This window comes from Talpa europaea, assembly GCF_964194135.1.
Source record: "Talpa europaea genome assembly, chromosome: 1".
Taxonomy (NCBI): domain Eukaryota; kingdom Metazoa; phylum Chordata; class Mammalia; order Eulipotyphla; family Talpidae; genus Talpa; species Talpa europaea.
Genome location: NC_140073.1, coordinates 39,772,088 through 39,904,565, shown reverse-complemented (window position 1 = coordinate 39,904,565; position 132,478 = coordinate 39,772,088). Strand labels below are relative to the sequence as shown.

The 132,478-nt window shown below is 44.8% G+C and overlaps 3 protein-coding genes across 9 annotated transcripts; 2 read left to right on the top strand and 1 right to left on the bottom strand.

Annotated features, from left to right (window-relative positions):
- Positions 1-10,859: 10,859 nt before the first annotated feature.
- Positions 10,860-82,550, top strand: ABCC8 (ATP binding cassette subfamily C member 8; the record flags this gene model as incomplete). 7 transcript variants are annotated; one of them, XM_084237817.1, is made up of 39 exons in its annotated part: positions 10,860-11,007; positions 12,355-12,496; positions 16,805-16,926; positions 22,228-22,394; positions 23,891-24,130; positions 24,992-25,180; positions 31,235-31,399; positions 34,248-34,403; positions 38,139-38,273; positions 38,546-38,708; positions 48,075-48,115; positions 49,300-49,445; positions 51,681-51,786; positions 51,939-52,055; positions 52,416-52,491; positions 53,186-53,291; positions 59,203-59,235; positions 61,395-61,430; positions 62,056-62,154; positions 63,218-63,302; positions 63,982-64,062; positions 65,609-65,746; positions 67,485-67,610; positions 68,431-68,530; positions 68,724-68,965; positions 69,106-69,263; positions 70,720-70,789; positions 71,289-71,446; positions 73,176-73,268; positions 77,008-77,110; positions 77,653-77,766; positions 78,401-78,521; positions 78,639-78,769; positions 79,584-79,662; positions 79,851-79,959; positions 80,334-80,437; positions 81,187-81,320; positions 81,802-81,864; positions 82,413-82,550. In XM_084237817.1, 39 exons carry the CDS (start codon positions 10,860-10,862, stop codon positions 82,548-82,550), a joined length of 4,734 nt encoding a protein of 1,577 aa, XP_084093943.1. The 7 variants fall into 7 exon arrangements, with proteins under 7 accessions (XP_084093943.1, XP_084093942.1, XP_084093941.1 ...); XM_084237816.1 differs by having other exon boundaries at positions 59,200-59,235; XM_084237815.1 differs by having other exon boundaries at positions 23,891-24,133.
- Positions 82,551-86,895: 4,345 nt separating this feature from the next.
- Positions 86,896-88,068, top strand: KCNJ11 (potassium inwardly rectifying channel subfamily J member 11; the record flags this gene model as incomplete). The annotated part of the gene is made up of 1 exon (XM_084248934.1): positions 86,896-88,068. The coding sequence occupies one exon, from the start codon at positions 86,896-86,898 to the stop codon at positions 88,066-88,068; it is 1,173 nt and encodes a 390-aa protein (XP_084105060.1).
- A 7,573-nt stretch (positions 88,069-95,641) lies between these two features.
- On the bottom strand, positions 95,642-112,042 carry NUCB2 (nucleobindin 2; the record flags this gene model as incomplete). The annotated part of the gene is made up of 12 exons (XM_084248793.1): positions 95,642-95,685; positions 100,289-100,370; positions 100,646-100,816; positions 101,572-101,661; positions 102,674-102,766; positions 102,865-102,923; positions 103,553-103,643; positions 103,844-104,029; positions 106,023-106,126; positions 107,776-107,902; positions 110,962-111,069; positions 111,914-112,042. 12 exons carry the CDS (start codon positions 112,040-112,042, stop codon positions 95,642-95,644), a joined length of 1,284 nt encoding a protein of 427 aa, XP_084104919.1.
- Positions 112,043-132,478: the final 20,436 nt, after the last annotated feature.

The following is a 132,478-nucleotide window of genomic DNA, read 5'->3' as shown; positions in this document are numbered from 1 at the left end:
GGAGGCACCAAGACATAAGAACACGTCTGAGGTTAAACAGACAGCAGATGCACAGCCAGGTTGTAGATCCAGGCAGGGTAACTCCAGGAATCTGTATCACTAACCAGTGTGCTATATTGTCCTGAGGAGATAAGAAAGAAATTATGTCTAAAATATGATCTCAGGAAATGAGGGAAAACTCCAGCCATGAATTAATTCCTCTATGTTCCTATTTTCTCTCAGTTTTACTGTGGTCCTCATACTGCAAAGGGAACCAGCCAAGAGCTTTCTCTCCTTAAAATTCCTCAAAGGCTCCTTTGCTGTCCTCAAGACAAAGTCCAAACTCCTCGGCCTGGCTGATTCAAAATCCTTCACCACCTGGCCCTGACAATTTCTCCAGCCCAGTCTCTTGCCAGTCACTTAGGCCATTCTGAACTCCTCAATTTCCTGGGCTGGCCATGCTCCATCACTGCTCTGTGCTGGCACATGGTCACTCTACCCTGTCCTGCTCGTGTCCCTGTGAGCTGCCACACATCCTTCAAGATGCAGGTCAATTGTAAAAGTAGAATCATCTCCTGTGACCTACTATGGGAGGATCTGTGCTCTGGGGCTAGGGGCTAACTCCGTCCGTGTAACTGCCTTACCAATTCCCAGTGGCCAGGGCCTGCTGGTTGGCCACCAAGTGGGACAAGAAATGGGGGGCTGCTATGATCACCAAGCTTCCAGGGCTGAGAAACAGGGCTCCTGACACTTGCTCCCCAAATGTCCCAAGAAATGAGAACTGAAATCTGACCTTGAGCACATTGATCTGTATCTCAGTTTGTTCAACTATAAATGGGCTACAAAATCGCACCTATTTTATAGACTGGTGAGGATCAAAAGAAATATAAAGTATTAGAAATAGCTCTTGGATCTTAATATTGATTTTTTAAAATCTGGGATAGATGTTGCAAAGGGAAGAGCTTGGGGCCCATTTCACCTTTAAGATTGAGCTTCTCAAAGGTAAGCTCTGAGACAGAGTTGTTCCTCACCCTCCTCCATGCCCCCCAAACTTAAAACTGTAGCAATTGGGGGAGCTATCTGCCTTCTCCACATGTTAAGTGCAGAAAGTCTTTCAATAACCTTCTCTTTCTAAGGAGAAACACTTACTCCTGACAGGCCACCAAAGGAGTGAATGAGAGAGAGAGAGAGACCCAGAACATGCTTGTTTTTTTAATATTCATCTTGATTAATGTACACAGGAGGATCTCAAGAACAGATTTCTAGAAAGTTTTCTTAATCAATTACCTTATAGTAAACAGTAAATGCATCAGCTCTTTCCCACACCTCTCCCAGACTTTACTACCGAGTTGATGCGATGGAAGTCAGAAAACCTCCTACATGAGAGGTGAGACCCTCCACAGTGAAGGGTGATTTATATCCTCCATTTATATATAGGAGAAAAGTGTCCCCTCTCTTCACCTCCCCTCCAGAAACCCCCGGTCCTCTTGGGAAATAGAACTGTTATTTTCCTTTTAAAGACTGATAAAATATACATGACATCAAATTTGCCATCTTAATCATTTTAAACACATTCACTTCAGTGTGCAACCATCATCACTATCATCCCTCTCCAGAACTTTTTTTGTCTTGCATTACAGAAACTCTGTACACGTTAAACAACAATTCCCCATTTCCCTCTCCCCTTAACCACTGACCACTGTTAACCACCAGTCTACTGCCTCCTTTAATTTGATACAAACAAATTTTACTGATCATTACATGAAATGAACAGTCTCCATTTGGAGAATGGGGTACAGGGTAGGAAGCTTTCATAGGATGAAGAATAAAGAACAAGGAAGCAAAAAGTAGAAAATATCTGAATGACTCCAGAGCCACATACTCAATCTTGTTGGGCATGAGAAAAATAAGGAAATAAATACAGACCCCAGAGTTTGCCTGGCATTAGGAGATTGGCTGACACCATTTTGCTTTCTGTCTCTATAAATTTGACTCCTGTGGGCACCTCATGTAAGTGGAATCACACAATATTTATCCTTTTGTGGATGGCTTACTACACCTCAACAAGTATCACAGACAAGCAATGAATGCAGCTACTTTGGAGGACACAGTTTCCCCCTCTCTGCTGTATAACACAGTTGGCCATTACAGCTACAGAATCTTTGTCCGTCAAGGGTAGCCCTTAAGGCTGGTGAACCAGCTCAGACTTGACTGCTCAGGCCTGATGACTCACTTGACAGTACCATGGAGCAGAATTCTACCTGATATGACTCATAAAACTCCTCATAGACCAATAGACACCTACCCACAGCTGCCTCAGGCCAGCAGTCCCTAACTCAGGGTTCACAGATGGAGGGGTTATGAACTCCAGATTTTGAATCTCTTTTTGAAAAAGTGATGAAAAGCCTTCATCAAACTTTCAGAAATATCTCTGACCCAAAGGAGGTTAAATACATTCTCATGAAAGGGTGATGATTAAGACAAAAAATTCAATAGTGAGTGCTAGGAACTCTCAAAAGATTGGGAGTGAGCTCCTTACACACAGGCCCTTTATTCATCCCTGTGTCTCCCTCACTTAGTAAGGTGCTTAGCACATAGTATGTGCTTAATAAAGGTGCTTAGCACATAGTATGTGCTTAATAAAGATGGCTCAATAAATGAAGAATCTGTTAAAAACAAAGAAAATACACCTCAATGATATAGCAAAATGAGAAAGTTGAATTCAGTTTATAGACATCAACTTTTTACTTAGCTGAGCAAGCACACAGCTGTTATGTCCCTAAGTAAATATTATCACTGATCAATTTGTTTATTTATCCACTCATTTATTCATTTAGCAAATATTTACCAAGACAGAGCATCTGTGCTAGAACCAAGCTACATAAGACTCAGTTTCAGCCCTCAAGCAGCTCCCAGTTCAGGGGGCTAGAAAAACCCCACAATAAATTATTGTGATACTGGGTGTAAAGGGCTGTGACAGGGACTGTACAAAGGTCCCCAAGGAGCAATCTTAAAGATGTCCAGGTCAGAGAAGGCTTCCCTAAGGAAGTGACATTTGAGTCCAGTGCTGAAAACTGAGAAGCAGGTAGTCAGTGGAGTGGGGGAGGTGAGAAGTGAGAGGTTGTCCCCCAGAGGGAACAGCACAGCCTCTGGGAAACCCTGTTTGTAGCTTCCATGGCCTGTGCTGAGCACATACAACAGGTGCTTCCTAAATGTGGATTGTCAAGCGAACAGTGGTCAGTCTGGAGGGGCAGAATCTCTGAGGGGAACTCCTTAGCTGGAAATTCCAGAATGCTAGCAATCCAACCCTCCAAACCCACTATTTTCCACGATTCCTCTCCATGCACCTCATCCCAGCAAAAGCTCATTGGTTTGCTCACTGCATTTGAGAAATTTTGTTCCATCTTCTCCACTTTCATACACAGATATCCTACCTCTGCAACCACACATTCTCCCATCTCTTCATTAGCTTCAAATTGACAGATATATTGAATACTAAGCTTTTCATGTAGCCTTGAAAAAAAATAATCATTTTATCATTTAATGATGGGGGAACTCTGAGGCTTGGGCAAAGGACACAGCCTCATCATCTCTTCCCCACTGGGCCAACAGAGGAATTCGATTTGGTTTCCCCAGCTCCAGTGGAAAAGGTGCTGCTTCTCTCCAAACCAGCAGGCTCACTTCTCAGCAAAAAGGCTCTGCCTCTTGCCCAAGCCCCAGAGTGCACCCTCATCCTTACATTATCTTCTCAAGGGCACTCTGGCCTTCCAAAAGGCTTAAAATTGAATACATTCACCAATTTGAATTTTTAATGTACTCGTAATAGCTAAACGCTCATTTGGGTTCTACATGGGTATTGTCTGCTAAGCCAGTCACTGTGGGTCATTTGTGCTTCGCTCACAGGTGTGACCCCAATTAGCAACCCTTCTCCCCCACCCAAGGACTCAAGTCCTCCCTTCTGCTCCTAACTGATGCCATGACTGGCTTTTCTTGTGGTTTCTAACTCAGAGAAAAGGCAAAATTCACAGGCACGCAGGTTTCTCCAAAGATCTATTCTTGGGAACCTGCATTCCCTTCTTGGGAGATGAAATCTCAGATCCTCATTCTCCTTTAGGAAGTTGTGAACAGCACAGGCTTTGAAGCCAGGTCTAACTGGGCTTGTATCCATTTTCTACCCAATCCCAGTTGTGTGATCTTGGGAAAGGGTCTCAATCCCTCTGAGCCTCAGTTTTCTTTGGTAACAGTTAAAACAGGCCAAGTGTGTCACATATACTAAGCACTCAACAAATGGTATAAAACAAAAGGGAGAAAATTGTATTCTCTGTTCCTTCCCCATCCATCTTTCCAGGAAGAGGGCAGGTTTGAGGATGGTCAGCAGCTTGCGGAGGGTAAAGGGTCTGATCGAGAAACCTCACAGGGTGAGGCCAAGGACCGCGTTGCTCTAGGAAATGAGTGGTCTGTTTTTTAAAAAGAAATGATGTGGAAGAAAGGAAGAGGAGACATAATAAGGTAATACTCAAAGTGGAAAACCATTGGGAATAGAGGAGAAATGGGGGATTTTAATAAGTTTCTGCTGTGAAGTGTGCAATTTACATCCTCTCCATCCCCCCTCCATCCTTTCTCTGAGTTCAGCAAAGCCTTCATTTTCATCAATGCACTGAGTAGTTGCATCTTTGGGGGGGATGCAGTGAGGGTCAATTTGACTACAACATCCTCAAGGGTACAGAGCAATCAGGTCATGCACAAGAGAAGTCCTTCTGGAATATGTTATTCTAGTGAGGGTGACCCTGGACCAAAACTTAAGTCATCAAGAACTTCATTTAAATTCTTTTTCAAGACCCCACCAGGCTGGCAGAAAAACACTGGGGTTTCTTGGTGTTTCCTCCCCTCCTCCAAGTTATGTGGGGCCAAAAAAATCTAGGCAGGGAGGATACATCTTGATTCTGCATCAGTTACCCACACAAGTATGGCTGAGGGTCCTCTGTCTCTATTAACTGGGTAGCCCTGTTCTGGGCAAAGGGAGCCTTTCTTCAATATAGTCCCTGTGTGCATTTCCCCCCCAATCTCCATACTACTTTTCCCTTCTAGGTGATTCTCTCCCTGCCCACCCACCCAGAAGCAGGCAGGGAAGCTGGGCATCAGAACTTTACTCTCTTCTTTCCTCCTGAGAGTAAGGTAAGATGGGGGAGGAGGGATGTGGGGAAGGAAATAACTTCTCTCCCAGGCTCCCGCTTTGACATTTTGTCTATAACTCGATTCTTCCTTTTAGTGATTCCACAGTCTTCTAAATATCCAATGGATTTCAAACAGCAATTGTCTACTTTCCACCAGGCCAATTTCACATGCATCTTTACAGTCATCTGCCTGAAAGAGGAGGAGGGATGGAGAGAGATCTTTCCAAGTTCTAGATGGTACATCTCTTTTTTAAAAGATTTATTTTTATTTATGTATGCATACAAGAACTGGGGTATAGGCCAGAGGGGCGTGTGTGTGTGTGTGTGTCTGTGTGTGTGTGTGTGTGTGTGTGTGTGTGAGAGAGAGAGAGAGAGAGAGAGAGAGAGAGAGAGGATTCACCAGAGAGAGTGGGGAGCAGAACAGGCAGATCTACTGAAACACACTGCTGAGGGGAACAGTGGGTGAGACAGGAGAGGTCTGCTGGGCCATGTGGGTAGCTCCCTGGCTGGGGATCCAACTCAGGCTGAACTGGCTAGATATAAATTGATAGTGCTGAGACTTTAACCCCTGTGGCACCAGGGAGGTCCCAGAGAGTACATCTTTATTCTCTGTACTTGATCTATAGTAGTCCACATTATGGATAATACTACAATTCGTTTATTTTTAACCAGACGGCTATTGGGGTTATTGAAAGGGCTAATCACACCACTCTATTATGTCACCATTATCATTCTGTTGAATGCCCCTCCTACCGTCTTCATGTTCACTGGTCAGCCAGATAGAGACAAAGTACTAGAGCCTGAACAACCTGAGAACTGGAAGAGACTGTTAGGAAACTCTAAGCCAGTCCTTAGCCTGAACATCGGAGGGGCGGAGCTCTGCGTGAGGTCACACCCACATCATTTGCCAGCTGGAATCCATGTCCCTGAGATCCATGCCAGGTTTTCCTTTCTGCCGGGAAAATGGCTGAGAATTCTCAAAGAGGAATACCCTTGGTTGTGACTGCCCTCTCACCACCCCCCTGCATATCTGAAGCTAGCCCGGCTTTACGGGAGGTGGGAAAGCCGGAGACCCAGCGCCCCACTGAGGCATGTGCCTGTGTCTGTTTGTTTTGCAAAAAATAAATCGCTTCCTGCAGCACAGGCAGCTCTGCATCTTGGACATCTTTCCACGCCAGTATGTATAACCTACTTTAGCCTCTTACTTGTCTCACAGCAATCCACAGTATGGATGTGTGTTCTATCCAGCCCGTCACTGATGGACATTTGGGTTGTTTCCAAGATCATAATCTTGGGAAGATTATGATCATTTCTTCATTTCAAGTCATTTCGCGTCTTTTTATGCACCTGACTCCACAGTTTTCAAAACAACTCTGGCACCCATGTGGGGGTACTGTGATGGGTATCCTCACTCTAAAACTAGGTGTAAGGAAATGTCAGTCCCTCACTGGCTCACATACTGTAGGTTTGTCCTAGAGATGGCAAATGCAGCATCTCCCTCCAGTCTCAGATCCAACACTGAGTCCGGGTTGCTGCTCCCTCAAGGCTTTTTATCTTTGGATCAGCTTGGACTGAACAGGGTTTTGTTTATTTCAAATGGCCCAGAAAAGATAAATGTGTGGGTTGTGTCAGGTACTGTACGGTGAGTGGGAGGGAAAGACTACTAGATAACTTTCATTGATTGAGGGGATCCCATGTGTGGGCTCCTCTGGGATGAAGAAGCCTGGCCTATCTTCTTGGCTTGCAAAGCACATTTATACCAATTTTAATCATTTGTTGTGCGTGTATTATTATCTCCCCCATTCACAAATGAGAAAATTGAAAACCAGTGTAGGAATGTTGCTCTCTAAAAATACATATTAATACATAAAAATACATTTTTTACTAAAAAAGAAAAATAGCACTGCTAAAGTGAAAAACTGATATGGTAATTATAAAACCAACATGGCAACACTGGAAAAAACGTGCAACTAAAAACACAAAAATCAGGTCTCCCCAGTGGTGCAGTGGGTTGAGCGCAGCACTGTGAAGTTGTCTGCGGCTTCTGAGGCGCAGGTTCGATTCCTGGCCGGCAGTGAGAATCCCATATGGCGCAGCAGACCTCTCCTGCCACGCCCGCTGCTCCCCTCAACAGCATATTTCAGTCGTCTGCCTGTTCTGCTCCCCGCTCTGTCTCTGAAGAATCCTCTCACCCTCTTGCACCTCTGGCCTGTACCCCAGCTCTTGTATAAAAATAAATAAATCTTAAAAAAAAAAACACAAAAATCTTGTTAGGTGACTATGGGCATATCATGGTAGATCTCTGACCCTGGGTTGTATAATTTTTACAAAAAAAGAATGACAAAAACAAGCACAGCAATGGTGAATAATATATAGTTGCACACCACTCTAAAGCAACAAGCATTTCAAATCAAAACTACGAGATACCATCTCACACCAGTGAGAATGGCACATATTAAAAAAACTAGCAACAACAAATGTTGGCGAGGGTGTGGAGAAAAAGGAACTCTCCTGCACTGTTGGTGGGAGTGCAAACTGTCCAACCACTATGGAGAGCTGTGTGGAGATTTCTGGACCTACTAAACATAGAGCTTCCATATGATCCAGCAATTCCACTCCTAGGTATTTACCCAAAGGACACAGAAACATCAATTCCAAAGAGCACCTGCACCCCTATGTTTATAGCAGCACTATTTACAATCGCTAAGATTTGGAAACAACCCAAATGCCCAAAAATAGATGACTGGATCAAGAAGATGTGATACATATACACCATGGAATATACGCCATGGAATGCTGAATAATTTCAACATTCAAAAAAGATAAACACATGCAATTTGCAGCAAGCATGGATGGCGCTGGAGGGGATCATGCTCAGCGAAATAAGACAGAAAGAAAAAGAAAAATACCGGATGGTCTCACTTATAGCAGGAATCTAGAAAACTTAAATAAGGGACCAGGAAAAAGAATAACTATAAGAAAGAAAATATCAAAATCAACAAATAACTATGAACAAGAGACACTCTATGGGGGTGGGGGCGGGGAAAGGAGGGCTTGGGGTAATAATAAGGGGATTGTAATTGTATGGGGAATATAAAAATAAAATTTAAATTAAAAAAAAATAAAGCAACAAGCATTTCCAACTCTGAGCCTCCCCTGCAGACTTGCATTCAAACACACTTTTTTTTTGTGGGACCCTCCCCGGTGGCGGGCAATGAACTGGCGCTGCAGAGGCTGCGGGCAGCTTCGCAGCTCAGCGCTCAACCGCTGTGCCACCAGGGGAGGCCCCACACATATTTTTAACTCAAAAGGATACCTGCACTCTTATATTTACTGCGACACTATTTATAATAGGTAAGATTTGGAAACAACTCAAATGCCCCAAAATAGATGACTGGATCAAGAAGATGTGATATATGCACACAAATAGAATACTATTCAGCAATAAAAAAAGATAAGCTCAGGCCTCCCCTAGTGGCGCAGGTGGTTGAGCGCGGTGCTGTGAGGCTGTCCGCAGCCTCTGCAGTGCTGGTTCGAGGGTCCCACATGGCGCGGCAGACCTCTCCTGTCTCGCTCGCTGCTCCCCTCAGCAGTATATTTCGTCAGTCTGCCTGTTCTGCTCCCCGCTCTGTCTCTGGTGAATCCTCTCACTCTCCCGCGCATCTGGCCTGTACACCGTTCTTGTATAAATAAATAAATCTTAAAAAAAAAGATAAGCTCATGCCATTTGCAATAACATGGATGAAGCTAGAAGGGATTATGCTCAGTGAAAGACAGTAGGAAAAAGAAAAATATCGGATGGCTTCATTTATAGGAGGACTATAGGGGAACTAAATAAGGAATCAGTAAAAAATAACAATAAATGAAAACCCAAATTAACAGGCAACTATAAATCAGAGACACTCTGCAGGGGAGGGGGAAGGAAAGGGATCAAAACAGGGGAGGGAAGAGCACAAGGGACATTGGTGATGGTGCACGGGTGAATTGGTGGTGGGAATTTTACAGGGACTACACCTGAGAAGAGAAAGCAAACATTGTACAAAGAGGAACAATGTTGTAAAATATATATAAATAAATAATTTAAAAATAAGCATACATATTTAATATGGCTATAATCATAGAAAACAAACAATTGTGTTACCTGCTGTTTCAACTGACGTGATCTCCTAAGCCTTTCCCGCGTGGCTACATGGACTTGGCAGCTATCACTTTTTCAGCAGATGTATTCACCCAGGTTAATTAACTCCTGTCCTTGGTGCTGGAAATTCACTGCCAAGTTTTCACTATTTTGGTTGATGCTGTGGGAAAAGCCTTTCAGCTTCAGAGATTTCTGAAAGTCAATAATTACATGAGGCCACCACACCCTAAACTCTTGCCTACTCCAAGCTGTTTACCCAAAAATCATGAGCCCGCCATCCTGGTACCTGTTACTGCCCTAGTCTCTCCCAGGGCCTGAGGCAGAGCTGAGGTGCTTGACAGTGTCCTATAAAGGTTTTGAGCAGCCTCAAGCTCCTTGAAGCTCGCAGGGAAAGGAGATGAGGAAATCTTGATGTCCCCTGCTCAACCTCCCCCAAACATATGCATTTATACTCTTTTACCATAACTCAAGAAATTCTTCTAAAATCTAACCCCAAATTCCATGTTGTCTTCTTTCTTCATAGTATATAAATTTTTTTGGGCCATCGATCTGAGTCTATTCTCACTAGAAGAGTAGCAATGCCTGGCATTTTTCTTTACAATTTCACCAGGTCCTTGAACTCCTTAAGCCTATGTCTGGTAAAGAATACAGCCTAGGGTGCCTCCACCCCGCCTGGCTGCCTCCCATTACTTTTGCTGGATACAGTTCCACAAGTACCTGCTTTCCAGGCTTGCACCAGGACTCACCCTATCCACTCACCAGCCAGTCACCCTGAGATTGCACCGTTAGGGAAGCCTGCCTGAGGGAGATTGGAGAGGGGGTGGGGGGCTGTCATTAGGGGTGGAGAGATGAGGAACCGAATTCAAATAATGCTTCCCTCACTGACCCCAGTGAGACCACTTGGGTCAGTCTTAACAGATTGACTGTCCTCAATTTCCTCATCCGAAAAATGGGAGAAATTATGCTCTGTAATTGACAGGATTGTTGGGAGATCCTAAATAGTGAAAGCGATGGGTAAGGAGGGAAAGCATCCAGCCATGCCCGGCGCCTGGGACCACTTTTGCAAACACACCAAGGGCTCCACCGTGTCCAAAGCTGAAGTTCTTTACTGCTTTTCGTATCCACGTGGAGTGGGATTTGCTCCGCTCTAACTACATCCCCGGGCACCAGACCCAAGAGAGCTCACATCTCAGCCCCGGGGCCAGTGAGCTCACACTGAAGACCCCGAGCACCCCCACTCAGGACCCCCACGAGCCCCCTCCTGCCTCCCAGACCCCAGCGCACCCACCGCGCAGTCCGCCTGGCCCTCTTCACCAGCGCACGCGCGCAGCGGGACGCGGGCACAGCGCACCCCAACACGAGCAGGTCGGACTGCAGGCACCCGCCCCGCAGGTAGAGGAGCAGGGGTGGGGGGCAGGGAGGAAGGGGGTGGCGGGAGCGCTGGCGGGGCGGGGCGGGGCCCGCAGGGCCGGGGGCGGGGGCCTGACGGCCCGGCCGCGGAGCTGCCAGGCACAGAGGCACCGCAGGCGCGTGGAGCCAGCCGCAGCCGAGCCCCAGCCCACACCGCCATGCCCCTGGCCTTCTGCGGCAGCGAGAACCACTCCGCCGCCTACCGGGTGGACCATGGCGTCCTCAACAACGGTTGCTTCGTGGATGCGCTCAACGTGGTGCCGCACGTCTTCCTGCTTTTCATCACCTTCCCCATCCTGTTCATCGGTGAGCGGGCGCCTACAGCAAAGGCGGAGGGGAAGGCAGAGGCTGGGGGTGGGGGGAGAGCTGGCGCGGCGCGCCCCACCTCCCGGTGTCCCCTGGCGTCCCCACGACCGCCGTCTGCCTGGCTCCCGGGGGGGCCCCTGTTCTGTGTTTTGCTCTGTAGTCCCAGGACTCTCACCCCCGCACTTACGCGCTCTGCCCCGGGTGCCCCTGTTACAGGGCAGCCCCGATAATGCCCTGTAACACCCCCAAACCTGCACCACACACAGAGGCCGATCCTCACCCAGAGGACCTCCCCCCAAGTTTTGCCACCACCCGGCCAGAGTTAGATGGAAAAGAGGGAAAGCAGAGGTTTCTGTGAAAGCTCTGGAAAGGTAGGGAGGGGGTCAGGCGATGCCCTTGGGGGGCTCTGCGTTCTGAGCGAGGTCACCCCTCCCCCAAGGCACCCTTCCAGTCACCGCAGCGGGGCCCAGGACAGAGCAGCCTGCGCCAGCTCCTGAGCCCGGGATGTAGGCCCTGCGAACCCCTGTACTTCCCAGGGGCTAGCCAGACAGCGGTCAGTACCTCAGAGAGCCCCACCGAGCTAGAGAAACTCGTTCCCCTTCCCCTGCTACCCCAGCAGAGCAGGTTTCCAGAGGGCAACTTCTCAGGCTCGTGCCCTGCAGCACCAACTCAGGGATATAGCCCCCAATGCCCCTACTTGAAAAGCAGCAGTCTGCAAAGTTGGCTATGGTGGCTGGAAGGGGCCACCCAGCATGCCTCTTCACTTGGGTCCCCTTGATCTTTCTGCAAGATCTTGAATTTCCCAAGCTGGCTAGCTCTGTCAACTAGTTGGGTGTTCCTTGCCTCTCCAAAATGTGTTGATTCATTTTAAGAGGAGGGGAAAAAAAAACAGATCTTAATATTCATATACAGCTTTTGGGAAGAAAGGAAAATTTGTCATAAAATTTAAAGGATGATGCTGCAGAAGCAAAGAGATGTTATTGACAAAGATAAACAGACAGAAATAGAAAAGAATCATATGCAACATACTCTCAAATGTGTATCAGAAATTGTACCAGCACTCACACTTCTGTTCTCAGTCAAATGGTTTATTCATGTGGTAACTTGTGGCATGAGCGGTCAGCATATAAAATGGGTTACCTGCATAGGTCAGCCTGCGCAGCTCCAGATTTCTTGTTTGGATATTTAGTGCACAAGTGCCAGGCTCAGGCATCCACATGCACAGGTGTACAGATGGGTAGGTTCTGCCCCCTCTCCATGGACCCAATGTCCAAGCACTCTCCTGGAGTTCATGCACCCTCCTCTGGCTGAGCCAGGCCTCCCACATCTTCCCATCTCTCTTTGCAGGATGGGGCAGTCAGAGCTCAAAAGTACACATCCACCACAGCACATGGCTCCACTTTCCCGGGCACAACCTTCGCTGGATCCTGACCTTCATGCTGCTTTTTGTCCTGGTGTGTGAGATCTCAGAAGGCATCCTGTCTGATGGGTGAGTGACTCTAGAAGGACTCAGGAGAGTAGATCTGCTCCAGGGTCTCTCTGGAAAGGCCGGGGGTGGGGGTGGGGGTGTTGCCCCCCTCCCCAGCTCACCTGCATTCTATGAGCCAGTATCATTGACTAATAAATCCAGCAGATGTTTAACCAGCATCTCCTGTGTGCCAGAATTTCTGTGCCAAGCACTGGACACAAGGGAGACCCAAACCCTGCCTCCATGCAACAGAGTAGAGGGAACATGGATCTACATGCCAAAACCCAGTGAAATAACTCTAGGGCCTATTGGAGTGCACCAAATCCTGTGAGAAAAATCCAGCCACTTTCACAAGCTGCTGGATTTCCCTTCTTGGAAAAAATCAAAATCACTCTTGGTTATGACTTTTCTTTAGTTCCCACTTGTTTACAAGGCCCCAGGTCCTTTTCTGGGTGTTGGGAGTCCTCGCAGTGAGTCCCCCTATCTCTAGCCTCATTCCCAAGGACTTCACCCCACACCCACCTTTCCTTTGGGCCCCATGGCACACTCCCCATAACTCTGTTACAACACAGATCACACTACTTAAAGTTATAACTATTTGCAAAACCATTTTCCCCTGAGTCAGAAAACATTACAAGAGAAATCTGGGTTTTATTCATCTCTGTAGTCACAGTGCGAAACACATGATGAAGTCCAAAAACATTTATTGACTCCTTAAGAGAAAAAAATGAATAATGTTATAAGGAAGTACTCTGGGAGGAGAGAGGAAGGCAGGGATGGGCAGGCATCCGGGTTGAGAGCTTCTGAGCTGATCCTGGAAAGATGACTAGGATTCTGACAGCAGAGGAGTTCTGGAGTGGGAGGGCCCTTGGGGTGGGAGGGAGGCGAACAAAGGCCTCCCTGGGGAAAGTGGGTAGGGGTGGAGCAGTGCCAGGGACACACATGCAGGGAAGCCATGGGAATCGTGGCTTGGAGCCTTGGAAATCAGAGTGGGGGCATGTTTCTGAAGGCTTTGAATGACAGGTTGGGTGTTAGGGTGGAATTTTGTTAGTTTAGAAAGGAAGACAGATATAGTCAGCACAGCATTTTTAGGTGAGAACTCTGAGTCAGGGACAGGCTGGAGGTAGAAACGTCACCTAGGAGGTGCATGCAGTGGTCTACATGAGAGATAACTGCAGCCAGAAGTGGTGTGCCAGCAGTTGGGGGTGCAGAAGAAGGGAAGATGAGGCACACATTTAACCAAAGAAGAATCAAGAAATTGACAAGGCTCATTGACTGGCTGGGTGAGGAGGTGGAGGGTGGAGGTCCCAACTGAGGTCCAAGCATTCTCAGTGGTATCAGACTACACTCAGACCCCACTCCTGCCAGTCCTGGCTCCTGCAGCTGGATGGCAGGACTAGGGACACCCCAGCCCAACATACTCCTTCACTCCTCCCACACCCCCACTATTCCTGCATCCTGGCTGTAGTGGTCATCTCTGGGATAACCTCTTGCCTTGAGACTCTTCCTGGTTATCAGAGTCCCCCAAACCAGCTGGAAGATCAGGTGTGCTGCCACATAGTTAGCAGGTGACAAGTCTGCCTCCCACCCTACCCCCCACTTCACAGCACCCCCTAACAATGGGGCACAGATACTGGAAAGGGGAGAGCTGCCTCGTGAACCCTCAGGCCAGACATACTCACCAAGTTATAATTAGCAATGTGACTGAGAAGAGAGCACCTGCTCATTGAAAAGGTAGAGCTGGGTCTTCCTCTGGTGCTTCTGCTGGGTGCTCACTGTGGGGTTTTGGACAAGTCACTCAGTCTTCTGGGCCTCACTTTCTCTCTCTGTGAAATGAGCTTCATAACTCCTGTCTTGCCAGCTTCATGGGGCTTGGGTGAGATCACATAGCACAGAATCGGTCAATCCGGGGACTCCTTCCTACCAACTGTCAGCCCTTCCTGTCAGGCAGCCCTTCCTGTTTGGACACTCGTTCCCTGGTCTTTGCTGGCCTCCATCTGTAGACTCACACTCGGGCAGGCAAACATGAAGGAAGGACAGGGAAAGGGAGCAGACAGAAGAGAAGCCACAGACTCTGCCCTGTGGTCCCTCCAGTCTACCTGGCCTGGATTGCAGACCTGCCTAGAAGTCTAGTGGGCAGGTAGGAGTGGGGGCTGGTTAAAGCAGAACTAATTTAGGTGAGGCTTATTTAGTGATTGATGAAGGTCTTTTAACCCTATAGAGCTTCCTCTATTCTTTTGGATATTATTTCTATGTGTGATACTCTGAATTCACAATAACCAAAGTGGTGTAAGTTACTGGGGAAAGTTTTTATCAACATAACTAGAATGTTCCTAGACTACCATCCACTGGGAGAACCCAGATATAAAACTTTTACATAGTTTCTTACCTATTTCAGTGTATATTTTTCAGTAAAGCAGCCTAAACTTAGGTTATTGTGTCATGTCATAAAACACTTATTTCAGTGATACTTATTCATCTAATTTAATTTTATAAAATGTTTATCATTTTTACCTCCTGTTGCAAAAAAAAAGAATTTATTGAGACATATGCTATGACATTCAGATGTCTTTTAAAAATGTGTGAGGGAGTATAGAATAAAAATTATTTCAAGGAGTAGAAAGGCTGGAGTGTCAATGACCCCTGGGTGGTTGTTCTCTGTGTTACTAGGGACTGATGGTCTCGTACCTCGGTACCAGTCTTTTGCTTCAAATATCCACTAATTGAGGTCTAAAGAATATCATAACAGTTTCACTTAGAAAGAAAGCAAAAGGTTGCTATTTCTAGTTGGTTTGGTGGCTTAGTGATGTTATCGGGACCCAGCCTCTTCCCATGTTTCTACACCATCCTGTGTGCCCAGCCATGGTCACAAGAGGCTGCCCAGCTGCAGGTTTCACTCGGGAAGGAGGTGGCTAGGGCAGAGGGGGCATGGTCCCCGCCTGCCCCTTCCTTATGCTGAAGATCATCCTCTGTAGATGTCCCTTTGCATCTCCTTGGCCAGAACCAGGTAATATCTGGCGACCTTTAAACAAGTCACTGACAAAAGGGTGTGGATTTGCTTGACTACTTGAACTAATTGCCCTCCAGTCCCTGGATCTGGGCACATTGCTGCTGGAGCAAATTTGTGGTTCTTTTGGCAGAGATGAAGGGAAACACTGTATTTGGTGAATAGTCTGCAGCGGCTATACACTAGCACCCTAGTCCTACCAGACTACTTGGGGGTCCCCACATGGCTCTCCTCGTGTCCTCCCTCCTTCTCTGTTAAACTCCTGCTCATCCTCCTACATCCAGCCTGATGCTGCCTCCTCTCTGCTCACTCCTTTGTCTTCTCAGCCTTCTGTTCATCTGCACTGTCACTTCCCTAGATGGCCCAGTCAGTTAGCTCTGAGCATGGCTGCCTCCCCACCCCCCCCATGACTTCAACAGAAAGAACAGTCTGCAGCGCCAGAAAAAGTGGCTTGAGGTCACATCACCTGGAGCTTTGATGTCAGATAGAGGAGTGTGGGGTTTGCTTTCTGTACAAGGGAGCCATGGAGGGGCATGATTGGGGCCAACTAAGGTGAGCCCTGAGGTCTTGGAGTGAGCTCTAGCCTTATCACCAAACCAGAGTCCACCCACCACCAGGGTTTCTATGAGTTTAGGTGAGGAAGGGGTGAGTTGGTTTGGGCTGCCTTCATCCCTATTCCAAGGATAAAGCAAAAGCAGTGACCTTGAGCTTATTACTGTCTTCCTGTGGCTCAGTTTCCTCAACTGAAAAATGAGGAAACTTGGAGTACTGACTTCAGGGGATTGTATGAAGATTAAGTGAGTTAATCAAGTGCTGAGAACAGTGCCTGGCACAGGGTAAATGCTCAATAAATATTGACTATCAGGTTGTTATTGTGCCTCCCAGGGAGGGACCAGTGTTGACTTATGCTGTTCATGTTCAATGGGGCTGTCACTAAGAGAGCTGTGGTGTATAGGCCCTGGCCTGCCCGAGGCACACCAGGGACAGCGCTCCCAGGCCAGAGGCTTTGCAGCTGTGACTGCCAAGGCTGGCTTTCTGATGTCAGGTTCTGAAAGCATGAGACCAAGGAGAGAAGGCCGTGAATCCAAAGCCTGAACACGGAGTCCTCAGAGCATCTCTGTGTGTATGGACTCCCAGGCCCATAGGTGAGAGGCGTGTTTGGGGGATGGACTAGGCAGAGCTACCAATCTATGGAGTAGAGCTGGCATATGATCTGAATGTCCTACTGTGTGCTGAGCCCTAAGCCCTAAGTTTGTGGCCTTTTGTGGTACTCAGCACATCCATATCCTCTCTCTCTCTCTCCCTCTCTTTCCCCATCTCAGGGTGACTGAATCTCGCCATCTCCACCTGTACATGCCGGCTGGGATGGCGTTCTTGGCTGCTGTCACCTCCGTGGTCTACTATCACAACATCGAGACCTCCAACTTCCCCAAGCTGCTGATCGGTAGGAGAGGGAGGGTATGGGAAAGGGCTAGGTACTTCATTCATTCCTTCAGCTAATATTTGCTATGGACTTTCTATGTGCCAGGTACTGTTCTAGGCACTATAAGTTTAAAAGCAGAGAACAAAAAAATCCCTGCCTCCTTAGAGCTTACAGTCTGGTGAGAGAAGACAAAGATAGTAAACAAATAGGTAGTGATGATACTATGAAGAAAATAAAACTGGGCCTCCCTGGTGGTGCAGCGGTTGAGTGCTGGGTTGCGAAGCTGCCCGCAGCCTCTGCAGCGCCGGTTCGATCCCCGGCTGCCGCCGGGTGAGGGTCCCAAATGCCATGCCCTCTGCTCCCCTCAGCAGTGTATTTCGTCAGTCTGCCTATTCTGTTCCCCGCTCTGGTTCTGGTGAATTCTTTCACCCTCTTGCGCTTCTGACTGTACCCAGTGCTTGTATAAATAAACAAATAAATCTTTAAAAAAAAACAAAAACTGGATAAGAGGTAGAGAGTGATGGTAATGTACTTACTTTATAAGGCAGTTGAGAAAGATCTCTGATAAGAATGAGCATGCAGATATTTGGAGAAAGAATGTTTCATGCATATGCAACATTAATTGCAGAGGTCTTCTGATAGGAAAAACTTGGCAAAGAGGCCAGTGTGGGCAAAGCCAAAATGGGCCAGGGGAAGAATGATAGGAGATGAGGTCAGGGGCCAGGAGAGGTGTCAGGAAGTCTCCTAGGCTCGGGCTCTGAGTGCCTGGGTGAAAGGTGGTATTAATAATACACGTGACAAAGGAGCAGGGGTTGGGGGTGCTTGGGGCATGTTAACTTTGAGACAGCCAACACGAGCGTCAAATGGGCAGTGAGATAAACAAGTCGGGCATTCAGAGAAAGGTCAGAGCTGGAGATGTACATATACAGCAGTCACGGGCTTATAGGTGGCCTCTATTGCTTGAACCTGGGTGAGGTCACCTGGAAAGAGAAGAGAAAGGCCCAAGGATCGAGCCCGTAGCTTGCCAGCATTTAGGGAACATCAGGAAGGAATGCCCACTTAGGGCTTCTGACACTATGACTGGGTCCCAGGCAGAAACAACAGCATGACTGTTGACATTTACAAGTATGCACTGTGTGCCGGGCTTTGTATACATTTTTTCATTTGATTCCCACAATCTCCCTATTGGGACTGTTGCCATGTGCATTTTACATTTGTTAATACTGAAACTCAGAGAGATTAAAAAGAGTAACAGCATATACTCATTTAGCACTTATATGCAACAGACACGATCCTAACCATTTTGCATCTAATAACTCATTTAATCCTTACAGCAACACTGTGAGGTAGGTACCTTTGCCTTTTCCACTTCATAGATCAAGAAACCGAGGCTCAGAGGTTAATGATGTGCATTAATCTGCCCACCTAGTGAAGGGGCAGAGCTAAGTTTAGATCTCAGGAGCTTGGCACCTAAGCAGGCTCTTAACCATTTCTGGGACTACATGTCTAAAGGATCTCAGACTATGCCTCTGGGTTGGGCTGAGTCCAAGGCCAGGGCTGTACATCAGGCTATGTTCAGATTGCATTATTAGGTCAGACTATGATTTTTAGCTGTCATAGTGTCTAATTGACATTTGGTGTCTGGAACCCTCTGTGTTAAGCCAGAGACAGTATGAGAGTTGTGAAGGGGTAGAGGTTATCTCTCAAGCTAATCATAGGTTTGCCTTCTCTGTAAGGTAGGAGCTGGGGTACCCAGTTCTGGGGTGAACCCCTCACCCCAGAAGACCCTCTGCTAATTGAAGGATTAGCAGGCAGCAGGAAAGAGAAAAAAGAGGAAAGAGAAGAAAGAGGAAGATGTTAAGAAATGCTTCAGGGAGCTCTCAGTGGAGATTATGATGCTTCTCCTGATGCACAGAAAACCCCTCAGGAGCTCCAGGGCCTGGCCAACCAGTTCTCCAAAAACACCTTTTGGGGCCATCTAGCAAGTTCATATTCTCATCTTTTAGAAAGTACATAATGTTCTCTCCTTAAACACAAATTAACACCTGTAGATGAACCAGTCCCTGTCCTAAGAATAAGGTCTCATTCCCTGTGTTCCCCTTTGTTAGCTTTGCCCTTCACAGAAGTTCTAGAACAGGGAAAAGTATAGAGGATACATCCCATGAGCTACAGGAACTGACAGGCATGGGGTATTGTGGGAACCGCTGGTCCTCTGAGGAGGCTGCTGACTGATCCCAGGTCAGGAATCCTGCAGAAAGGTGGGCCACAATATGGATTACATTGTTCCAAAAAAGAAACTTGATCTGAGATCCCAGATAAGATCAGTGAAATGTTCTTTGAGCTGAGAACTGAAAGGTAGGTAGAAACTAACTGAGCAGGCAGAGGGGAATGCTTCAGGCAGAAGGATTAGCATGTGCCAAGATCCTGAAGCAGGAGAAACAAAGTACATTAGGAAATCTGGGAGAAAAATAGCAGCTAGAGTGCTAAGGATGGAAGAGAACTGAACTTCAATGGCCGTAGCTGCAGTGGGGTCTGCACCAGGTAGTGTCTTGAAGTTCACACCACAGGCATTGGTCTTTATCCCGAGGACATTCAGGATTGGGCTGGGGCATTTGGGGGTGGGGGGCGGTCTAACATATACATAGCATAAAATTGACCACTTAAACCACTTTTTAGTGCACAGTTTAGTGGCATTAAGTCCATTCACATTAAGTACCCTGTTGTGCATCTATTAGCACCATCCAGCTCCAAAACTTTCATCTTCTCAAACTGAAACTCTGTACCCACTAAACAGTAACTCCCCTCTCTCTCCTTGTCCCTCAGCCCCTCAAAACCACCATTCTACTTTCTGACTCTATGAATCTGACTATTATACAAAACTCCCATAAGTCAAATCATGCACTATTTATTCTTTTGTGACTGGCTAATTTCACTTAGCATAATATTCTCAAGGTTCACCCATGTGGTTGCATGTGTCAGAATGTCCTTACTTTTTTTTTTAAGATTTATTCACTTATTTATGCAAGAACCGGGGTATAGGCCAAATTCATGGGAGGGTAAGAGGATTCACCAGAGACAGAACGGGGAACAGAACAGGCAGACTGATGAAGTACACTGCTGAGGGGAGCAGCGGGCGAGACAGGAAAGGTCTGCCACGCCATGTGGGACTCTCGCCGGCTGGGATCGAACTGGTGCTGCAGAGGCTGCGGACAGCTTCACAGCGCGGAGCTCAACTGCCTGCGCCACCAGGGGAGGCCCATGTCCTTCCTTTTTTACAGGTGAATAATATTTCATTGTGTGTACAGTGTACCCTTGAACAATTCAGTGAGGGAAGGTGGTAGTGGCTAGGGGTACCAATCCCTTGTGCAGTCAAAAATCTACACATAGCTTTTGAAACCCCTGAAACTTAACTACAGTCACCCCTTGGTCTCTCCTGGGAGTTGGTTTTTGGATTTGCAAATACTCAGATCACTTCTAGTTGGCTCTGAGTAAACATGGGTCCTACATCCTCAGACTCTATAATGTTTGGTTGAATCCATGAATGTACAACCTACAGCTATGGAGGGCTAACTGTGCTTATAGAAATAAATCTGCATGTAAGTGGACCTGCATGGTACAAACTCACTGTTCAAGGGTCAGCTGTATAAACCACATTTTCTTTGTCCATTCATCCACCAATGAACACTTGGGTTGCTTTCATCTTTTGGCTGTTGTTTATGATGCTGTTATGAACAGGCTTTGCTACCAAGAGATGCCCTGGCATTCATGTCCAGGAGCACCTAGGCACGGTGGGCAGGACAAAAGGCTTTTTCTCTGTGGTTCCACTAAAGAGGGCTCTTGAAGGTATATGCTGAACTTATCTGCATGTGACTCTAGGGAATGAGTGGGAAGGAGCTGCCTGTGCTTAAAGCAGCTTCTAAAGGGGGACTTCTTGCTGGCTTTTGTTGTAGCCAGCTGACAGTGGTTTATCAGTGGTGGGAATCTAGAAGTTAGAAGCCCCTGATAGCTTCTGATGTTTATGGTCCCAAGTCTGTATTCTGGAGATAATAAAAACATTAAAAGCTACTGTCCAAAGAGCACCCACTGAGTGCCGGGCTCACTGTGCTAACTGTTTTCATGACATTTCTTAGGACAACTTTTGAGGTGGTACTATTATTTCCCCCATTTTATGATAAGGAAATTGACACTTGGATGAATTAAATGACTTACCCATGGTCCCACCATTATCAAATCATAGGACCTGAGCACAGTGCGTCTTACTGGAGGGCACCCATGTCTTGGCGGACCATGGCTCTCTTTTTTCTATCTCCCACTGCCCAGGCTCCCTGAGGAGCATCATCATGCTGCAGTGGACTCTGGACTGGGGGGACCAGAGATTAAACTTCTTTTTTTTTTTAAAGATTTATTTATTTATTTATACATGCACTGGGTGCAGTCAGAAGCGCGGGATGGTGAGAGAATTCACCAGAGCCAGAGCGGGAAACAGAACAGGCAGACCAATGAAATACACTGCTGAGGGGAGCAGTGGGTGTGGCAGGAGAGGTCTGTCGCGCCATGTGGGACCCTTGCCAGTGGCCAGGGATCGAACCGGTGCTACAGAGGCTGCGGGCAGCTTTGCAGCCCAGCGCTCAACCACTGCGCCACCAGGGGAGGCCCCAGAGATTAGACTCTTAACCTCTCTCTGTCACTGCTTTCAGGGAATTGGGGCAGGTTACCTCCTCTCTCTGCCTCAGTTTCCTCATTTGTAAAATGAGCAGTCAATCAAGACTGAAGAACTTTTAAGATTTTTCCACCTTGGACATTGCACAGGAAGCCATCATAAGTAGGGTGCGAAGCCCGTCGAGTTAGACTAGTCCAGCTCTGCCACTTAATGGCTTTGGGCGTGACCTTGGATCCATTATTTAATGTTTCTGAACCTTGATTCCTTTGTCTATTAAGTTGGGGATGATGGCGGTATTTCCTCACAATGTTATTGGAAGGAATAAACGAGATAATGTATTTTAAGTGCTTACTTGGCATAGTGCCTGTAACTGTTAAATTCAAGAAATAATTTTCCTATTTTTCTTTTTATTTGTGATAAAGGGAAATTTGACTGACCTTCTTGACTTACAAGACAATATCTTTAATATGCCTATCATGAACATTTTATTGTATGTGCATTATACAAAAATCACACACACACATATCCCTTTACTTAGAAGTGTGCACACTCATACCGAAACACTTGTTGACATGCAAAGACACACCTCCTCTCTTTTCTCTGACACACTTGCACACACATGGGTGCACACAAACACAACCTCTCCTACCTCGTCTTGGCAGCCCTGTTAGTCTACTGGACCCTGGCCTTCATCACCAAGACCATCAAGTTTGTCAAGTTCTACGACCACGCCATTGGCTTCTCCCAGCTGCGCTTCTGCCTCACGGGGCTGCTGGTGGTCCTCTACGGGATGCTGTTCCTTGTGGAGGTCAACGTCATCAGAGTGAGGGTAAGCACTGCCCACTTGAAATGTACCTGAGGGCATACACTTCTTATCAGTGCCCTGTCCCTGGGGTGAGCCCCGCCCTGCTGCTCTGCCAAGTCCTGGAAAGAGTCCTGCCCCCAAAGGGGAGTTGAGGTCAGTGGGAGAAGATTCAGGAGGAACAATCCATTGGACCAACTCTTGGCTTCCAGAGAGAGAGGAGAGGGCAGGGTGAAAGATTCTGGGTTTCATCTCAGAGAGGAAATAATGTTCAGGTGCTGGCATCTCAGGATTTTGTTTTTTTGGAGGGGTCTAGGGTGAGGGATAATGAGTACAGGCTGTATACATGTCTTTTCTTTTCATTTCTGCATTCCCCTCTTACCATCTCTCAGATTTGTGCCCTCCTCTCTTCCTCTCTCTCCTTCAATCCTCGATTTTTATTACTATAATACCATGTACTTGTATCTATTCAGGCTTTTTTTTCTCAACACATACACATAGACAGGTGTTGCCTCTCAATATTTTGTAAAAATAGAATCATACTAAAAACAGTTTTATGCACCTTGCTTTTCTTAATCTTGTAGGACTCCCTCCAAGTCTAATATGATTAATTCCGTTTTCTTAATGGCTACCTAATATTCCATCATGTAGATGAGTCACAGTTAATTCAAACTTTGCCCTCTGCGTGGGTATTCACTTTGTTGCAAAGTTTTTGCCTTCACAAATACTGTATTAAACACAGTTATATTTTCATGTATTGTATTTGTATTTCTATGGAACACAGTCCAAGGATTGGAGTCGCTGGTTCAAAGGATTTGTGTATTTTAAATTTTAATCAGTGTTGAAGATCATCTTCAGGAAAGACTTTAATCTACCAGCAGTGAATAGGAAAATCCTTCCCCTTCCTCCAACCAGCAATGGAAGTAGAACCATTTCTAATTTGGCCGGCCTGATGAATGTGAAGTTCTACTTTAATTTACATTTCTCCAACTCTTTTGCTTTTAGTTGGTGGTTTGGAGGGTACAGAGGCCATCTACATTCCTGTCTCAACTGATCCTCATAGCACCCCTGTGATGCAAATGTCACCCTCTCGTTCAGCGAGGAGACATTTTAGATGAGATTTGTCCAAAGACACCATGCTAGTAATCAGAAGAGGCAGAATTCAAACCCAGATCTGCATGGCTCCATGACCTACAAATCCAGCATGAAAAAATGGTGGTGTTCTCAGATTCCTGGAGCACACGCTATAGAAGGAGGTTTCTGCTTTTCTGAAACCCAACTTACCCAACCCAGTCCAGCAGGTAGATTCAGAATAGACCTCAATGAAGAGTTTCAAGTTAGGAGACCTTGGCATTAGAGCCAAGATGTAAAGGGAGAGGAGACCCTCATCCTCACAACAGGCAAATTGACCCCACCTGTTAGAGGTGAAAGGTGGGATGTTACAACCTCAGGCCTTAGCTGGGGCAAAGTGGAAAGTGATAAAAATTGCACTAACCCATCCCTGGTGGCCCGTGTGCCCACAGAGATATATCTTCTTCAAGACGCCGAGGGAGGTGAAACCCCCCGAGGATCTGCAGGACCTGGGAGTACGCTTCCTTCAGCCCTTTGTGAACCTGCTGTCCAAAGGCACCTACTGGTGGATGAATGCCTTCATCAAGACTGCCCACAAGAAGCCCATTGATCTCCGAGCCATTGGAAAGCTGCCTATTGCCATGAGGGCCCTCACCAACTACCGGCTGCTCTGTGAGGCCTTCGACGCCCAGGCGGTCAGTGGGGGCACAGCCACACCATCCATTCCCCACCCTCCGGGTTAGAGTCACGGACGGGGATCTTGGAAGGCTTTAGTTCAAACCCCAGGGCTAGGTGGGGCAAGGGAAACCGAGAAGGGAAAGAGGCTTGCCCATAGTCACACCAGGGAAAAGTCCAGGACTAAAGATAATCTAAAAATGTCCAGGACATCGCAGCTAGAATAATGCTTATAGTTTAGGTCATATGATCTAACAGATTCATTATCCAGATGGGGAAACTGAGGACCCCCTGGACTCCCTCATGCCTTATGTGTTTCCTTCTGGAGCTCAGTGACAATAAAGGTGGGAATTTTTGTGCATTTTAGAGCTTGGGTTTTAGTGGCCTGTTCCTTATAGTAATTCTATGAGTTGGACCAGGCAGGGGTCTTCTCATATCACTGAGGAGGAAACTGATGCCTGGGAAAGGTTGTGTTCTATCCAGAGCTGTCCCACCACTGGTAGGAGGTAGAGTGGGTCTCCCAACTCTCAGTCCAGTGCTCCTTTGTTTTGCCTCTGCCCTAGCAGAGGGAAAAGGTTTGGGAGGGACTGGGGAGACAGACAGATGCAGTGGCAGGTGGTCAGGAGTGATTGTAAAGAATACCACTCTCAGTACAGTGCTGTGCTCATAGCCAGCTATGGGACTGACATCTGATCTCATTTCTTGCCATGTGGCCTATGTTGGCATTGATAGGGCCCATCCAACCATGCACCTGGTGGTTCCATAATTTCTTCCTGGAGCTCACCTCCTTGTAGGAGTCAGGGACTTCCTGGGAGACCAGACCCTGCCATGAATGGGCCTTTGGCCACTCTGACCTGGCTGTGGGTCTCTCTGGGCAGCAAAAGGATGCACAGGGCACACAGGGTGCCCGGGCCATCTGGCGGGCACTCTGCCATGCCTTCGGGAGACGCCTGGTCCTCAGCAGCACTTTCCGTATCTTGGCTGACCTGCTGGGCTTTGCCGGGCCGCTATGCATCTTCGGGATTGTGGACCACCTTGGGAAGGAGAACCATGTCTTCCAGCCAAAGGTAGGCCCACCCAGCAGTAAAAGAGGACACCCTTTGGAAGATTTGTTCTTGTGCATGAGAGTGTATGAGAGGCTGATGCATACGTGCTGTGGTTGTGCTGGGGTAGCTCTTCATACATGCACAAAGCCCTTGGCAATATCCCCTCCAGAAAATGCTCTGCATCCAGCCAACAGAAAAGTCAGGTGGCCAGTGGTGACTCAGGAGGATTTATGGTGTGGTGTCTGCTTTCCTGACCGCACCATCACCATCATAATGCCGCTGCTGGGTATTTAGTCATCCAGAAAGTTGTTGGAAGTGCATTTGTTTATTGAGTGCCAGGAGCTCCTGTGATTTGTTGAATGTATTGGCTTTTAATTTTTGTCATCTTAATAGATTCTAACTTTGCAGAAATTTGTCTTCTTCAATACTGTGTGTCCATTGCCCTTGAGGTTCTGCAGGGACATCTTGAAGGCTGGGGTTGAGGGTGAGGGGAGAGGGAAAACTCCATGGGTAGGCTCTTTCTCCCTCCAAATTTCATTCAGAGCTGGCTGGTTTTATTAATATGTTGGACTTTCCCATTATAAGTTCTTTTTTAAAAGGGGTTCCATTTCTTAAAAATAGTTAAAGTCCTTGGACTAGATGACATTTAATGGCCTTCCCAGCCCAGAGACGCTGCAATTGGAAATTCTCTGGACAAAGAGACAGACCAACTTTCTGGGGGCTATTTATCCTGCTTGAGGCAATAGCATCCGCTTGAGGGGGAGGCATTTATTGATGTTTTTCATCTGTTTCTTTACTGCCACCTAAGTGTAGATGGTCGCAAAATGGAAAACTTTTCACATCTGTCAATATGACTCGGAGTTTCAATTTTCCAGCCAGAAAAAAATCATTATAACCTTTTAACCACAAGCAGATAGTCCCAAAATGATGCTGAGAATTACTAATTAGATATTCTAATAATTTATGACAGTCCTTTGTGTAATGTTATTCATCTCATGGGCTCCAGAATTGCAGATATGATTTAATCCTCGGGAGGTTTATATTCCTTTTTCTCCAGAGCTATAATTAATCAGCTGAGCACTTTCAGTCAATAATGTAACACACTCCAAGTCTGTTTGTCTAATTCCTTCAGCATACAAGTTTATACTGTGTGCCGGACTATGGGAATACAGAGTCAGTGGTTATGATGAAGATTATTAATAATATTAACAAACACTTATTGATCACTTAATACATGGCTGGTTGCATGTGGGCATTACTCTTGTGTTCTTTAATCCTTAAAACAACGTTTTAGGGTAAGTTTGGTGTGGTTTTTTTGGTCACTCCATTATTGAGATATACTTGACATACCATACAACTTACAAGATGAGTATTTTTATTTCCATTTTACAGATGAGGAACTTTAAGCTCAGAGAGGTTAGTAACTTCCCCTAGGGTCTCAGCTATTCAGTGACAGAGACTGATTTGAACTATAGTTTCCTAGACACCATCACCCTAGAACTTACCGCCATGATATTAAATTGACTATTTGTTTTATCAAGTCATCATCTCTGAGTCCAAGGATTGTGGAAACCAATGAAGGAGAAAAAAATATAATAACACAGTTTTATACTGTGTGTTAAATACTATTAGGAGGTATTGGGGGGTAACTAACTCAGCCAGTGGACAGCTTGGCTTTATAGAGGAGGGATTCTCAGAATAGATGAGCAGGAATAGACCAGGCAACGATTTCTTATTCAATTAAGAATACAGAGACCTTTTTTTTTCTTTTTACTTATTTTAACTTTGGCAGGTTTTGAGGTTTTCTCTGACTTTTGAGCCTCTGAGCTTTACTTGGCCCAAAATGAAAAAGGAAAGGACAGCTTTCTGGTTTACAAGAGTCACTTTCAGTTTTAGTCTGACCAGAGGCTACCCCAGAACTCTCGGCAGTGAGAATCCTAACACATGGGGTCAGTTGTTCATATTAGGGGGAAATGACACAGGCCAGAGCTCTTATCAGCTTGTCCATGTGGTCTTCTTCCTGTGTTTTTCAAAACTCTTATGGAATTCTCCTAAGGAGAGAACTCTAAGGCAGGATGTGCCAAAGAGGTAGTGAGAACAGCCTTTACAGTTTTTTAATTCATATGAACACTAGGTTTGCCATCTCTCAGAGTCTCAGCACTTCTCTTCAGATTCTGGAATTTACTGTCTTCTCATTGGAATGCTCTTGTCCCGATTACTTGTCAGCACATAAATCCCTGAGACAGATGGTCCTGCCTCAGTGGCAGCAGGCCTTATCAGATTTAATATTTGTTCCCTGCAACCCAGATACAACCAGCAAATTACAGACATAGAAACGAGAGTTGAAAGTAAATATAGCCTCCAGTGTCAGCCACAAAGAATCCTCAATCATGTGGTTGCTTAGGATACAGCTTAATTCTCATGTGGGCTTCTGGATCCAGAAAATGGGGAAAGGGGTCATTTATCGAGGTTATTTGGTTTTATCCCCCTGCCTCCCAGCAGCTTTAGTCCAGAGAGACGGGTGCTATTCTGGTCTTCATGAGCCTACAGAGAGGGAAGCTCTCTCGCTCAGTGAGAAAGTCCTTTCCACTCAGCCTGAATTCATCCTACTGCACAGCCAGGCACCCACTGTTTACTTCTTTATCAGTGGCCTGTCCTCCCTTCCCTTTCTAGAACACTCACAGTTGGCAAGATTTATACTGTCCTTGGCATCCCCAAGGGCAAACATTTCTTATTTCTTCTTTAATTACTGACAGTGTCATGGCCTATTAGATCCTTACACTTTTGTCTCCTCTGCTACTCCCCAGAGATAGCTGAGCTCTAGCAGGAACTACCCATGATCTATCTCCTTCCTGCCCCATCTCTTGCCCAGTCCCCATGCACAATCTGTCACCTGCCCTGGATGTCACAGATCTGGCTGGAGGTGAGGAAAGTGGATTCATCAAGAGCTGCAGGCATCTGAAACCTGCCAGCACTGCTCAAGGCCGTCAGCTAAGCAGAGAAAGTAAGAACAGTCTGGTTCTGAGCTAAGAGCCAAAGCTTCAAATAACCTCTAAACCTCAGTGGGAAAGTGAGTGTAGGTTTGTGAGTGTTTGTTTCTGAATGAGTTTTCCTGGGAACTATTTATGATTTTGTATGTGTGTCTTTCTGCTTGTCCTGCATCTCTTGGCAGGTCTTTTTCCATGGGTGTCTGTGTCCCCATTTGGGTACATGTATTTGTGGTGATCATTAGGGTGACTGAACTTATATGCATTTCTGTGGCTTTGTGATGACAGTGTGTGGGTTGATGATGCCCATCTCTGGGATGGCCTGCCTCCCTTCACCTTGCCTACCTCTTCTCAGTCACCTTGCCAACCCCTTCAAAGACCCAACGGAAATGTCACCTCCTCCAGGAAGCCTTCCTCTCGTTGAATTAGATGCCCCCTCTCTGTGTTCCTGTTTGCACCTTCAAAGCACCCCTTGTCTTTTTCTCAGACCTTAAGATCCTGAGTCCCCTAAGAGAGGAACTGTAATATCTGGCCTCTGGGTACCCAGCACCCAGCTCCATGCCTGACACTCAGGAGGTACAGGAGAAACGATTCTTCAATGAATAATACAGAAATTACCATACATGGCATGTTTGTGCTTACTATTTTTTTTACCTGTATTGTTTCATTGAATTCTTGTAACTCTGTGAGACAAAAACCCTTAATGGCCTCATTTTACAGGTGAAGAAACTAGGACTCAGAGAGGTTGATAAACTTAACTAAGGACATAATGAATAATATATCAGGAGAAAACACAAACTCAGATAGGGCTAAGCTCAAAGTCCAGGCTCTCAGAACCATGCAAGTGATTGTGGTTGCATGGGTGGTGTGTTGGTTGGTGAGGGATCAAAGGTAGTTCTCATCATTTTTACCCTGGGTCTTTTTCTAGCCCTCATTCACCATCCTATGTGTTTTCTGATCCTTGTGACACAAAACCCAGTGGTACTCCATGCTGCTTGAGAGCTTTCATGGTGGTCTGTGTTCTTGAGTGTGTAATGTTCCCACAATTACAGTCATGCATCACTTAAGGGTATTTTGGTCAATAATGGGCCACATACAAGACCATGTGTCTAGATGTATAGTAGGCTCTTCCATCTACATTAGACCATCGTTACCCTCTGTTACATTCATATAAGGATGAAATCACCTTACAGTGCATTTCTCAGAATATTTCCTTACTGTTAAGAAATGCAGGATGATACCACAATACACTTAACAATTCCCTATGGTTGAACATTTACATGGATTTTTGCACACTATCCCTCATATAATCCACAAGTAGAACATCTTTGCATGTCTAGCTATTTCCTTATTTTTAATTATTTCCCTTGGGATAAATTCCCATGATGTGTTGTATTGCTATGCAATGATATACTTCATTCTTCAGAGCCAGGACTCTGTTGAGGATGGTAGGACAGAAGAACTCCAAGGCATGTTAAATAGGACCAGGTTTTCCTAAGCCCACATGCCTTCAATTTTAACTCAGAACCAGCCAAGAGGACTGTTCCTTTTGCCTACGAGCCACAAGCCCGTAGCTGACAATGGGAGACTCGAGGTCAAAAGGCTGGATGAAGCTTAAGATAGGAGATCCAGGGTAGTATTTTTGGCATCAAAGATGGTCACGTTTACCCTTACCAGCATGTGACGTTTCAGCCACTCAGCAATGCTGAAACTGCATTTCCACATGTGCAGAACTCAGCTAGTAATGGTCCTCTTCTCATCAGGGTATTGTGAGGATGGAGTTCTGCACCTGAGAAAGATTATAGCCTGCCCCTTATTTCCCTGGAAGGTCAGGTCTCTCCCCCGCAGTGTAATTTGAAGGTCTACTTTGCTGCTGCCTGCCAGCCATTGCCCTTCCACCCAACTGCTTTTCTCCTGACACTTTGGCAGATGAGACAGGGTCAGGGCCTTCAACCTCGCCTTTTTCTAGAATTCTTCATGGGGTCCATGATGTGCCTGTGTCTGCTTCCTGTTGTCCCACAAGCAAGGAAGAAACAGTTGTAAACAGGACCAGTTCCACCGAGCAGTGAGGGCTGGTTTAGAGGGCTCTGAACAAAGAGGCAGGAACTTTTCTACCACCGGGAAGCCCTGTATATGGGATCCAGCCATTCCTCTCCAGGAAGAGGACTCTTCAATTCCTGACCCTTTCGGCCTGATCACGGTCATGGACATACCCTCAGCCTTCTCATCTCTGTTCCCACCACTCCTTACCCTGCAGCAGCTCCCACACCCTTCCAAATAGCTTGCAGAGTTCAGGCCAGAGTCAGAAAGGAAAGACTTCTTTCTTCATGGAAATACTGATGTGGCTCTGCTGGGGAACCGTGGACTTGATCAAGATCAAAGTTTTCCTGGGAGCCACTGATGCTGAAATTGGAAACAGTCGTGCTGTTATTTCTGGTATCATTAGTAACAAAACCAAACATATGGTTTTTTCCCACTGTTTATCATCTGAAATCTTGCAGGAGGTGCAACAGGAGAACCGTACATTTCAAAGGAGGTCCCAGGAGCCCATCAGGCTGGGGGCGGGGGTTGGGTCTTTTCAATCTCTGAGCTCACGTCTCTCGCCTGGGAGCACTACAGGACCATGTTTTTCACTGGTCTTATCTAACCAGAAATTACTACAGAGCAGACTGTTAGTGAGTGTGGGACAAGGCCTCACTTGATTCCGTTTTTGTAGCAGAGAACACACATCATGGGATTTGTTCTAGCAGTTCTGGTTTTGGCTGCTCTGTGATTCACTCTATGTATTCTTGTTCCATTCAGAATGAGCTCCCTGGGCCTGGTGGCCACAGTGCTAAGAATCATGTGTATGGGCAAGAGGTTAGAACTGGCCATGCTCTGTTTCCCTAAATGAAGTCGGTGAAGGGGGTGAAGGCAACCTTTCCTGTTGTTAGAAGAATGTTTAGTTGGATTTATCAGTCCGGTTTTTCACTCATAAACAATTGTGCAGTGCTTTGCAAACATGATAATGGGCAATCACAGGTACTAATAATGGCACTAATCTTTTTGCTGGCAGTGACAGCCACCTCTGAACTTCTCTTTCCAACAGACACAATTTCTCGGGGTTTACTTTGTATCATCCCAAGAGTTCCTAGCCAATGCCTATGTCTTAGCGGTGCTTCTGTTCCTTGCCCTCCTACTGCAAAGGACATTTCTGCAAGCATCCTACTATGTCGCCATCGAAACCGGAATTAACTTGAGAGGAGCAATACAGGTACTTGGGTGATGATTTTCTTCATTTCACAATAAAAACTGCGTTATTCATCTTCAGGCAGCTCAAGAGTAATTCCGCTGGCAATGGCTGTGTTTGTTGCCCTTTAACAATGTTCTGAAACAATGGCTATTGACAAGGCAGGGTGGGAGAGTGGAAGGTGCCTTGGGAAATGCAATAGCTCCAGCTCTGGTTCTGTCTAGGACTAGATCTGAGATGTCAACTGCTCAGTCTTGGTTGGGATCATCACTGATGGATCACAGCACTGTTTGCGGATGACTGCACTTGCAGCTTCAGCATCCTTCTCCAGATACTATTCCAGGCTTCTACAGCCAGAAGTCTTCTCTGGGTGGACAAAAAGAAAAAAGCAAAAGAAAAGAAAAGAAAAAGGGTGTTTGACATTTAAAGACTGTATAGTCTCTAAGATCTACTTAATCAAGGGTGGTATTGAGAGAGACTTGTCTGGGTTGATGGGTCCTTTAGGTCTTGGCTTCCTTCTCAGCATCAGTTGGAAGGATGATAAAATCAGGGGAAATTCAGAGCCCCTTTATCCAAGGTGGTGATGAGAGTTGTCTAAGCCTTCCCCATGTTTTCATTCACATGTTGGTTCATTTGTTGGCGTGGAAAGCCCAGGGTGAAAGTAGTTTCAATAGACATTTCACACTTAGTCAGGACTAGTATGGAGGCTATGCAGTCATCAGAGACCTTGTGTCCTTCTAAAATGTTACTCAGCCAGCCTCCTCATGTGACTTGTCTCCTGGTTTAAGATGACTGTTGACATTGCTGTCGGTGTCAATTTAAATCAGCAGGAAGGAAGATGGAGCAATAGGAGGACATGCTGCCTTCTTTTAAAACTATAATGCAGAAGTTGCACATACCCTCTCCCATGCCATTGGTGAGAAATTGGCCACATGTCATACCTAGAAGGGCTAGATAGTGTCCTCTTTATTCTTGACAGTCAGGTAAGCCCCTGTTAGAAATTCTTCTTGTGAAAAGGAAAGAATGGATATTGGGAGACATCTAACAGATTCTGTCACACCCAGTGATTCCCATGAAGTCAGTGAAATGCTCAGAAGTTGTGACTAGAACCCAAAACCACCTCTTGCTTCAGAAAGTTCCTCAAACTCATAAGCATTGGCTGTTCCTCTGGGAGCCAGGACCAGAAACTCTGCAGGAAAGGGCCTGAGAGAGGGGTATGACCTGGGCTGCAGACAGTGTGAGGGTCCAGACTTGATGTAGTTCACGTGAATGGCACCCCTAGACAGCTGTACAAAACTGCACTACTCATTCCCAGTGGTTTTCATGGGTAAAGCAGAGGAATTTGTATGTCATCATTTGAGAATGGATAGAGGGGCCCAGGAAAACCCAAGACCTTCTAACAATCATAGTTTTTCAGACTTAGGAGAACCCAAGCTATTGCTCAGCCTCTGCCCAGACCACCCCCCAGTGCCACCACAAGCAACAGTCAATTTTGTAACTGAACTGTTTTGTAATTAAAAAAAAAAAATCTACTTGTTACATTATAAATAGCCTATAATGACATACTTGCATGTCATAAATCACGCTGACCTAATATTTTCCAATTATGCTAAAAGAGCCAAATATATTTTAAATGTATTAGCATGTAATTATTTTTACCAAATCATCTGAATCTGTTGCATTAATAGGAAAAAATAATTCGTATGCCACAAAAAGGAAATGCTGACATTAATTATGGAAACAAATTAGGAAAAAGCCCTTCCTGCCAGCGATTTATGGGAAATTATAGTATGGGTCTGTTTTCATGAGTTTGAGAATAAACACAGATCTTGCTTAAAAAAGTTATTAAGCAAAATTCCTGTTTTACTACATCTAATTTTTTACATACACCAGCTGTCAGTTGTATATTTCTTTGTATCCCAGTCTTTGTTTAATGATAGATTACTCCATACTCCCGCTTCATTGAAACTAGATTTACTATTATTCTTCATATAACCTCAGATGTGCATAAATTGGAAAGAAAAAGTCATTGTCATTATTTTAAACTTTACCCATGATATATAAAAACTCAGCAAAAAAGCATAAAATAGATTCATACTTTAAGAAAACCTGACCCACGAAAAGTCCGGATTTTTAAATAGAAGGGTTGGGAATTGCCTTACAACAGAAAACACAATAAAATTTCATTTGAACGTTAACGTCAATAGGACAGTTAAGACAGAAATGCATTGAGCACATAACCTGAAAACTGCCATCTTTCTGGGAGGCACATCACTTTACATAAAGGTTTTAGGTTCAGAGCTCATGGCTTCTCCCCCTCTGCCCTGGAGACACAGAGTGAGGCCCTCGGGTGGCTGGATGGTGCTGGGGCTGATTGACACTTACAAGACTGTCCCAGGCTGGATACTTGCTTTATTTTAAGGCTCCAGTAAGACATGTTTAGCCCCAGAGCATGCCCCCTCCCCTATGAGAGACACATTACAATGGCTGTCCCACTTCATTTTTATGGCTATAAAATGTGCTCTCCACTGGCCTTTGGTAAATCAAGAATACAACTGGACATGACGATCTACTTTTAAGATTTAGGAGTTAAGTCCTGTTCCCAAAGGAGAAAGCTTGCTAGGAAAGCAGCTTGCCATACTGGGCTCCTCATTGAAGGCTGCCTCTCTCATTTGCTTGATCTGTAGTCAAAGCCCTTTCCCTCGCTGAGGGAATTTTGAAACAGTATTGTGGTGCTCCTTTACAGAGCTGCTTTGGGTTCTAGGAGGGAAATGTCTGAGAAGCCCCTGGCACACTGTAGACACGTGGCATATGGAATGGTGATTAGGACGATGATGATGACAAATGTGAATTTCTCTGCTCTCATTTCTAGACCAAGATTTACAATAAAATTATGCACCTGTCCACCTCCAACCTATCCATGGGGGAAATGACTGCCGGGCAAATCTGTAATTTGGTTGCCATTGATACCAATCAGCTCATGTGGTTTTTCTTCTTGTGCCCAAACCTCTGGGCTATGCCAGTACAGGTAAGGGGTGTGTGCTTTAGGCTGGGGGCCGAGGACACAAAACCAGAATATGCTGGCACGTGATTAGGTGCGCACCATCTTCCATTCCATGTTTGCTGGTACCTTCCATTCCTTGGGGTGTCTGTGAGGTATATACCCCGGGGTCCCTGTGCTCTCCCATACTCTGTAGATAGGCTAGCCCTCTTTCTTGATCAGAGAAGGCAATGTCATTAAGACTTGAAATGTAGACAATCTTAAAAAAATGTATAATAATCGTATGTGGAGCACTTTCACAGACGTTAAAAGTTATGTTGTAGCATAGTCTTTAATTGCATCGAATAGTGTGCATGAGGTTTTTTTTTTAAGCAAAAAAAATAAATTACAAAATATTAGTTGCAGTGCATTCTGTACTCAGATGGAATGTATAGGTATACATCTGCACAGATTCGCACAGAAAAAAGAACTAGAAGGCCCCATGGTGGTATTACAAGGGATTTATATTTTCTTTATACATTTCTAAATTCCCCAATAAACATTCTTTATGCATTTCTAAATTCCCCAATAAAAAATGTATTATTTTTTAAATCAAAAATAAGATTTTTTTTAAAGCCAAACAACCTTTGGGTCTGGCTCTGGGAGGAGGCACACTCTCCCCTGATAATAGTAGGAGAATCCTCAGCATGGTTTACCTGACTCCTCACCCCACCTTCTCCATCTCCCATCCAGAGCTCTTCCACCATGAGTCTGTGATTCCTGTCCAGTACCTGAGAACGACTTAGCTCTCCTGTGCTTCAGATCAAAGCAGATGGGCCCCAGACACTCCACAGGTGCCAGGGGTCTGCCTGGTGTAAGCAGAAAGTGTCTGGACTTGGATGAGATAGGCTGACTCAAATACTTAACCTCTCTGAGCCTCAGTTTCCTCAACTATGAAATGGGGATGATTCCTCCCCTCTGGAGTTGCTTTGATGATTCAATTAGGTCATGTCAGTCAAATACCCAGCACAGTGCCCAGCATAGAGTAGTCAGTGATTAAATATCAGATCCCTCTAACTTGTACATTCAGAGAGGAGGACTTCAACCAGTCCAGAATCCATTGCTTCTTAGGATGTAAATTTCATAAACGTTCAGTTCAAATGATTTTATTGTGCCTCCTTCCTGTAAAACTTATATTGAAAAGCTTATATATGTGTATATATAAGCTTATATATTATATATATATTAATATATAGCTCTTAAAAATGTTTTCTATTTTCCATTAAAGGAAAATGGAGGAAAAAAACAACTTCACAGGGAGGCAACTTGACAAGATGGTAGTATAGGACAGGGAATCTGATACTCATTTTTATGGGATTAGCCTTATATGCAATCCCCCATAGCCCAGACTCCTTTGCTCCTCACCCCACTCTGCTAAGGTGAATCAGTGACTAATAAAGCTCCAGCGGGGCTTGGAGAGTTCATCGAGTACAATCACCAGCCTTTTATCCTTTCCAGCCTTTATCCGCCAAACCTGCTGCATTGCTAGCTTTACTCTTATTTGTAATATTTATTCCCATGCATCATTGCTAGAAATACTAATCCTAACTAGTAGTGCCTGCCCTGTGGCTGGCCTTCTCCCAGCCTCTCATTGGTCTAATTAACTCTCCCAACACCCAGGAAAAGGAATTTTTATCTCTACTAATTATTTGCTTTTTCTTATTGATCATGAAGTATCATTTGATTTTATGTTTCTTAGTTCTTCAAAGACTGTGCTTTCTAAGAACAGCCCTCAAGAACCAGGGTCACCACCCAGAATCAGTACAATCCCTTAGACCTGGCCAGGATTCTGTGTGCTGCCTGACTGGTCACAGGTCACATGAACCTGGTGACACTATTGAAATTAGCTCAGGAGCCCCATCCCTTTGGCCCCAAGGGCTCCGTCTGGCTTGTAATATTTATTTTTTGTCACATATCTTTTTTAAAAATATATGTAACCGCTCTATGAGTTATACCTCTGCGATTTAAAGTATACAAGTCAATGGTTTCATTGCAACCACATCCAGTTTTGGAATGTCTGCATCACCCCAAAAAGAAACCCATATCCACTGACAGCCTCTCCTCACCCACTCCTCCAGCCCAAGGCAACCACTAATCTACACATACCACTGAAAGTCTAATGAACCCTTCCCTTCAGAAGAACAAATGTGAGTTAACACACTTTATTTACAATTTCAGAGGCTTTATGGGCCTCCTGAAATTTATGGACACTATGAGAAGGAACTTGGCCATTGTGGGAACCTGATTCCTCATTCCCATGAGCTTCAAAAACCCAGAAAGTGCAGGGGGGCTCTTACCTTGGGTCTCACAGCAAGTAACTTGCACCAGATTGCACAGCCGATAAGTGCTTGCACTGCATTCAGACTCAGGGTTCTAGTAGAGCCCAGGGACTGCGCTCTCCCCACCACTATGCTAGATTGCTTTCCTAACATGTATAAATAGGAGATAAAATTGCCCCCTTGCTCCCCACACTTGCTTTGCACACTTAGAATCCTTTGTTTCTGATATGTTTGCCCATGGGATCCATTCAGACTCCTGCAGAAGAGAGGGTTGGACAGAGAATTGGGGGAGCACAACAATGTAGGTGGAACATTTGGAGAAGCCCAGCAGCAGCAGCAGCAACTGTGTCCCTGACTCTTGTGCCAGCAACTGCTAGCCCTGGAGGTGGAGGGGTACAGGCACTGACACCCAAAGGCTGCCCTGGTGATGACTCTGGAACACTCTGGGAGCTTCCTTGGTGTCTGAGTGATGCACTCCATATGAGGGCAGATAATGACAAGACTGGATGCCGAGGATAATTTTCCAGGAGGGTGATGGAAGAGGGCTTGGCAGAGATAGTAGGTTCATCTCTTAATATGCTCTTCTGCCCATCCAAGCCAGCATTTAGCATCAGTTAAACACTGGGAGGCAGGTGATGAAGGGGTCACTTACCAGTCCCTTACAATCTGCTAATGCAGATGGCATGCTATAATCAACGGAAATTACAGAACCGCCCACCCATTCCTCTGTCCTTGAGGTGGTGCAAGGAGCTGAGTGCCAATGTGGTATAGCACTCAGAGTGCATGGCCAACCCAGGCAGCCTTTTTATTTCCAACTGAAGAAGACAGCACATCTGTTCCTCTAGAATAAGCCCCGAATTTAGAGGTGTCTGCTTTTGAAGGTAACTGGAAAAGCTGTCTTCTTGATGCTTTAGGCGCTGGCAAGAGTAACTTACACTTCTCATAAATATTCAGAAGCAGGCAATCATTTACATAAATCTAGAGACATTGAATTCTCTTTTCAGAGAATACTGGCTAGCTTCATTAAAAAATCAAAGATGGCAAGAGCATAAGAATGGAAAGTAGATTCTCCCCGAGCCTGGACCGGCTTTGTTTGGCACAGATGTGGTCACATATTACATTTTTTCCAATAGAGTGAAATATCAGTCTTAATAGCCAGCAAACAGAACAAAAGGTGCTCACATGCATTGTACAACTCCCACTCTGAGACGTCCATCTGGAAAACAGTGGCAGAGACTTAAGACTTCAGTCACATTGCAGACAAATGCTGTTACCAGCCCAGAAACTGTATGAGAGCCCATCATGTCCGTCCCTCTTGAAATTGCTCTATCCTTCCTCCTCTGCCCACTGAGGCAACTTGGAAACCTGGGCACCAAAGCAGTCTCACCCCTTGGCAACCCAGCTACCAAGTCAGAGAGAATGCATCATCCATATTCCCCCTCAGATCATAGTGGGCGTGATTCTCCTCTACTACATCCTCGGAGTCAGTGCCTTAATTGGGGCGGCTGTCATCATACTGCTGGCCCCTGTCCAGTACTTTGTGGCCACCAAGCTCTCCCAGGCCCAGCGGAGCACACTGGTGAGTGTCTGCAGGTTTGCACCTGCTCCTTTCCCCACCCTGCCCCCAGTGTCTGCCCGCTCCCTTTCCTCTCATGTTAGCAGGTCTCCTCACTCACCCCCCAGATCCCCCCAGACATTCCCCCAGACACATGTCCACACTGTCCTTGACCTTGACCTTGGGTCCAGGTCTCACTTGCTTTGTCTGTGAAGTCTGTGCTTTGACTCAGTTCCTTCCTCTTGGCTGGGATGGGATGAGAGGAAATCCTTCCCTGACTCCGTGACTCCTGGCAGGAATATTCCAATGAGAGGCTGAAGCAGACCAACGAGATGCTCCGTGGCATCAAGCTGCTCAAACTGTATGCCTGGGAGAACATTTTCTGCACGAGGGTAGAGATGACTCGCAAGAAGGAAATGACCAGTCTTAGAGCCTTCGCCGTCTACACCTCTATCTCCAGTGAGTCCATTCCAACCAGCTGTTCCTGACTGTTGCTGCCTATGTGCTAAGAGAAGGTGTCAAGGCTTGGGTATATGGGGTGGGGTTAGGGGCATAAGCGGGGAGGCTTTGGGATCATCGAATCCTGAAGAGTCTCAAACGATCTCTTAGCAGAGCCCCCAGAAATCACAGGGTCCTTCAGTCATGTATCCAGCAAACGTACTGAGGGCCTGCTATGCTCTGGCACTGTGCTGGCTCTCAAGGCAGTGATGAGAAAGCCAGTTGAGGTATTTGATATGCTCTTGAGCTGACATGCTATTGAGGAGTAGCAGTAAATGTATAAATGACAATAGTTTCAAATTCTCCTAAGTGAGAGGACTTCCTTTCAAAAAGTCAGACCAAGCTACCCAGGGGCAGCTACAAAGAAGCTCCCATTTACATCCATGAGAAAGAGGAAGTTCCTCTTTAACGAGCAAATTCAAGCTTGAGGTCCTCACAAGTGCAGAAGCTGGGTTTACAGTGTTCAAGTGATTTGGGAATGCCGGATCCAGAAAATACACAGAGAAAGAAGACCCAAATTTACAAAACTCCTAGGATCCCAGCAGACATGCATATTAAGATCATTTTCCAGAGAATGTGGGACTCCAGTGGCAAACTCTCTATTGAACAATAAGCTAATAATAAAAATCTGCCAGAGAAAAATGCACCACCAGGGTGAGAGTCAGCAAATGCAAAAAATAGGAGAACTAGTCCCTCAATACTTGGCGATAATAGCATAGTCTGAAAGAGAATAAAATAAGTATGTTAAAAATAGTTAAAGAGCTAAAGGCAGATGCACAACCCACGAGATAAAACAGGAAGGGGGGGGTAGACAGCCAAAGAAAATCTAGAAATTAAAATTTTAGTGATTGAAATTAATTCAGTGGATGATCATCCCCAGGTCAGAGGCAGGGCTGATGGTGCTGTGGCCCAGGTTTACCTTACAGGTGGTCTGGTGACTCATGGACCCACCCCAAGGGGGTTGCCCGAGTGAACAGTTAAAATATAGGTTTTTAGGAGCTGGCAGACCTCACACTGTTTCTCTGACCTGTTACTGCAGGAAGACTACAGAGGAAAACTCCAGAGTGAAAAAACTGAAAGGAAATAAGAAGCAACTCAGTGTGCAGGTTGAATAAATAATCAAAGCCAAAGAGAGAATTTGTGAATTAAAAAGATCGATGGGAGGTACACAGAATGTGGCAAGGAGAGGTAAACGAAAATGTTTTCTGGGAGGTGAAGAACTGTTTCACACATTGGGTCACAAGAGGGCATCTCTTCCTGAGGTTAAGAGCAAGTCTCAGACTAGATCCTCCCAAGTCTTTTTACTCTCAGCCCCATCCTATTTTCCACAAAGAGGTGGGAACCCATGTGGGAAGTGGGGAGGAGAAGGCTTAGGACACAGGGGGACACCATTTTTAGGCTATTTCCTCTGAATAGAAGAGAAACAACTAGATCAGGCTCTGATGGGAGTGGAAAATAGAGGAGGAAAGTGGGAGAGCTGGACTCTACTGCCCCCTCCCCTGGCTGGGACTGGTGGAGCCAGGTTGAGGTGTACCTGGTGGGGGTGCCAGCTGTGGGGGAAGTAAAGGAGGGTGTGCTGGCTGTGTCTCCCAGATAGCCTCAGGGAGAACAATGAGCTAATAATAAATAAAAATCCTCAATGGAGGATTCATGAAGAAAGGGGGGGCGGGGCACTCAGGTCATTAATATGCTCCTGATGTTCCCACTGCTGGGAGAGGGATTCTGGCGGGACCAGGGGACCACCATCCAACCTGGAGGTTCCCATGAGGCAGGGTTTGCACTGAGCACCCCAGGTGTCCCGCCTGCCTGTGTTTAGCCAAACCATGATGTCCTGTGCCTTGGGTGGGAACGCTGGTCCAGCCAGCAGTGGCCAAGCCGTCTAACATTTATGGCACCTACCATGGCCTCTTTCTGCAGAGGCGCTGCTCTGCTAGGATGATGTGATTTTCTCAGAGTGGGGCTGTGAGCATGGCAGGCAGCCATTGCTTCCTGAATTCCTCATTTGAGATGCTGGCTTCCCCCTTTACCCTCATCCCTGACCCTGTGAGACTCAGGGCCTCTGAGTGCCCTCAGGCTGAGCACTCCACTGGACAGCGAACATTGGGAGGCTAGAGGGGACATCTGGGAGCTAGAGAAACCAGCCTACAGCGCTGGGCCCTCTTTGTCTGCCCCTGGAACTAATTGTGTTAACAGTAACCCCACACTGTGTACAGCCCCCCAAGTTACAGACACCTGGTTTCCAGACAGCCCATCAGTGGTAACAGCTGCTAAGGTAAGGTTTCCCCCTGCAGACGGGTAATATCTCCCAGCAACAACATGGCTAGGTGGGGTGGGGCAGGCTCACTGTCCCTGCAATGAGACAGAGGAAAGGAAACAGCAAGGAAATCAAAGGCACAGGATCCCCAAGATTCGTGGCAACAAGATAGAAGCTGCCTCGGGACATGTAGATGAGGGTAGGTGGCAGCTGCAAGGAGACACTTGCAGGAGATGCACATTTGCTTCTAGGAGGCGCACATTTCCTGCATTCCAGACTGCAGCCTGCACGCATTTTCTTATGTAAATAGTGTCATAAGAGGCCTAGGTTCTCAGGCTGACCCACGGAAGCCTAGCTCACCAAGGCCAGCCCTCAGAAGACAAACCAAGGCCTTATGAAGGCCCTGGACCAGGAGGACCTAGGAAAAGAGACTCCTATTGTGAAGGGTTGAGATAACTCTGGAAGGAGTGAGGGACTCTGGAGCCACAGGGGTCTGCTCAGGGCACCTTACCTGCCCAGGGCTCAGTCTCCTAGGAGGATTAACAGAACAGCCCAGGCTGTCTCCAGAAGAAGGCAAAGGGAAGAGCCCTCCAGCAGAGATTTGAAAGCCAAATGTTGTTTGCTCAGTGTTCACCCTCTTAAGATGGGTTTCTTTGTGTTTGCTGGCAGTGGGAGGGAACAGACGGGTGCTGGGATGGAGGCACCCCCAGGGCTGCTGCTATATACTCTGAGTGCATTTGCATTTACCTCCTCCCAGACTTCCTGCCTTCTGTTCTGTCACCAGAGATCAGGACACAGGTCATTAGGCTTGAGGTAATGGGGCAGCTTTCATTCTCAACCCTGGCGCCAGCCATGGGGTCCTAGAGTCGTGTTTCCTGATGGGCCCATCCTGGGGCTGCCTGCTGGGCTATCAGTTTGCTCGGAGTGCCCCAGGCAGGCAGGCTGGCAGCCCACAGTGTTACCCTGACACGCTATCTCATCGTCTGCCTGCCGTCAGCCTCCCTGAGAGCTCCTCTGTGGAGCCCTGAGCGGGGGCAGGGCATGGCAGAGTAGGGCAGGACAGGGCAGGGCAGGGCAGGGTGTTGAAGGAAATGGGTACAGTTTTCCCACCATCAAAACCCAGAACTGAAGAATGTGAATTAGTGGCTGTTGGGTGAACCCCACCCCTGTGTGCCTGGCCTTGTGCTAAGCACTGGGAGAGATTCCAGATAGAATAAAACGTACTCCCCATTCTCAAGCAGTTTATATTCTGCTGGGAAGTGAGAACTAACATCTATAGTTTAGGAAGCACTAAACTCTGTGGGCCTGCTGTGTGCTGTCTGCTTTGCAGGTCCAACACTTCGTCCTCATAACAATTGAGGTGTGCACCTCTGTTTTCCCGTTGTGCAGCAGAGAAGACAGAGGCCCAATGAGGTGAAAAGATTTTAAGTTTCTGAGCCAATAAATGGCAGAGAATAGAGAAGGAAACACAGTGGGCTGAGAGCTCGCCAGAGCTTCTAGCAAGAGGAAACTTGGGCTGAATTCCAGTAAGTTGGAGATAAAACTGGAGGTGGGTGCTGTGCACTCCCCTAGAAGTCAGTTCAGTCCTAACCTCCTTGCAGAAGCAGCATAACTCTAAGTATCCTGCCTGGCCATGTATTTGAGGACAAGCCTTACATGGGTAAAAAGGTAGCCTAGGTCCTGCCAGTCCTCCACCAACATGCTGCCAGTTTGTTCAGTCCTTTCTGCAGCATCCATTCCAGAACCTTCCATCTGTGCCAGACTCTACTGAAGACCTGGGCTTCCAAGAGGGGGCCCAGGTCTGGTCCTCACTCTCATGGTCTAGTGGGAACCCATTGGTGAGCAGTGGCTGTGTTGTGGTCAGACTCGTGGGGTCATTTCCAAGTGCCGTGCTTTCTCTTTTGTGGTCTTCACTTGGCTCTGCCTCCTTAGTTTCTTTCATGCATCGATTTAACACTTATTTACTGGGCCCCTACTAGGTGCCAGGTCCTGCGCTAGATATAGGGGATGTGGACATGAGAAGAAATACAGTTCCCTGACCACGGGTTGCCCACAGCCTGGCAGGGAAGACCCACATACAACTGTGTCATGAGTGACAGGAACAGAAAGGGGCGTCCTAAACCCCAGTAAGAGTTGTACCCAACTTGTCTTAGGGGTGGTGGGTGTCAGAGAAGCTTTGTCAGAGGTGAAGTCTGCGGCAGGGGTCTGACGGATGACATGAGCTAGCTGATGATGGGGCAGGCACGCTGGGCACAAAGGCCTGGGTATGAGAAGGATGATGATGTGTTCAAGACTGGGGCATAGTTTGATGACCAGATCACAGGCACCTTGTGTGCGGTGCACAGCCTTCTGCGTGTTCTGAGGCCGGGGAGCTGTAGAGGGAGTTTGAATTAAGGGAAGATGTGTTTGCCGTGTCTTCCAGTGTCCTGTGGCCAGGGGGCTTCCTTTTCCCATTTGGGTCTGAACCAGTCCGGTGGGCTTTCCTTGGATGCATCTGACTGGCATGTCCTGAAAAAACAAAAACCAAACCCCCAAACCCAGATCTGCCATGGATGGGAGGGGGAGTGGATGGTGTCAGGAACCTCATTCATGGGGATCCCAGCACCTTCCCTCTCCACAACCCACAACCTGGCTCTTCTCTCCAAGCCTTGAGCGCCTTTCCTCCTCAGAGGCCTGACAGCCAGTGTTGGGGTTCAAGGTCACCTGTAGATGGTGGTCTCCCGTCCTCTTCTTGCTTCTTTGAACTTATTCAGTATCTGTACTTTCTTCTGCCAGCTGGTGCAGCCTCAGTCACAGTAGGTGCCAAGGCACAGCCTGGCCTGTTGGGGTGAGGAAGTGGCTGGGGAGGTTCAGCAATTAAAAAATCAGTGCAGAGCTCCTGCTGCGCCCTCCCCTGCCAGGAGTAGACACACCAGGAACTGGCTTTTCTTCCTCCTCTGCTGCCTTTGGACTGACCACCGGACTGAATGGGAAATAGCACTGTGCCCTTCAATATCCATTTTGCCCTCCTGCAGATGAGCCTGCAATTAGACCCAGGCTGTGAGCCTCAGCCCTCCCCTGGCCCTTCCGGGCACAGAGCTGAAGTTAAGCAGAGGCACAAAGTGTTGGCTATGCCTCCCTGAAACCAAGGCTTTGAAATATTTATCAATGCTTTGGAAATGAAAAGCTGGTATTTTGGTGCTGGGCTGGCACTCACAAGGCCAGCAGCATTCCCTGGCAAAGCAGAAGGTACAGTGACCTCAGTTCTGCTTTGGATTTGACTGATATGTTGTTTTGTTTGGGGGCGAGGGCGGAGATGCAGGTTATGAAAAAATAATTTTTGAATGAATAACTCAAAGGCTATGGGGGGTGCTACAAAGCACCTACTCATATGTCTACCCCATTTCAGCAAGACTTCCACCTTCTGCAGGTGGCCTTTTAGGCCTGTCTACGCAACTACCTTTTTCAGAAGGGCATCACACTGATGCACCATTTTGTAATCTTTTGCTTTCACTTAGTGTTAGTTAACAGTATTTCTTGCTCCTTAACATTCAATATGTGAACACTGTCATGTTCTACTTTTTTTTCCTAGATGAAACCAAAGTGAGTCAGCCCACCCCTTGCCAAAGTTGGAGAGAAATCTATTCTTGGTCACATTTCCCACTCCCCCACCACCTTGAATGTCTTACGGGGTCTGATGTGGTTAAGGAAAATGGAAGCAAACCCTCAAGTCTTCGACCTACAGTAGCTGAGATGTTTGGGTATCCTCCATCCCCACCCCACTTTCAACTAGGGCAGAGAAATATCTGCCGAGCTTAGAGAGGGTCCAAACCTGTAGCACCCCCAGGCCTCCTCGCTGATGCTGACACCCCTCGTCCCAGACATCTTTGCCCCAGGATCCAGGAGGGTGATCTACAGAGATGCCCTTAAAACTACACACAATTCATAATTCTACCCCCCGATCCACCCACCCCCAAAGAGGGACCCAGAGTCCCCTGCGCAAAGGCTGTCCTTCCAGCACAGGATGAGGGAAATGAAAAATTACATTTTCATGCTTTAGCATCTCCGTACCACAGCCAGAACAGGGTAGCAATTAATTATAAGCATTCTCCATGTTGCTGCATCAGCTTTGGAATGCTCATTTTTAAATTTATTTATAGCCTGTTTCATTCCTCAAAAGAGTTCAGGCAGCTACAAGAATAAAGACAATATAATAGGAAAAAATACAACTTAAAAAACCAAACCAGGCAGAACATCCAGTGGAACACAATGTCAGTTATCACATGTTTTCTGACTGCATCATCTCCCCTAGAGTTGACGTGCTACATTTACTAAAACTGCCTCTTTTCTTCAAAGTTTCCAGTTTATTTCATTCTGGGTGGTTTGTTGCTGTGGTTGTGGTTTTGTTTTGCTGTGACAAATCATGCTGCAGCTAACACCATTTTGCCCAGGGCTTTGTGCTGCTCTTGAGTGATTATTCAGGATAAATTCCCAGGAGAGGGATTACAGGATCAGGAGGTCTGAACTTCTGTGTGACCCCAGTTCCAAAGCACAAGATTGCTTTCCGAGAGTGTTGTACCAATTTACACTCTAACGCCTGGCAGATTTTTTAGCTGGGAGTTGAGCCCCAAGATGTGTGAGAGGGACCTTGGCCTGGGGCAGGGGGCGAAGGAGTGTTGTACCATTGCCTTCTCTAGTTTGAACCCCTACTCTGGTAACTAATGGAGGTGGGCAAGGAGTGAACTGAAGGAAAAGACTCTACCTTGAGGGAGCTACTTGGAATAACTCGCTCTGGAGTCGACCGGGGGTGGGGATGGGGAGGGTACCTGGTGTTTAGAATCACGTGGTTGGTGATGGTCACAGGCGTCATGCTCCCTCTCCACAGACAGTGATGACTGTGTTGTGGTCTGTGTCCCAGATATGAGCCCTTTATTCTGTAGGAAAAACAATGTTTATACTGGTCCTTGACAGATACCATAAAGCACTGAGGTGGGTACCTGGAGGCTATGGAGTCTTCATCATCACTTCATGATTGTGCCTTACCCAGCTTTAATGGTGTTGATGAGAAGCCTTATGGTTAGAGATTAACAGCGTGCCAAGGAACCAGCCATAGCTTCTCTGGGAGAACAAGAGTTCTCCGATGGCACAGGCCATGTCCCCTCCATCAGACTGGAATTCCCAAAGATAAACACAGTGTCTTTCCTGTGTGCTTGGAAAATCCATAGGGGCATGTTCCCTGTCTCTCCATCATATCAGGGGCTTCCAGGGAACAGGTCCACTCAGACTGGGAGCCCCCTGAGGGCAGAGGCCATGTTCTCCCACCCACTCGGGGGTCCACATCTCCAACATACACTGTAGATGTATTAGCTGGCACAAGAGTCTTGGAGTAAGTGGACAGCTTCTTGGAATGGTGTTGATCACTTGGACTTCATCAGTGTTAAAGACTTCACTCATTAGACAAGAGCCATGTGGTCTGAGCCCTTGGCTTCTGGCTCCTGGCTCCTGGTTTTCTCTGCTTTAATTTGGCCCATGACAGAGCCAGACTCTTTTACTGGACCGGTCTGGAAGAGGTTGCTGGAACGGCAGGAAGATGAGATGGGAAGGTGGCAGCTCAGATGGTCACCTCTTACTCTAGAAAGGCTGTTGACTCTGGAAGAGCAGAGTGCCGGGGTCAGGGCTTTCTCAGGCATCCTCGTGTCTTGGGTGGGACAGCAGTGATCTGAGCATCAGGGCCAACTTTTTGGCTCATGAGGTGTGATATTCAGGCAAAACTGAGGGTTCACAGAGAGCCTGTTCCTTACATTATCTCCTCTCACCTTGGAGAGAGCTAAGATGTGTGAGGAAGTATGAATTTTTAAAACTCAGGTGGAAACTAAGGCACAGGGAAGGTAAATGGCCTGTCCAAAGTTATACAGCTTATAAGTAATAGGGGCCAAACCACCTGACTCTAGTCCCACTCTCTTTGCTCCCTGAAATCCATGTGAAGGGTCTAGTTACAAGACAGCGCCCATGCCTAGCCTGGGTTTAGACCCTTTAGCTTTAGCGTTGAGGGAGATGTGTTTTAAATTGTTTTAATTTAACATTGTGAATGAGTTTGAAATCCTTCCCAAGAGCCATGGGAGATTAGGAAGTTTCTTCACCTCACAGTTGCTGATCTCACAGTTGATCACAGCCAGTCAACTCTCCAATTCCTGCTCCACCACTTTCTCAGGGGACTTTGCACACTGCCCACATGGGTCCAAATAGGAGCATGTCAGCCTTTCATTAAAAACTTAAGACTCAGGGGCCTCCCCGGTGGCACAGCGGGTTGAGCTGCCCGCTGTGAAGCTGTCTGCGGCCTCTGCAGCGTGGGTTCGATTCCCGGCGAGCCAGGAATAAACCCACAAGGCGCAGCAGACCTCTCCTATCTCGCCTACTGCTCCCCTCAGCAGTGTCCTTGGTCTGTCTGCCTGTTCTGCTCCCCGCTCTGTCTCTGGTGAGTTCTCTCACCCTCCCGTGCCTCTGACCTATACCCCAGTTATTATATAAATAAATAAAAATCTAAAAAAAAAAAAAACAACTGCAACTGACATTTTAAAAAAATGAATAAAATATTTTAAAAAAAACCTTAAGACTCAGGGCCTCCCTGGTGGTGCAACACGCAGTACTAAGACGCAGTACTATGAAGCTATCTGCAGCCATTGCAACACGAGTTCAGTCCCTGGACAGGGAGCTACCCACATGGTACAGCAGACCTCTCCTGACTCACCCGCTGCTCCCCTCAGCAGTGTATTTCAGTCAACCCGCCTGTTCTGTTCTCCACTCTTTCTCTGGTGAGTCCTCTCACCAAACTCCCACACCTCTGGTCTGTACCCCAGTTCTTGTGTGCATAAATAAATAAATCTTAAAAAAAAAAACAACTTGAGACTCAGAAGCAAGAGTCCTGAGGGAGACAGAACCAGAGGTGCCACTGGGCTGGTGTTCTGTGCCTACCCCACCCCAGCTCCACCCGCAGGCTAGGAGAGGACCCCATCGGCTGTGCAGCCCCTGACCAACCTGGTGACTAAATGGGTAGCTGTCTCCTTCCCAACACTAAACTTGTGCTTCCTCCGCAGTTTTCATGAACACGGCCATCCCCATTGCAGCTGTCCTCATCGTAAGTGGGGCCTTTCTCTCTCTCCCGGTGGGGGCCTGGGAGGGCGTCTGCAGTGAGAGGCTCCCGGGTTTAGCCATTCTGCTCAGGAAAGTCATAGATGGCTCAGGCAGCAGGCTGAAAATAGGGTGAGGGATTCGAAGTCTCGACAGGAAGCAGGGCCCTCCCTCACTCCAGGCGGGCAGGGGCCTCTGCCTCCCAGCCTGGAAGACTTAAGGTTTAGTCTTTAGAGAAATTAAATTTCCTTTTCAAAATAGCTATCGAATCTTTTCATTAAAATGTGAAAATTGTTTATGATAAAAAAGTTGGGAAATTCAGAAGGGAAAGTTCAAGTCGAATTTAAATCACCCATAATCCACTGGCAACATCTTTTATGCATTTCTTTCCAGTCTTTTTTTAAGGTGCATAATATGACATTTTTACAAAAATAGGATTGGGCTGCATATGTAGTTTTGTAACATGCTTTTTCAACATTTAAGATTCTGGCCACAAGGTCATTAAATATTACAACGGTGGTTTTTCTTTTTCTAAAGGGCAGCTTCAGCTGAGGCTGTGTGTGTAGCTCAGCAGCACTGCAAGCAGGTGCCCCTCCAGAAAGGCCTAACCCCCACCAGCCCACAGCCCCTCACAGCCCCATAGTTCCTATCCTTGGCTTCTGTGACGGCTGCTGTTCTTTAAAAAGATGCATTTATTTCCCCTGGGGCTAGTGTCCCTGAGCTGTGGTGAGTTCACAGCCTGTCAAGCAGGCTTGGGAATTCATTTTCGACATGATTTATTGGGCTGGTTCCTGGCCTGGCTCTCGGAGAACTTTGGGTCAATGAGCCAGCCAGGTAGCAGGGCAGGCTCTGCAAGGGGCGGTTTTGTGATGATTGTGTTCGCATTTCCCCAGACTGCGGCTGCCATCTGAGGAGCTGACCCAGCCTGAGGGCTCCTCCCTGGGCATTCCCAGTCAGGATGCGGTGGGAAAGGGTGAGAGCTGCCCTTGACCTCCATCTTGAAGTCTGAACTTACTGGGGACATTTCCAAGAGATAACTGTGAGGATGAAGAAGGTGTCTAACTGAAAGGTTCCCTCGGGTCCCCTCTTCTAGCCTTCTTGCTTCCTTCCCAGAGGCTGAGTAATTAATGCCACTGGAGAGGGGGCCCATGCTCTGAGTCACCCCCACTTCACTGATGCCTTTGTTCACAGACCTTTGTGGGCCATGACAGCTTCTTCAAAGGGACTGACTTCTCGCCCTCCGTGGCCTTTGCCTCCCTCTCCCTCTTCCACATCCTGGTCACGCCGCTGTTCCTGCTGTCCAGTGTGGTCCGGTCAACAGTGAAAGCTCTAGTCAGGTGAGAGGAGGGGAGTTGGTGAGGGGAGGGGAGGAGCTCATGTGGCAATCCCCTGGCTTGCTCTGTTGCTGCTGGGACCATGGTGGTTTAGTCCAGGACACACCTCCCTATTCACGGGCCTTGCTGAAGCTGGTGATGATTGCTCAGAGGAACGCAGGCCATGTGCGCTTTCCCTCCATGCCACCCCTGAGAAAGGGCTAGCCAAATTGCTTCCGTCCCTCCAAGGAGAGGGATCTCAAAGTCATCTCCAAGATAACTTTGCAAAAATATATGGTGTTGCCCAAATTGGAATATCCTCATAAATTCTGCCTATCGGTCCTAATCTCATCCTTCAGAACCACCCACAATGAGCACTATCCTTCCCCCACATGCCAGCCCTTCAGGTTTCAGAAGACATTCACTGAATCTCCATCTTCCCCAGGCTGAACATCTCTTGTTCTTCCCACGGGTCCCAGAGCTTCACAGCCCCGGTCAGTGAAGCAGTTTCCCCAAAATGCTTGCATGTCCCATCCCCAGTTGGCCTCCAGGTCTGGGGCCCCTAGCTCCCTCCAGGCTCTAGAACTCCGGAATGACTCTACCATCCTCCCAGAGGCACCTTCTTCCCTGGAATGAAAGCCTGATGGCAGAGGGCTGAGGCTGGAAAATGCCTTAGCTGGAGTGGGACATCTACTTGGGCCTCTGAAACTCCTTTGAAGCAAGGAGCTGTCATGCCACTAGGGAGAGCTGCCTCTGTCTTTTCCCATCGCCCATGGGGCCAGACAGTAACAAATGTCCTCAGAACTCAAGCCCCTCCAACGATGAGGAAAACAACATCCCTGTCTTGTGAGACCCTGGCAGATCCTAGGCAACCTTCAGGGAGGAGTAGCTGTTTAATAAAGTAGTGATGGAAGGAGCAAATCACACAAGGAAGCTCTGGCAGGGGTTCAAGGTTGAAAGGAGCATAATTGTGATCAAAGGAGTATCTGGCTAGGAAGTAGCTGGTGGGAAATCAATTAGCTCCCATTTCTGTGGTTGGTGAGGCTGTCTCATTTCCATTGGCCAAGGCATAGAGACTTCTAAGGACCACCCCCTCCTCAATCCCCACCTGCCCCAGCCGCCCCTCAGTCCTATGATTCTGTGTAGAAACTACTGATTCAAGGATGCTACACTTGTTGGAAATCCCTTGCCGGCTCCAGAAGCATTCCCATTTGCAGACATACCTAAATGCACTGTCAAGAGGGTAGCTGAGGCCTTTTTAGAGAGGCAGATCAGATTCTGGGCCCAAAGGTAGGAGTAAGATAACAAAAGAAGCCAGCTCCACCCTTCCCAGCCCAGCTGCAGACAGTTGAGAGAGTGCTGGAGCTGGGACTGAGAGGGAAAGTAAATGTGTGTGTGTGTGTGTGTGTGTGTGTGTATGTGTGTTTTGGAGCTGCACAGGGAGGCTGGAGGTCTGCTCCTGGTGGGGAGTGGTACACAGAACGGACCCCTAAAGAGCACAGCTCATTTAGGGCCCAGACATTAGGGCCTTGGGAGTTGGTGGGCTTGCCTGGTCTAGAGCTGTTGGACTTTTAGCAAAAGGGAGGAAAGGGGTACGCAGTTTTCAAATGTCATAGCTTCCACACACCCAGGAATGAGAGAGAATGAACTAAAAGAATAAAGCTTCCAACACCTCTTCTGGGTCCATAGGGAAATTGGGGGGTGGAGGGTTTAGGGGAGAGATAATAGCCTTCTCTGTAAGCTGGGAATACAATTCCCTCACACCTCCCCTAGCAGAATTATATAATTGGGATTAAATTATATGTTTATAAAAGCATTTATTACAGTGCTTGCATACAGTAATAGTACATGCTCAATAAATAAATATTAGTTATTGTTAATAGTATGATTAATAATAATCTTAATTAAACTTAACACTAACCAACTTTACCTCTACCAGTAACTGGTAAAACTCAACATCACTTAATGTTAACGTTGGCTAGTCTGGGTTATTAGTCAACTTCAACATTAAATTGCCCTAAAGCTAGCCAAATCCAGACCCTAACTTCCTCCAGTTGACTAGTCATCCCTAGCAAACCCTGGTAACACCTGTCACTGCCCCACATAAGACGCCCTCAGTTGTATCCTTCCTGTGTGAGCTTTGGGAGGGCCACACCTTAGGACCTTCTCAGAGCTGCCTTCTCAGGCCTCACCCTCCACTTTCTCCCCTCCCCTCTGCCCCTGGCAGGGGTGAGGGGTATCTCTGTGCTTCCTCTGCAGCGTGCAAAAGTTGAGCGAATTCTTATCCAGTGCAGAGATCCGAGAGGAGCAGTGTGCTCCTCGGGAACTCCCACCCCAGGGCCAAGCCAGCAAGTACCAGGCCGTGGTGAGTGCTCAGACCAGCAACAAAATTTTTCTCTAATGCCTGCAATTTATACCCGGCTGTGGCCTGCCTCAGCCTTTCCTCACAGGGTGGGGCTCCCTTCCCTGCACAGCTCCCAGCACCCTGGGCCCTCACCTCCTTCTAACTGTCCCCAGCCCCTTAAGGTTGTGAACCGAAAGCATCCCTCCCGAGAAGACTGTCAGGGCCTCATGGGTCCTCTGCTGAGTCTGGCCCCCAGTGCAGACGGGGATCCTGACAACTGCTGTGTCCAGGTGAGTCCTCGACCCTGCACCCCATGCTTAGCCACCATCTCCAGGAGGGCCCTCAGCACCTAAAGAGCTGTGTGCTAAGTCCTCTGCCCGAGAGGCCACCCTGCCTGCCTACTATAGCATCCTGCCTGCCTATACAGGCTGGAGACCAGGGACAGTGCTTCTGTCTTCACCAGGTGGAGGCACTGTCTTCTCTCCTGGATGGGTTAACATGAGAGTCATTTTCCCAGAGATGTGTTGGCATGCCCTGAAAGTGATATGTGGGTTTTGGCTTTCATGGGGAACAAGACGCAAGAGATTATTCATACTGAGAACCCCTTGCCTTTCTGTTCTCTTCTGGGCTGTGGGGTGTTGCCAATGAAGATCATTGGAGGCTTCTTCACGTGGACCCCTGATGGAATCCCCACACTGTCCAACATCACCATTCGTATCCCCCGAGGTATGGTCCAGCTCAACCCCCATCACACTCTGGGGGTGTTCCCTTGGAGTCTGGAGTGCCCCTCCTCATCTCCCACCCTGGGGGTGCTCTGGGGCAGGAACACTAGAGAGGGAGTGGGTTTCATCCAGGAGGTGCCACTGTGCTGGGGGGGAGGGTCAGCAGCAAGGACAGGGCAAGACAGCAGGGCCTTAATGTCAGGCCATCTGCTGCAGAGAGGATAGGAGCATCACAAATAGAGCAGACTTGAATGGCCGGGTAGGCATTATGGAAGAGGTCACTTTTCTGAGAATGAGCTCCCTGGTCCTCGAAGCCAGGTGGACATTCTAGCAGAGGCAGCAGCATGGGCAAAGCTTGAAGGTGGGATGGGGATGGGACCCAGGGTGGCCTTTGCTGGGACCACGAGGAGCTGAGTGCACACTGGAGCACACCCAAAGAAAGAAGCCAGTGTGTAGGAAGAGGCGGGATGTCAGTGGTGAAGAAGGACCTGGGGAGCCAGGAGGAATGTAGTTTCCCAGGGGCAAAAAAATAGGCCAATGTGGGGGTGGGGAGAAGGACTCCCTGGGCATTCCAAGTAGGAAGAAAGCAAATGGTGGCCTCAGGATTGGGTGCATCTGTATGTCTGGCTCGCAGTTCAGGCTTCCTTCTCATACCCCTCACTCCCTCCGCCCCCGCCCCGCACCCTTCTTCCCTGCAGGCCAGCTGACAATGATTGTGGGGCAGGTGGGCTGTGGCAAGTCCTCACTCCTCCTAGCCACCCTGGGGGAGATGCAGAAGATCTCAGGGGCTGTCTTCTGGAACAGGTAACAAATGAATCCTTGGGCTCAGGGGAGCGAGACAGTGGGTAGGTAGGCAGCCATCCTTCTCAGGTGAGGATGGTCTTGCATTTATTGAGTAGCCACTTAGTGTTCAGTGAGTACTCAGTCCATGCAGTTAGTTATTATTTTCATCATCATCATCATCGATATTCATTAAACCCTTACTATATGCCAGGCACTTGGCTAAATCTTCTGAATACATTCTACTATTTCGTCCTGTGACAGCCAGCAAGGTGTAAGTACTGTTAATAGTTCTCATTTTCAATGAGGGTTAAACTCTTTGCCCTAATTCATCAGCTAATAAATGGCAGAGCTGGAATTCGAACCTGATTCTGTTTGACTCCAAATTCCATGCTCACTCAGCCACACCACTTCCCTGTGTGAGGAATTGTAGCACAGATGTGGGTTTCTGACTTGGTCATCAGCAAAGCTGACACAGACCATTCAGTGGGGTTTACAGGAGCCAGCGACAACTCAGGCAAACGTGGGTTTCTAGGCAGAGATCACCATCGTAATTAAAGAGTCAGAACCCCAGGCTGAGTCCATCGTGAATCTATTATTTATATCCACCTACTTCTAAAAAGCACTTGAAGCTAGTTGATAAAAGATACATCTGAAATGGAAGCTTTTTCAAAATTGAGAAAAGGAAAGCCAGGAAATAAAGAGGATGTAAAAGGTGTTCAGGAACCCCAGCAGAGCAAGGCTTTGCAGGTAGCACAAACCCTGCTTGGAGCTCCACAATAGCCAAATCAAAGGGGGACCTGAGGGAGGTTTCCAGTGGTGATTCAGGAGTAAACTTTGCAACCAATTCATCAAATAGACAAGCTTTCCCAAGCAATCATTTCTTGGGAGGAAATTATCATTCAAGATGTCAGGTTTTTCATGAGTGCAGAACTGAGCAGAAAGTCCTGGGGGCCAGTGTCTGCATGCACCCCTATGTTCTGCTTTACCAAAATGCCTTTGAGTGCTGCATCCCACAGATGGCAAGTTTTGCTTCTCAGTGGGACTATGGGCTGGCAGATGAGCCCCTTGGATTTTCCATAATCTCAGTCTCTGGGGCCTTAATTGCACTGGGGAATATGGTGTGTTTGGGTATGGAGGAGTTTCTGCCTCCAGAGAGGATTTCTTAAACAGAGAAAGCCCGGGTATGAGGTTTGAGGTCACTTTGCCAGTCCAGTGAACTAACTGCCCCTCAGAGCAGTGAAGATCCCTTGCCCATTGGCTGACAAACATGTGTATGTCACAGGAAGACAGGACCTCCACCCCACCCCCAGGGCACTGAACTGAAGAAAACAACCAATATTGTTTGCACATCTGTTATGCTAAACATATTGCAAACATATCTCACTGAAACCTCCCACTAGCTCCCACTAAGTATTATCACCCCATTTCACAGAGGTAGTTACTGGGGCTCAGTAAGTTTGGGTGACTTACTGACCAGCCTGTGGAACACGGACCCAAGCCTGTGTTCTTTCCTTTAAGTCTGGCCAGTGTCTTGGGCTGGGGTCCCATAGTCCTAATTCCAGGGAATATTCTCCAAGTTCAATGTGGAAGGCAGTTTGGATGGGGCTTGCTCTCAAGCAGGCCTTTTCTGCATGGGATGGCAGAGCCCAGAGCAACCCTGTGTTGAGCAAGTCTTATTGGCTCCATTTTTCCAACGTGATGTGCTCATGTAAACATCTTTTTAGAGATCATGCCATTTCACAGCTACAGATTGTAAATAATACAGCTTTTCTATGTATCAGGAAACAAAAAAAATTCATGTGACTTGCCTCATTGCGATATTTGCTTTACTGCAGTGTTCTGAGACAGAACCCTGCTACCTCTGAGGTGTGCCTGTACTGTGATTGCTCATGTGTCTTTCCCCTCCAGGATGTTGAGCTCCCTGAGGACAAGGCTGGAGACTAGATTATTCCATTGTGCCCACGTCCCTAAAGAATAGAGCCATTAATATCTATAGTAGAATGATTTTACTTGTCCACAAAGGTTTCCAGGGAGCCAGCAAAAAGTGGGGCCCCAGAAAATCACTGGGATGCGAGGATAGCCCCATGTCCTGATGAGGAACTGCAAATGGGCCATACTGGAGCTCTCTGTGCCTCTGCCCCCATCACTTGCTGAGACCTCCACATATGGACTGTACTGTTTCTGTGCCCATTCTGCGGGCCTGGGCCCTGCTTGCTCTGGGCCTGCCTCAGAACATTTTTGCCTGTGCTGGTTGGTGTAAAGGCTGCTTCATGAACCCCTTACTCCCCAAGAGGTGAGAAATGGGCTCTTCTCAGGACTGTCATGTGGTCTGATCTGCCCATGCTGTCTCTGGAGTCTTTGGACAATTGGGTGAGAGCTCAAGTGTACCCCAGATATCCTGGAGAAAGAAAGTGTGGTGGAAATGGCAGGCAGACCAGAGATGGTGTACTGTGTGTAGGAGACAAGCCAGGTTTAGCAACTAAATGGTCTCTGGTTATAGACCCTGCCACTCTTGCTGTGTGACTTTGGGCAGAATACTACACCTCTCTGAGATTCAGTGTCCTTATATGTACATAAGGAAAATCCTTTCCTCTCAAAGATTTGGCATAAGGATTCAATGATATCAATTGGAAAGGGCACTGTGGGTGAAAAATAACAATTCAGGGCTGCAACGGGTCTAGGTGTGGCAGGATAAATGAACTGTGGACATCTATGTCCCAATTTCCTTTTCTGACCTCAGTTTCCACATTTTCCCTTTTCACATATTGCTGGGGTCTGAAATGAATGTTGAGGTCATTCAGTTCCTCCTCTGCCTACACCTTTGAGACCAAGCAGTGAACTAAGAGGATGATTCCCCCCAGTTCTCCAACCCACCTCCTACCCTCCCACTGTCTATGAGCTGTGTTTGTAATAAATCCTCCCAGTGTCACTGTGAGATTTGTGCCATCACCCCAATTTTATAGATAAGGAGACAGAGGCTTCCCCTAATTAGAGAAACTGCCTGAAGATTTTATAGGCAGTGGACAGGGAAGCCCCTCGGAATGAAACTTTAGCGCCCATATTCTAACCACTTAGCCATGCTGCTTTCCCTCGTGTGCTGCCTCCTCTTCCAGCCTAGAATTCCCTACCCACACCCAGTCCAGAATTCCCTCCCTCCAGCCTAGAATATTTCCCTTCCTCTATCGCCACCATTTCAGTTATCCCTTTCTAGGTTTCACTCAGTTGAGTCTTTCCTCATTTTCTCAAAATTTCTTCCTCCAGACTACTTATAAAAATTAGATTTTTCTCTGATTCTGACAGAATGTACACAAATTAGAAAAGATATAGTCATATAAAGAAGATAAAAGCCTCCTAATATCCCATCACCCAGAAACTGCCCATGTTTTCTCTATGTGTTTGCACAGGTGTTTGTGTGTACCTCTCCCCCAAATTTCTATAATGCTTTCTTGCTCCTACTTTCCTTTTGGCCCTTGTAACTTCCTGACCTCTGTTTTCTGTCTGGGTCACTCTATCAGACCTTGAACTCATTGAGGGTCAGCTCTGTGCCTTGACTGAGTGCCCCACTTCTAGTTGGCTGGAGGAAAGGACGTGGAGTTGGAAAACTGGGGGATATTACTTTGAGCTCAGTGCTTGTCTCAAGTGTGCAGGTCGAGGAACAGTGAAATGCTCCCAACACTCACTTAAGATCCCAGAAGTCAATACAAGAAAATATGTGTCTTGTGCACCATTCTTTAAAAAAAAAAAAAAAAGATTTATTTATGCATACGAGAGCTGGGGCACAGGCCAGAGATGTGTGTGTATGGCAGGGGGATGAGAGGATTCACCAGAGACAGAGTGGGGAACAGAACAGGCAGACTGACTGAAATACACTGCTGAGGGGAGCAGCGGGCGAGACAGGAGAGGTCTGCTGCACCATGTGGGTAGCTCCCTGGCAGGGGATTGAACTCGTGCTATAGCAGCTGCAGATAGTTTCATAGGTTGTGTCTTTACCCCCTGCGCCACCAGTGAGGCCCTTGTGCACCATCCTTTACGTTTCAGATTAAAACATATACATGAAGCCTTGGGAGGCGAGGGCTACACTGGAAAGAAAAGGCACACTGAGAATCACACCCAGCTTCCCCCCTTCCTAGCCCTGAAACAGTGGCCACATTTTGTAAACTCAGAGCCTCAGTTTCCTTGTCTTTAAAATGGGAATACTAACACCTCTTTATGGGGGTTTGTTTTGAGAATAAAGTGGTGAATATAACTTCACACAATGCCTGACTTGAGGATGACCTGCAATGAGTGAAGCGCTCCCCCCGCCCCTTCCTTCCTCCTGGATGATTAACATGTTAGTTAGCTCCCTCCATTTATTACTGAGCTGAAGTGTACTAAGTACTGTGGGGGCTGAAAAAGATGTTTTTCCTGCCTTATAATCCCACTGGACATAAAAGGCTTATGCAACAGCTGATTAGAAAGGAAAGTTTTCCATTATAAGGGCTAATTGAGCAGCCCAGACAGTTTGCAAACTGAGTTAATACCAAGAGAGCTCATCGTATGCTGGGTCCCCAGGGAAACCACAGATACACCTTCCTGCACATAAATAACGCTGGTGCAACTCTGGAAGCAGTCAAGGCAGGAAGACTCCAGAGATAAGCTTATCTGAGCTGTGGCTACAGAATTGGAATTTGAAAGCTTTGGGGTTTTTTATCTGTCTCATGTTACCATCTTGTTCATACATTACAGCATTCTGTGGTGAGGGAACAGGAGGTTAGGTTGAATTGAAAGCATGAAATGAGAGCAGCAAAGATTAGAGAACAGGATCAGAGGGACTGGTGATTACTTCTCCATCAGGATCTCCATTTAGTTCTGGGCCTCAGCAAGGAACAGAAAAGAATTTCACTGGACTTCTTCCCATCTCTGTTTCTGTCCATCTTGGTTTTCCTGACAAGAAGGCATTTATCAGAATTATGGCATGGGAAGTCACAATGAAGTAATATAGCATGGACATTAAGTGCATGAAGCTTTGGGGTTCAGATAGAACCCCAGCTACTTGCTGCCTGTGTGACTTAGTCTCTCTGTGCCTCACTTTTTTGTCAGTAAAGTTGGAACACTCAAAATAAACCTCCTTCCTACGGATATTTTGAGCTTCCAAAAAGATGATACTTACATCTTAACAATGCTTATCACAGTGTTGCTAGAAGTTCAATAAATATTAAGTGATTTTAGTATTACTGAAGTAAGATCTGTATGAAGACAGAGTAGATTTTTTTTTCCCCAAATATACTTGTCAAAAGTACATATTTCATTGGCAGGAGACTGCTTCTGGAAGGTTGAGAGATGGCCTGGGGCAGGAGAAAGAACACTGACAAAGTTGGGACCAAAATACATAATCAGTGTCTTTCAAAAATGACTTTATTATAATTCACAGTATGCAATGCATTTTCCATCACAATCCATGATGTTCATGGAATGATAGACAAGAGGAAAAATTTCACCAACAAGTACACATTGTGACCACACAGTGTGCATGCTGATATTTTTATTCTTTTTTTTTTTTAGTGCAGTTGCAATTTTCTTATTTAAGACCCAACTTTTGTGTTGGATCTGAAAACCGTGTAAGAAATGGCTATGACCTTGGGAAAGTCACTTTCCCTCTCTGAGCTTCAGTTTTCCAAACCATGAAACCATCGTGATGCCCAGCCAGCCTCACCCTTGCTCTGAGGCAGTGCCAGGAACACTAGTTAAGTCCTTGCTATTTGGAAGGTGCCCACACAGATGCTGTTAGATAGGAGTACTTTCTGCCCCAGGGAAGCCTCCTGGGGAATTGGGGGAGAGTTGGGGATGAATGGGGGGTGGGGATTGTTCTTCAGCAAAGCCTCAGTGGGATGGAGAGAAAGGCTGTGGAGTGGGAAGTAACTGGTGTCATTCTCTCCCATTTGTGCCCCAGCAGCCTTCCCGACAGCGAGCCAGGAGAGGACTCCAGGTACAGCCTTGGAACTGGGTTGGCAATGGGTCCCAAAAAAGGAAGGGGGGCGAGGTGGGGACGGGCATGCTGAATATAGATTCTGGGGTGTGCAGCCTACATAATTTCAGAGACATGGGGCCTTATAAAGCAGGCATTCTCAACAAGGACAAAATCTGGTGCTTAGGAAGAGGAAAAAACTTAGACATCGGAAGGGCTGTGGCCCTCCAAAGGGCCTTAGTACATAAACAGAGATAAAGTGTATCTTCGGTATTTAGCTCCCGTGGTGGATAGTCAGAGCAGATTAGTAGTTGCCAAGGACTGGTGGAAAGGGAGAAAGGGCAGAGGCTGCTATGGGTACAGGATTTCTTTTGGGGGGTGATGAAAATGTTAAGAAATCAGATAGTGGTGATGGTGGACTGCCCTGAGAATATAATAAAACACACTGAATTGAGAAAAAATGTGACAGGGAGATGACAATTAGAAAAAATATATATGAAAACATTAATAGGCGTGATCATGAAAACGGTGTTGATAAACAGAGTCGCAAGGAGAGGAGGTGGCTACTCCAAGCCAAACAGAAAAGTTGGTCATGTTGCTTTATTTTATTTTATTTTTTAAAGATTTATATATATATATTATATATATTTATTATATTATATTTATTATATATATATTTATTTTTATTTATTTATGCATACAAGAACTGGGTGTGGGCCTCCCTGGTGATGCAGGCGGTTGAGCGCAGCGCTGTGAAGCTGTCCACAGCCTCTGCAGTGCTGGTTCAATCCCCCTGGCCTCGGAGCAACCCACATCGCCCGCTGCTCTCCTCAGCAGTGTATTTCGGTCAGTCTGCCTGTTGTGTTCCCCACTCTGTCTCTGGTGAATCCTCTCGCCCTCCCGCACATCTGGCCTGTACCCCGGCTCTTGTATTTAAAAAAAAAAAAGGAACTGGTTGTAGGCCAGAGGTGCAGGGAGTGAAAGGATTCACAGAGTGGGGAGCAGAACAGGCAGATGTACTGAAAGTGCTAAGGGGAGCAGCGGGTGAGTCAGGAAAGGTCTGCTGCACCATGTGGGTATCTCCCTGGCCAGGGATCGAACTCATGCCACAGTGGCTGGTGATAGCTTGATAGTGCTGAGACTTTACCCCTGAACCACCAAGGAGGCCCCTGGTCACGTGCTTTAGGTTCAATGTACAGGTCTAAAAATCCCAAGGAAAATAGAGCATGAGACTCTGAGAAACTTAAAGCCTTCCCTAACCTCTCCTCTCCCAAGAACATTTGAGACATGCTGGAAGTGGTCTGGCATCAGGTCTGGGAACATTGACTCAACTTTGTAACTAAGTTTACACTCTCCAACAAAGAGCTTTCACTGCCCTGTCTGTTCTCTGCCCTTTCTCCCACCTTGTCCCCAAGTGCCAGGGTGTGATGACAGGCCTGGCCTGTCTAACTATTATGACTATAGTTCTTGAGCCAAAAATCAAGCCTTGGGGTGTGTGACAATTATGAATGTGCAGATGGGAACAACAGGAGAGAATATTTGACACTGGAGCAGTTTGGGGCAGCCCAGGGCACATGGACACTGCAGCTGACCGTGTCCACCCTGGCAGTTCCCCAAGATTCCACGGCTGTCTCCTGACAGGGCCACGTGGGGCTGTGGATCACGTCTGGAGCCTTCTCAATACCCCAACCTCCCCTGGTTATAGGCTCCCACCCACAAACTGCCAGCTCTATGGCATCCTGGCCTGACTGGCCAGAGAGGTCCCACCCCAGCTGGTGTGCACCCGCATTGGCCCATAGTCTTGGCCTGTGCATTTAAGCCCCAATGCAGAGACTGGGTCTGGGGGAGCTATACAGTGGGCCTCATGTTTCTGTGATGCAGGAAGCTTTTCCCCAGGAGTCCACACCCATGGTGACTTTCCCCGACTCTCACTCTTGAACCAGCTTCTCAGATGGTCATGAACTCCAGACAATGCAAGGGGGCAAGCAGTAGAGAGCCTCCCCTAGGATGGCCTTGCCTCACTCCCAAACTCCTCACTCCCACACTCCTCGTGCACAGACATATCTGTGGCTGCAGACTTTGTCTCAGGGATCATAAAGACACACTCATGTGGGGTTTGAGGGAGCTCAAAATATCTGTGGAGAGCTCAATCCACTCCTGTCTTTCCTCCCCTGCTGCAGCCCAGAGCGGGAGCCGGTGGCCGACTCAGATGTCAGGTACTGTGCTTCACAGGGACCCCGAGGCCCAGGAACAACAGAGTTCTGGAGAACAGCCTCAGATCCAAATCCTATTGTGGGGAGCAGACCGGGGAGGGGGATCTGTGCTCTTTCTTGTGGTTTGGCAGCCATGGCCCGTTCTGCATCAAGCTGCTGCTTCCTTCACACAGATCATTTTTCTCTGTTCATCTTTACTCTTTTTTTTTTTTTGGTCTTCAAGAACGACAGCATAATTGTGGTTTCCTTGGTTCCACTCTTACAAAGTTCCACTTGGAGAGAGGAAATGAGGGGGTCACGTTTTTACTTGGTTGGCACACTTTGGGGTCCTCCCTGGCTGGAGAGACTCAACAGGAGAACAGACTACAGTGCTGGGGCAGGATGGACGCAGGGCAGGGAGGGGCCAAGGACCCAGTCAGCTAAGACATGTGCACCCAAGCCTACCTTGGGTCCAGGAGGAAGGAAAGGCCACCAAGGACCACACAAAGCAAACTTCTGCCAACTGTACCTCCCCATTTTAGCCCTGCCCCCACCCCCTTGCCTCAGTTTAAGCCATTAGCTTAAACTGACAGCTGCCTCTGAGAATGAGTCCCTAAGATGCCTCTCCTCCTCCCATGGCTTTTTTCAGGAAGAGAGGACCTGTAGCCTATGCTTCTCAGAAACCGTGGCTGCTAAATGCAACTGTGGAAGAGAACATCACCTTTGAGAGTCCCTTCAACAAACAAAGGTAAAAGCCTCTCAGAGGAAGGTTAGCTGGGGGAGGGGAGAAATTGGCCCCAGGCACCATTCATAAGGCCTACCCATCCCCCCAGCCCCAGCAAGCTGCCCGTCATTGATGTCATTGATCACTCGCCAGCAATCATCCTGCTCTCCAGGCCACTTGTCTGGAGTCCAGCCTATTCCATATGGTCCATCTGGAAAAGGTCCAGATGTGCCTGGCATCCTGGCAGTCCAGCTCCTGTGGGCAAGAAGGTGGGAGGGGATGGAAGGGCAGGTGAGGCTGGTAGGAAGACAGACCCAGCTCTCCATGATTCTCCGTTTTCAATTCCCTACCCCGACTCCGCAGCTCACGCACTGTTTTCCCTCCAGTGATGATAATAATAACCACTAAGATCAGCTGAGCTCTTGCAACATGCCAGGGGCACTGCCAAGCTCTTTGTATTCATGATTTCCTTTAATGCTCACAACAGTCTTAGTAGGCAGATGCTATTATGATCCCCATTTTACAGATGAGGAAAGCAAGGCTCAGAAAGGTTAAGCAACTTGCGCAAGGCCAGCCAATCAGTAAATGACAAATGAAACTAAAATCCAAGGCTGCCTGACACCCAAGTATTTGTCACCGATCCACTCTGAGATGTACATGCATGCTAGCTGGCACCTGCCCAGGGGAAGATCTGCCCAGGAAAATATGAGAGAAGCAGACTGGGCAAATATTTGACCAGCCATCATCATTACTGCCTAAACTGACCAGCAGAGATTTCCCTGGCAGTGCCCCAAGCACTGTAGTTTTTCCCACTTCACAGGGGCCAGGGGCCCTCTCTTGTCCCTTGCACAGCATGTTTGCTCCCATCCCATTCCATCTTTCAAATATTTAATTTGCTCCAAGACTGTGTGAGGTGCTGCCCTCAGCTCTTTTCAAGCTCACGTGGTGTTTGCTTGCACCCGAGCAGGAGGCCCATTAAAGCCATTGCTCACCCCAGGCACAGCTGCTCAGAAACTAATGACCCTCTGAAAGTGCTCAACTCCGCCAGGCTAACCAGCTGTGCCCACCCCACCCCACCCCCACTCAGGTACAAGACAGTCATTGAAGCCTGCTCCCTGCAGCCGGACATCGACATCCTGCCCCACGGAGACCAGACCCAGATCGGGGAACGGGTTAGTAACAACGGCCAAGAGGTTTTCTCACAGTTGGGGACCTGTCACATGGGCTGCCCGCCATGTGACAGGGAAATGTGCCCCAAGATTTCTCTCAGGGAGGCCAGGTCACTGGGAAATGAGAGGATAAAGGCTGAAGAGCTGCCTGCAGTGGGTCAAAAGGATCCCCTTCAACTCTGGGCTGCTGGCTGTCCTTGACAGTTGTCAGTCACACTAGGTGGCAAAAGTCAGCTGAGTGCTTCCCCAAGCTGGAGAAGACCTGACATCTCCTTCATTCATACCCCACGTACATCCTGAGAGCCACATGGCACTGCTCTAGGCCCAGGGTTATGTTCCTTCAGTTCCCTCTCCAGGTGGGCTACTTCTCTGTAAACTTAATCATACCGGATTCTCCATGACTATCTTCCTTATGAATGATAAAAATTCCTAGCTCCTCTGTCTTTGTTTGCACTGGTCACATGGTCCCTAGAACCTTCATGATAAATCTTCAAGTTCATGTTTCCCGCTTCCACATGAACTCAGTACATGCACACAGGTCACTTCTCCGTAATGGGAAGAGGGGGCACGTAGGAGAATAGAGCCAGGGCTCTATCCCAAAGAGTTCACAATCGAGTAGGGACCAGAACAGTCTCCTCTGAAGAGAAATGGGGGCATGACATTTCCTCCCCTTTGGTATCAGGGCATCAACCTGTCCGGTGGACAGCGGCAGCGAATCAGTGTGGCCCGAGCCCTCTACCAGCACACCAATGTCGTCTTCTTGGTAAGTGCACCAGCAGCACCTTCCTCATCTCTAGCTGCCCCCCAGCTCATTGTCTACACGCATACACCCCATCACCCAACAGCTTCACTCTCCAGTAACAAACCTCTCCTGTCAAAGATAATTACCTAGTCATCTTATTGATAGGGAAACTGAGTCAAGGAAAATGCAATTGACCCATTGTGAACTTCGCACTGAACTCTGTAGTCACTTCCTCCCTATAGGACAGCCTCAACCTGTCAACACTAATTTAGCCCCATTATAAAAATGGCAACTATAGGAGTATGTGCTGCCACTTATTCTGTTCCCACAGCAGACATTGCTCCTTGGTCACAGAATTCTTCCCATGAAAACCTAACTTGACTTCAGAATCCTAATACAGCACTCCAGGTAAACCCTAACAATCACATATGAGATCAAATTTATTAGCTGTGCTTGCCCTACTTCATGCCAAGTTCTGTGGTAGGTATCTATGTTGACACTGAAGAATTCTAAGACCCAGCCCTTGACTGGATTAGGGAAACAGAGCATCCGTACTCAAGAGTCAGCCTAGTTGAAACCAAACTGTGTGGCACAGACTATGAGGAAACTTGTGCAGGGAGACAATTGTATGAGCTGTCTCATACGAAGTAATCAGAGTGGGCTTCCTGGAGGAGGACCTTAAAGAATGAATCAGTTAAACAGAAGGAAAGAGGAAGGCTATTTGCACAGTTTGTTGGAAGGAGGAAACTCAAGTTTCTGAACCCAGGTTTATTCTCTTTCCTCTATGATACACACAAACACTCCCCATTAAACATAATTCATAATGGAAAGGGTCACAGTCTTTGTGCAATTATATCTGCACAGCACTTAACAAAGTATTTGTGGCCCCATGGGAACTTTAAACAACCTTGTTAGAGGAAAAGCAAAATAATTTTTTGTTGTTTATTTCAGCAAACTTTTATTAAACTACTTTGTACCAGGCATAGGCACAAGGGGTCTCAGTTCTTGGGAGCATTACAGTGAGGAGTGGACTAATAACTATTGAATCTGGCTTTGTGCAGGATATCACTGGAACAGAAAGGAAAGAATGCTAGATGTGGGGTCAAGAAAGGAAATAGGAAGAGGTAGCACTTGGGTGGGGCACTAAAGGATGAATAGGAGTTCACCAGGCAGATAACAGGCAAAATGGCACTCCAAGTAGAAGAAGCAGCTTAAGCAAAGGCCTAGTTCCCTGCAAACCAAAAGTGTAGAGAGCTTAGACAATACAGAGGAGAAATGAGTCTGGATGGAAGACCAAGCTGGTTGTAAAAGGCCTAGATAATCATGCCATTGATAGTTCAGCAGTCAGGAAACACATGTGATAAGATCTGTTTAAGAGTGGTAACGGATAACAGAACCCCATTTTAAGATGAGGCAACTGGAGGTTAGGTGTGTGGTCCAAGCCACATAGCTAGCATAGCTAGTAAGTATCAGTCCCTAGGCCAAAACTGGTATAATAATTGGTAGTTGTTATACTCACTGTTACTCCTGTCCCCACATTTGCTCCTACCTTCTCTTCTCTGCCCAGGATGACCCATTCTCAGCTTTGGATATCCATCTGAGTGACCACCTGATGCAGGCCGGGATCCTTGAGCTGCTCCGGGATGATAACAGGACAGTGGTCCTAGTGACCCACAAGCTACAGTACCTGCCACATGCAGACTGGGTGAGAGGTCACAAGAGAATCCACTGTGGAGGGCTGAGGTAGCAGAGGCAGTTGGACATCTTGAAAGGAATCAGCCATGTGGCTCAATAGCAGCTGCTGAGGGTCACAAAGCAGAAGCCATTGGCGCTGAGTGGCTCCATGCATGTGAGCAGCTCAGGGAGACCCTGTAGAGGCTAAGGGCTGGGGATCACCTAGGGCTATAGACCTTCCCATCCTGGCCTGGGCCCCTGTGGCTCCATGCAAGACTGGTACCAAGAAGACTCAGAAAGAAGCAGAAACTCTGTTCCAGCCTTCTGTTTTCTGCCCAGCTTGAACACTCATTCCCCTGGCATGGGGACTCTCTGATGGACAACATGGAAACAAACAATTGCAATAATAATGGAAACGTCAATATTACCAATACAATGCAATTTTGTGAAATCTTACATTAACTGAATTCCCATAATCCTCAATATGAAGACAATAATTACTTTTTGGTTAATTGGGCAGGATTTAATTTTTTTTTTTTTTGATGGAAATAACATGACTTTTGAAATCTGGGCCTTTCTGACACCTGTAAACAGTCATACCAGATTCTCCATGACTATCTTCCTTATGAATGATAAAAATTCCTAGCTCCTCTGTCTTTGTTTGCATCGGTCACATGGTCCCTAGAACCTTCATGATAAATCTTCAAGTTCATGTTTCCTGCTTCCACATGAATTCAGTACACGCACACAGGTCATTTCTCCGTAATGGGAAGAGGGGGCACATAGGAGGATAGAGCCAGGCCTCTATCCCAAAGAGTTCACAATCGAGTAGGGACCAGAACAGTCTCCTCTGAAGAGTAATGGGGGCATGACATTTCCTCCCCTTTGGCATCAGGGCATCATTTACATGGCATCAACTATATAAATTTACCCCCAAAAATGAGGCCCTCCCCAAGCTTCAGGCCTGTGCCAAAAGGCCCTGCTAACCCTTCCACTCCACCCAATAAGTCTTTGTTCTCTGTGTGGTGAGACCTCCCTTTGCTATGAAAAAGGCTTTTCTGAAATATTCAAATTTAAAAAGAAGTTATTAAAGCAGTTGCAGAAGGTTTGTGTCTGAGTTTCTGTGGTCACCCTGTCAAGGCAGGTCAGACCAATCCTTCATTGAAAGAAGGCAGACACAGAGGTGTCCAATTCCTTGTCTTAGCCCCCTCCAAAACACCAGCATGGGGTGCATGGGACGGCAGGAGCTAGGGCGGCTATCTGAATTAAAGATGAATCTACTTGAGTATGAAACATTGTGTGTTTCAAATAAATTCAATTTTATTGATTTCAAAGAGGCATGGCACACTTAACACTAACTGGTCCTTTAAAGCACTGGTGGAATCTGCTTGACCTGCCATCAGAAACTAAGGGTACTGTGCCATCAGCCAGCTAGAAGTTTGCAAACAGCTGCCACTGATGGAGCCTTTGTGGGTAAACCAGAAAGCTTGACTGGGATGCACCACTTGCTCTGCAAATGCTCCTTTCAACCATGGGGCAACCACTTAGAATTGCCCTCCAAGTGAACCAAACTAAATCCTGGGAGTGCCTGGGTAAGGGCTAAGGCATCACTACCCGGTCACTGTCATGGGCGAGCCCAGCGTCATTTGTGGTGGGGAAAGGAGGTGTGCTTGTCCATCTCAGAGTCCTTGGTTAGGTGGTGGGGGGGTGTAACTGCCACTGCCCCTCCCCAAATACCCCCTGACTGCATTCTGTTTCTGCCTTTCCAGATCATCGCTATGAAGGATGGCACCATCCAGAGGGAAGGCACACTCAAGGACTTCCAGAGGTCTGAATGCCAGCTCTTTGAGCACTGGAAGACCCTCATGAACCGGCAGGACCAAGAGTTGGAGAAGGTAGGGTGATCCTGGGAGTCAGGCAGCCACCCCCAGGGGGATAGTAGCTCCTCGAACCTGAACTCCTACAGGACTTTCTGCCCTCATTGTCTCAGGATGCCCCCAAAGGACCAACGTGATTGCTGGGCATGAACTTGCTCCTACCAGAGAAGAGCCTGCCCCTGTGCCAGTTACCAAGGCAGAATCAAGTGGATGCTTTCCCCTTATCCTGAGATAGGCACTGTTTTAGGAAGTTTCACAAAATCAACTCAAATTTGCTAATCCAAGAGAAAAAGAGGGGAGTTAAGGATTTATTCATTTTTGAAAGCTAGGAGTCCAGGGCTGTCATAGTTTCAGGTAGAGCTAGAGCCACATAATCAGTGTCATCAGGAATCAGAGGACTTTATTCTCACGGTAGCAGTGAAGGCCATTGACAGTCTCAGGTTGACCTTCTCCCAGTTCAACAACACTGCCAGAATGAGGGTACCTCTTTCATAATAGTTTAGCAAAAGTCCCAGGGCTGACTCTTCTTGGTCCAATTTGAGCTCATCAGTGAACAATTAATTGTGGCCAAGGATGTTTAAAGTAAGGATTGGCTTGTTCTGAGTCACATGCCCACTCCTGGAGCCAAGGAGAATGATCAGTCCACCTCAGTCACAGATAGGGGAGAGGCGTCTCCCTAGGGATATTGGGGTGCTGTTAGTGTGCGAAGGAGAAGGAGTGAATTCTGGCAAGACAAAAATGTTTCTATCTGAACTCTCACCAGAGGTGGCTACCCCTTGGCCCCCTTTTCCCCTCTGCACACCCTGAAGACATTGGCCAAGCATCATCTGTCTTGCAGGAGACTGTCATGGAAAGAAAAGCCACAGAGCCAGGCCAAGGTCTGCCCCGGGCCATGTCCTCCAGAGATGGTTTCCTGCAGGACGAGGAAGAGGAGGAAGGTACAGAATGGGACTAGGAGTGAAAACATGGTCAACCATGAGGACATGAAGGTTTGGGGCTGTGGGAATGGTAATCTAGAATGCCTCTGAGTACCTCAGTTTTCCCTTCTGTAAGCGAGGATAACACATCCCTTGGTTCCCCCTAAGAAGTATGTGAAATGTGAAGCCCCAGAGTGGGTTCTGTGGCCTACAGAGGAGGCAGCCGAGAGCGAGGAGGAGGACAACCTGTCATCAGTGCTGCACCAGCGTGCCAAGATTCCATGGAGGGCCTGTGCCAAATATCTGTCATCTGCTGGTGTCCTGCTTCTGTCCCTGCTTGTCTTCTCCCAGCTGCTCAAGCACATGGTATTGGTGGCCATCGACTACTGGCTGGCCAAGTGGACCGACAGTTCTCTGACCCTGAACCCTGTGGCCAGAAACTGCTCCCTCAGCCAGGTGTGAGAACATGTTTGAGCAATTTACCTGACAATAATGCAGCAGTCAGGAAAAAAAGTGTGTGGAGCAGGGGGAAAGGGTGGGGGAGGGCTGAGTCTTGCACACCCTTGGGACCCTGCCTCATTCTCTGCCCATCCCAGGAGTGCCAGACTGTCTATGCTATGGTGTTCACGGTGCTCTGCAGCCTGGGCATCGTGCTGTGCCTCGTCACGTCTATTGCAGTAGAGTGGACAGGACTGAAGGTGGCCAAGAGGTTGCACCGCAGCCTGCTGAACCAGATCATCCTGGCTCCCATGAGGTACTCTCCTCCCCTGTGGGGCTGGGCCTGGGGTCGTGTCACTGTTCTCTGGGCCTCAGTGTTCCCATCCATAAAATGGGGATGGGGATATATAATCTCTGTCACAAAATGCTGGGTGACTCCAGAAGATGGAACGTGTGGAAGTACCTTCCTAAGGGCAGAAAACAGAGGGAATCTGGCATTTACTCAGCCAGATGCAGTGCTAGGTTAGTTCATCCAGCTGTAACTTCTGCCCCTCAGTCAGCCTCTTTCAGTCTCTGAGTGAATTTTAGTTTCACTTCCCTAAGCAGGTACCATCTGGCTGTCCCCACCCCCCACTCCCTACCTCTCTGCTCCCTCTGCCAGCATGCAGGTTCTGATGCTGGGATATGGGGCAGCTACTCTAATTTTCTGAAATGAGATGAATAAAAGTCCAAAGGTCAATTAGCATTAAAGGGGTTTAAAGATGTCACTGACTGACTGCCCAACTTGTTCTTTTTTTTTTCTTTTTAATTTTTATTTTTATTGAGGTAACATTGGTTTATAATATTGTGTAGGTTTTAGGTGTACAGCATTAAAACTCAACACCTGTAGGTTATAGGTGTACATCATATTCACCTCTAAATGTGGTTTTCATCGTCCACCATACACTGACCTCCCTTTCCCTACCTCCCCACTCCTTTTTCCCTGCCCCTCTGGTGACTGCCATTTTGTTCTTATAAGCTAACAGCTTTTCCTCTGGTTATTCATTTGTTTCTTTATCTTCCACACATAAGTGAAATCATTTGGTATTTATCTTCCTCTGAATTATTTCACTAAAACAACTCCCGTTTTAAAACACAACAGGAAAGCAGGTTACCTGGCCTGTTTCCAGTGCCAGAACTATATATACTGACTATATATAAACTATGTGTGTGTACAAATGTATGTGTTTGTATACATATTGACTATGCTTTTTTACCTCTTGGCTCTCTGCGGCCCCCAGACATTGTTTCAAAATTTACTTCCTCTTTATTTGTCCCAGATTTGTGGTTCTGAAATTCTCTGGTTGGGGTTGGACTGACTCCTGGTCACAGCCAGAGTGATGGCAGCCAGAGTAGATTTGGAAGTTCAGCCATCTGACAGGCTGTTCCCAGGGTCCTCCCTGGCAAGTTGTCCCGCTGGAAAGGACTCTGTGTCCCCAGGAGGAACAACTGCTGAGTGAGTCAGGTGGAGTGAGCAGCTGAAAAAGAAGGCAGTGGTGCCACGTGAGCCTGAGAGTCAGAGAGGCAAGAGGGGCCAGCACCCCTTCTGGCAGCTGCAGGAAATCCCAGGGCCACAGGCCAGATATCTGCAGACCCACAAAGGCGACCGCCCCTGGGAAACCAAATCTGGACAACTCCAGAGTTACCAAAATGAAAGAAATAATTACCTTGTTCAGTAAGCAGGGAAGAAACCAATAACAAAGGAGTAAATTTGTTTTGCCATTGCCTCTTAGGTTTTTTGAGACCACACCCCTGGGAAGCATCCTAAACAGATTTTCTTCTGACTGTAACACCATCGACCAGGTACACAAGACTATCACTTATTTCCCCAGTTCAAAGACAGGTCAGAACCCTGGGGCCTTTTCCTGTCTAGGGCTGACTTCTCCAGATGGGGTGATGAGACATGGGGGAAGAACACAGTGGGCCCTACTCTGGTTATAATGCTACCTCAGGGTCTGGGGCCTCCCCTGTGAGACCCTCATAGTAAGGCTGTAAAAAAAACAATGCTTTTTGCCTCAAGACCCCTCCCAGATCACTCCAGTAACATTCAGGCATATTCTGAACCAGGTGACTGATTTTGTGGAGAATGTTCGTTTTAATTTAGCCTGTTCAGTGTTTATCATTGGACTAAATAATGTGAAGACAAGGTCCTGATTCCTGCTGTCAGGGAGCCCACAGTGTGGCTGGTGAGATAAGACTTGCACTCTTAATAAAGGAAGAAAGCAAAACATGGGGGCAGATAACACATGGAACATAATCAAATATCAGAACTCACCTCTTGCTCTCACCCTCCCTCCGTCAGCACATCCCATCCACGCTGGAGTGCCTGAGCCGCTCCACCCTGCTCTGTGTCTCAGCTCTGGCTGTCATCTCCTATGTCACACCTGTATTCCTCGTGGCCCTCTTTCCCCTGGCTGTGGTGTGCTACTTCATCCAGAAGTACTTCCGGGTGGCATCCAGGTGAGGGCAGCATTTGCGTTGTCTGGGTGGGGTGTGCTTTGCATTGGGCAATTTGGTACTTTTATGAGAATCACCATCATAAAAGTAGTAGAGTCATCTTCGCTCAAAAAAAAAGGGGGGGGGGAATAGAAATGTTCTATTCCACTATCCTAATATTAGCATCTGTCACACACACACTGCTGTTAGTATCTGGACTATTTCTTTAGGACATATGGTCAGGACTGGACTAGCTAGGTCAGGGTGTAAAAACATGCTTATGCTCTTCATTCATTTTGCCAAAATGCTTGCCAGAAGGGTTCTGTGATTCCATTGAGCAGGTTGATCGCTGATGCATGAAATCAGTGGGCACCTGACATGAGGGGTGTCACAGCAGAGTCACGTGGACCCAGAACATGCAGCCTACGTGAGTCCAGGCAGGACTGGAAACTTTGACTTGAAGGAGCCTCTTATAGCTGTTCACTGATCCCAGTTGCCCTCATGAACCCTGGAGCCAGGCTTGCCTCTTTCCTACACAAAAGCTTCTAAGGATATTTTCTAGGAAGTTCTTCCTGGGAGTGATTATATTACACTAAGATTCAGAGAATTACAGGAAAAATTTTTAAAGAACCTCTAGGCCAATATTTCTCAAACTGCTAATGACAACCTGTCCATCATTGGGCCATGAAATCAATATCATAGATCACAACCAGCATTTTTAAAACATGAAATAGAACAGATAATAGGGGTCTGTATTCATATAGTAAAAGTAAGCTTTGCTCCATGAATCTTTGGGTTGTATAGAGTTGTGTGTGTGTGTATGTGTTGACTTATGATATGAAATATATTTCTTCTTGACGGTTGTGGTCAGAAAGGCTAAGTACCTTTCCCAAGTGTATAGAGTTTGTTAGAAACTGGAGTCAAAATGTTGATCAGCCATAATAATTAAATTTAGATATATTTTGGGCACAATTACCTTGCCCACAAGGAACAAGATTTATACAAATGGCTTTTTGCCTGAATGATACAGAATCCCCTGGTATCCAAAAGGAACATAGTGCATTGATATTCACCAATTCAGTGGTTTTTCAAACACTGTACAAGCTGTTCTACAAAGTTCATTTCTTCTGCCAGAGAAGCCACTGTTCCCCTGGCAGTGGAGTTGCTTTGTCCAGGAAAGCCACTTTCTGCATCCCAAGCTGCAACCACCCCTTACCCCCCCCCCACACACACACACACACTTGTCAAGGTGCAGCGATGGGGAGCAGGATCAATCCTGTTTCCATGGAAACCTCTGTCCTTGCCCCTTCAAATTACCCTTTAGATCCTTTTCTGTGATGTTGGGGAAGAGTACTATAAGCTTTGAGCTTAGTTCTTCTCTTCCTTTGACCGAGGTCCCAAGCAGCAGGTTTTCTCCTGTGAAAAGGACTTAACACCGCTTGCCAAGCCTTGTGGCAGAGCATAACTGTGCATTAGGCACCAGGGGCAGATTTAGATGTGAGGTAGATGGGGCCCAGGGTATCAGGGGCTATGGCAACCTGCTCTGTTTAAGTATTTTGCATAAGTCAGCTCATCTAGTCTTCACAATAGTTTGATTGGGTGGGCGGGGTGCGGGGGAGCTACCATTCCTTCTTTACAGGTGAAAAACCAGTTCCTGGAGAGGTGAACCCTTATGCCCACCCACACAGGGGTGTGGCACTGGGGTTCATCTGAGCCTGGGCCTCCCTCTTAACCGCTCTGCTTCCCCACACAGGGACCTGCAGCAGCTGGATGATTCCACCCAGCTCCCTCTGCTCTCGCACTTTGCTGAAACTGTGGAAGGCCTTACCACCATCCGGGCCTTCAGGTATCGGATTCACTCCCCAGGGAGGTGGGGGTCACAGGTCATGAGATTCATTTCTTGAGTTCCACTTAGGAAGGCCCAGGACACATCTCTCCAAACCCAAGGTCAGTCCCCGAGGCCCAGATGTTGTCCACCAAAGGGGTCCAGCCCATGGGTTCCAGCTGTCTGAACCAAACTGAAATCTCAACCCTGCAGCCAAGCCCAAGGCGTCTATAAACTAAGGCAGAATATGAAAAGAAACAAAGCTGGGACAATTTCAGTGCCAGAAAGGCCCTTTTATCATGTGGGTCAGCCCTGAGGCCATTTTTCATTGAGAATCTCCTGTGAGCCAAGTGCTATGCTGAGTTCTTTACATGCCGAACTCATTCATCCTGCACCTGCAACCCTAGGTGGTATCATGAATTCTATTTCTCAGATAAGAAAACTGAGGCTTACAGATGTTACATAACCTCTCTGTATAAGGCCCACAAAGCCCAGACTTGAACCTGGTCATTCATTCAACAAACATTTACTGAACACTCCCCTGGTTCTAAGGAATATGCCAAGCACTAAAAAGATAGAGATAAGTCAGATGAGCCCCTGCTCTGGAGGCATTTATATTCCAGGCCATGATAAACCCATGTGACAGGTATTCTGAAAGAAGGGGAGACAAAGACTAAGCGAGCATAGAAGGAAGGCAGTCATGGAATGCTTCACAGAAGAGGTGTCATTGGAGTTAGAACTCAAAAGATGAGTGAGTTTACCAGACTGGAGCAATTCCCTGAAAATATCAGTGCCCCTGTCATCCTCTTGCCATCCTGAGTCATGATTTAGGGTGGACTGTAGCATTTGAGACAGCCTGGTCAGTGGAGGGGCTTCAGCCTTTCTCTGTTTTATTTGAGCATGCGTCTTCCATCCAGACGGGCTAGAGATCCCTGACCCAGACAGTTGGACTCTGATCTCTCAGTCTCACCAAGAATGATTCTAGGTTATTTTTAGGATGCCACAGCTATGCAGGTTGTGACAGTAACCATGAGACACCAAGCTCTGTGTCCAGGAGTAACCCTAGGGCTCAAGGACCAACCAAGAGTTCCCAGGGTGGCTTGTATCTTTTACCATTTGCAATCCTGTAAAAGGTGCCTGGCCCCCAGTACAGCACTGCAGCCCCCCTTTGCACCTGAGCTTGGTGGGAGGTCCTCTTCAAGGTCTTATCAGAGTAACGCAAAGCAGAGCAAAGCCAAGCAGAGCTCAGCCTTGGCCTTGACTCTGCTCCGGGGCATCCTGTGCAAGCTTGTGCCATGTTCCACAAAAAAGCTTCTTGGAGTCTGCCATATGGCTCTATGGTCTCCCAGTCCCCTCTTCTCAAGCCTGAACTTTGCAACTTCCCTCAACTTCCAGGTCCCTCCACATCTCTGGATCTCATCTCGATTCTGTTTTGGTGATGTCCTTCTTCCAGTTGGTATCCCAGAGGCCTTCAAGCTGGGTCCTGGGCCAAGGTTGTGACTTTCAGGGAATGAGCCAGACCCTCTTTGTAGGAGCTGAGTGTGTCCCAGCATCCTGTCATCAGCTTCGGACCACATCAGTCAGCTAGAGGAGCTGTTTCCCACCAAGGCCTAAATACCCTGCACGCACACAGTGGATGATTTTTAAATTTGCAGAGAGAACTTTTTAATCATCCCTGCTTGTGTTTCATTCATTGGCTTTTGCCCAGAAGCCTACCCTGTTGAGAGCTAACTAACACTTGATTCACTATTACCACAGGACAGCACAATGCTACGTGCTGTGCATGCATCACTGCATTTAATCCTCACAAAAGTTCTGTGGCGTTGGAATAAGTAGCCATGTTGTACAGACGAAGACACCCAGAAAGCCTGAGTTACCAACCTGAGGTCACAGAGTTGGTCACTAAGAGCTAGTGCTGGCCTTGGGACTCAGTCCTATCTGACTGATTTTTCCAGGAGGACCTGCTTTTCCCAAAAAAGTTTCAAGAGTCCCCAGCACTGGGCTCAGTGTTGAGTTCAGAGGTTAGGTCTACATAGGAACTAAACTATTACTATCCCCATTTCACTATTGAGGAAACTGAGTTTCAGCACTGACATACAGACAGTAAATAAAAATGCTTATACTTCAGCCTGGGTCTGCATGGCCCCAAATCTGGGCTCTTTCCAAAACCCTCACTATTGCACACCTATCACTGAAGCTCCCAGGTCACATGCACCCCCATGCACATCCACCCCTCACAACAGTCACGCAGCCCTCAGACCCTCCCATCACACACATGTGCTCTTGCACACGCACCTCTTCAACTCGCACTTACACTGTAAATGTGTGGATCCCATCTCACCTCCGAAACATCACACACACACCCTGTGGCTATGCAATCACATGCTCTTTTAAACCTCAGAGACTTAATGCACTTTCCTTAGACACATAGTTTAGACTCAGAATTAACCAAAGCAGAGCAAATGCCCAACAAGGTCTGTCCTGAGTCCCGCTGATTCTCCCAGTCATGTCTGAGATTAGGGCTGAGACAATTCATCTTCATTCATCATCAAACAAGTTCCTGCCCCTCCTCTAGGCCTGGCCTAAGCCAGCCAGGTCTGAAGGGGTGGCCAGAGAGGGTGGTGCCAAGAGCCCAAAAGAGCTCCTCAGAGAGAAGAGGCCAGTCTTATGTGTGGTAACACAGGAGGATGTAATGAGGACACGGGTGGAAAAGAAGCTTCCAGAGTTCCTCACACAGAGAGATTCCATCTACTTTAGATGGTCAGAGGAGGCTCCATTCATTCATGTATTCCTTCAACAAAGATTTATTGAGTGTACCAGATGCTAGGGATATATGGGCAAACAAAACAAACAAGGTCTTCATGGAGTTTGCAGTCTAGTAAAGAAGGTGGATCATAAACAGAGAAATGAATATATGCAAAGAGGTTATGAAATAAAGAGGCTGCAGAGATAGATAACAACAGGCAAGGAAAGGCCTCTGTAAAGAATATCATTTGAAGTAAGGCCTAAAGGTTAAGAGGAATCAGCCTTGTAAAAAGCAGAGAAAACGTATGCAAAGGCCCTAGGGTAGGGAAGAATTAGTACTGTCACTATATTGCATTATAGTGACCAGGGGAATTTGTGGCCTGGATGAAGCCTGATGAGGTTGGCAAGAGCTGGCTCACACAGGCTTCTGGCAAGGAGATGGCTCTTTATCCTAAAAGCAATGGGAAGTCACTGATATCCTATGCAGGGGAAAGAGAGGATATAATTTATGATTTAGAAAGATGATGCTGGCTATTATGTGAAGATGGTGCTGGCTACTATGTGAGGGAAACGGCAGGTAGACCTAGAAGAAGCTGGTACGGTAGTCCAGTTGAGCCTGTGGTAGGCGGGAAGCAAGAGAAGTAGGCAAAGGCAAGGGTTATTTTGAAAGTAGGAATAAGGGGACATGCTGAGGGATTGGCTGTGAATCCAGATGATTCCTGGGTTTCTGGCCTGAGCAACTAGGTGGGCAGAGGTGCCCTTTATTGTAATGAGGAAGCACTGGACAGAAGAATGGGTCTTGTCATAAAAATAAGAGTTTGAAGAAGGTGGGACTCTTGACAGGTTTGAATAAATAAAAAGTTGCTGGGAGGGCTTTCCGGAGAGGAATGGTATACATAAGTTTGCAGAGGTGGACTATCTGGAGGCTGGTGAGGCCCATGTGGCCACCTCTGTCTATAAGGAGTTCCAGGGGCTACATGGGCCAGGATAATTCCTTCAGACTCCCCTCATCTAGGTACGAGGTCCGATTCCAGCAGAAGCTCCTCGAATACACAGACTCCAATAACATCGCCTCTCTCTTCCTCACGGCTGCGAACAGATGGCTAGAAGTCCGCATGGCAAGTGGCACCTACTCCCATCCTAGATCCCAACACAGGGGTTGTGTGAGGGGTTTAGGCCAAATATGAACCATTGTTGGGGGTGAGACCATGTGCGCACACAGGGTAAGCCCCAGCCTCCTACTTTCCCAGGCTTGATGGTCCTCCCAGTGTCCTGCCGGGTGAGCCCCTCGTCCCTGTATCCATGCAGGGACTTATGTGTCCGAGATGTGTGCTGACAGCAAGAATGGGTGTGTGTTTTCCTGTGATGAGTGTGTCTGAAGTGGGTCATGTGACGCATATGTTGTGTGCTCATGTGGGCCTGCAGATAAGGCATTCGTGTTCGGATGTGTGCAGGGGGCTGGGAGTGAGGAGGCACAAACCCTACACGTGCTGGTTTGGAGCTCCAGCTGTCATGGGCCTCCTGTGTCTGACAACGTGCACGTGAGATGTGGGACTGGAGTCTCTGCTGAGTTGCTTTCTGCCCCAAGGGTGAGAGGTGGTTGGGGAGTTCTGAGGCCCCAATGCCCCCAAGGCCCTGGCCAGCTCCCCTCCCTCCCTAGGAGTACATTGGTGCATGTGTGGTTCTCATCGCTGCCGTGACCTCCATCTCCAACTCCCTGCACGGGGAGCTCTCTGCCGGCCTCGTGGGACTAGGCCTCACCTATGCTTTAATGGTGAGTGACAGGGGAGGGTTCAGACGCCTGCACTTGGAAAATTCCCGGGCACCTTCCCGACTTGAGATACCCCTAAGACTCACCCCAAGGCACTCTGAGTTTGATGCCAGAGGGGACATGTGGGCAGGAGGATTGACTGCAGTCCCTGCCTCTTTATCTAGGACGCAGGCCCTAGATAGGAGTGGGTGAGAAGCCATGTTCATTGCAATCTGCACTTTATGCCTCCTGGGAGAGCCACTCCAAACTGCCAACTGGTTGACAGTAGAAAGCACATGGGCCCTGGCTCATTCTCGGCTATAAGAAAAGCCATTCTGGGGCCTTCCTGGTGGCCTAGGGGTTAAGTCTCTGCACTGTCACTGCTATGGCCTGAGTTCGATCCCTGGCCAGGGAGATAAACCACATATGGCACAGTAGACCTCTCCTGCCTCGCTTGCTGCTCCCCTCAGCAGTGTTTTTCAGTCAATCTGCCTGTTCTGCTCCCCACTCTGTCCCTGGTGAATCCTCTCACCCCCTGCACCTCTGGCCTACATCCCAGTTCTTCCATGCAAAAAAAGAAAAAAGAAGAGCCATCCTGGTGGCTATGGGCAGGACAAGTGATCACTGGCTGTCTGTAACTGGCTTCCCCCAAATGCAGGTCTCCAACTACCTCAACTGGATGGTGAGGAACCTGGCAGACATGGAGATCCAGCTAGGGGCTGTGAAGCGTATCCATGGGCTCCTGAAAACTGAAGCGGAGAGCTACGAGGGTCTGCTGGGTGAGGGGCGCAGGAGGTCTGGGTTGAGGGGGACCAGAAAAGGGTCCAGGGTAGGGTGGCACTCCTCGGTATCAGCTGTGGACTGCACCTGGTAGCTGACCCCCAACCTGCCCCCAGCACCTTCACTGATCCCGAAGAACTGGCCAGACCAGGGGAAGATCCAGATCCAGAACCTGAGCGTGCGCTACGACAGCTCCCTGAAGCCGGTGCTGAAGCATGTCAACGCCCTCATCTCCCCAGGACAGAAGGTCAGGAGACAGGGAAGGCACAGGGCCTAACAGCCTCCCAGAGTCACCCCAGGCCTAGTGACCATTCACAGACCCCCCCAGTCTCCCAGCCCTGGTCCCCTCACACTGACAAGGCTCATTCTGCCTCTCCCTTCCTCCCTCTCCCCCATCCTGTGTTTTCACTCACCCACCAAGGAGGTCACCCTGGACTTCTATGGCTTAGAGGGGCTTTGTCAGGGATCCCCTACAAATGCGCAAAGGCTCTGCCAGGCTGCTGTCACCTGAGCTTCAAAGAAGAGGCCTAGGAGCAGAAAACAAGACTGCCCTTGTCCTGGGGAGGCACTTTGATCTCTAATTCCCTCTTCAGGCCCCCTCAGCTCTCCCTGACACTGTTCCTCTCCTTCTGTCTTTGTCACTATCGCTCTTTCTGTTTTGGTCCCTTATTATAATTTTTGTTGGTACCCAAGTGATGGGATCAGAGATGGCTCCATTTTCAGGTGGGGCACATAAATACCTCCCTACACACCTACCCCGCCACTTCTGCCCCTTTCTGCACATCCACTCACATAAAGACACACCAGTGCCCTACAGCCAAGTACCACACATGGCCAGACCCACACCCAGGCCCAGACAAGTGGACAACTACACCCTGCACTTGCTTGTCAGTCCCCATGGGAGCCCACTCTGGGTTCAAGTCCAAATCCAGGGCCCAGCCCTAGCCAAAGAGTAGCTGATCAGAAAACCAGGTGAAGAAGACCTGCCGTGACCTTCCTACAGACCCTAGCTCCTGGCTGCCCCCAGATGCCCCACAGTATACCTGCTCGTCTCTTTCTAGATCGGGATCTGTGGCCGCACAGGCAGTGGAAAATCCTCCTTCTCGCTCGCCTTCTTCCGCATGGTAGACATGTTCGAAGGTGAGCAGTGTGGTGGGTAGGCTCCATGTTCCCGCAGCCACCTGTCCTGTGATATGGTGGACATCACAGGAGGCCCAGCCGTCACTGCCTCCCCATATATATCCTCCTTGGGGTTAACATATGAGGTTAGATTGTTCCAGCACCACCATCCCCCAGGTGTGCCCCACCTATGTCATCTCCCCATGCAGGGCGCATCATCATTGATGGCATTGACATCGCCAAACTGCCGCTGCATACCCTGCGCTCTCGCCTCTCCATCATCCTGCAGGATCCTGTCCTCTTCAGCGGCACCATCCGGTGAGCCTCCCACCCCAGGCCCAGGCTGGCTCAGCTCCACCAGATCTGGAGCACAGAGAAGGAGTGGATACAGCCAGAGCGCTCAGCTGGGTACCCACCTCCCTGGGCTAGCAGCCTTGGTCAGGCCTTGGTGCTACGAACTGGCTCTGGTCCCCCAGAGCTCTATCTTCATGCCTTCTCTTTCCTGTTAGGTCTGCACAGGTACTGGTAGGGGTACCCCAAACTTCAGATCTGGGATGCCACTGCCTTGGTGCCGTCACCCAGTCAGGCAGTTCTCACTCACTGCTCCCTTCACCAGCCTCTCCCTCTGTGACTCCCCTGGATAGTCAGGACTCTGCTTCCCTCCCTAAAGGGTCTTTCTGTGTCCCCTCCAGATTTAACCTGGACCCGGAGAAGAAGTGCTCTGATAGCACTCTGTGGGAGGCTCTGGAGATAGCCCAGCTGAAGCTGGTGGTGAAGGCGCTGCCAGGAGGTCTGGGTAACTACTCCTGGCTGAGCAGCCAGTCAGGCACTTGCAGATGCCTGTGAGAGCTGTGGAGGGAAACTCACATCCATATCTTAGGTGTGTCCAGATTTTGGAGGCTGGGTCTGGCAGGCCCCTAGAAACCATTTGGTGAGAGGTCCTACCTTTCACCATACAGAAACTCAGAGAGGTCAAATGATTTATCCGAGGTCACACAGCTGGTCCCTCCTGCAGGGTAGAGTGGGTGGGGAGGTCACTGTGAGACAGAACTCACAAGATCCTGGTCCCATGGTGCAACTCTGCCCTTTCTCAACAACCTACTTGGTTGGTGCATCCTCCACCCGTCCACCCCCCAGGAAGGGAAGGACAGAACGGGAACTCACAGCACCTGTCACTCTTCAAGGCTACTGGAAAGCATTCTGCCCCACCCCGGGGACCAGAGCTTTGGAGAACTTGCGGCAACCCCTGAAGCCAGGAATGGCACACCCTCTTTTCAGAGAATTACCCCACCAAGGTCCACACACATGCCGCACATAAATACCCCCTCAGAATTGCGCAGCATCACAGCAGCGCACCCTCCCAGGGGGTGCTCGTCTCGTTATAATCCACACAGTTGTGTGAGGTGCTGAACCCTGCCCAGTCCTGTACTCAGGACACACACCCACGTGTTTCCACTGTACACACATCCCCTGAGCTACACCATCTATTCCAGTGGTAACACAGTGTTAACCCTCCTTGCTCGCCTTCCCTGGGTCTGGTTTCAGATGCCATCATCACAGAAGGTGGGGAGAATTTCAGCCAGGGCCAGAGACAGCTGTTCTGCCTGGCTCGGGCCTTTGTGAGGAAGACCAGCATCTTCATCATGGATGAGGCCACAGCTTCCATCGACATGGCCACGGTTGGTCGTGGGCACATCCGAGGGGTGGGGTTCTTGGAGAGGGTTTTCATGGTGTATTAGGAAGAAGTTTGCACAAACTCAAGTTGCCTTTAATGTCGAGGGCCTTTAATAGCAAAAAAATAAAGGGCTGGAGGTCCCTGACTCCAGCTAGTCTTAGGGCACATTGCTAATACATGCACACAAGCCATACAGAGACCCACAGACTTCACACCTCACTGCCACACAGCACATCCCTCCCACACACACACCCCACTATGTGTGTGTGTGCACAGGGCTGAGCTCCCAACAGGCTAAGTCTAGTCTCTGAGTTCTGGGGACCTGATTTGTCCTCTGGGGGTTAGAGCCAGACAGAGGGGAGGGGAGGAGGTTAGGGTTGGGGTCACATGGGAGCTGTACCCCAAACCTGGGCCTGACCCCTGAAGCAAGGCCAGACCCCATCCACTGGGCAGGTGAACCAATAGCTGATGCTCCAACCTGGCAGGAGAACATCCTCCAGAAGGTGGTGATGACGGCCTTCGCAGACCGCACTGTGGTTACCATCGCGGTAAGGGGCCCGTGAGTGGGTTGGGGGGGGGCGGACAACCGGAGAGCAGTCTGGCTCCTGAAGCTGTCATCACTTCCAGCTCCTGAGCTCACCTGGTCTGGGTTATCAAGAGAGGACCCTGGAGCAGTACAGGGCAAGGGGTCTGGAGGGCTTGCGGGGATCCTAGATTGCAGGATTTGGGACCTGGGGGCTTTGTATCTACACCTCAGACCTCTCCTCTCATTCTTCAGTTTCCATGGTCTGCCCTGTCCCAAAGTCTCCTGAGCTAGGATAAGGGTGTTCCTCCTTAGGAAGTAGGGGATAGGGAGCATGGGAGGCTCTCTGAGTCCTGAAGCCTGGATGTGAGGGCAGGGCTGGGATTTGTTGAGGATAGAGGGTGACATTAGTGGCTAGAAGTCTTGGAGTCACACCCACCCCAGGAGAGGTCAGTCCCCTTCCCAGAGACAGGATGTTTTGGCCACATGCCCCTCTTCCAGTTTCAGTAGGGGTGCTTTCAGCTGCCCGCTTCTTCCCCCACCTCCCTGAACGGGCCCCTCCTGCGCCCCCAGCACCGCGTGCACACCATCCTCAGTGCCGACCTGGTGATTGTCCTGAAGCGCGGTGCCATCCTGGAGTTTGACAAGCCAGAGAAGCTGCTCAGCCGCAAGGACAGCGTCTTCGCCTCCTTCGTTCGTGCAGACAAGTGACCTGCCAAGCGCCCAAGTGCCAGCCCATGTCCCACCCACCCCCACCCCCCACCTGGGTTTTCTAACTGTAAATCACTTGTAAATAAAGAGATTGATTATTTCCTATCAGAGGCCTGGAGTCCAGGGGTCAGGGCAGGGTGGACTGTGGGTTCTGTGGGGAAAGCCTGACCTGGGCATCAGGCAGACCTGACCAAGTCATGTGAGCGTGGGCAGTATGCGTCCTCATCTGAGGAGCAGGGGTGTGTTAGTCCCCTAGGCTGCCATAATAACGCATCACAGACTGGGTGACTTAACCAACAGAAATTTATTTCTGACAATTCTGGAGGCTGAAAATCCAAGATCAGGATGTTAGAGGCTTGGTTTCTCCTAAGGCCATTCTCCTTGGTTGCAGACAGCTGCCTGCAGCTGTGTCCTCATGTGGCCTTTCCTATGTGCGCATATATCCCTGGTGTCTCTTCTTTATCAGGATACCAGGCACATTGGATTAGGGCCCCACTCCTGTCACCTCATTTAACCTAAGTGCCTTTTCATGAGGTTTATCTCCAACTATCATCTCATTGTTGGGGGCAGAGGTTCTCAGCACATGATTTATGTCTTCAACATATATGAATTCAGTGCATACCCAAGTTACAGCAGCTTTATAATTATATCATCAGATCAGACAGCAGATCTGCGTAGAACTTGGCCCCCTTTCTTCTCACTGTAATTCTTGGACTAGAATTGTGGGACCTTAGATATCCTGGATTAACACTATTTCCATTACAAATGACAGGACCCAACTCATAGTGGCTTACACAAAAGTTGGAGTTTGTCACATATGACTGAGAAGATCAGGAGCTACCTTACTGCAAGCCTGGATGCAGGTGTTTGACATCAGGAGGTATCTCCATTTCTGGGTTTCCTCTTCCTCTCCCTCCCCAGTGACAGGATGAGAAGTGGCCACTAGCACCTCCAGTTTGTATCCTATTCCTCTGAGGGGAAAAAGATGCTCTTTCCCAATAATTCCAGCAAAAATATTGGGAATAAATCTCAATGGACCAGCTTGTGTGACATCCCCAATCCAGCTAATCCCTGGTTGGTGGACTCGAATACATTGACTGGCTAGACCTGGATGACATGTTCCAGCTCCACCCTCCAAGTGGGGAATTCAGAAGTGGGAGAAGGGTGGTCCTTCTGAGGGAAAGCACAACGCATATACCACAAGTCAAGCAAGTAGTGGCTGGGACATGCCGGAGCCTGGACACTGGGGAGACCGAAACAGCTGTCCTTGGGCTCCATCTGCCTCAGCCAAGAAATGCTTGGCACGAGCTCACTTACGTATTGTTTCATTATCATTGACATGTTGCCTTCAGTACTGACTGTTCCAAGCTCTGGGATGCAGACCAGGAGTCTTGCTTGATTGTGAGGGGGTCAGAACCGTACATTGTAGGGAAAACCCACCAGTCATTGAAGAGAGCCCCAGCACATACCCTTCTGGATGCTCCAGAGCAGAGGAGCTCAAGAAGAGAGAGGCCTAGCAGGCTGTCTAAGAGAAGCAGGACTTGAGTTGAGCAAGGAATAGGAATTGGATAGGAATTGGATAGACAGGGCTAGAAGAAGAGGGCCCATGGGGGACAGGAGGAGGAGGGCATGAGACTAGAGATCTTTGAATACCAGGATGAGGAGCTTGGGACAAGCCTATGACCAAAAGGAAAGTGAAGAGTTTTTCCAGTGAGAAAGGGACTTGAAAAGTGCAAGGTTCAGGGGAGATGAGGTGGTGCAGGAGGGAAGAGAGCAGGAAGTTGAGTTCTTTGGATAGAGACTCATTCTGGAAAGGGTAGAGTAGCGAATAGCTGAGACTCAAGACCACAATGAGAGCAGGGTCTAGGCTTTCCAGCTGAGATGCCTCTGGGGACCCAGGAGCTGAGCCTGGGAAGGAAAAAGGGATTCCCATCCCTTCATGCCTACCACTTTCTAAGGGACTGAAGGGTAGGAGCAGGAGCAGGGCAGGGTCATCCAAGTCCAAACCCTCCAAAGCATCCCTGATGGTCTGCCAACTTCAACTTGGTTGCCCCCTTGGATGTGGGTCATCTCTGGTTATTAGAATTGAGTTTTACATATGTGAGATCAAAGTCTTCCTCTGTCCCACTCAGTGTCCAGGATCTACACATTGGGCTACACAAAACTAATCCATCTTCCTTTGATCCCAAGACTTTCTGCAATAGTGCCCCAAATTCCTGGGCCCTCAAGACTTCTTTTCTGATGACTGAACAGCTGCAGTTACTTCTCAACTTTCCTATGTAATTCTGTTTCCATGAGCTCCCCACTTTGCTCATCCTGTTCTCCCTCCCTTCCCTAGGCACTACACCTCTGTTAATATGACCCAAGTTCATGCTTACCCTGAGTAGCCGTGTTCACTCTGCCTGCAGATAGTATGGGAGAGAAAGGAGAAAACTCAGTATGAAGGTCATCCCCTGCCCTACTATGGCCCACATCCCCCTGTCCTTATCTTTCCAGCCCCTGCCTCAAGCCCCAGCTCCAACCAATGGACACACAGGACTCAGAGGTTTCTCCAAAGGGTCTGAGCACCAGAGCAGGGTTGGAGCCACGACTACCCCAACAACAGAGACCTCGCATGTCTACTCTCCCAGCTGAGCACTGGGGAGCCCCAGGGCAACCTTAGGTTGACAGTTGAATTAGAAACACTACTCAAGTTGGAGGTCAAGAGTTTAGGCTCCCCGAGTGCCCATGCCTGCCGGAATACAGCCATCAGATCCAGGTGCCTCCCATTACATAAGGTAGAAGAAATCCAGAGGACTAAAGCAAGAGCCAGTAGCGCAAACTATCTTTAAAATGTGGGGATGAGGTTGGAGGGGACAGCGTCATGACTGAGAAGATTCAGCCGCCCAGGTTGCTGTGTCCATTACCCCGGAGTGGGTGTTAGCATTCCCACACCTACTAATGTACTGTCCCCTCGGGAGGAAATCGTGGCTTTCATCAGGTTCTCAAAGGACCCATGACTCAGAAAAGATTAAGAGCTTTCCCAAAGAGGAAGGGAGGCTGAGAAATCCTCCAGCCACCTACTCCCCGTCACCGGGCTGGTGGCGCAGCCCCTCACGTCTCCGTTCCCTGGTACCTGCAAAGCCCAGCGCTGCAGAGAGGCGGGCATCCACCTAAGTGAGGATGGTAGATGATGGGGGGTTGGGGGAGGGGAAGAAAGGGGAGACGATCCCCAATCTGGAAGGGCGAGTCACGATTCCCTCCACTCCCCACCCCAGTTTCAAAGAACGTGGGCGGGAAGAAGCTCTTTCTGTCCATCGGTTGAGCAACCCCCCAAGGCCAGACTGCGAGTCCCGAGCAGCAGAGCAGGGAGGCGAAAGGCGACGGGCGGGGCTTGCGGCTGGGCCCGCCCCGCCTCCTGCTCGGGAGCGGGTCGGGCTCCCTCTGGTGGCCCCGGCTCGCACCCCACTCCTGCACCCCCGCCCGCGCCCTCAGCCCTCCACCCCCACCTAGCCCCAGTCGGTCTCCGCTGACCAACAGTCGGATGCACTGGCCGAAGCGCCGCCCGGCAGCAGGAGGGGGCGGGGAGGCGCCGGCTGCGGCTTGAGGAGCAGGAGCAGGTGCCCCGGGGACGCGCGGGCGGGGTCGGGCGCGGGCGAGCGTGCGCCGGCGGGGAGCCGGGAGGCCGCCCCTGGAGTGAGCGGCCGGGTCGCGCCGGGGAGAGGGGTCCGGAGTGGAGCCGGGTGGGGCAGCGAGTGACTGGAGGGCGCAGAGTACCCGGGAGACACAGAGCACCAGAGCTGAGGGGGAGCCGAGGAGCTGCCAGAGCGCTGCCAGGGGCGTGGGGTAGGAGAGGGGGGCACACTTGGAGAGGAGACAAGGGGCGGTCAGAGTCCGAAACTGGAGCTTGAAGGCTGTCCGGGGCCAGAAATGGGTGAGGCGGGGGTTGTGTGAGGTCTGGCCAGTTGGTAAGATCCAGAGGTGTGACCTTCCTAGATGCGAGAGGTGGGTTGAGAAGGAGGCTGGGTGGGGATAAAGGATCTTTATCCTGAGCCCAGAGTGCTCAGGAGTGAAGAGACTTGAGCTGGGGTCCAGGGTCAGGAGGGCAGCAGGCAGGGTGGGAAGGAACGCGCACTAGGCATGGGCAGGTGGGTCCAGGTGTGAGGCTGGTATAAAGATCTGAAGCAGGGGCCAGGTGGGGAGGTGAGGATGCTTGGGGAGGCATCTGAGAAGTGAGACCAGCACAGACTGAGAGTGGTACCAGCGTTGAAGGGTGTCCAGGGAGGTACCCCACAGCGAGTCCCTCGGTTCAGGCAGGAGTGCCCCCCCACATGGGGGAAGCCTCTCCCTGCTGGTGGCTGGAGCCATGCTGTCCCGAAAGGGCATCATTCCCGAGGAGTATGTGCTAACGCGGCTGGCAGAGGACCCTGCCGAACCCCGGTACCGCGCCCGCGAGCGGAGGGCCCGCTTTGTGTCCAAGAACGGGAACTGCAACGTTGCGCACAAGAACATCCGCGAGCAGGGCCGCTTCCTGCAGGACGTGTTCACCACGCTGGTGGACCTCAAGTGGCCTCACACGCTGCTCATCTTCACCATGTCCTTCCTGTGCAGCTGGCTGCTCTTCGCCATGGTCTGGTGGCTCATCGCCTTCGCCCACGGAGACCTGGCCTCCCATGAGAGCACGGAGGTGGCCTGCGTCACCAACATCCACTCTTTTTCATCTGCCTTCCTTTTCTCCATTGAGGTCCAGGTGACTATTGGTTTTGGGGGGCGCATGGTGACTGAGGAGTGTCCGCTGGCCATCCTCATCCTCATTGTGCAGAACATCGTGGGACTCATGATCAATGCCATCATGCTGGGCTGCATCTTCATGAAGACTGCGCAGGCCCACCGGCGGGCAGAGACCCTCATCTTCAGCAAGCACGCAGTCATCGCCTTGCGCCAAGGCCGCCTCTGCTTTATGCTCCGGGTGGGAGACCTCCGCAAAAGCATGATCATCAGCGCCACCATCCACATGCAGGTGGTGCGCAAGACCATCAGCCCTGAGGGCGAGGTGGTGCCCCTCCACCAGGTGGACATCCCCATGGAGAATGGCGTGGGTGGCAACAGCATCTTCCTGGTGGCACCCCTGATCATCTACCACGTTATTGACTCCAACAGCCCGCTCTATGACCTGGCACCCAGCGACCTGCACCATCATCAGGATCTGGAGATCATCGTCATCCTGGAAGGCGTGGTGGAAACCACGGGCATCACCACCCAAGCCCGCACCTCCTACCTGGCGGATGAGATCCTGTGGGGCCAGCGCTTTGTACCCATTGTGGCCGAGGAGGATGGCCGCTACTCGGTGGACTACTCCAAGTTTGGCAACACCGTCAAAGTGCCCACACCACTCTGCACCGCCCGCCAACTTGATGAGGACCGCAGCCTGCTAGATGCCCTGACCCTGGCTTCGGCCCGTGGGCCCCTGCGCAAGCGCAGCGTGGCTGTAGCCAAAGCCAGGCCCAAGTTTAGCATCTCTCCAGACTCCCTATCCTGAGCCACAGCCCCTTACCCCCGTCCTCTGCATGTATGCACACAGTCAGTGTGGCATGGTATGTAGAGTGGACCTGCTGTGGGCCCCTTAGCCAGGCCAGGCCCTGGTGTGAGGCTGGGCCTCCTCAGCTCAGTCTCCCCCACTACTGCTCACCCAGGGTGTTACAAGGCACTTGTCACTACGCTATTTCTGGCCTCAACAGGAGCCTGTTCTGGGTTATTTTTGTCCCTGCTCCTCCCAGCCCTAGCAAAACTAGCTCATCCCTCTCCTGCTGTCCCAGGCTAGAGGAAGGTGTCCAGCTCTAAAGCTGGGTCTTCAGCTAGTCCTGGGCCTCTGTGCTCAGCTGGCCATGGCTGGGCAGGTGGCTGGGGAAGAACAGTCCCCACATTGATGGCTTGCTGCTATGTTTCTGTGGCCTGAAGAGATGCCTATGGTCAGCCCCTGACCACCTCAGTCTCTGAAAAAGTGATGGGCTAAATGGTTGTCCAGCCAGCTGGGGAGGGCCGTCAGTGAGGGCGCACATTTCAGCTGGAAAATTGAAAGTGTGGCACCTACAAAGACAGGAGCAAGCTGAGGCTGGCAGGGCTACCCTCTGAAGGGCAGACTCAGGCCATGAGGAAATGGTGTGAGGAGACTTGGCTTGGCTGAGCATTGCTCAACCACAGGAAAGAGGGGATGGGCCCTGTGTCAGGCCCCTGACACTTACCCCAATGCCAAGGCTTCTATGGTGAGGGCTCTGTGGGCTGCGGCTGCCGTGACTGCCTCTTCCATGCTGTCCACTACCCTGGGAGGCTGGGGCAGGCACTGGCATGCCAAGCAGAAAGAGGCCGAGGAGAGGGCATCCTGGGCCCATCACACCTCCTCACCAGTGGCTGCCACTCACTTTGTCTAGAGGGTAGCCATGGAGGGTCATTGGGTTGCTAGAAAGGATGTTGGAAAACTCAGGTGGGGGTGACTGAGGTTCCTGAGCTAGAGGCCCTTCGCCCTGATGGACGACTCCAGGCCTGGACTCTTAGAGCAGTGCTATGTGTACTTGCCCAGAATTCTGCCTTCTCTGTTGTCAATAAAGCCCCCTTCGTGACCTAAACTCTGGGCTGTTCTTCCTGGGGGAGGCAGGGAGGGCGCTGGTGGACAGAGAGCAGGGATGCAAAGGTGCCCTAGACCCTAGCAGGGGGGGCCAGGAAAGGAACCTGGGGTTGGTCCTCTTCCCCCAATACAGGAAGAATTTCCCCTTCTGTGTCAGGTAGCCCAGCCCTGCCAGTCTCTCTGGCTGTCTCACTCTTTGGACACCCACCAGGCTTACCTTCATTCCCAGGGATCTGCTGGAAGGCTGGGATGCTGAGGGCGAGAGATGGGGAAGCCCTGTGCATATGTGTATTGGCAGCATGTAAGCTCTCAAGCCACCTGTCTGAGTTCAAATCCTGGCTGTAGCTCTAAGGTCTTGGTTAAGTAACAACCTCTCTGTGCCTCAGTTGCCTCATCTATAAAATGGGGATACTCATAGTACCTACCTCATAAAGTTGTTGTGGGAGTACCTGAAAAACATGTAAAATGCTTAAGTGCCTGGTACATAATAAGTGTTCAATAAATATTAACTATTGTGATTGCTGCTCAATCAGACATGATGAGACAACTGATCAAGTGAATGATATGAGAGAAGGTGCTGTTGTATTTTCCCAGTGATGACTTTCTTTGCCTGGTCATGTTTCCTACCCAGTTCTCCCTCCCAGCTCAGATCCTGACGACAGAGGCTGTGGCAACATGTTATCTGGTCTTCTTGTCTCCATCTCTCCCCCCCGAAGTCCATCTGCCATGGAACCATCCTCCCTGCCTCCCCCAATAAGATGGTAGACATTCCCCCCGTGTCAATTGCCTTCAGTTGTTTCCATCACCACCAGTTGAAATTAAACCCCACAGCCAGCCATTTCAGGCTTTGCTCGCTTTCCAGTCTTTGACATCATTGTTCTCTTGCCAGCACACCTGCATTCACCATACCCCTGGCTGCCTCACTATCCCCTCATTACATATATCATTGACCTTTCTGCCTCCAGGCTTTTGCTTATGTTATTCCCTTTGCCTGGACTGCCCAGACCTCATCTTTGTTGAAATCCATCTAAGTCCAGGCTAAATGATGCCTCCTTGAAGTCTTCCCTGATTCCTCCGGAAAGAAACGGTCCCTCCATTACTCTGTGTTTGTGGGTATTCTACTTTTGCCTATGTTCCTGGGTCTGTCTCCCAAGTCCATGGCTCCTTATAGTCGGAGGCTGTGTCGATTCACATGTGCCTGGCACCAAGTGCTGAATGAATGAATGGATGGACGGCTGGATGGATGAATGAATGAATGAATGTTGTATGGGACAACCCAGGGTTACTGCTGTTGTTCTCTTCCTTATTGAGCTGACCTACTTCTGGTTTAGAGGAAAAAGAGATAAGCAGCCCAGAGTTCTGGGGGCAATTGATGGGACCCAGCATGGCTTTCCTTTAGGCCAAGGTAGTGTCTATCCTTTTAAAGCAGACTTATTAATGAGAAGCCCCTTGGCAGCATCTCAAATAGCCTTACAGAGTCAACCTTCCTTCTCTCCGTCCCTTTATGCACTTTAGGCAGCTGGTGACAGTAAACAAGCAAGACTGAGGACTCAGTGCCACCTGCTGGCCACAGAGAAGACCTACTTGGTTCAAAAAAATCAGGGTTACTAGTCTTAGGCTTGGGTTCAGAGAGATTCCCTCAGGGAGAAGCTGGAACATTCCATGCATGGAGGGAGCAGGTCATCCAAGACTTTGATTTGGATGTTCTTGCCTACTGATAGTGCTCCCTCCATCTGGGCGCACCCTTTTTTAAGGCACTGGCCTCTAAATTGGACAAGGAAGTGCCTCTGAACTCCACTTAGCACAGGAGTGATTTCAATGAGAATTTTGTTTCTGATTTCTTCTTCTGAGACAGCAGCACTGGCATCATGTGAAAGCAGACAAAGCAGTCCAAGCTAGGCTATCCTCCAGGAGCCGAGGGAAGGGGAAGGAAGTGTCTCATTTCCCTGTGGTCCTGTGTTGGTGCTGTTTGCACATGAGGAAACAGCATCAAAAGTGGTATTAGCTTGCTAAGATCTCACAGCTAATAATTGGTAGGCCCCAGATTTGGACCTGAGATTCTTATGCCAAAGCTTTGCAACTTTGCCCCTGCTGCTGTCCAGTGGCCAGAGCTCTGGCTTTTGCTGGAGGTGCCATCAAAATGCTTACAGAACTTTTAGAACATCAGTAAGTTTCCCTCCCCAGCACAATATTGAAAAAGGTTGATGTGTTTTCCACATGATTTACCAGCAGCATTCTTCAAACTAGTCTTCATATTAGAATAACCTAGAAATCTTTTAAATTTCTAAAGCCCAGACCAAACTCCATAAGAATGAAATCACAATCTCTGGAGATGGGACCCAGGTTTCAGTATTTTTTTGAAGTTGTTAGGTGATTCCAATATGTAGACAAGCCTGGAAACCACTGTGATTTCTACTTTAATGTTATCACTAGAAGAAGGGACTGGATAAAAAGTCTATTAGGAAATGCTGGAGAAGGATTCCTTCATTGGTAAATGATCTTTAAGACCCAGAGGTTGTAAGATTCTAGAACATTAGTGTTCTTCAAACAATCCATTCATTCAGAATTGTCATATTTGTCTTTTTCCCCAGAAAATTACAACAATTTTTTTTCTGATTTTTAGATTTAATATCATTAAAAGTGAACTATACAAATGAGGAGTAGAATAATATTCTCCAACAAATATTGCACTGGGAATTTTTTTACAACATATTGTCAAAAAAAATTCAAAACTTGTAAAAAGTCTCTGTGTCTTCCTGATTATCGAATCAAAATCCAATTATTTATGTGATTTCACAATTACCTCAAATATCTATAAATAAGCCAAGAAGAATTGAATCTAAGTGTATATTAGACTAATAAAATTTCTTCCCAGAGTTTAAAATTAACAGAGCTTTTTGGGTCACATTTTATAAAAGGTTACATTTTTAATTCAACATTTAAACTGAAAAACTTTCAAAATCCCCCCAAATAGTATTAACAAAATAAAAGTTCTTTAAAACTTTGACTTTAAAATAGAATGTATAAATCATCACTATTAAATGGTTTTTAAAACATAATAAATATTGATAAAATATGGATCATATAGCACTGGTTTTCTTTATGACAAAGAAAAACAATAATGAAAAAAATTTTTTCCATGTTTTAATTCCAGGAGACAATCTTTTCAGAGACGTGGAATAACTAATGGTTGTGCCTTGAGTCCTATTTTAGTCACAAGTTTACATATAAATCACATAGTCCTTCCAAAAATATGATCTTTCAGTTTGAGGCTATATAAATTGGTACATAGATATTTTGGAAAGCTGCAAGAGCTTATGAATTTCATATGTGCAAACAGACCATAGATGAACAATTTCAGAGAAAGAAAAACCTTGGATGAAAAGGGACTCCTGGCTGCAGTACCTCACCTGCAGGGGTCTTTCATTTTTTAGGCCCTAAAAGTGGATAGAGAGGTACACATAGAATTATCTGGAAGTCACCAGGGCTCTCACAAAAGAATGAAACCGTCACTCTGAGTATTAACTGGGTTCAAAATCTGGGCCTTAAAATATTTAGCTTCTACTTTATCTTTTCTATAAACCTTTGGAAAAATAATCCTGTTTTAATAAATTCACCTTAGTAATTACTAAGTAATTAGTAACACCACAGACTGCCTTAGAGAAAAGTTTGGGATTTTGAGGGAAGGATAGAATTAATTTTGAAAGTCCTGATAATAAGCCCCATGAAGCCGCTGGCTATGGCTGACAATGGTGTCACATCATTCTCATCCTTCTAGGCCTTCTCCAGTGAGAAGGGAGGTACATTAAGAAAACAGTAGTGGAAAAGTCCATTTTTTAAAAAAGTAGGAAAATGGGAAAGAACTTAAAACTCACATCCTCCAGGCAAAAGTAGTAAAGAAACAATAAATGATGCTAATTCTCTTCTAGTCAGAGGGAGAGATTACTTAAATCATTTCCTGGTCTTACATTCTCCCCACCCCCCCCCAACCCCACTTCTCCCACCCCGACTTGGTTTGTCGTTTTTTTATGGGTTTTTTTGCTTTATTAATAACTGTACGATTAAAAAAAAAATCTGCTGGGATGCACAAAAAAATTTTTAGACTAGTATTATTTAAGGAAGTTACCAAGAAGCTAAGGAATTGAACAAGGACATTCATCCAAGGCTGATGCTCCACATCCCGGCTGGTTCACTCTCTCAAAGGCGGAGTCAGACACAGTGTCTACTGAATTAGGAATTTTTTCAGAGTTAAAAGCACTCAGAAACCACTCTAGGCATGATGAGCTGCTTGCCTAAGAAGCTCTAGAAAAACTGACTTTTCTCCAATATGGTTTTCATTTTCCAAGATCAACCTTGAATCTCAATGAAACATACTGTGAATGTCAGAGAGTAAAAACACTTACTCATCAAAGGAAACAAGAAATGTATACAGGGCTAGAACTGAGACATAGCCGGAAAAAAAAAAATTAAGAGACAAATTCTAAGATCCATTACTTAGTGCTATAGAATGAGAAGGAATTACTACATAAAGGGGGTTGGAGTTTTAAGCTGCTGTGTTTGACAAACATGTTTTGACACTACCATGAAAGTGTTTAAAACATTAAGAGGCATGGCGATTAATGCTTTTGTTTAATCGAATTCTGTTGATTTGCATTCTTGCCATTGAGTTGCCATATTGTTCGCATAACTGTATCATTGGGGAGTAGAACGTCACACCTCAACATGCATTTGCTTCACTCACCCTCCACCAAAGCTGGAGCACCACTACACTATCACATCACCCCAATATCCCTCTCTCCCTTCTCCCCAACATGTTTTTAAAAAGAAATAATTCCCTTTAATAATAATAATTTCCTTGAAAAAGGAAATAATCACTACTCAAATAAGGAAATATTTATGAAGTAGCAACACCATGAACAGAAAGGATAAAGTGCAAAAAGAAAAGCAAACTCAAATTGCTTGAACAACTGAAGGTGATAGTGGACAGCAAAATAGATAAAGCAACACTGTACAAATACAGGATGGCGTGGCCTTTCATTTCTTCACACTCTATTACCTAGGGAATCTAAAGTGAGGGTAGTGATTCACTTAAATAACAAACAGTCTCATATTACTAAAAATAAACATTTAAAATGGACTAAAGCGCCTCCCTGGTGGCGCGGGGGTTAAAATCTCATCACTATCAAGCTATCGCCAGCCCCTGCCAGCCACTGTGGCATGAGTTCAATCCCTAGCCAGGGAGCTGACCCACATGACTCAGTAGACCTCTCCGGTCTCACCCCCTGCTCCCTCAGCAGTGTATCTCAGTAGATCTGTGTGTTCTGCAGAATCCTCTGGTGAATCCTCTCACCCCCTGCAGCTCTCGCCTACACCCCTGTTCTTGTATGCATAATAAAATAAAATAAATCTTAAAAAAATAATAAAATGGACTAAAATTGAACAAAAGTAACATTCTAATACAATTCATAGGAGACAGCAAAAAGAACTAGATGGGACTGAATTTTTTTCTCTCTTACTTTCAAAGTTCTCCGATGAGTTTTAACTTTAAAATCAGGTGGCAAAACAATCATTCATTTTTAAATTCCAGGGAATGGCACAATTACAAGAATTGTAACATAATAGACTTTAATATTTAAACAATGAGCTCTATGTTCATAATCTACGAAAGTCTTGGGATTTTCCTATACTTATTACTAAGGATAAAACAGAAGGAGGTAAGAAAATTTACACAGCAAAATAGAATATCAAATTATAAATAATACACTAGTGTACAGGTATGCAGAGATTGGAAGGCAACTAGAAGGTGCACATGTAAGGAAAAATGCGCTCTCTGGGGCTGGCTGACACCCAGATAGGCTCATGGTGTTTCATCAGGAATGTGACTGACAAAATGTAAACAAAAAGCCCTGCAGCAAAATAGTAGACATCGATTATAAACATGGAATGTGTTTTTCCCTACATAATGCTACAGACAACATTTTTAAAAAAAACCTCAATTCCTAAAATTTAATCAAAGGTTTCACTAGTTTGGTTTTGCTTTGCTTGTCTCAAAAAAAATGTTGGCAGTGCTGGTAACAAGAAACATAAATTTTTCAGTTTGGTGTCTTCCCCACTTGCTGCTGCTGCTTTTTATGGCTCAGTTCTTGGAGTCGATAAGAAATAGTTACTAATTCACAGCTAATTATTCATTTTAAAAAAATCTAAAGGTAGGTAGAGAAATATTGGAATCCTGCTGATGATATTACAAAAAAGGAAAATATTTGATTTCCTTGAAATCTCACACCTTGAAAGCAAGCTGCCTTTATATTACCCACAAGGAACAAAGAAGCAAACTTTGCATTTTCCTTAATACTCCTTAGTCTCCTGATTCCAACAAAGACAAATGAATTTAAAAAGTGTGACGCTGAGGCACCAGTGGTTGAGAGAAGGTGGACTTCTCCAGCAGGCTCTTCAAGGGATAAAAATCTTGCATGAAAAGGAAGCTCATCATCTAATTTGGCCCTTTTTCATTTTCTTCTTGATTGTACTGCACAGCTATAAAACAAAGATTAAATTTTAGGTGCTAACCACAACAGGGTTTGTCAAAATTTCTCCCTAAAGAAAATAGATTTCTCTTTTATTAGCTAGGCTATCTTAAAAATCACATTACCAGGCCTCCCCGGTGGTGCAGCGGTTGAGCGCTGGGTTGCGAAGCTGCCCGCAGCCTCTGCAGCGCCGGTTTGATCCCCGGCTGCTCCCCGGCCACCAGAGGAGGGTCCCACATGGTGCGCAGACCTCTCCTGCTGCCCGCTGCTCCCCTCAGCAGTGTACTTCGGTCCTTCTGCCTGCTCTGCTCCCCGCTCTGGCTCTGGTGAATTCTCTCACCCTCCCGCGCTTCTGACTGTACCCAGTGCTTGTATAAATCAATGAATCAATCAATCTTGTATAAATAAATAAATCTTTTTTAAAAAAAATCACATTACCTCAAAGCAGTAAAATTTTCTTTGCATTTTCATCACATGAAAAACAACTTGCATTTAAATGGTATTGCAAATCTGTTCAAGTCGCATAAAAAATAATACAGTTGTAAACTTTCCTTTAAACAAAGTATAGTCATGTCTCAAAAGGACTTTTTACCATTGTTTCTAAATTTTAGTTTAGTTTTCTTTAGTGAGAATTAAATATTTTGAGGGCCACCATCTTTTAAAATACATTTTTAATTATGTATACCTAAGCATACTGCGAAATTGATGTTTCATGAAAATTCATATGTGAAACTCTAATTATTTCATACTGTAATGTAGCTAAACCAAAGACTATTTAATATCTACATAAGTATAAAGAAGAATCATATAAATTAACACAGAACCAATACTTTCTAACAGAGGTGGAAAGAACACTTTTAGCGACTCCATAGATTCATATTCTTCATAAATGCCCAGTACTAACAAGAACTGGAATTCCCTAAACCTATGAATACTAACCATTCTTTTTTAAATACTATAAATTAAAATAATATGCTAGAAACTGTGACGTCTATCTACAGTAATATCCATTCATTAATTTACTCCTGTCACAACAAAAGCATTTTAAGAATTTGCTCTACATTCTCTCCCAATTATTTCCTGATTTAACCCCATTCCACCAACTAAGGAGAGAATTCCTGTTTTACCACAGTTTCTGGCTACAGATAGAATCATGAACAAAGAAATGTCCCGGATCATTTTTTAATGTTCCTTACAACTTAAAAAACAGAGATAGGAATTTTCTACTTCTGAAGAAAAATATTATGTTCTTCAGTGATTTTTGTGCTTTTTTCCAATACTACATAAAAGCAGATCTTATCTATATTGTTATATTTAAATTGGAGATTCATGATTTAAAGTTAAAAATCTGAAATATGCAATGCTTATTTAAAAATTTGTGAAATGGGAACCAAAATTTTTAAGATGTATTAGTATTAAGGGAAATAATGTAAGATTATGAGTTGTTACATTGGATTGGTTCACTCAGCAACCTCTAACAGGCGTTCCTGAACTGCAGAGATGGAAAAGTTAAACACTGTTATTTCCCAGCCTCCTTTGCAGCTAGGGGTCCAGATATGACTGATCCAATCAGTTAGATGCACTTACTTGAGACTTCTGTTCAGAACTGAGTCAAAGGAGAGAGCGACAGAACATGAGGTATCCATTTTTTGCCGACACAAAGCACAGCAGAGTTGGTGTATTTCTGGAGCTGGGAACTATTCACAGCTGTTTAATCCAGCAGATGACTTCCTGATCCAGCAGGTTGCTTCTTGATTGTTCCAAAAGCATCAGCTTCTTTGACATATCACTCTTGATATAGCTCCTGGAAGCTCAGACAAGGTTCTGTTTCTTTAGCCCTACCAAAGATTCTGCAAGCTAACTATATCTCTTCATCAATCTCATTCTGTTTAAAAACCAATTAGGAAGATCCCCTTACCTAAACCGATAATCTTGACATACACAGAATTTGATACCTACAAATAAGGTGCAATGGGTAAAATGATCTTAAATATGGAGTTAACTTGGTTGAGAAGGTAAGGCTTTGGGTAATAAGACTCCTGACAAAGGAGGTAAAGCTATCAGAGAAAGTGATGGCAGAACTTTAGAATGCTAGCAGAATGCTGTCTGGTTCTTGCCTCTTTCAATCTTATAAGAGAGATATGACTCAGAGCAAGAGGTCTGCAGAGATGCAATGGAATTTAACTTGATGAGGGCATTGTTCTTTGTCTACAAAACATTGACAAAATCCCAAGTCTGGAGCCCTGATGAAGTGAAAATTTCAACTACTAACATACTCCAAACTCAAACAGTTTTAAAGGCTCTAAGGCCATTTTCAAGCACCTTCCTTTGAGTAACGGGAGTCACACTAGGGGAAAAGGTCAGATTAAAACTGTTGCCATCCTATCCAAATCTATGTTTAAAATAGTTCTGAGTAGGTACCATTCCGTTAAGACCCAAGGGGAGGAGACCGAGTACAGAGGTCAGCAAATAAAAGATGTGATTCATGTTAAAAACTGTCTTAACAAGATCTTTGGTAATAATTAAAGAGAACAGACCAGCAGCTTATTACTCTTGCAGGGAACTGTTTGCCAAAGAACTAAAGGAAATGAAAATAAATTAAATTCCCAAACCCAGCCTGCAAAAGCCTGTAACTATCTAAAACAATCCCACACAATAACAGGAAGGGAAGTAGTACGGCTACACAGCCTCCAAGAAGGGTTTACTTTCACATGCCCCAATATGGCCTTGAAAATTAATAGATAATAAGAACTTCCTAAAGGGCAAAGCCAAGGGCCTCTGAGGACAGTAGACCAGGATGCTGCTCCCAGAAAGGTGAAACAGGATGCCTGATGGGTAAACCAAAGAATATATTTATTGACAGCAGAGAGACCTGGTTATTTTTGCTAAGCAGTATTTTTTTAAAACTGTGGATCAGTGACTGCTATGAGTCCCATTTTCCCCTTCGCTAAAAGGTTGATTTTATTGCCATTCCCCCGCACCTATCCCACCATGATGCGTGTGGTTGGCAACTCATGGGACTGACAACTTATTTTTTAGTTTGTAGATGGCCAAAACAAAGGGAGCCACATCCTAACTGGATGGAGAAGACTAATCCCCAATACATGGACTTAGAGCTTTATATAATAATGGATTAGATTTGGGTGGTTTTCCTTCGTGGTAGAGGAAATGAGTGTTTTCCATGTTTCAGAAAAATGTACATGGATATATAAGTAGCCAATATGGCTGTTTGGGTTAAAATTGAAAGCTGCCCACCAAACTCTCCCTCTTCCCTTTCTTCCTCAGCTAAGTAAATTACCAGGTGAATTTCTCACTAGTTTTGGCTAGTGAGGTACAAGTTCAAATGCTGTATGGTTCTCCAGGAAAACTGCCTTAAGGAAGCTCATTCAACTGGAGGAAAGTTCCTTTTCTTGCCCTCCTATGTTGTCTAAATGGCAACCTTGGACAATGAGAATGAAGTAAGTTGAGGATAAAAACCATGAACTGAGGATAGTATGGCGTAAAAACAGGAACTGGGATACCACCTACTTCCAGATTTCTTTTATGTAAGAGGGGGAAAAAATCTTTAAACAGTGGTTTAAACCATTGCAATCTTTGGTTTTTCTGTTATGCTTAGCAGAACCTGATCTTGAATAACAGAATTACAAATGGAAAATGACATGAAGTGGCAGCAAAAGCTGTTCAGTGAAAGAATTTCTAGTAAGTAAGGCTGCAGAAAGTAAGAAAAGTTTACCAAAAACACTGGGAATACTATGATCTTCTTAGGAGAACTATTAATATCAAAGACTTTCACAGAGAGAGGGGATAATAAGTGTCCATAAAAGAAAATCTACTTTTATGAGTGAGAGCAAGTTACTGATTTTAAAAGTCATGAAGGTGTCTCACTTAAATAGCATCTCACTGATAGTTTCATTAAATTATGGCATATGCCCATTTAGTTAAATCACTAAAGGTGAACAAAGAAAAAAGGGAGGAAATGTGAAAATGGAAGCAAATATTGAGTTTGTCTTCCTGGTTCTTGTAGATGTCAATCCTTACATATCTGTGTCCAAAAAATGTGTTCTCATTTGAAAAGTATCTTCCTTTATTCCATATATGCTTTAAAGTATTTATTGATCAGAGAAAAAGGAAGGGAGGTTAAAAAAAAATGAAACAGATGTTGGTAACAATTTTCTTCCAAGTTCTGATGGGCTTCGAATTTTAATTATCTATAAAAAAAAAAAAGCTTTCAATTTAAAGGTACCTTTTTCATTCTGAACCTTCTTTTATATGTAGATATATTGGATATTTGTCTTTTAATTACACTTACCTAATCATAGATTACAATTAAAAACATGTTTTCTTAATATCAATAACTGATTAGAAATAATAATGAATAATGTTGAAATAAATCATGTCATCATGAATATAGCTATCAAATTATATAGCTTTTCAAATGTGCTGATACATAAAAATTGTACTTTTCATTTTCTGTGATACAAGTTACTCTATTTTCACAGACATATAGAAAGTAACACAGGTAACTACAAATAATGATTTGAAATTATATTTGTAATAAATAAAATTTAAATTTAATCAGTTGTTTATTTCCTTAAACAAACAAAATTACATACGTGGCTTCAATTTCAGTTCTCCACCTGGCCCTGCTGGAGGAGTTTCTTGTTGTAATTTTTTTTGTTCCATCTGCTGTACAACCTAGTGAGTGGAAAAGAACACTTTAAAACTAAGTTTGTTTTATTTTTTCTTATCTATAACCTTTGACAAAGCCCAACAAACTAATTGAAAACTGATTTCTAAAATGAGATATTCCAGCTCTAAAATTCAGACTAATATTCAATAAAGCAGTCCTAAAATAGTAAAATTTAAAATGTTATAGCTTCTAATATATTGAAATAATCTATTTCAAAAACATAGGCTTTTAACAAAAAGCCGAAAATCCTTTTTAACGTCACAATCCTACAAAACACCACCTGGTGATATTCCAGTTTCTGAGCTTCAAGTTGGTCATGCTGACGTTGTAGCTCTTCCTTCTGTTTCTGAAGCTCATCTGCCTTTTTCTTTAGTTCATTTTCTTGTAAAGAGATAAGATTTTCATACTCTTTTAGCTCTTCCTCTGTGAATAACTGCTGCTGATCCAATGTCTTACAGGAAAAAAAAAAAAGAAAAAATAATCTTACAAATACAACAGGAAGGTCAGATTCAGTTTTAAAGTTCTATGATAAGCAATGTATAAAAGAATATCTAGTGTATTTAACTTATTAAACTTTTGGGGCAAAAAAGAAGGGGACTCAAGAAAATAGGTATTTATGCACTCATTTCAGCAAAAGAGAAAAGAATTGTAACAGGGTGGTCCCCAGGAAAGGGGGCCAGGAACCTCCCCCTTTCCTGGGGACCACCCTGTTACAATAGGACTTACAAGATTGGTTACAAGGGAGAGAGCTGGGTTGAAAGGACAAAGAATGTGGGAAAGAAAATGATACTCTTCTGAAGGCACATTTTTGGAAAGATTTGATTTTTGGAAAAGCACCAGTAGAATACAAACCAAAGCAAATAAAATAACCCACAGAAACTGGGATGGGGCAGGCTAACTGAAGAAATTTTTTATCACAATGCATAATTTAAGTATCTGCCTCTGTATGGTAGAAATATAGGTAGCTTCTAATTTACTCCTCTAAATGTATCTATATTTCTAATTTTCAAGAATGAACATTTTATATTTAGAAACAGAGCAATTTCTAACAGACTTCTAATTATATGCAATGTGATTACAAATAAGAGATCAATTATTTTATAGTGACATTATTTTATAGTAGCATATCATATGAAAAGCCAAGACAATAATGCAACCATAATGTGAAATAAAAGTTAAAGGTAGAACAGACTGATGTCAAATTACCTCCCAGCTATCTGGCTCTAAGAATTCCTTTTTTTCTGTTGCTCTCATAAACTCATCCAGAGTCACCAGTCGGTCTTTGTTAGCATCAACCTGATTAAAGGAAAATGAATATGTAAAATAAAGTAACTCTTTCTCATGAAACTATCCTCTAATAGATGCTACTACATTGACATTCAGCAAGAGCTAGCCTAACACCCACAGAAATTGAGATGGAACACTCAATTGTACTGGAATCAGAAAATAGATATTTTTCTCATCTATATAATTCCAATTTAAAAATACAGTGAGATATGTATACATCTGATACCCCAAAGTTTCAGTTTGCTGATCTGACTGGTTAGTCTAGTATTTGCTTCCTCCCTTACCACACCATGTATAATCCCTCTTGAGGCCAAGTGCTTGGTCAGGAAAAATAATCTTCCAGAAAAAAAACTGTTTTGGCCAAAGTACAGGAATTTAAGTTAAAATCCTCTGAACATTTTTCCTTAAAGATGACTAACTAAGCCAAAACTAAAGTAGACAACCTCTCCAAATCCTCTTCAACGGTGCTTGTAGATGCAGGCAAATTCAGTTACAAAGGTGACATCTACAATGGCCAGAGAAATTTATTTGATACAGGGATTCCAGCAGTCAGCAGAGATCCCAATTCATCATTAACAGCTCAAATATCAGTGAAAATCACTGAAGCAAAACATAGGTTTTAGTTACCCTTAGTTAGATCAGAGTTTTCAGTGTAGTGATGTGAACAAGAAATAAATATCTATCGTTATAAATTATTAAGGTACTGGGTTTTTTAAATTTTCTTAACTAAAAATAACATAGCATTTAAAACATCAAATATTGCACTACAGTATTTCTTGACTTCTAAAGAATATTTTAGAGCTGATATGCAGGGGCATCTTGAGTTTTTAAAATATTTTGAAATAGTTACAAATTGTTTTATTTATACTAAGTGAATATACTAAATACTATGGATCAAAAATGCAAAATCCAATTAAATACCTATTCTGTGTATTTATTTTTCATCTTATGGCAAGATTTACTGTAAGACACTTGGACAATCAACAGATATAACATGTAATCTTAAACTTTGAAAACCTACCTCATTCATTACATGTTCCCTCATTCTAAGTCTTTCTTCCTCCATTTCTACCATATCATCTTCTTCGTTTTTGGGGTCATATACTTTTTCCAACTAAAAAGAAAATTTTAAAACCAACATAAAAAGAAAGGAAGATGACAGAAGGAAAAAAGAGAAAGCAAAAACAATGAATACTTGATAAACTCAGTTACCTCTTTAGTAAACAGGGCTTCTAATTCTTGTTCATCCAGGAAGCCATCATTATTGACATCTAAAGTTTAAATATTATAAATGAAAAAACTTATCTTAATGCCTTAGAAAATAAATCAATAAATAAAAATACAAATGTTTACAGATGGTTTGCAAAATTAGTACTGACATGAAGTATTACAAAAAAATGTTTTTTTATGAAGTCTCAGGTCAGTCCGACTGATAACATGCACTACTCAATGCATAATTCATAACAGTTTCTATAAAAAACCATGACTAATTTCCCCCCAAATATAAAGCTTCATCTATCTAGCAATATATGACACTAAAAGTAAGTTTTAATATTATAGCATAAAGATATAACTGAGTCATAGAAATACCTTCATTTTACATCCCACTGGAAGGGATCATGCTCAGAAACTTGCAAAAAATCACATAATAACTCAACAGTAAAAACAGGTATAAAGACACAGCTACTGACCCTAAGATATTTCATCCTGCAGATCAGTATGAAATAAACACTGCTTTAGCACCCTACAGAAAAACTTAAAACATTTGCTATCAGTAGGACAATAGAAAACTGTTTTTTAATAGATGTTACTACATAAACAATTTTGTCAGATATCAGGAATAGACTGTAATTTTTCAAACAGCAGTTGTAAATATTAATATTTGCATCAAATTTATTACCATGTAATTTGAAAAATGTCTTGGGGTCAAAGTCATTAGGATCCAAACCATCGGCCTCTTCCCATACCTCTTTCAGTTGGTCTTTGCTTCCCTGTGAATCAATTTTTAAAAACACTCAAAATGTAATATATATACATATAATACTTATATACATATACCAAAATTAAATACGTTTGATGAACATGGCAGAATTAAGAATTAATATTTAAGTACTAATAATTTGATGACAAAACTCTACTCTCTAGTACAAAAGAAAAAGTCTTCAACTAGTCATAAAGTCATAATCCTTACTGGATGATTGACTTTGGGATGATTTTCATGTTTTTTCTTCATTTCTTCAAATTTCAATTCTTCTTCTTTTCTCTTTTCTTCATTAAGTGTTTTTAAATACTCCCTCCTTTCATGTTCCTTCATCATTTCATATTTTTTAAATTCTTCATGTCGAGTTTTGTCATAGTGTTCCAGATCACTTGTAGCCTATAATCCATAATTAAATAAAAAGATGTGTTTCAAGAATATAAGTAAAGCCGTTCTAAAGAGCACCTTCACCCCTATGTTTATAGCAGCACTGTTTACAATAGCTAAGCTTTGGAAACAACCCAAATGCCCAAAAATAGATGACTGGATCAAGAAGATGTGGTACATATACACCATGGAATATTACTCAGCATTCGAAAAAGATAAACACATGCAATTTGCAGCACCATGGATGGCGCTGGAAGGGCTCATGCTCAGCGAAATAAGCCAGAAAGAAAAAGAAAAATACCGGATGGTCTCACTCATAGCAGGAATCTAGAAAACTTAAATAAGGGACCAGGAAAATGAATATAAGAAAGTGAAAATCAAAAATCAACAAACAACTATGAACCAGAGACACTCTATGGGGGTGTGCGGAGCGGGGAGGGGAGGGATTGGGGTCAAAATAAGGGGGTTGCAATTGTATGGGGAATATAAAAATAAAATTTATATTAAAAAAAGGAATGCCGTTCTTGCATGTAGCAGACTCTAATATAAGGTAGTATAAGAGGAGCAAAATACACTGGACTCCTCTTTTAAAATTCTACCATTTTATTTTAGTCATACTTACTACCAAGAATGTAGGCATTCCAAGAAACTAAAAAGTTAGGAAGTTCCTCATAAACATTATAAATTTGGAAAACAACAAAGAAAAAACTGTATCAAATTAGTACAGAAACTAGGATGATTTCTAACCACAATATAAGAGATCTACAAACTCAGAGAACACCAGAAACAGAGACCCAACCACAGAGACAGAGGTTAGGAAGGAGAACTGGATAAAGATAGCCAAATTTCAGCAATAAGATAAATGAGTAGTAGGGATGTAATGGACAACATGATGACTATAGTTAACACCACTATATGGGATATTTGAAAGTTGTTAAGAAAGTAGACTCTAAGATTCGCAATACAAGGAAATTTTTTTTTCTTTTTCTTTTTTTCTTTTTGTATGTATCTATATGAGATGATGGGCACTAATTAAACTCATTGTGTTAGTCATTTCACAGTATACACATATGTCAGGTCATCATGCTATATACCTTAAACTTAGGTGATCACAGAGGACTGTGATCAAATAGGTTAGTATTTTTCTAGCAAAATCTATGAATAGTCACATTAAGTAAGCTAAATGAAAACTACAAATAACCTTACTGTAATTCAAACCAGGTAATTCAGCTTTTATAGCTTCTTTTTTTATTATTTATGTATTTATTTGTTTGTTTGTTTGTACATGCACTGGGTATAGTCAGAAGCGCAGGAGGGTGAGAGAATTCACCAGAGCCAGAGCGGGGAGCAGAGCAGGCAGAAGGACCGAAGTACACTGCTGAGGGGAGCAGTGGGCGGCAGGAGAGGTCTGCGCACCATGTGGGACCCTCCTCTGGTGGCCGGGGAGCAGCCGGGGATCGAACCGGCCCAGCAGAGGCCACGGACAGCTTCGCAACCCAGCACTCAACCGCTGCGCCACCGGGGAGGCCCTTTATAGCTTCTTTTTAAAAAATTTTGTTAAGGAATTACAGACTATATGTCTATATGATCTGCCAACAGTAAGGGATAAGCTATCTCCCTTTAAAGACATTCTAGAGGGCCTCCCCGGTGGCTCAGTGGTTGAGCACTGGGTTGCGAAGCTGCCCGCAGCCTCTGCAGCACCGGTTCGATCCCCAGCTGCTCCCCGGCCACCGGAGGAGGGTCCCGCATGGCGCGCAGACCTCTCCTGCCGCCCACTGCTCCCCTCAGCAGTGTACTTCGGTCCTTCTGCCTGCTCTGGCTCAGTGAATTCTCTCACCCTCCCGTGCTTCTGACTGTACCCAGTGTTTGTATAAATAAATAAATCATTTTTAAAAAATAAATAAAGACATTCTAGAGAATATATAAAATTTGTATTACCACTTCATTGTATTTACTCATCAAACTACAAAACCTCAAAGACAACATTTTTTGGAATTATTCTCACCGCTTTTATTAGCATATCTAAATCTGTAGATTCGAACTTGTCAGGATTCATGTGGTTTAGGTGATCAAATTGTTTTAGAAGAGCTTGATGGTCTATGCCTGTATCTGAAAGAAAATGAGAAAGCTCTAAATGATTAATTATTAAAAGCTAGAAACATTAATAGAAAGTATATATAAGAATAAGCATTCGTATTTATTGCTATAGAATTTTGTAAGAAAATTTAAAATTTTAGTTAGGTTCATATTTTCTTTTAGAATATTACACACATTGTCATGCTAGGAAAAGGCAAAACCCTTAGATTTAAAATGAAATAAAATTTAATATGCAATTTTAATGCTATTTCTAGAAAGATTTGTTAATTATGAACATAACTAATAGTAAAAATGTTTTTATTATAGGTAAACTACCAAATTTCCTACTTAAGTAGATAAACTCTAATTTATTGCCCTCATCAAAAGTCTAAGTAGAATTTCTAGAATGAATTGCTCTAAAATTTATATGGAAGAATTTTTTGTATGTTGCTCTAATGAATCTTTAATAGAACAATAAAAATCTAATTCAAGTTCATTCATTTGAATGATAACTTATTTTCAGAGAAACATCACTTGTTTTTCTTTATAAAAAAAGTTTTTAAAAACAAGCTACAGTTGATTATAGTTGAATGGGTGAAGCGATTCTGTGATATTTGAGTTGTATTAGAGAAGTGAGCAAAATAGGCATGGGTGCTTTTGTGGTTAGAAGTTAAGTTCTCACTTAGGGGAAAGAAATATACAATATGGAACAATGGAAGGCAAAGAAAAAAAACTATCAAAATGGATGGTAATTAGCACTGTCGATGTAAACTTATGATTTACAAAATATGTACATGTATATGTACGCATGTTTTCCCCCGTATATGCATGTGTGTGTATCAATTATAACAAATGCATCAGTCTGGTAGAAGAGGTTGGTAATCCAGAAGCTATGCTCCATGTAGGACCAAAATGTCTATGAGAATTGGTGTATTTTTCCTTCATTTGTGCTGTGCATCTTATATAGTTCTAAAAAAAAAAAAGTCTTAATTGCAAAAAATACAAGTTTCAAAGATTTATTCCAATTTATCATTTGTCCTTTCACCTTATGATTTCTTTTGTCACACCATAATATTTTTCTTATTATTTCTATTCATATGATGATTTCTAATATCAGATATTCTATTAGTGAGTCAATTGTACTATTAAATAAATCCACTTCCTATGTATATATAGTATTCTGCTGACATACAGTAATTTTGGTTTGGAAATTAATACATAAAAAGAACTAGGAAGACTTCCCTTTTTTCTGTGCTATGGAATAGTGTAAATACCATCAATATTTGCTCTTTAATTGTTTACTTGAATTTCCTTTATATTGTCTGAGCATGGAAGTGTAACTTTGTAGGGCTACCTCTCAGACAACTTTGCTATTTCATCAATGAAAATTATTCTAATTAGATCTTCTCTGTGCTTTCTTAAGGTTTGTTTTATGTTACTTTTCCTCTTTTAAATCAGTTGATTAATTCACTACTTTTCATTCTTCATTTAATTTGGAATATTTGAGGCTAGCTTAATTTTTTGAATGATGTGAATATATTGGTTTATTCAAAAAATTAAATTAAAAAATCAGAGATGTCAAATCAATACTAACATTCAATTTTCACTAAAGAACATGCTAAATGTAAACTGATGTCAACAACCAAGTATTGAAATTTTCCTGTATTTTCTATATCACTTACCTTGAAGGGAATCCAATTTAGCTTTAATTAGCATTCTTAACCTTGACACCTCTTGTCTCTTTAGTTCATCAAGTTTTGTCCTCACATGGTGACTTACTAAATCGAGCTCTTTGCTTAACCTCCCACTCTGTTAACAAAATTAATAAATTAGTTTTATCTCTTACATTGTATCTTTTACCAGATATAGTGTAGTAAAAGTAATTATAATAAAGTGGCAAAAAGTATTTTAACGAATTTAGATAAATTTGATATTGATATTGAGATTCAATTTTAATTCTAAAATCAAGATGTCTAAAAACTGTATAATTTAGAAAAATATAATTAAAGCACAAAGAAGAAACTCAAAAATAACTTGAACTGTAAAATATTGTAGCCACTATGGAAAACTATTTGGCAATTCCTCAAAAAGTCAAGTGCAGAGTTACCATATGATCTAGCAATTCCATTCCTAGGTATACACCTAAAGAATTAAATTTTATGTTCACATAAAAACTGTACATGGATATTCATAGCAATATCATTCACACTAACTAAAAAAGTAGAAATAACTTAAATGTCCATCATAAAACAAATAAATTTAGATAAAATAAATTTAGAATATCCGTATTTTGGAATATTATTCATCTAAAAAAAGGAATGCATGTGTTGATACATTCCACAACACAATAGACTTTGAAAACACTATGTTAAGCCTGACACAAAAGGTCACATGTTACATCATTCTATATATATGAAATGTTCAAAAGAGGCAAAGCCATAGAGTTTAGACCCATAAGGCAGTTTAGGGGTTGCCAGGAGCTGAGGAAAGGGGGGAACTAGGGAGTGATTACTTAATGGGCACAGGATTTCCTTTTTGGGGAGTAATGAAATTGTTTTAAAATTAGATAATGGTGGTAGCTGCATACCTGGTTGTGCTAAAAGTCGCTGAATTGTATGTTAAGGAATTATATGTTAAAGAGAATTATACTTCAATGATTTTTTTAATATTTTATTTTATATAATTCTTACATCATTTTTCATCTTTACTTCAGTAATTTTTTAAAAGTGATTTGGCCTCTTTAAACTTTAGTCATTGGAAATAAATTTTCAAAATTCATCTTTTCCAGTGGCTTCCTTTGATTATATATTTCATAGATAAGTAACTAGATACATTTTCCAAGGTTTAAGAAACAAAATAGCTAGTGGCTTACTTTCTCTTGTTTATTAATACATTTGCAATCACAAATTGTGAGATTAATTAGAAACCAAGCAGACAAACCTTTTAGGACTGAGTCGGAGGCCTGCTGAGGAAGGTAAAGAAAAGAAACCTCACAAGAGAAACCAAGACTGAATGTTCGAGAGGGAGAAGGAGAACTATGAGAACATGCTGTGACAGAATAAAAAAGAACAGTGTATTTCAAGAGAACGGCCATGTAGAACAGTGGTTCTCAAACTTGTCCCCAGTGGAAGCATTAGCATCAACTGGGTGCTTTAGAAATGAGGCCATAGACTCACTGACTTAGAAAGTCTGGAGGTGGGGCTCAGAAATCTGTGTTTTCACAAGCCATAAAATCTGTGGCCTCCTGTGATAAAGATGTTAGAAAGAATAAAAATTGTTTGCTGACATCCTTCATGAAGGCACATTCTGTGGAGCAGTGTGGGCAAAATGATAATCAGCAGTGCTTGGGACATGAAGAACTGTAGTATGATTTTCCTTTCAAAATGCTTCAAAGGCTGGAAAGAAAAGGACAAATTCCAATCCCCCCCCCCATTTTTTTACTGTAACAAGAGTCTTTGCTAGACTATTTGTAATGATTCTTTTGGGTTTTTTGCCTGTTTTTTCTCATTTCTTTTTCATTGAATAGCAGTTTGACTTATATTTTGTCTACCACCTCCCACCCCACACTGAGTTCAGAGAGAATAGAAATTGATTGTGAAATAAGACAGTTATAAAAAGTATTCTCTACACCAAACCAGGAAGTGGATTGTCTTTTTTCCCTGTATTTCTCGACATATATCTCTCATTATCCACAGTTTCTATGTTATCCCCAAATAATGCTCTTAATCCTAATTTAAATAGATAAGATATTGAAAATTCTACAATAAATATCATTCACCCCAAGAAACTGGTTCCACAATTCAGAAAAATTAATGACAAAATGCTGTTCCCTCTCCCCCAGAACAATTCGTAGCCTCTGAGAGGAGAGTCATGGACTGAAAACCACACACAGGTAATTGCTTAGACCTGATGTTACTAGGTCCTTCAAAGAGACCCACACTGAGGACAGAGATTAAAATAAGACTGCTTGATCCGGAAAGATTCCTTCGAAGTTCTGATTCTGATTCTAGAAACAGTTCATAGAAATTTTGAGAAAATTTAAAATGAATAAATAAAGAAAAATGAGGCAAGCAAACAAAAATATTTGGAAAGTTTAAACTTAAATTACTGGAATTTTTTTTTACTCGCTGACTCTAAGATATACACAATGAAATGGATTGATAGCCCAAGGATGGGATTGAAAAAAAGAATCTCTCACATCAGATCTTTACAGCTTCCTTTCTTTAGAATGAGGACTAAGAGATGTTTAGGGTTACAATTATGTCTATTAGGACAGAGGCAGATGGTTAAACCTCCCCTACTAGAGTAAGATATGGTCCATTACCTCTTATAATAGTTGATCTGCACCTGATTAAAACACTAGAAGCTAATCTGTTCTACACCTCTGAATAGCTTCCTACTATCCTCACATCATGATACACAATCCCCACGGCCCCTACATCTAGCCCCTATGCCTACCTCATGTTTTAGCCACTCAGCCTCCACTTCCCACTCGTTTCCAGCAAGTTAACTACATTCATTTTTTCAATTGATCTCTTATAGCTGGATACCCTTGCACCTCAGCCTATCATGCTTCCTGGTCTCTGTCCTTTTCTCAGTCACGTCTTTAAGCACCAGCATAACCTCTGCAGGGAAGGACAACTTCCCACTTTCTCCCACAGGTGGAATTATGTGTCCATCATTTGCATTTCCAAAATATATTATTATATACTTATCACATATATATCATAGCAATCTAGTTCTGATTATTATTCTCCTTTGAGGGCTCTTTAAGGGCTTGGGTGGAGTTTCGTCTTTGTATACCCATCACTTAACTCAGTATCTGTCATGCTCAGATGTCTGTTAAATAATTATTTGATTGCATTTACCTTTATTTCCTCTATGTCTGCTTTCTGGAGTTTTTCTCTGAAATGATCATCTGTTTCCAGCACATCAATCACTTGCTTGAGATATTCATCATAATAAAGTCCAGTTTCCTTCAAGTTAAGAAAAAGATAATAATGCTCCCTTTAAGTTTTTTTTTTCTTTCCTGCATCTAAAGATCTCAATCCCTAAAAAAATATTTCTAGCAAAATGGTTTTTAGACATATCTACTTTGAGAATTTGGACAAAGTTAAAAAGTTGTATTTCTCAAATGAAGAGCTGTATGTCAAGAACTGAAATCATGTTTTACTATTAATATAAAGGTAGATTTTCTATATGCATTTAGATAATAAAGACTTAACCAATAATATTAATTGATTTTTCCCATTATCACCCGTATGTTTTCATTGCTATGTGTCTCTCTTTTGATTATAACACAATGTTTTCTTAGCTGGTTAGCTCCACATTGGACATGTATTATGATTAATTCTTTTATGTATTATCTAAAATACGAATTACATTATTGTTTAAAATATGCTTATCCTGGGCCTCCCTGGTGGTGCAAGGGGTTAAGCACTGCACTATGAAGCAATCTGCAGCCTGTGCAGCACGTATTCTATCCCCGGCCGGCCAGGGAGCAACCCACATAGCGTAGCAGACCTCTCCTGACTTGCCCGCTGCTCCTTTCAGTAGTGTACTTTACCGTTAATCTGCCTGTTCTGTTCCCCACTCTGTTTCTGGTGAATCCTCTCACTCCCTGCATTTCTGGCTGTACCTCAGCTCTTGTATGCATAAATAAGTAAATCTTTAAAAAAATAAAATAAAATATGCTTATCCAATACTCTTATCACTGTCATATCAGAAGTAGTTGCTAAATATCAACTTTAGAAATAAGAAATATTGGCCATTTCTTAGTTAAAATTCTTCCCACCAAGCTATCACCATCATGTTACTTACTGGCGATTGCACCTTGGCGCTGTCCACAGGTTGAGTATTTTTCACTTTTGTCTTGTCTATGTCTATAGGCACAGCTTCAAGAGCAGTAAGAAGACATGCAACCAAGAGGAAACAATATTGTAGTAGCATGGTCCTCCACCTTGTCTAAAATAAAGGTATAATTATAGTAACGTCCTGAATAGATGTTCTCAATTTATATATACATGTATTCTTAATGCCACCTTGATAATATATTTAATCTCAGGAAGTTTAAGACACAATATTTGAAGGTGTAAAAATTGGTAACTTATCAAAAATAATGCTTGAAGTAGATCATTAACCCATAAAGAATTTGTTCCTATAAAGAATTTTTTTAAAGGTACTAAAAATCAGGAGAGAAAGTTCTTAAGTTAAAATTGAAAAAAAAAAAACAGGGATACAAAATTTTAAAGCTTAAACTTATATAGTATGAAAATATCTGGTTAATTATAAAAGCTTCAAAATAAAAAGCAACGAGGGGCTCAATATTCTTAAAAAATAAGTAGCCCAGGTTTAGGAAAGAGATAAGTAGGAAAAAACTCAATTAAAATACTAGAGAACCAAATACTTCAGAATATAAAACTTGGTTTAGGTTCAACCTAATTTAGAATATATGAATATAAGAATATATGACTATAAGCTCTATGAATATAAGTTGCTTAAAAGAGATCAATATATATAGGTATCTATATAAAGGTACAAATATTCTCTCAACCTTATTTTTATCATAACCAACAGTGATTTGCTAAAATTCTTTTTGGTCAATAAGTTTTCAAATAAATACATCAGTAAAATATCAACAAATGCGATTGAAATAAAAGAAGAGCAACTACTGCTGCCCCATAATATTACTCAAATTTTTCTTATTCTATTTGAATATTTTCAGTCCATAGAAGTCTTAGTGGCTTGAACAATCTACTACAAGAATTAGAATGAGTAAAATTGATTATATGTATGTATGTGTGTGTGTGTGTGTGTGTGTATATATATATATATATATATATATATATATATATAGAGAGAGAGAGAGAGAGAGAGATTCATTAAGTCTACTAGATGGGGCGGGGGATCTCTCTCTCCCTCTTTCTCTCTCTCTAAAAGAGAAGGAGGTCCCATGGCCTAGGCTTAAGAACAGTGGGTGTTTTGGTGTGGGGTGGGGGGTAGTGTGATGACATACATTTAAGGAGGTATGACCCTATTTCTCTAAACCATATACAGTGTTGTAAATCAACATCACCTCAACAAATAAATTAAATAAATAAACAAATACAAGAATCTCCCCATAGACTCCTACACGCTGTATTCACACTTTATCTTGTGTTCCCTAGGCCCTCTCTCCTCCCACCATAAAACACACATACACAGTTGATAAACTCTTCTATCTCAATTGGCAGCTAGCCCACATATTTTGAAACATGCTTTTTTAATACTGTCTACCTTCACTTCACTATATAATAGAAGCCTGAGATTAATGAAAGTGTCTGTAGTCAAATCCCATTTTGGAAGTGGAATCCCTTTATCAATTTGCCACTTCTGCTCTCACATTCTTCTGCCAAGTCTACCGTAAATAAGAAGTCAAGTCAAGAGAGGAATGTGTTTGTATATATGAACGTGTGTGTGTGTGTGTGTGTCTCCTGACAACATCTCAGTAATAAAGTGACAAAAAGTCTCTGGGCATCTATTCTAAAACACTGGCTGAACTTATGGTTCATAAACATTTCATTTACTTCAGGATTATTATAAGAAACAATAGAAAATAACTGAGTGTTCACTACGTACCACGGAGTATGCTAAAGTCTTTTTAAAAAAAATTAACTCATTTAATATGAATTACAAATTACAACAGCCCTATGAAATAGACATTATTATCACATGTCAAAGTATAGAAAATGGACACATTATTAATTAAAAAAATTGATCTGGGGCACAGAGCATTAAGTTTTAGAGTCAGTGTTCAGACCAAGGAGGGACTGACTCCAAAGCCTTTGTCTGCTTTTAGGCAGTCGTTCTAAAATACAGTCCCTGGACCAGGAGAGACTGGGGAGGTGGAGGAAGTACAAAATCTGTTTTATAACAGGCCCTATGTGATTCTGATTCTTGAAAACAGACTGTGTCTCTACAAGGAGAGATTAAGAGAGAATGCTAATCCCAAAAGTACATTTAAATCCTCAAAGTAAAGAAAAATGGGTGTGTTATACCTAAGAAAAGTAAGGAAAAGATAAATTTAGGCCCACATTCTGATTTTAGTCACACCACTCATTTGCTATGTGATCACAGGTCAGTCAACTTTCATTCCTTAAGTTTTCTCATTTTTAAAAATAATACATTTTTTAAAGGAGGATTTAACTAATTATCAGTATTCTTCAAGGTCTTAAATTCCATTATCAGTTTTTTCTTTTGAATGAAGTATAGATCTTTTCTACTATATTATCAAAAATACTAATGCAATTTTTATAATCACACCAATTATATGAAATGGCTATGTGACTTATAAATGCCTTTATACCAGATATTGCCTATTCAGTAAACTTAAAATTACATTGGTAGAGCAAATAGAAAATCAGAGTGTTGAGATACAAAAATGATCACAAAAATCAACTACTGGAGAAAGTTCTCTAGAAACAAATAAACAAAATGTGGTACAACCAGAAAGCTTCATACTTGAGATACAGGATGTGAGACATTATGCCCTCTGATCATTATGGACCTCGCTTCTGAAGAAGAAGAAACAAAGTTCCTCCTCGATTCATAATACTGGAAATTTTTTTATGCATTCTGTCCTGAATCCACGAAGTTTTTGTTTTGTTTTGTTTTGTTTTGAGTAACCAGGATCTGCAGAAAGGTTGCAATTTTTTTTTTCCAGCAAAGCTAACTTGTCACATTTTCTCTCCCCTTGATACCAACACAGCATACAAATAGTGGTAGTAATTTTTGCTACTTATTTCAGAGTCTGTTTTTGCATAACTTCCATAGGGATTTTGTCTGCTTAAAAAAAAATTGGACGCGAGTTTGATTGTGTGGCTTTGTGTGGAGTTCTTCCAAAAGTTGAAAAAGAGCTGAACCAAGAAGAGGAGAACCTGTTTGCCTTGTTTGTAGGGTTCCAGAGACCTCCAAAGAAGGTGAGGAAGCTTGCCTCCATTGGCAGGACTGGACAACCCAGCCAACAAAAATGCCCTGGTACCCTCGAGAAGAGGAAAGCCCAGGTGGAGTCTGATGAGACTAACTTTGTACCTGAAGCCTACATTGACCGGATGCCAATGGTTCGCTCTGATCCTATATGGAGTATTTCAACAAAGCCAGCTAAAATTGCTGCTTAGTTATTCTGCCCTGTGATTTTATGCAAAAATAGGCAAAATGGTTTAAAAGTAGACTTAATTGCAAACTTTTGCTATGCTGTTAAAGTTTGGGATCAAGGTTGAGAGAATTCATTTTTGCATAAGTTGAACCATTTTAACATTTTTTTTCCTGTGATCTTGACATATCTGCTGTCTTGTTCTGGCTAATGCCTCCAGATGTTTTCTTTCGGCTGGGACTGATGAACTGTTTTTCCAGGAATGGAGGACTTTTGCTTTCCACAATGGACAATACCTGGAGGGATTCGTTTTCTTTCAGACTGGAACCCTGGAAAACTTTCATCTGAGACTGTATCCCAGCATCCATATGTTTGATCTTCATCACCATGGAAATGGTGGCAAAAAGTGAAAGGGGAGAATTGTTAGGGGGAAGTGATGTCCTGAGTTAATCCCATACAGGCTTTGTGGACTCCACCCCCACTCCAGACTAAAACCATCAGGACATTGGGGAAGACAAATCCCATCACCACCAAGGGGAGGGTGGCTGGGACCTGAGGGTGGAGTTGGGCAGCCAGGTTGGATATAAAAAAACCAAACACGTGGGCCTAGGGCTCTCTCTGGCTCGCGATCGCTCGCCTCCCGGCTTCACCGCTCCTGGCTGGCGGCCAGCTCTCAGAGCGCCATTTTGGGGTTCCAGATCGGCGGATCGGGTAGGACTCATTTAAAACTTTGTCTCCCGCTTTTCTCCCAGAGCTGTGCATTTCCTCATTTCCCCTTCCCTTGTCAATAAACCTTTTATGAACCTTTCGCGTGCGCCTGCAGTAGAGCATTGATAAGTCCTTTTAAGCGCGCGGGTGAGGACCCACAGTCAGGCACCCCGTTTTGTATCGGGGTTGCTCTACAACAAAACTTGCATTTCATTTAAACTGGATTTGTTTTTAACTTTTGCAGGAAGGAGATAAGGAATTGTGACTGCTAATTCAAAACCAAAAGCAATTTCACTTTTTGTTAATTTTAGAGGATAAGGACTGAGATTGTTTAAGGAGAAGCTTGTTTGTTTCAAAATAAAATGTAATGACTGATTTATAATAAATACAGCAGGATGCAGGACATATATATTATGTAATTCTATTTATATCAAACGTCTAGAATAAGCAAATCCATACAGAAAGAAAGCAAATTAGTGGTCGCTTAAGGGTGGGGAGAAACCAAACAAAGGGTTAGAAAAAAGACAAAACTTGCAAACGACCAAAGATCTGAGCATACAGCAGGGGAGGCGGAGGGAGAGGGGTCAAAACAGAGGAGGGAAGAGCACAAGGGACTGTGGTGACAGTTCACAGGTGCTGTGGTGATAGGAGAATTATGGGCATATACCTGAGGGGAGAAATCAAATATTGTACAAAAATGAACAAAGATGTAAGAAAATAAAAATTAAATAAATATGAAATGACTAAGAAAGGTCAGAGAGGAAAAAAATTAATAAAATGTAAAACATGTACTATTAAAAAAAAGAAAACTCTATTGTCTTGTGATGACAGCCTCACAAAATGAGTGTCAGAGGCTTGGAAGTAAAGTTCAGGCAAAGGGATTGGAAAAAATTGGGAGAAGAAAGTCATCCTTAGTCTCCAAAGTAGAGAGAACAATGCTGTGTGGGAAAACACAGACAATGACAATTTTGAATCAAGAAAGGTTTCAAAAGACTCAGACTGTGAAAAAAAAAAAAAAAAAGACTCAGACTGTGAATCTAAAGAAGGCAGAATACCTTTACCAATTTATTTCACTTTCAATTTCTTTATGTATGCACAAAAATGATATGAGAAAATCTATGCTATATCTAAGTTAATCTAAAAAAGCACTTTCAGTAAACATATTATAAATGATAAAGCACAAATGTGATAGCTTAATGGGCAGTATTTTTTCTATCTGGCTATAGTGGCATCTTACTATCAATGTCATCTTAGAGTCGATGAGATACCAGACCTTGAGTTTTAATCTACCATCTTCTTTTGGGTTTTTTATTTACCCTGTTACTTCAGTACCTATCTCTTCTCCTTTCTTGCCTTTTTGTTTTTATTTTTGATTAATGGAGAACTTTTTAAACACACCCCACCCCTACTAGTTTCTAACTTTTTAGTGTTTATTCTAGAAATAATTAGGACAATTAACTGACTGAAGTCTTAAACTAATTAAAACATTTCCTCTACTCCTTAATAAGACCTTAATAAATGTTCTAGCACACCAGTGTCAAGTAATGACACAAAAAATCTCTTTAAATACAAAACAGGGGCCTTCCTGGTGGTTCAAGGGATTAAGCACCGCACTACGAAGCAATCTGCAGCCTCTGCAGCACGAATTCCATCCCTGGCGGGCCAAGGAGCAAACCACATGGCAAGACAGACCTCTCCTCTCTCACCCGCTGCTCCCCTCAGCAGTGTATTTCAGTCTGCCTGTTTTGTACCCCACTCTGGTGAATCTGTACCCCAATCTGTCTCTGGTAAATCCTCTCACCCTCTGCATCTCTGGCCTGTATCCAGCTCTTGTATGCATAAATAAATAAATCTTTAAAATAAATAAATACTAAAATACTGTCAAATATGTTAGAGAAAGGTCTACAGATTTTCATGAACTGGATAATAGACAAATATCCATACAAAGGAAGGAGAGATGAATGACAGGAGGGGTAATGGGAAGAAGAGAGACTACCTACTTTTCTTCCATTATCAAGTCAGTAAGAATGGCCTCCATTCTTTTATCACCCTCTTCTTCCATAAGAAGAATAGAGACCTAAAGAGGAGACACTGGGCTGAACTAGGCTGACATATTAGGCTGGTTCAAACCAGGAGAGGTTGATTTTTATTCTAAAGTAGGATGATGGGAAAATCTAACTCAGACAGTGATCTCAAAACAGTATGGGCAGCACTGATCCTAAGGGTGCCCAAGCCTCAGGCAAAACTACAAAGTAAGTAAAGTTCTTAAACCTCTCCTAGCATTCCATACATACCAAATAAATTCCCTAAATTTCCAAGTTCAAAAACAAAGCTGCTCTCTCTTCCCCTCTCAACCAAATTATAATTCCCATTCTACAAAGTCAGATTTCTTAACTATTGATTCATACCAGCATTATCCAGATTAAGGCCAAAGTGTGTGTGTGTGTGTGTGTGTGTGTGTGAGAGAGAGAGAGAGAGAGAGAGAGAGAGAGAGAGAGAGAGAGAGAGAGAGAGAAAGTTTCCTATTTTGATTAACCACCTGGAAGTTGTTAAAAAGTATGGTCATGGGTTTAAGGTGTGTAGAGTACAGAAAACTGAAATTAGTTTGTCTTTCTTTCCTTATAATAATCTATATTTTTCCCCATTTATCTTTTTCTCCCTTCCTCAACCCTCTACTTTTACACCTCTTCTTTTCAATTTAAGACTGAATTGAGGGCCTCCCTGGTAAGCACCACACTATGAAGCAATCCACAGCCTCTGCAGCACGAGTTAGATCCCCAGCTGGCCACGGAGCAACCCACATAACAAGGCAGACCTCTCCTGTCTCGCCCACTGCTCCCCTCAGCAGTGTATTTCAGTCAGTCTGCCTATTCTGTTCCCTGCTATCTCTGGTGGATCCACTCACCCCCCACATCTCTGGCCTGTACCCCAGCTCTTGTATGCATAAATAAATAAATCTTTTTTTTTAATTTTTTTTTTATAGAGGCATGTTTATTTATTTATTTATTTGTTTTGTTTGTTTGTTCTGTTTACACATGCACTGGGTACAGTCAGAAGCGCGGGAGGGTGAGAGAATTCACCAGAGCCAGAGCGGGGAGCAGAGCAGGCAGAAGGACCGAAGTACGCTGCTGAGGGGAGCAGCGGGCGGCAGGAGAGGTCTGCGCGCCATGTGGGACCCTCCTCAGGTGGCTGGGGAGCAGCCGAGGATCGAACCGGCGCCACAGAGGCCGCGGGCAGCTTCGTAACCCAGCGCTCAACCGCTGCGCCACCGGGGAGGCCCAAATCTTTTTTTTTTTTTTTTTTTAAAAGATTGAATTGAAAGATGTTTTCTTTAACCTATTGCATTTATTTAATTAATTTTATGATAAAATTTAACAAATATTTATTAAATATGCTGGATACAAAGGTAAGAGACATAGAAGTGGTCCCTACCCTCACAGGACTTTCAGTCTGCTATGTATATTAAATAAACAATTACAATTTTTAAAAAGCCACTTATAAAACTATGGGTAGCATGATTGCTTTTCTATTAATGACAAAAATTTAAATGCACTAAAATGGTGTTTAGCCAGTAGATAGTTTCATTGTCAGATGACTTATAATGCTAAACATCTCTTAGAAATAATACCAGGCTGGGGGCCTCCCTGGTGGTGCGAGGGGTTAAGACACAATCTATGAAGCTGTCTGCAACCACTGCAGCACAAGTTCAATCCCCAGCCAGGGAGATACCCACATGGTGCAGCAGACCTCTTCTGACTCACCTGCTGCTCCCCTCAGCAGTGGATTTCAGTCAATCTGCCTGTTCTGTTCCCCACTCTGTCTCTGGTGAATCCCCTCACCACCACCACCCCCCACCTCTGTCCTGTGCCCCAACTCTTGTATGCATAAATAAATCTTTAAAAAAAAGAAATAATATTACACATAAGTTCTACACACATAAGTTCCTGACTTTTATTTATTTGAGGTCAGTGATTCCAGACTGGTAAAAAGCACTAGTAGCAAAAGAGTTACTGTATTGTGTGGCTGATAACAAAGAAAAACGTAATGCCATGCAAAAACATAAATATACTCTGTAGAAATAAAATCTTAATTTGCTCCTAATCTACTTGCTAAAATCCATGAGACTGACTGAATTCTTAGATTCTTCCCCACCTCAATTTCCATCCCTTGAGTTTGTTATCTTTTCTCAAAAGTTTATTTCAATTCACTTTCTTTGCAGAGCTAGCGGCATCTAAATCATATAAAATTACAACTATAGGGTATATTTTTATAATATGTATAAAGAAAAGTGTGGAAGGAGATAAGTTAACCAAGGGCTAGTAGTTAAGTAAGAGGAAATTTCAAGATAGGGAACAGTTAGGTGGTTAAAAAAAAAAAAAAAACCACAAAACTTTTAATTACTAAAGGCGAAAGTATGTTTCTTGAACCACTACTAATTTTAAATGTATATTGAGGTAAATTATACTTTCAACATAAAGTGTTTGCTTCCTAATGATTTATTATGTGATAACTTTGGGGTAACTTATCTCTTTTCTTTTTAGTACCTGCACACAGCAAGGGGCTCAAAAAATGTTGGTTATTTTTTAATGCATAAAATGTATAAGAAATATCTATTGAGTGTTTATAGGCAATTTTTTAAAGTAACCAGAACAAATACATAATGATGGCAGAAAGCCTTCCAGAATGCATCCAGGGATAAAAGTAAAAAGAGGGCTCATTTCAGCAGACATCTACTAGAACCGCAATAACAGAAACTAAAGATTAGCATGGCCCCTGGGCAAGAATGACACACATATTCGTGAAGTGTTCTATATTCTTAAAAATTCAAAAAAGGGGGCCTCCCTGGTGGCGTGGCGGTTGAGCGCTGGGTTGCAAAGCTGCCCGCAGCCTCTGCAGCGCCGGTTCGATCCCCGGCCACCGGAAAAGGGTTCCGCATGGCCACAGACCTCTCCTGCCGCCCGCTGCTCCCCTCAGTAGTGTGCTTCGGTCCTTCTGCCTGCTCTGCTCCCCGCTCTGGCTTTGGTGAATTCTCTCACCCTCCTGCGCTTCTGACTGTACCCAGTGCTTGTATAAATAAATAAAAATAAATCTTTAAAAAAAAAATTCAAAAAAGGAAAAAAGAAACACTTTTTGTATTGGGTGAAAGTTATTTCTTTCTGGAGAAAATCATTTTAAAGATCTGTCATGGCAAATTACTGAAGCTTCTAAAAGTGGTTATCAACAGCTATATGTCTCAGAGGTCCCTACTGCAGAAGATACTTCTATTTCTTGCCAATATCCAAATCTTCCCAACCTCCTGCGTAACAAAGGCCAATTTAATTCAGGGCAGCCTCACATCCAGCTATGTTTTCCTGCTCCCTTTGTATCCTGAGTTTTGGTTCAGGAAGTCTCCATAAAAGGAGAAGACACATCCTTTCTTTGCTTTTACCTCGCTGCCTGAACTTGGCTGTGATGGTTGGAGCTCTGGCAGCTTTCTTAGATTATATGCACCAGGCTCACACCTTAAGATATCATATCAAACAACTGGAAAAAATATATAGGTTCCTGATAACTTTATGAAGCTACTATACTTATCCTAAAGTGCCTACTTGAAGAATAACTTTACAGGAGAAAATAAGTATTGTGTGCTTAAGATTCCATTAAATCTGTTTTTATTTTTTGTCCTCCCTCCTTTTTTTTTTTTTTTTTTTGCGATCAAATGCAATCTTAACTGATCACTCACCTTCAGACAGGTAAAGAATTTTTATCACCGTTTTATAGATGAGGTAACTTACATCCAAAGCAGTAGGATGACGTGCGCAAAATCAAGTTAATGAGGATATGGGTCTTGATTCCTAATGCTTCTTCACAAAAACAGACTCTTAATAGGTTCTAGATGTTAAAAAGGGAAATAAAGGCACATTAAACATCAATATAAATTTACCTTTATTGCAGTGATAACAAAACATGATATATACATTTGTCACATAAAAGTTCTATGATATGGAAGACTAAATTAAATCATCTTCCAGTGTGGAGAAGAGAGAAATATTAAATAAACAGACGCAAAAACCAGAATAAACAAAGATATGAATCTGTTGTGCCATTTTACTACAGAGTTCCCCTTCTAAAAACTAAAAATAATTCCAACTGAAAGCTTACTTTGCTCAGCAATGAGACTTCAAGATAGCAGGTATGTTTTCCCATATGTTTTATGTTTTCCCATAAATCCTTAACTGGAATTTTTCTTTACTCTTACCACCACTTTAAAAAATTAACTCTTGCCCCACTATCAGTCAGAGAGATCAGGTATTTAGTGAAACAACTCAAATTCTTTTTTGAAACCTCATTCCCTAACTGTAAAGGACAAGGCAGTTAGCTCATATGCAAACTCACTGGTAAACATAATTATTTCTAAGTAATCTGTTAAAAAAAAAAAGGCAAACATAGTATCTTTAAATTTTAATAATACATATTTCTTCCTTATGATCTTTTAGCATAAAATCATCCAAACAGGAAAGTGATCATATGCTTGTAATATGTTGGAGAGACATATGACTTTTATTAACACAGCACAATCAAAAATAAACAACAGATGAATCCTAATTGCTCCCATTCACTGGCAAGCTGCTTGCCTCTCTGAGCCTGGGTTTTCCTACCTATAAAATTAAGCTAATATTTCTTCATAGATTTTTGATTAGCTGAAAATAAGAATGAATACAATGTAACTAATATAGTGCATGGCAGGAGTAAATGCTCTTTAAATATTAATGCCTTCCTGTCTTAAAAATGAAATAGCCAATGAAATTATGAAAATCGGTTTTGTAAATACACAATTATAAAACTTAAAAGGTGAGAAGCCAGTCTGGCAAATAACCTTTAAATGATATTTTTGACAGGTCACATTAGAGCTCTTCTCTGAACATTGCAATAGCAGTTGTAGGCCAAAGAAAAGAATACATCCAATAAAAGAGAAATAATCTCTTCCTCCTTGGCCTTAAAAGAGTTTTTTGCAAGAGCCCAGGTTTCTTTCTCTAAAGCACTGCCTTGAGCCAGGAAACTTGTGTTGCGTCTTCTTAATGTCAGTGTCATAATTTTAACAATGAGAGTTAGTGGGGAAAGAGAACAAGAAATGGCTTCTGAGGTTTTTCATTGGCGTCAGTGACAAGGGCAACAGGTAACCTGGTGCTAAACTCCATTTTTCCCTTTGAAAATGAGAGTCATGGGGAAATTGAGATCAAAATATAGTATCAGCTGTATGACCAGTTGATATGAACTCCCTTTATCAAAAGTATAGATCTTTGTGCCTCTACTGGTCACATCTATTGAAAAGGACACCAAAAAAAGTCATTAAATTACCTGTTCTCTCTATCTTAATCAGTTACAGTGTCCTTGATAGTAGCTTTATAAAAAACAGATACTGCTGCTCATCTGTCTTATCAACAAATTTATTAAAGTCACATCTTCATTATTTACACACACCATACTTGGGATAAGTAAAATACACATTTCGAAAAAATAAAAGCATGCAAATGCTATCTCAATTTCTATGAGGTGGCTTTAAAAGTTTTTTAATCAGTACATTCTAAAACCATTCAGAAATAATTTCAGGCAGGGTTTGGTTCAGACCCTACATTTATAAAAGGTCATAAAGCACAAGAACATTCATTGACTTGGCTAAGAGCATTTGGCAGAGTCAAGATTGATATTTGGCCATCAAATTCTAATTAAGTATACTTTTCATCATATCATATCTTTTTAAATTTCAGATTGAAAGTCATTAAAGTGATTGAAGCTTTCCCTTGAATAAATTATTTTAAATTGTCAGAAGCCTGTTTTTTAGAGTCTACAAACTAATAGCATGCGTTAAACATAAAAATAATAAATTTTCCTTTTTCTAAACCTTCAGTTATTTAGAAATAGTTAATTATCTATCATTCTAAATATAGTCAACTCAATTACTTATGACACCTAAAAGATTATCTAATTTAAGGATTATTTGCAATGCATTTTAACATTCTACACTTGATTCCCCCAAATACCCAACACTTAAACAGGTATTTTGCACATCTCAGTCATCAAAAGTTCCTTAGAAAGTGAAAAGTATTTTAAATATTATTCTTAATATCATAAACTTAGTTTAGTATGTTTATAGAGATACATGACAAATCTTAAAACAAAAAGATTCTGGTATTGTTCACCCTATTAATATACATATTAATCTCCATAATTGGTAACTAGTGTTTTGGAAGTTACCTTCATTGTCTTACTTGTAAATTTCATTTTAACTATTATTTATCACAAACCAACTTGGCGCAAACCATGCTGAAAGGGTAGATTCATAATGTGAAATATGAACAGGATCTCAGGAGGTTATAGGAAAGTAAGCAGAATATGGACTCAACCCTTTCAAGATGTGTAAAACTAGGATAAATGGAGAATAGCATGAATCACAAGAAGTTGGAAATGAATATTTCACTCACAGTAGAAACTTGCACCAGATTATTGAGAATTTAAAGACTAAGCTAAGAAATAGAATTTTCCATGTTCACCCTATTAAAGAAAGTGATAATACCTGAGACTTCATTCCTAATTCTAAACTTCCACTTTTTAAAAAAGTATTCAACCCTATTAACTTGGGATATTTGTTGAAACATTTGTTGCATTTGTTCAAGTTTTAGAAAACAAGAATTCACACTCAACTTAGATAACGGTGAATCCTGAGGCAATTTATAAAAGGGTGGTGGTGGCAAGATGCAAAAGTCTGGATATCTAGAATCTTAAATCTAGAACATTCAGGTTCTGATTCAAGGATTGTTCTGAATGTTCTGATTCAAGGATTTAATTATTCAGTAGAATTCAGCAGAATTCAATTATTCAGTAGAAAGACTTTAAGAAACAAATCATTTAAATAGATTGTGAAAGAAGTTAGAGGTTATCTGATCCAAATCTATTAACCCCGAGTCATATTACTTTTAACTAATTTCTTAAAGAAACTGTCTCATCAATTATTTCAGTTCTTTAAATTCTTATAGGGAAAGTTCACAAATTTTCAAATAAGATTTACTAGCAGAAATAATTAATTGCATTGAACCTCCTTGTCCACTCCTTTTTTTAAAAAGTCAAGGTAATATATGGTTTGGTGTCCATGCATTTAATAAAAGGGTTAGATGGCAGTGCTGACTTATTCAGTTGTGTAAAATTTACTGTCCAATTTGGGAGAATAGCAGATACTTTGAGAATTTCATGAGGTTTTCTATGGCCCAGAAATCAGAATAAAGGTTGGAAGGTTTATGTAGCAGGTGCAACGAGGAAATACCATCTTTCTCATATATTGAAACTGAAAAGGCTCATCTCACACCACATGATTTCTGTCACTGAAGTGAAAACAATACCACAACTGGAAGGAACTTTCTCCTCTCCCAAGTGTCAGGGGTTGTGAGGTTTAACAGAACCGTAGAAGAGCAGGATTCCCTGGCCTAGCTTTGCTCTCCGGCTGGTGGTAGTGAGCATCAGCTAAGATTTGGTGGGTATACTATGGCACCAGTAGGCACCTCCCTTGCCCATCAACCTGCCAAGACCCGACTGGAACCCCACTGGGGTTTTGGTCCTGCTTCCCACCTACCTCCTCCTGCTCTCGGTCAAGAACCTGCTACCCTCATCTACCCCCCCCCCAAAAAAAAAGCCTGGGTGTCCTGCAGGGAGTGGAGCAGAGGAAGGAACCCTGCGCCCCAGGCTCCAGCTTGAAACCCCTTCCACGCGCGCGCGCCCACTGTGCGGCCCCAGCCACCGTCACTGCCCGGTCAGGGCAAGCGACGGCCAGACCCTTCTCTGGGGACCCGCTCCACCCTCCCGCCGTGGGGTTCCGCACCCCCCAGGAAGCCACTGGCCTTACCTAGCAGGTTCTCCGCGCGCGAGACTCCGCCTGCTGAACGCACACAGCGCACGGACTGGTCCCTCCAGCTCTGGGCCCGCGGCTTGCACTGTACCTCTGCCCACCGCGCGCTCCCGCCTTCTCGCTGCCATAGCGACAGCCCCCGCCCCCGGGCGGCCGCTGATTGGTCCGTCCAGGATCGCCGAAGGCGCAGATTGGCGGTGGCGGGGACGAGGCCGCGCCCACAGGCAGGGAGGAGGGCGGCGGGGAGCACCGACGCGTAGAAGCCTGGGGGCGGCTGAGCCAAGAGGGACGTGGCGCTCTGCGACGCGGAAGGGAAGGCCGCGCCCCTTCCTCTTCTGGTTTTCTGGGAGAAGCCTGTGCAGCAGGACTTGGGCCGGTGAGGTGCTGTTCCCCAACCCAGACAAAGTCCTGTGGATCGCCTGCCTCCTTGGCGGCTGGCCCGCGCCGGCCGCTCTTACAATGGTCAGAGACAGCTGTTGGGCCCATTCTCGCCCGCAGGCCTCGTTCAGGTCTAACAGCCCCAGCCTTCTGCACCGGGGGCTCTAACTCTAAATTTGACCCAACCAGTTATGCTGCTTGCTCGGCTGCTGAGACTTGGTTGCTTTTTGCCCCACCTTCTGTCACACCCATCTGCGGACTTGTCTCTTTTGTCAGCACCCTCTTCTTCTAGAACTGAGACACTGGCTCCAAATCCCTCATTTTAAAAAGGGGAAAACTGAGTCTCAAAGCTGTGTGTGGCTTGGGCCTCCCTGGTGGCGCAAGGGGTTAAGCACCGCACTGTGAAGCAATTCGCAGCCTCTGCAGCACGAGTTCGATCCCCTGAGATCCCCTGCCAGCCAGGGAGCAACCCACATGGCACAGCAGACCTCTCCTGTCTCGCCTGCTGCTCCCCTCAGCAGTGTGTTTCAGTCAGTCTGCCTGTTCTGTTCCCTGCTCTGTCTCTGGTGAATCTTCTCTCTCTCTCTCTCTCTCTCTCTCTCTCTCACACACACACACACACACACTCAATATCTCTGGCCTGTACCCCGGCTCTTGTATGCATAAATAAATAAATCTTTTTTTAAAAAAGCTATATATGGCTCAAGGGTTAAGGATGTTTGGGGGAGGCTCTAGCGAGGCTTGAGTCTGCCATATTTTAGCACTAGAAGTAGAAGTAACTGGCATGGAGGAGTAAGTGCTCAGTAAATATTAGCCGTGTTCACGTTATTGGCTGAGCTAGGATTATAATTCCAGTCTTTGGATTCCAAGACCAGCGATCTTTTACTCTTCAACACCTCTCATGTGCATACTTAGAACAGTGCCTCCAGATTAAACTCCTTTTTAAGATTCTGGAGTGAACACTTTCTTTAAATCGGGACCTCAAAACTAATTCTTTTATCATTACATTCCTACAGTGTTATAACTCCCTCCATTGAAGGTTTAATAACAGAGGCAAATGTATGGAAAATAATCATATTCAGTTCTGATGCATAGATCAAAGGGTAAAAGCTCTAGAGAAAGACAGGATATTTAAGAAGTCTTCATGTGAGGCACTGACTTTCAATTTGAAAATACGTGAAAAATATTTCTTGAGTATTGATTATGTATCATTAATAACCAGTGGTAGTGTCAAATCAGGAGACAGTACTATATCCCAACACTGGAAAGTACTAAACGGTAAATACATTAAAGGCAGGAACTCTCAGTCACATTTTTATTGCCTGTTACCTAGCACAGGGCCAAACACATACATCATGCCTGATTCACACACTAAAATTGGGGGTAAACCTTTTAAGAAGAGACTCTGAAAGAGCTACCTAGATTGGGCCTCCCCTGGTGGCGCAGGTGGTTGAGCACAGCTCCCCTCAGCAGTGTATTTCGTCAGTCTGCCTGTTCTGTTCCCTGCCCTGTCTCTGGTGAATCCTCTCACCCTCCCGCGCATCTGGCCTATACCCCGATTCTTGTATAAATAAATCTTTAAAAAAAAAAAAAGAGCTACCTAGATTATTTATAGTAATCAAAATGGAGATGAAGAATAGAAAGTGAAAAGATTGGATTAGGCTAACAATACAATGAAAAGAAAAAGAATAACTAGCTCAGTAACTGAGATGCTGGCATTATTCCCAGCAGTATTCTGGAGTGAAGGAAAAATAGAAGACAGGGCAAACAGATTAAAAGACAGGATTAGGAGAAAGAGCTAAAGAAAACATTTCAGGATGTCATGTGCACTTAAAGCAGACAATAGCATCTCCTATGCTAATAAAGACAGTTTTGTGGTAGAGGAAAATAGGAATGTTGCTCGTAACATCCTGTTATCTGAGGGGCTTACAAGGAAATGTTACTTTATTACTACATTGTCCACGGGTAGAAAAATAAGACTTTGGAGTAAGGGACCCAGCCCTGCCTGGATTAAAAGCCCAGCTCCACCTGTATTTACTGAAGTCCTTCCCATAGCCTAGCTTCCCATCTTTAAAATGGAGGCAGTAATAATTCCCACCTCATAGGGTTATGAGGATTAAGTGAGTTTATAGCTGTAAAGTAAAGCGGTGTCTAGCACACAGAAAGTGATATATTAGTGTTTGATGATATAGTGGTCTGTTTCTCTGACTGTTACCTGGGATCATAATACTGAACTTACTGTGAATATTTAAATGATGTAGTAAAATGCTCGAGAGGAGATGGTCAATAGATATTTCTGTTGCTGTCTACCTCCCCCACCCTAAAAACTAATGAGATCAAGTTGATCCAGGGAATTTACTGGAGTATCAAGGATTGATTTTGATTTCCTTTGGCTCAGCTGAGACGCTCAAAATGAGTTTACTGGAGGCCAGGAAAAAAACAGAAAGGAAACAGTTCCAGAATACATTAATGTTATGTCTGCCCCCAAATTACTTCTCTTGATACTCCAGGGGGGAAAAAAATGGTATCAAGGAGATTGACTTTTTTAGTACTTAAGTTCTTCCTCTTCTCACTTCTAGGATCCCACAGAACACCACCTGGTCAGGTTCATTTTTGTGTTCAGAAGGGGAGAGGGAGGCAGGACCACATACTCCCAAGATCCAATAAGCAGTAAGAAATAAAACTCAGCAGTGGCTGGGATAGCTTCATAGTGCTGAGACTTAACCCCTTGCACCCCCAGGGAGGCCCTAGTTTTTATTATTAATTCTCTTTCATTTCTTCTCTCATTATCTAGCTTAATTTCTCTGGTTCATCAGTAATGTAATGTAATGATACAAATATCAACTCTCTCACCTTTTTTTCCCTCTGTTACTCTCACCTGACAAAAAATGAAACCTGCATGAACCCAATTATGTGTCTTTTCCTTGTCGGTACCAATGTAGCTCTACATTGCAGGAGAAAAATTGTTGTTAGACCCATGTATCGAAATTGGTGGTCATCAAACCTCAGACAGGCCTTAACCACTGCTCAGTAATCTTACACTACTTCTCTACTATGCTCGATTTTCCACACCCTCAGAGACCATTCCACACCTCTCCTTGCTCTTCAGGCCGCCCAATCTTCCTTCCCACTCATTTTCAGCAGATGACCCTAAATCACCTTTTTTGAGTACCTTCTTGTATCAGTTAAGAAACTTGTTTTAAAGCAATTTCTTAACAGCAGCAGCACTATTGGAATTTGGAGCCAAGTGTGTTTGAGAGTTGTCTTGTGCATTATAAGAGGTTAACAACATTACTGGTATTGACACACTTTATGCCAGTAACACTTAACCTGTTATGTCAACCAAAAATATCTCCAGACATGGCCAGATACCCATTGAGAAGTAAAAGCTTCCTTAGTTGAGAAGTACTGGTTTAAAGCAACAGAGTCCAATTCCAGCTATCTTAATGAAAAAAAAAAGAGGAGTATTTATTGAGAGGATAATGAAGTAATTCATAGACTGAGTAGGATAAGGCTTCCAGGGGCAGGATATTTCAGCTCTTCTTTCTAGTTGTGATAATTAGGTTATCTCCTCTGTCTTTGGGTATTCCTAATCAAGTTAGTTCCAATTTCTCAGTATGAAAAGTTGACGTCCAGTTTAAGTCAGGTATTCACTCCTGTGGCTTGGGGAGTAGAGTCTGTAACTAGAATCGAGTTAGGAAAAGGTAGTCAGCAGTAAAAAAGGCCTCCCCCATACTCTGTAATTGAATTCAGCTTAAGTAGCTTAAAACCTGACTATGAAGGTTTCAATGAATTGGAGTTTCTTTTTCTATAATGCAAATAAGTCTGAGGCAGGCAATTGTTGGTACTGTTTCAGCTGCTAAATAATATCATCATAGTCTTTTTCCTTTTCGCAGCTCTGGGTTTTCATCTTCAAGCTCACTAAAGTTGAACGATGACTATCATACTTCCGGATATCATGACCACATTTAAAGGTAAGGAAAACACAGGGGTGTGGGGGAGACAGGAAAAGAAACTTTTATGTGAGAAGTTTCCTCTCCTTTAATCAGCAAAGGAAATCTTTTACAGAAACCTCAGCAAACAACCCTTAAGTCCCATTGACCAGAAATAGGTGATTGGGGCAGTCTCTTAACTGCAAGATCCAATGGGAAAGTTAGGGTTTGATAAAGGGGAATGCAGTAGCCGTGACTGGCTTAGATCAGTCACTCTTTTTTTTTTTTAAGATTTATTTATTTACGCAACAGGAACTGGGGTACAGGCCAGATGTGCGGAGGGTGAGAGGATTCACCAGAGACAGAGTGGGGAACAGAACAGGCACACTGACTGAAATACACTGCTGAGGGGAGCAGCGGGCGAGTCAGGAGAGGTCTGCTGCACCATGTGGGTAGCTCCCTGGCTGGGGATCGAACTCGTGCTGCAGTGGCTGCGGATAGCTTCATAGGTTGCGTCTTAACCCCTTGTGCCACCAGGAAGCCCAGATCAGTCACTCTTAATCCCCTAGCTATGGCCGCATTGCTACCACAGATGAAGCTTTATTAGCGGAAGAATAGGGTCTAAGCTATTAGTTAAGCAATGCTGTAGCATCTGCTACATCTTCCCAATATCATACCTGCCAACCTAATGATTTTATAACCATTTCCTCTTTCTTCCATTCTGTAACAAGAAACAATCCCTTTAACTATGCTCTGAATCCTGTTTCCCTCACTCAGTTCCCAAAGACTTCATTTCTTTATCTGGTTATTCCCTTTCTTTCCTATATCATCCTAGCTATAGGCTCATACTCGAGGCATGCGAACATGCTCTAGGTTCTGTCCATCTTTACAACTCCTTTATAAAATGATGAGATATAGCAAAAACAGTAAAAGGTTAATTACAGAATTTAGTGATATTTACTATAAAATTCTTTCAACTTCTCTATGTTTAAAACTTTCATAATGTAATATTTAAAATAAAATCTTTTCCTTGACCCCCAAATCACCATCCAGCTTGTTTCTCTGCTTATTGTTTGTTCAGATTCCTTTTAAAAATGCCTTTCTCTGTTTGCTCCCTTCCCTTTTAATTTCAATTTAAGCTGATGTGGCCTCCATCTCCACCACTGTTATCAGGTTGCTCTCAGTAAGCTCACTGTTGAATGGACATTTTCTGTCCTTTGTTTATTAAACTGCTCAGCAGCATTCTTTGCTGCTGACTTTTCTTTCTTTGAAATGCTTCCCACTCTTGTTCCTTGGGGGAAGACATAGAGATGTGCTCCTCACATACCCCTTCAGGGAAGGATGGACTGACTCCCTCCAACTATGGCCTAAGGATCCATCCATGCTTTAGAGCCAAAGCTGTTCTCTTCTTGGGGTGTAACTGAGGGCATACTCTTCTTAGGGAGGCTTCTTTCCACCAACACAAAAATCCTCTTAACTTGCAGCCTTTGCTGGGGAGTTCCTCATTGAGCTGGCAGGGACTTTGTGAGGTTTGTATCACTGTCTGAAACTCCCCCTGCACAAGCCTGCTCCTGCCTCTTTTCCTTTTACAAGTGTTCCCTGACAAATCTTTAGTGTACCTAATTGTGTCTCAGCATTTGTTTCCTCTTCAGCATGTTTATTTTTCTCATTTCAGGGAATGGTATGCACATGTTTGCCAAGTCACAAACTTCCCTGAGTCTTCATTTTTGTTTGTACCACATCTCTAATCCATCAGCAAGTTCTGTTGAGCCTGTCTCCAAACTACATCATACACATCTCTCAGCAGTCAGGTGATCTCTTACAACACTGCACTACTCTACTTGAAAACAATGACTCCTTATCCAAACCCTTTACTGCTTATGTCAGGGCTCTTCATGATGTCTCCTCTCTTTCTGTTCAATTATATTTCCTCTTCATCAATCATTGTACTCAAGCCATGTTGTTTTTTCTGTTCTAAGAAACCATTCCAAGTGAAGGCTGTTACCCAAGCTGGAGACCTCTATTTCCCCTACATTTTACATGCTGGGCCCTCCTCATTCCTCACCAGTCCCCTTCAACTCAAGTGCTACTGCCTCAGAAAAACCTGTGACCACTGAATCTAAAGTAATTTCCTGCTACTGGCCCCATTACTCACCCTAGTAGTGTGTGCGTGTATGTATATACCTATATATGAAATTCTTTTATAGTTATGCATATAGTTATGCATTTATCCTTTTCTTAATTGATTTTTGTCCTTCTCACTAGAACATAAGCTCTGTGGGAGTTAAGACCATATTTAGTTTGCTTATCTCCATTTACCCAAAGCCTAGCACAGTATCTGATGCACATAGTAGACAATC